The sequence below is a fragment of the Myripristis murdjan genome, chromosome 7, assembly GCF_902150065.1.
Source record: "Myripristis murdjan chromosome 7, fMyrMur1.1, whole genome shotgun sequence".
Lineage (NCBI taxonomy): Eukaryota > Metazoa > Chordata > Actinopteri > Holocentriformes > Holocentridae > Myripristis > Myripristis murdjan.
Genome location: NC_043986.1, coordinates 11318087 through 11448118, shown reverse-complemented (window position 1 = coordinate 11448118; position 130032 = coordinate 11318087). Strand labels below are relative to the sequence as shown.

Sequence of the window (130032 nt, the reverse complement as noted above, 5' to 3'; positions counted from 1 at the left end):
GACTGGGACCAAAATTGCCCAGTAAAGTGATAATGTCTCTCATACTGTGATTGTTCTTTTCTTTTCTTTTCTTTTTTTGACTAGTTTGCCTCTCACAGGAAAAAAGTGTGTGAAGCATTACTGTAATAGCAAACAGCTTCTCCCTCTCTTGCAAAGGAGGCCAAAGACTGACGGACAACCTCATTCTCATCAATGCCCCATTTATGCTCTTACTTTGATTCCTTCTCATTCCAGATTTATGCTGATATTTTGGCCTCGGTAATTAGCATCAGAGTCACAGAAAGCTTGTTTCTTGTAAGTAATCTTAGGAATATTTCATCTGAATCACAGCATGTGGTACACTTGACATCTGATCAACAGATCTTTTACCTTGTATCTTTGTCTGACATAATGTGTTTGCTAACAGAACTGAGCATTTTATTCATCAGGAAATGAGTTATTACTTTGATATTATTTATTACTTATTATTTAAACAGGCTAACAAAACAGAAGATTTGTTGATAATCCTAATTTATGAATGCCCCACATTAGCTTTGTCACAGTGTCAGGAGCTGCAGTCTTTCCACTCACCTCCAAGGTGCTTGGGTCAAACGGTGTGTCCGAAGGACGGAGCATCCTTGGCTTCTGCTCTGGAGGTGGTTTTGGAGCTGCAGGGAGGCTGGGGAAAGGGGGACCCAGTCTGGGTTGGGCACCTGGTGATGGAGACTTCTTGATGGACGATTCTCTTTTAGGGGCCATTCCTGATGTCCAGGATAGTTGAATGTTAGTCCGCTGTCAGCTCTCTGCACCAGTTACCGGTGTGGTTGCTGAGAGGAGAGGAGCTGAGGCACTGAGTTATGAAGGAAAGTGTGTCAGATGTGTATACTCTGTGGTGGGGTGGGGAGGAGGAGGGGCAGGGGGTGATGCCTGGGGACTGGCAGGTGGATGAGGCAGAGGTGGATGTATGGAAATGCATGTGATTGAGGGAAGGGAACTGAAGTGAAGCGTAGGAAGAGTGGAGATGAAAGGAGTGTAGAATATGGATATAGATAGAACTAAGCTCATCTGTATGTCTCCAAGCCTTTTATTTAGGTCAGAAATGTGTGTGTGGGGGGGAAGTGAAGCAGCAGTGAGAAGAATTTTTTTTTTTTTGTGTGTGTGTGTCCTAGTAAGCACTATTCTCCAGCATTTGCCTATCTCACATCAGTCTCTTACAAATGTGAATTGGTGCCAGCCATGATGTTATGAACATGCACTGTGTGGCTCCTTGATAGCAAGTCAGCTAATAATAGATTGCTCTATTTTGGCTGGTAGAATAATACATGTTCTCTGTTCGTCTCTACTCCCTAGATATTCTCTTCCTGCTTCCTGTAGAGCTGCTGACACTGAATCTACATGCCCAGAATGAGAGGAATGGGAATTTAGAGTCATTGGCAGAGTGGGAAAATTAACAATTCAACTACAAAAAAAAAAAAAAAAAAATGGCCAAATAGTATTTCATATGGTAGAGACTGATATGTAGATTATTAATACAGGCAGTGATGCTACCAGTATAAAGGTGCAATAACTGTAGTCTGAGGGATTAAATGTGTAATTATGGATATTGTGAGCACTGTTTTATTATAACTGATTTATCAGTATTGTTGTTGGTGTTGTTCTTTCTGTTATTTGGTTAGTTACATTTATTAGTTTCTATCAAAATATGAGAACATGATGCATAGCCTGTAAAATGAATAATTGACTGAAATAATATTCTGTTCTATTTTGGACATTGGTGATGTTGAGTGACCCCTCCAGTCAAATGTAATTCAGTAATTCATATTGTCGCCACTAGATGTCAGTATCACCTAAACGGAGGGCCCGACTACCTAAAGCCATTGAATTTAACCCAATAAATGAAATTAGTTGCCAGTTGCCTGAATCTGGCCTAATACACTTAATAATACACAGAATTTTCAACTTTTAAGAAAATGCGCCAAATTCATGATGGCCGTGGCAGGCCTTCATAGGACGGTAATAGGTCTAATTTGTGAATGAGCTTACACATTACCAGCACAATAAAGCTATTTTATAATCACCAGTATATTAGGTGGAATAAAATTTGAGATTTAAAGTTTACCACGGTCCCAAATTTCATATGCCTGTTTATATATATTGCTGCTTTGCCAAATGTAGGTAAAGAGACAGTCACTTCAGAGTGTGTTGATAGAAAAACGTTGCCAATGAATTAATTTATTCATTCATCTACTTTGTTTATCTTGTGTAGCTTATGGAATATAGGGATTACTTTTTTTTTTTTTTTAATCTCTTTTGTTGGGGGTTAATTTTTAACGTCACCCAGCAGAGAACAGAGATTAATTTATGGCGTCACTCTGGCCGTCTCTCCAATAATCGATGCTCTCCACTCCTCAGTGGATTTTAGGCACAATCCATCGCGCGCTCAATGGGCCTTGAAATCACCGTTTATGTGTCTCGAGCGCCAAAACAATAACAACGTGAGACCCTTGCTGCGAGGACAACGGCACTTCTGGCGCTTTAATAGCAGATCGAATTTGGGAAATGGGGAAAAAACGGCATCCCTAAAAAGTTGTCCCAGCCAACGTTAATATAAAAAAACAAACAAACAAAAGAACAAAAAAGTAAATGCCTTAATATACACAATTTCTGTTTATTTTATTTTATTTATTCTAATAGGCTCTATTTTGCATGTGCAGCCCATTCAGTAGCCAGCTGATTGCTGATGAGTCTGCCGAGCAGACAGGCTCTGTCAAACAGTTTAAGAAGATTAGATGGCAGCGCCTCACGTTTTCATCATTATCTGCAACAATAATCCACCACCAAAGGCTAATAATACAAATAGCCTATATGTCTGTTTTCAAATAGATTATGCTGCGATCAGGGAATGGAAACAATATCCTAATTGTGTCCTGATAAACGTCTGCATACTTTTAAACGTGTCCAATTAATTTTCAAAATAGTTGGACACTTAATTGGAAAAAATTACCAGCGTATTTTTTCCCTTTCTTTCATTCTGTGTGGGCTTCTGTGAGAGCAAATTCAATTACTCCAAGTTAAAGGAAATGTTTCAACAGATCCTCTATATCCTCTGAGGTGCCCCGACTGACTAATGAAATTATGGCAATTCTCCTACCTAATGCCATTCAAAGTCCCCCCTGCCACAGCAAATCTCCAAACCACCTGATTTATTTTTAATGATATTACACCCCTCAGTCGGCTGTGTCATGGTAATAATCGGGGCTGCTCCAGCTGCCTCTAGATCACATTAGCCAGGCTTAATATTGACAGTGCTGGGCCCACTAAACAATGAGGCTATGGGGATAGGGAGCTTAGAAGCTGCCTAGCCAATGGGCATACTGCAGGAGGTAGAGGAGGTGCAGGCCTGGATGCTCCAGTTCCCTATGCCCTGGAGGACTGGCACCATCATTAGGCAGCTTCTTCTGTAGTCCTGTGGAGCTTTAAACCCACTACCACCAGATCCAGACTCCACCCAGACCCCAGACATCAAACCATGCTGACAAGGGACCATGAAACCAGTGGCAACTTGATTCCCTGCTATTCTTTCACCGGATGGAAAGACCTTCCACAACAACAGCTCAGCAGCTGCACCTTGTGTTGGATCCTACTGTGACCAAGTCCTTGAAACAGGCTCAGAAAAGACTGCTCCCGGGCTCACCTTGTCATAGCGTAAAATCAGTGACTGGGAATTTACTTTGAAAGCTATAAATAACTGAAATTGAATTTCTACACAAAATGAAAACATTTCAACATCATATGAAAAGGTCTATCACAAAGAGATATAAAATATTTAATATAAAAATAAATTTGCCATGTTTGTGCACTTTTAATCATGATTACATTCAGTGACACACAACACAACAAAAATCTATGGCAATCTGATTTGATTAGAAAAGTGCTTTTATCCGTTACACTAATTTATGGTGCTGCTTGTCTAGTTGCTGTATTTGCATAATGGTCACACTGGGAATCAGACTGGGCCACTTGTGGGACACTTGCACCTGATCACAGAGACACTCTGTGGCTCTTTTCCAATCACACCTACACAGTTCATTCTTCCAATTAAAAAACACCTGTATTTGTTCTTGTATTTGCCAGGCTGTTCAATATCAGTTTAATATCCCTGTGCACCGAGGTTTTACCTTCCATCCCAAATTGTTGTTTGGATCGGAGGGGATTTTGTATGGGGGCCCGCAGATTACCGTTGTTGATTAGTGGTTGGGTGTAATCCTTTCAGCCCCTCTCTCTCCCTCTCTCTCCAAAACACCCCAGGGATATGCCCGTCTCCCTGAGGACTGCCAGCATGGCAGATGGATCCTCCTCCCCCTCTTCTGCCCCTGCTAACAGCACACCCAAAAACACTGTTGATGCCCTGGGATGGAGGTTGTAAAGTATCCTGAATATGAAACCACAGGCACCTTTGTTTAATGGCTCTCTCCTCACTTAGTGAGAATTGCCCCCAGGCCCAATTCCCATTCTGTAGCTACATTTCTGTCCGATTGGAATGTTTTCCAAATCCATTAGCCCAAAGGTAGGGGAATAAGCTGCAGACAATCTGCTCATATTGCCTAAATATAATCCTGCAAGATCTTATCAAAACTCACTTTATGATGCGGTTGTGAAGACTATGAGTAGTTCAGACAAAAGGAACATATTGGCCAAAAGTTTTGATGTGCTTTTGAGAAGTCTAAAAACATAAAAATCTTCTACTTGCGCCAACAGATAAAAATCACTTTAGGTCTGCTCTCTTTGGGGTGCATCTCTATTCACAAACAAGTCTACTCAAGTCTACAGTCATCATGTCTGGTGTGTTGAGGTGCAGGGAGATATATACTTGAGTGGGCTGCAGGTGGCATAGTGTGGAAATTAGCAATTTTACGGTTCTATTTATGCTGTTGTCTCATGTATAACATGGCTTTGATTTACACATGAAGACAGACGAGTACTCTCATCCCCTCCTTCAGTGTCTGGAAAAGGATGTTTTGCTTGCTATGTAACTGCTAACTTGGAAATGATCTAACATTAAGGCATTATCTAATGTCTCATTTAATTGTATGTCCTAACTAATTATCTAGTGCAGTCAAGTAAGAACCACTGGAGTAAGAGGATGCAGTTTGCATCGAGAGATTAAACTGAGGTTAAAAGTCCATGATGTGCGTGTATGCGAGTGTGTGTGTGTGCGTGCATGTGTGTGTGTATGTGTGTGTGAGACAGACCACTGCTGTTCCCTTGTGTGCAGTGGAGTCAGTAGGGCTGTCAGTCTCTCCCTCAGGAAAGTCTGCTATGTAACCATATTCAGCCTCAGTGAGCAGCAAATGGAGAGAGCTGAGCCCTGGGACTTCTTAACACACACACTTTTGCTGTAAAACATACAAATAAAGCCAGGAAAACTCAAATGCAGTCGACAACAGAACACATACACGCATGCACAGGGGGAAAGAGTTGTTCAAGAAACTTTCTGACCTTGAAAAATGCTACAGAGATGAAAACTAAAAATGCACAGATAAATGGAAAAGGGTGCCATTACCAAACAAACTTTTAATTTGAGTTTGAAAATCATACAATTCCACCTCTCTGCCCTCCCTCCCTCCCTTCCTCCCTCCCTCCACACACACAGACACACACACACACACCCCACCACCACAACCATGGCTGAGCACCCCAGCCTCTCACAAATCCACGCTCCCTCCATCCCTCCATTATGATTACTACAAGGGGCTCAGCTTTCAGGAGCGGCCCGGGGAGCATGTGTGTGGAGCTTTAATTCCTATTGTATTCGTGCAGTCTTGGTGTGTGTGTGAGTGTGTCTGTGTCTGTGTTTTAGTGAATGAGGGAGAGGGAGATAGAGATTGAGAAAAAGACAGGAACAAGGACCCATCTGTCAGCACAGTGCATGAATCCCTCCCATTCCTCTCCGAGTCCCATGGGACGAGAGTGAGAGACAACTCACTTGTGGCAGAGGTTTTTGTGAGGAAGGGGGGGACCCCCAGCAATAACAACAGCAGCACTCAAAAAGCTAATGAGAATTCAGACTGGTACTCATTTTTAAGAAATCTTTGAACAAAGGACTTGAATTGAGCACAAGATTAAGGTTGATAAAAACAATTAATGACATCATTCAGTGTGTAAAATCCCCAGCCATGTTGTTACCAATATCACAACTATTTAACGTATCTGGAAAAACAAAAACTGAAAAAATAATCTGTGTATAAGAATGCATATCACAGGAGCTAAATCAATAACATCCTAGATGAAAAGAAGCACGCTACTTCCTTAAAAACATCCAAAGTTAGACCAGTGTTTTTGACTGATGCCCAAGTTGAAATTATGCAAACTCATCACAGGGTGGTTCTGATCAGGTGTGTTCTCTGACCTCTTCCAGGAGGCTGGTTATCTATGTTACTGTTCAAATGGGAGCAGGGCACAATTCCCTTCCGTTAGTCAGTCAGTCATTTGGGAAACCGATGGGGATTGTGGGAGGCTGCAAGGCTCCAATTCCCCATGCAGGCTGCAGGTGTGGTGAAGGCCAGGCTCACACTCATGGGACAGAGGGGTCGTGTATGTGTGTGTGTGTATGTGTGTGTGTGGGAGGGGGGGTGCATGTACCTGGGGAGCTTTAGGGATGCAGGCACTTCACATTAGCCTACTGCTGTTGCTGTACACATGCAACGTCTGGTTTACTACTAACACACACACACACACACACACACACACACACACACACACACACACAGTTCCTCTCCGCATCTCCAGGCCTCCCTTCATGGCCAGTGAACTGATGCGGGGCGATAAGGGCCGTTAGCGAGCGGCATAATATGCTGTTTCAGCACGAGACATCAACTTGGGCAGGCGAGTGACGCGTGAGCATCCAAGCAACAGATGGCCCCGCCCCCATCGCTTCCTATATGCAGCCATCTGTTCGAGTCCGTTTAAAAAATCGTGGGATAAGTGCCTGTTTTACTCAATGTTGTCGATTAGCCACGTGAGCGCATCCCCAATCCCCGGACATGGAAGTATAGCGCACTTTGGCGCACGGGGCCCAGTTGGTAAAGTTCAGCCAGGGAGCGCGAGAGGCAGAGACGAGCGCAGTCTCGAGCACAGATGTGCGCATTAGCATAGCATAGCAAGCACAACGGGATCAATGCGGGGGCACGTGCGAGTCGCGGGACCCCGGCTGTCAGTGGACAATGATGACAATAAACCCCCGCTGCGTAGCGGCTCGCCACGCACGAGGACTCGCCGGCGTTTGTTGTGCCATGGCATTTGTTGTTGAATTTGAGAAAAAAAAAATATTGAGAGGAATAGTGAGATAAACAATAAACCCAATCAGTATTAAATGCACTACTATGATATCAGAGGTCGTCTATAGTTTTATTAATGTAGGAGGCGACAGATGTGCACTAGGCCTATTGTGTGAAACTGAAATTATTTTATGATTTAGGTGTTTGATGAAGCTTTTTTTTTTTTTTTTAAATAAAAAAACAGCTTTTCGTAGGTAAAGCCTAATGTATGGATTTAGTTGCTGCTTGAGAATACACAGAGCAGGAGCAACTGCAAATGCCCCAAAAAAGAGTGCTTCAAAGTTGAGGCAATCAAAATAAACATACAATTTAAATCAGGTGCACGAATTAACACCATGCAAATGAACTAAACCTACCAACTCTGATGTAAATCAATATAACACTACTATGGTGACCTTATAGTAGGGTTTGTTTTGTCTTTTTAATCTCGTTTGGTATTAGGCACGCCGGCCACGACACCAATCGATTGGGTAATTCTGGCTTGACTCACTGGACAGCGGAATATGACGCTAATAAAGTGGAAGAAAATTGGATGACCGGGTGAACAACGCACACACCTGCTCTTTGCACACCAAGCTGTCAAAATCACTTACATACACCGAGATGGAAGAGCGTCTCTTTACTCAGCGAAGGCTATACTGTGCTTAATTAACTGGAAAATTCCTAATCCAACCGACTAATGGATGGATAGTGACAATCAATTGAGATAATTATTCAGAATGCACAACACACGCTGCATTCAAGAAGAGCAATGTTGTTGTTTCGCCGTGGCTTTAAGTTTGGATAATGTGCATTAGAACAGCGTTTTTCTGCATTTAGGCTACAAGTGCACTGGGGCAGTCTCTCTGTTTCGCGCACGCACACACGCATGCACGCACAAATGCGCGTACACACACACACACACACACACACACACACACACACACACACACACACACACACACACACACACACACACACGTACGATTGTTTGGTGAAACTTTTGGCCACGAGCCCGCCACGCGCGTTTGGATCAGTTGGACATGGGTGGGGCGCCGGAGGGAGGCGCTTCCTCGGCTAAAGGCTTAAGGCAAAAATATCAGGCTGCCAGTCGGAGATGAAAGTCCCATGCGCGCCGATGGCTTTCTGAGGGAGCACAAGAGTTGGGGACACTGGCAGATGCTCAAAGAGATAAACGCAGCGGCTGTGGAGTAATCACTCAGTTTGGTTGCGGGTCTTTGAAATTAGCTGAGGCGTCTGCTAATTTGCGAGGAGCAAGCTGTGAATCCAAACAGGTGAGTTTACCCATTTCTCCGTTTCATGTAGCTGTTTTCATTTCTTGTAAACAGATTGATGAGAAAAAAACATCCTTTTAAAAAATGAAAGAAATCTGCTCCTTTCGACAACTGTTAACTTTTAAGCCATGCTGTGTTTTCTTTCCTTGCGTGTGGTAGAAAGCGGCCAGCTTGATAGATAAATCCAAGTGACAAGTGACCATTTTCAGTGGAAAAAGTAGTAACTGACAGTTTTTTTTTTTTTTTTTTTTAAATCGTATTATTTTACAGAGCAGACAAGTGCGTGCGTAATGCTCTGAACAAATTACGGTAAACCGTCCCACTTTTACGCACTACTGCACAACGACAAACTGGGACAAATACGTTCAAAACAATAGTATTCTCTCAGTGTCAACGCCGCATTCACTTATCATTATTATTATTTTATTACATATTAACCATTGTGTTCATTCAAATTCATATCTGCCTTCATTCGGAGGAAGAAAAAAAATAAGCGATCGAGTTTGAAAAAAGAAAAATAGACAAAACAAATGAACTCATGTAAGTTCTTTAAACACTATTTGGGCCGCCTGTTCCCATGATTGTTGATTTGCATGTTGCCCCCTTTTTAATCTTTAGCTTTATATGCCGGGTAAATCCTGTCGTGTCCCAGATTGACAGCGTCTCTGTAGCAACGACGACATAACAGCAGGGAACCACTCAGTTCATCCTGAAACAGCATGCACTAATATTGGACTGTAGAATAGATCTCAAATAATTATATTTTATCTAAATAGCTTTGGTCCGGTGTCAGAATAAAACAGAGACATTTAAATAGTTCTCTGCAAGACGAGTGAGCTGTCCACAGTGGTAGTGCTGAAATGAGAGCTCTCATGAGTTACTTTCTCAATGAAAGGCACTTCTGCTTCTTCTCAACACTAAATTTGACAAAATTAGTCATTATACTTCCATATATTAGTAAGTCTTCCTCTGACAAGTAACTTAAGTGGATATATTAAATTAATCAACATTAGATAACATTACTCTAGTAGATTGATTAATCAGTATGCTCTGCTTCAGATCACAATGATGACCAAACCATTTGGGAAGACTGGAGATGTCAGTGAGCTGGTGAGCTCCCTGAGCTGGCTGGAGGAGGACGTCAGCTCCCAGGATGGAGAGGAGAGCCCCGAGATGAGGGGGCGCTATGGGCTGGCTGCTGGAGGCCGGATCCGGGCCTCCACAGAAATGGGCAGTGAGGATATGGAGGAAGAGGAAGAGGAAGATGAGGAGGAGGAGATTGGACCAAATGGAGAAAAGGCTCCCAAAAGGAGAGGACCCAAGAAAAAGAAGATGACCAAAGCTAGACAGGAGAGGTTTCGTGCCCGGCGGGTCAAGGCCAATGCCCGTGAACGGTCACGCATGCATGGGCTAAATGATGCTCTGGATAATCTGCGGAGAGTGATGCCCTGCTACTCCAAGACCCAGAAGCTGTCAAAGATTGAGACTCTGCGGCTGGCCCGCAACTACATTTGGGCCCTGTCTGAGGTGCTGGAGACCGGCCAGTCCCCAGAAGGCCATGGCTTTGTGGAGATGCTGTGTAAAGGCCTGTCTCAGCCCACCAGTAACCTCGTGGCCGGCTGCCTGCAGCTGGGACCCGCTCCGATGCTGCTCAGCAAGCTGGAGGACAAGTGTGGAGGCCCTGGGGTGGGTGGTGTGGGGGGTCAGGCTGGCCATCCCCTCAGCTACCCATCCCCAGGCCTCCCCAGCCCCCCCTACGGCTCCCTGGAGGCCTCCCACCTCCTCCATATGAAGGGCTACAAGGGGCCGGCCTATGACAACCCCTCCTCTAACGAGTGCAGCAGCGGCACCCCGCCATATGATGGGCCCCTCACTCCCCCCCTCAGCATCAGTGGCAACTTTGCCCTGAAGCAGGAGCCCTCTCCCCACGAGTCAGAGAGGAACTACACACCCCACCCTGGCCATCATGCACACTACCTTTCGTCCCACCACTACCCCGCTTCCGCGATGGGTGGCCTGCCAGGGGGGCCTCAGGCCCACACACTCTTCCAGTCTGCACGCTACGAGCTGCCCCTGGACATGGCCTTCGAATCCTTCACCCCCTCTCACCTGGTCACCTCTCAGATGGGCACCATCTACAGTGAGTGACTCTGCTGTGAGACTGGCCTGGGGACAATCACTGTGTCCCAGTGAACTGGTGTCAGACCCATGGCCATGCTAATGACTGTATAGAGACAACGGTTTGCATTTACATTGTCCAGTACTCTGGGAGAGCATGGAAGGCTCTGAGAGTGAGAGAGAAAGAGAGAGAAAGAGAGAGAGAGAGAGAGACTCACCACCTCAACTCAATCTACCTGATACAAACACGCACCCATAACTTTTAAAAAATGTATTTATTCTTTTTTTGTTACAATTATTTGTGTCAATATTTGGATTGTTTCTGGATAAGTTGCCTGTTCCATTGTAACTGGATGTAGCTGAGGATAAGTTCATCAAATCAGATATTCAGGTATAAGCACTGCACAGGTTTGTCATGTGCAGGGTCTTGAACGAAAACAAGAATTTTGTGCAAAGCTCTGTGTGTCTGCAGAGAAACTGATCAAAAAGTCATCCAACAGAAACATGAATTGTGCACTGAGGCCTGTAGCCAATGTCCTCCCTGCCATAAGAAGAGCAATGCATTTATTTATATCTGTATTTAATATTTATTTTGATAACATTTTGTCTGTTTTATATGTTTTTTTTTTTTTCAGCACAGTTTTTGTTTCACGCTGTCTTCTTGGTAAGTTGTCAGTCACTGGCAGCTACACTGATGATGTATTTAAATTATTTATTTGAGATCTTTCAGGTACTTCATTTGGTGTCATTCACAATTTTTGTCATACTGTACCACTGTAAATATTTTGCTGTTTCGCACTTAATTGAATAAATATTCTTATATTATATACTATTTCCATAGTAACAGTTTGCCACGTGTTTTTTTCTGTGATGTTATCAATCTCTATTTTTTGGGTTATTAATTGTCACTCATGAACACAAATCTCTCTCGAAAACAATTCAATATGTCATTTAATGCTGGCATATTTTTTCATGACAACAGTCAGCATCAACAAGAGTAGGTACATATATTTTTGGTTTTCTTTTTTCTGACAGCTCCAATAAACTGATTCATGTGGACGCCAGTTAGAGATTGATGATGTCTAGAGCAGAAGGTCCAACACTTTTTCACATCCTACAAATAGATGAACATTAGACCATGGAACCCAATTCCTTCTGACTTTGTCCCCAAAAGAACCTCCTGAGATTTCTGTGGTTTTGTATGGAGTTTAACCATCTGTATTGTAAGGGGAAGGGATGAAACCTATAATTATAACAGACATCCTTATGCAACCTCACATTGTGCTAGCTTCTCGGGAGTGATACTCAAATATTTCTCATTTTGCTGGAAACCACCTGCAACCCCCTGAGGCACCCCGGCGGTCTCCAGACCCCACTAGCTACCACTGGTGGAAAAAAATAATCATATCAATTATGAGTAAAATCCCCAGTATCACACAGGTCAGCTGATTAGTGCTAATATTCCCCGTGCACACACACATTCAACTGTCGTCAATGAATTCAGATATCTAACATACCATTGATGATCATCTGTCAATGTGTAAAAAGTATTGCAATAATATCTCAATACTATACTAGATATATGATGTGAGAAAATGTTTTCTTTTGATACTAAAGAAGAAAAACAAACTTGAAATGGAATCAGCGATGAAAGAAAATGAATGCCTATTTTGCAGTATAAGGTGCATGCGCATCCTGATATCAAAATAACAGAAAATTCAAAAGGCTGCTTTCTGCAATAAAGGAGAACTGTGTGGCTATGCAAGACAGATCTGTTGTAGGGTGTTGTTTGTGTGTGTGTGTGTGTGTGTGTGTGTGTGTGAAAATGAATGCCTATTTTGCAGTATAAGGTGCATGCGCATCCTGGTATCAAAATAACAGAAAATTCAAAAGGCTGCTTTCTGCAATAAAGGAGAACTGTGTGGCTATGCAAGACAGATCTGTTGTAGGGTGTTGTTTGTGTGTGTGTGTGTGTGTGTGTGTGTGTGTGTGTGTGATGTCATTCAGAGGCATGCTCCGGGGTTTCTATCAGGTCAGGCGGGAGGCTGCTGTGGGCCATGGGAAAACAGCTCAGGGGAACAGGTGAATGTGTCACAGAGGCGTCTGAGAGACTACTTTCTCCCTCTCCCACATGCCCCATTTTCCCATCTACCTCATGCCAAAACACTGTAGGGCAGGAATTTATCAGAGTACGTGAAAGAAAAGCTACAGCTGCTTTGGAAAAAGAAATACAAAAAGAAATTTGGTTTTGTTAATTTTCCTAAGAACAAATAATCTCAGAATTCATCACAAACCAAGAATTTCAATGGAGCTGTCAGGGGAGATACAATAGAGGCAATGAAATATATGCTAATGCCTATTTTGAGATCCACTCAAATTTAACTGGCTGTGGTCCAAACACATTCATATCATTCAACAAAATCACCAAAGTCTCAGTTTTGACTTCGATGATTGTGTTGTGGCACATGATGGCTCTTGACATGAACAAAGAGCTGGGCGGCAGAGTGCAAAGATGGAGTGCTGAGAGCACGAGAGTGTGTGTGAGTGTGTTTATCATTGTGGTCTTTAAAGAAATTTTAAAAAGGGCAAGGCGCCTTGGAGGCTGTTGTCCAAGAGGACTCCCCCTCTTCAGCCACCTCTCTTAAGGTTTGTCTTTTCCAGTCCTGGCAACAGTGCAGAAAGGTTGTTGAGAAAAAGGGAACGATTGTTTTAGCGGGCGCCACTGGTCCATTGTGAACGCAGCCTGTTCTTTCTCTTGACCTGTGACCTGTATTGTTGTGGGGCTCCTCTTTCGGGGAGGGGAGACAGCTGGGGGAGCTGTGGGGGGCTGACGGACAGCTGGGCCAATTTGGAGAGAGAGAGACCGATAGAGAGAGGAAGAGGGAGAGAGAGAGAGAGAAAAGGGAGGGGGGTGAGAGAAGAAAAAGGGAAAAGAGGAAAGAGAGGGTAAGGGCAGGAGAGGTGATTGAGGTCCTTGCTCCTCATTCACAAGTATGTCCTCTGTGCTCCTGTGTGTCAGCCCGGGCACAGAGGCCTGACACATAGCTCCACACACAGGCAGACATTTGGCCTGTGAGAAAGTGCTGGCAGAATTAGCTGGCGTACACCCTCTTTGTGTCATTGCTGTTTTGTTTCAGCAAAATGGTGGGGGGCAGGGTATGCGGATTATCTTTCTCAGACCAAATACATGAGTGGATGGATATGAAAATAATCCAGTTAAATTAACTTTGGAAAAAAAAAAAAAAAAAAGATTACTACGCACTCAGATGCAGGGCAGTATTGGGAGTTCAAGTGCGGGGTGGCCGGGTGGTTTGAAAATTAGTCAATCACTGCTTTTTAAACTTCTGTAAATATAATATGATCCAGGAGTACATGAAGAGTTCATTTGCAAAAACAGATAAAAGCCATTCTTAAAATGAAAACACCTTTTTCACCGATACTGCTTGTAGTACACACACACATATATATACACACACACACACACAAAGCATGATTTAGGATAATAAACATTATGCCGGGCTAAATAAACATATAAAAAATAGAAATAAATATAAAGTAAATTCTAATAAAATTCAAAAAAGTTTGAAAAGGTTTAATAAATTCAAATGGAGATATCTGTTTTTGCAAATGAACTCTTCATATGTCAAAATTAAAATTCAAAGAACGTCATATCATTTTCATTTCTTTCCATTATTATTACACATGAAAATATTAAAAGTAACATTACAGAGGTTACATTATGTGTTACATTTACACATATTTTGCATTTAGCAACTCCAACAACAATAAAACTAAGTTGAAAAACACAATAAAAGCAATATCCAAACAAAACCCCTGACGAGAAATCCTCCAAGCGCTCTATAGTAGGTATGGACACATGGTAGAGACCACAGACTGAGTGTATCAACTGGCACTGAACTGTAATAAGGATGTAAGGGTCTCTCAGCGGGGAGGGAACACATGCTCTGTAATGCCATCTTGGCCAGCACAACTGACAGTGGAGGCAGCAGCCCGCGACCTGTAGCTCAGTCCCCTGGGAGAGCGAGGTCAAGTCAGATATCAATCCACAGACGCATCTTGGGAGAATTATGTGGCTGCTAATAGTCCAACCTCTTGATTCAAGCATTTGGGTCTTCATTTATACAGTTTATTGATATCACTGATGGGATTCTTGATGCCAGCATCCGTGTGAAATCTACACTTTGACCTCATTTTGCATGTCAAGAGTAAGCTGGCACAAACTAAGAGACAAAAATAAGCAAAAGCTTATCCAAAAGAGTTGAGAAGAGGAGGGTGGATTGGAGCTGGGATATCAAAGTGCAGCCTGAACCTTCTCCCTCTCAATTTGAGTTTCTCTGTGGGCAGCGCACTTAATCCAGTGGCCAAACAAGAGCAGCTCCCACTAAAATGAAAAGGTCCTGATCCATAGGGGCTAGATGGAGGGATAAAGCATTGTGATTAAGATTGTATTAATGGGGCCATAGGAGGCTGGAAGGCTTTAATCAGTGTCTGTGTGCCGATAATCCCTCTGCCTTTAAGCTGGGGGTGAACACTGTGATCCCCCCCCTCCTCCTCCTCCTCCTCTTGGGCCACAATGCGCATGCACACACATGGACACACAGCTCTAGTGGGGAGCACAGAGATATGAGTGCCAAGGTCGAGAGGTGGAGCACCCTGAAACGGAGACACCACGGCCTCCGAGGAGCAGCTGGTGGAGGAAAAAGGGGGCGACGGATGGAGAAGAAATTTGGGGGAAGACAGAGGAAAACAATGGATGTCGGCAAGACCTGAGCTGGCGTTAAGAGAAGAAGTCATGATAGAGGAATGGGAGATTACACATACACAGACATGGTGCCATATTATGAACGTTAACTTTCCCTGATCACGCTTCATTTCTGTATCACATCAACATGGCCCAAAATTGCCTATCAACCTCTAGCTAAATACAAGTAGACTTAATAATTAGCAATCATCTGTGTATTGAACGGCAAAAACACTTTCAATTGTGGATTATATGTCAGCATTTCTATTGTAATACTTAAAAAAACAACACAAAATTCCGCCTGTACCTGCTTATCCTGGAATAAACTGTATGTGAGAATGTATAACTTGATGAATAAAGTTGGAGAAAATGAGAGGAATGAAATAAAAAATAACAGCTTGTTCATGGCAAAAAAGACAAATAAAAAAGGGAGCAGGCAGTGCAGCAAACTCATTACCTATGGGTCTGGGTGTAAAAGGTGACATTGTGTGCATGGGGATAAGGGGCGGGCCTTCCCCTCCCAGAGTTCTCTGAGAGAATTAGGGTGTAGGAGTTAAAGAGCTTCTAATGGGATCTGGATGCTGTCGTGTTTACCCTGGCCCCCCTCTGCACGCCCACTTCATTGTGGAAGTTGCCCGGCTTTCGGACACCACAATGGGCTGAGTGGAGGGACAGATGGAGGTCCCTTTGGAAGAGGGCACAAAAAACACCCAAGGTAGGAGGGCCATGGTGTCTGACAACGCAGGCAGTGAGCATACACTTCTGCCACAGACACAGGACAGAATAAGAGGTGGAGGAGGGATGGGAAAAACAGAGAGGGGATTTTGGTTTCTCCGAGTCAGGCTTCAGCTTGGTCCAGACAGTGTTCACATGGCTGTCTTGGTGGGTCAAGATCACCATGCAGCCCAGGCCACAATCAACTGGGTAGTATACCCCCACTGAGCATGTCTAGCCACTGATGTGACAACGCATTCTTTTAAAAAGTATTTTTCTGGAGTAAAACAAGCCTGCAATGCAGAAGAGAATCACACTGTGAAAGACGTGAGATGTATTAATTCTGTTTAGGAGTGTTCAAATGTGATAATAGGCGGCTCATTTGGCCATTGTTTAGAAAGAGTTAAACCAGGTCAGGCGAGAGGGTAAATGCTGATGTCATTCATTTAGGGTGGTGTGGTGCAGGGAGAGGGTACTGGTGATAGATGCTGATGAGGATGCAGAGGAGAAGCCTTGGAGGAGGGTAGAGGGAGGTACCGGGTGCAGGATCAACAGATGGGGCCTAATGGAAAGCTCAGGTTGTAAACTTTCTGTTGGTAACATCTGTCCGTTTGTCCATCTGCTACACTTGTTAACTGTTTACATACAGGACAACGGACAGTTTGTTTAGCACAAACTCATTAATTAGAAAAGTCCAAGAGAGGCCAGTGGTGCAAACCTTAAGCCATGCTACATTAACTACAGATCGCAAAATAACCAGATCAGCAGGCAGAAGGGCATCACACATTCCTATTAGCTTAATGACTCATGGCATAAATACATTTTGATGGGTTTATGCTTAAAACTGCTCAATAAATAGGAGTGGGGAGAGTAAATGAATGCCCCCCTGTAGCAGACCCCTACTTCAGTTGCCATCCAATCAAATCAACAGTTCTGCACTATTCCCACAGATAAGCCCATCTATCACATCTGTGCACATGAAGGACAGACATCACACCACAGTATCCTCTTTGTTAATTTTCTAGCACACACATCAATAAGTGGATTGACATGGGGTGTGGGTATAAACCCTGATTAGAGTTACATTAGCAATTACTGTAAACATGCTCCTTATGATCTATGCACTTATGCAAATTTGACACCAATCACCCAACCAAATGTCAAAACGATAATTTCTTTATTTAGTGAATGCTTGGGAATTTACATTACATTCATATTTGGTATAACGTCCTCTTCACACACATTTGCTACATGTTTTGTACATATGAGGAACATCTAACAATAGTTAAGAGCACAAGAAAAGTCCTTATAAAAAGAGTGAAGCGGAACAGTTTTATTAGAAATGTTACATCACCTATTTACTCTCTCTTTTTTTACATTTTGGCTAAAAATATTCTCTCTTCAATTTGGTCTGCACCAAGCGGATAAAAGAGAATTAAGCAGCTGATCTGGGCTCAGTGGCCAGAGTGTTACATTAGACATTAATCCAGAACAGTGGAAGGTCGGAGATGGGATAGCATCTTTTAATCCTACACTCCATCCAGCCACCCCTCCCGTCAGACACAGGGAAAGACTCCATTTCATAAAGTGAGCCTAACATTTTTCCTTTATCTGCTACATGGAAAAAGCCATGGAAATCTCAATGTGTTTTATCAGCTTTGGCAAATGAAAACTCTGATGGTAAAAGTTTGTTCTTAAAAAAATATGCTTAATGATAAAAACCAAAGCACAAGTGTGACAGAGCTTCCTGAGGCTGCTAACTTGAAGAGCACCTTCTCTACAATTTTGACTGTCACAATAGCATCCTCTAGTATTTCCTACATCTTCAGGCCCCCTCCTCTGAGCTGGCCAAGTGTCCTGGTGAGCCCTCTCAGTGCACACTGTTCCCCTATATGTAACAGATGTTACTGGGGCAACAGTTGGTATTGAGAGGGAGGGGCTTCAGGCCATCTGTCCAGGGTCAAGGTTTGAAAAGGGGTGGTAGAGATGTTGGCACGTTCAGGAAAATGGTAAGTATTTGGGTGAAAAAAGGAGGAATATAACCCACATTGTGATCCTGCTCAATGTGCACTTTCACTTATGACTGCCTTTGTGGAGATCTGATGCAAGATTGGAAACTACTTCAGGGTATTTGTCAGCCATAAGACAAACTGCAGGTATGTATCAGTGCAAAAGCACCATCTTGTGGTTAAAAGCAATACTACAAACAAACTGTTAATACTCCTAAGGAAAGTCTGTTAATTTAAGTTTACACTACATCACACCATTAAGCAGACTCTTAATCCACATCTTGAAATGGGTATGGCATTATAATTCTGGTGTGTTCACAAAAATTAAGTATTCCTTTCACCATCTCAGGCGTGGAGTCAATGGATGGAGTTCAACATGGAGTTCAGGTCCTTAAGCTTTTGGTCTATTTCATCGCGTAAATATGCCATCTTCTTATGGCAAACTTTTCTCTGGAATAAGAAATGGCAGAATGTGGAGCAACAGCGACATTAATATTTAGGCAAAACCTTACTCATTGCACATACAGAAAGCAGACACTTACAATGTAGATCTTCAGCCTTTCCTTCTCCAGGTGGTGGAACTCGGCCACGGTCAACTCGGTGAAATCTTTCCTCATGGACAAGAAGCCACAGTTAGGAGAGCGTTTGATGTGCTCAGACCTGCATCCCAGAAAGGGAAGAAATCAGTTGGGGACAAACACTGGCACAAATAAAATAACCTTGTGGCATTGTTAATCCTAACAGCTAGAAACAATACAATGGAGACTAATCTGTTATTATACTGATCTATGACCAGGAGCTATTACACCCAAATGAGCTTTAGAGTACTGCAATCAGATCCAAATGGCCGTATTCAGAGGGGCCTCTTCACCTAATATGTGAATGTCAAGGGTTTAATGGAGACTCAGAGATGGCTCCTTTACATCCACGGCCAAGTTATGCAAGTCTCATGCAGTTTTGGGCTAAAACCATCCCAGTTTTTGTATGAGTCATCTGTTACTTTCACCTCGTTGAAAAATGGTGCACTTTCAAACAGTAATGTAGAGAGAAGAAAGACTTGACTTCAATTAACATGGTGGAAATATTAACGTCTAGATGTAGACATTTTTATTTGTAATGTTTTAATATTTTTAAGCTGCACTGCTCAAAAGTATAATTGATTTTTTCTCTTCAGGATCACTATTCATATATTTGTATTCAGCAGCAGGAGCAGCCCAGTCTGCTGATCAATCTGGAGCCAGGCATGGATGAGGCTGATAAGTTTAAAGGATCCTCACCTTATTTATTATTATGACACACTTAAAGAAAAAAAATCTGTTGTAAGAAGTTTCTATATTTAGAATAATTAAGGCCAGACAAAAGTTAATATAGATAAACTGAGAACATAAAGCAAAATGGTACAGATATGCAGAGCATACACACAGAATGCATTAAAATTAACAAATCAAGGCATCATTATTAAAGTCCTGGAGGAAAGTAGATTTTAAATCAGTTTAGGACACATTATAGGTTACTGACAAATGTGAAATTTTTTTTATCACTAACTGCTGCAGGTTTTACTAAGTGAGGATAGGACCTTTTTAAAGTAACAGTATTGTTATAATAGTTAAAATAATATAAAACAATGTAGAAAATGTCACATCAGATGCACTACCAAATTCAAGTGGCCACTAGATGGCAGGAAAAAGCCCATGTGTTGTAATTTCAGCACATGGCAGGTTAGGCTCTGAGAATATAACAGGTCTTTAATTACCTGCTTGACTGAAAATAAGGGCCCCATATGGACTTTTTGTTTAGGGCACCGAAAAACCTTGGACCAGCCCTGCCAAACAACATTTACATTCCCAGGAAACCATCTTGGGTGCTTCTCCTCTCATCCTCTGCAGAGCTGTATATTATTTAGGGCCACAGCTAACTACAGCTAAGTACTTTCATTGTATATGAACTATAATAAACTATAATTTTTTTTTAATGGATGAATTAATCAATTAGTCTGCAAAATGTCAAAATTACATACAAATGGTCACAGGGCATTGGCAGAACTCAAAGTGCCATCTTCAAATTGACAAAATTATGATAGGAATGGAGAAAAGTAAGCAAATCTTAGCACTTCTGATGCTGTTACAGGCAAATAACTGATAAAACACTGACAATGTGCTGTAAATATTGCAACCGATTAATTTATTAATGATACATAATCATTACAGAATTCATATTAATATATTAACATGACACTTGATTGGGTGTTACAAATCTTGCTCTTGTTTTGGGTGTGAGTGGCAGTCAGTGGAGACAAAACTGCCCAGGAGCAAAGAAAATGAATTTCTAATCCAAAGCACCGAACCACCCTCAGTCTATAGGAATGATATTCTTCTGTAACTCAAAGCTTTTAATAAAACCTGAATGGTGTTAAGCACTCTAAAAGTCAGACTGCTCTACATACCAGGGGCTGTCATCCGGCTCCCAGCCCTCCAGCTCTAACAGGCAGAAGAAGCAGCAGGCAACATCGGGCTCATTCTCACTGGGGCAGTGGACAAACCCAGCCTTGGCCATCTGCAAAGACACAGACAGTGGCAAAAGTTGGAGTAACAATACCTATATAACATTTAAAAAAAAAAAAAAAGAAAAAAGCACCAACTTATGGGAGTCTTACACTGTCAAGTCAATTAACAGCCAAGATAACTGCAATCCAAGCCTAGTGTCAAGTGCGAGTGAAACCAGAGGCTGATTTCCAGTTGCCTCTAAGGGGGTTATTAAGAGCAGGTAACATGGCATGTAGTGTTGTTCATCCAGCATGGTGTCAGCACCTCATCCATCATGCCTCCACCAAGACGGGGAGGGTTAAATGTGAACCAGACACCGGGCAAAATGAAATAAAATCTGGCACCTGCTGAACTGTAAATCACACACTGTCACAGTCTTGGATAAAAGGTGCTGTTATAAAATGATTGCCTAAACAAGCTCGAGGCAATCATCATCATCATCTTCTCGGCATGCATTATGCCCATTATCAGTCTCATTATCAGCCCCCAATCTTGCATTATGTAAATCTAGCCTAATTTAAAATGTAGGTGAGGTTTTGATGATCTTATTCATTTTCACATGACTTTCCTCGATATACTGCAGTGAGATTAAGTAACAGACGATGAGCCCGACTGTCTCCCAGAGATTTTTTTGCAAAGGTCTTGCTTGCTTTAGTTGCTTATTCATCCAAATGTGTTTGTACACCAGTATCTGAACAAATGGAAAATTAAAGTCTTGAACCACTGACTTAATACACTGTCCTGCTGGCGGCTTAAAATACAGGTTATATGCATCTACAATCTCAAGGAAGCAGGAGTCAGCTTGGGAACAATGCTGACACAAGGTCGCAATCATCATCATCATAATATCCCTATAGATATTAAATTATTTTCCAGTGCACTCAAACTCTAATGGGTTCGGTTTTTAAATTCCCTGTGATATTCCAGTATCAGAGTCCTGCAGCTGTGATGTTTGCACAGCATCCCTCTAAAATCTATTATACAATTACCACGGCTCTTGTTAGAAAATGCGGGAGGTCGACTGGGTGATGAAACGCAACAGAAATTCGTTCCGGAGAAGCTTTCACCCATCTGCTCTCAGTCTCAAAAATGAATAATTAGTGAGTTATATTTTGGGCGGTGTAAAGACAAAACAAAACAGCTGGTATTTTAAGCGTTTTGCTGCTCAACCAGGCAGCACCGACACGGAGAGGCACAACAGGCCCGCCGCCTTACCTTCGCAGGTGTGCACTCACACTCCTCTCGAAACGGCCACTCCACAAAGCTTTGTTCACGCAAATCTTGACTGTACATTTTATCGTATGAGTAAAACCTGGCCTTTAATACATCTATGCTCGCCATATCTTTAGAACAAATTGGATTTTGGTGAGAAAAAAGAGGTCAGTTCAAATAAGGCGGTGGTGGCTCAGGTGTTATTGATTAGGCCTGACTTTCTCTCTGCTTCACCACCGCAGGGGAGATGCAAGTGGAAGACCAATCAAGTAATCATAGCTCACTTTTTGTACAGCGCCACCTGCTGGCAAAACCATTAACTGGACTCTTTGTAGCCTCCATCAGTGTTTTTTTTTTTTTTTTTTTAGTTTCCCTTCTGCAAGTTTTTGTTAACATTTTGCTGTTGTGCACCTTCCCTGGCCTAATTTCAATTTAATAAATTATGAAAAAAAATCTCTACCACAATCTGTACCCAATTTAGTTCTGCATAGCCCTGATTTGACATTGAGGAAAAGTGAAGAGGCATGACTCCCCCTAGTGGCAGCTTAATGTAAAAGTGGTGGACTTCACTTAAAACTTCCCTTCCTGTGCTGGAGTCTGGTTTGAAGTGAACTAGCGAGGGAAACTGGTGAGCCCTCAGGGTTGTCTGTCAACAACAGTTAAATAAATTAGGCTTCTGTTATTATGGTTTGTGGTAGGAGATGCTAAAACCAAAGGAATAAAGCGAACATGCTCACCTAACCACAGAGCCTCTCCCTGCTGGGGAAAAAAAAAAAAAAAAAGCTTTTCAGATTTGAATTACCATGTGGGCTGGAGTGTTAACATGGAAAATCAAATTTACAATGAAATGTAGAAGTAATGTCCAGCTGAATTTAAATGTCAGGACGTTATAGGCTCTCCCATACCACTCCAATTATCAAGATAGGGGTACTGTAAACATAACAATATGGGGCAGGTGTCACGCCGGGGAGCCAACTATCCACTTTAATGGTTTGTGGTGTGAACTTTACTGGCCTGTTTATTGCTGGGAGAGGCAGAGACTGTCCTAGTCCGCAGTGTGTCCCTGTAACACTACCCCTCAGGCCTCTGGCTGCTGAAATGTGCTTACCAACTGTAAACTGCTGTCCTTTCTCCCCCTCTAACCTTCTCTTGCAGCAGAGCGCCTGGGGGAGTGCCGTGCCGGACTATAAGCCTGACAATGTGTGATGCTTATATATGTGTGTATCACACTCTGATGGTAAGCAGTCCTGTGAGAGCGGATGCTGTGTGAAGGTTTATTGAGCCCAGGGTTGGCTCCGAGTGAATTGGACTCCTATAAGTGATGACACGTTCGCTCCGAGTGGCCTGTACAGTTTGTAGCTGCTTCCTGCTGACAGTGTAGGATAACATCTACCTCTGAGTTTCCACATCTGTGTGTTACTGCAGTCATTCAGCACATTAAAATTCTCACTGTTTTCCTCAACTTTCCTGTACCATAACTCATGGCTTGTGTTTATGAGTTTGCCCTCTTTCAGTCACTTGTGTTTTTTTGGGGGGGAGAAAGTTGCCCTTCTGTGTTGCAGCAAACATTTGCATGGCAGGCGGCCGCAGTAATAAAAGGCTGCATTTACAGGGGTTCAAGAATTTGTTTTGTTGCTTTGCCTCTCCTAATGCGTGGTCCTTTATGAGACACACTTCAGTAAGTCTTTTGACACTCGGAGGAGCCATGCTGTGTGCTAACAATAAATCTTTACAGAGGTTGAAATTTCTCTTCCCTCTCTCTGCTTTTCCTCTTCATGCCATCACTGACACTTGACTTCTCCTTCGTCCCTCGTGGCCTGCCTCCTGCTTTCTATCACTCGGATCATCCGCTGCCTGTTTTAACACAGTTACCCTCACTTATTAAAGGCCGGCGCGATTAGCTGCTGGAAACTCCTGCACTTGCTTTGCTTTCACACAGGGCCGAAAGAGAAAGAGAGAGAGGCAAACAGGGAAAGAGAGTGAGAAAGAGAGAGAGAGGGACAGAGAGAGAGAGAGAGGGAGGAGAGAGATGTAGAGAGGAGGAGGGAGCGAAAGCGGCAATGTGTCCGTGGTCTCTATTTCCACATGTCCTTTGCATTGCCAGCATTGGCGTAAGACTGTGTTGTTTACATACGTCCCACCTCGAATCTCCTGGAATTAATGAGGATAGCTCTCTCTCTCTCTCTCTCTCTCTCTCTCTCTCTCTCTCTCTCTCCCCCTCTGTCCATTCTGCTCTCGTCCTGACAGCCCTGAATAGTTTCATGCTGGGAAGGACTTCACACAGGAAATAGTTATTTCCCAGAGTGCCTGGAAAGAGCTGGAGGTTGGAATCACTCAGCAGGAGCTGCAGGAGGACGAGAGTTGCAGTCAATGTGGGGCTCAGGTAATAAAAGAGCGTGTTCCCATCTTCTGTTTGTCTGATTCAGCTTGAAATGGTGCAGCGCTGTCTTTTTAGGGAGCAAGACAGATATCCAGAACATTGTAGGTATGTAGCGTATTTGCTGAGTGTGATTCATAGGTGTATGTGAGTTTGGTATCATTTTAATTTAATTTTATTTACGGCACTACGCTGTAATTTGGCACTATAATTGCTTCAGAGTGATTAAAAACAAGTCACATTTTGATGAACGATTAAATGGACATGATATGGTAAAGAATGGTTAAATATGTTGAGTTTTATGTATGCATACGTGTGTGTGTGTGTGTATGAGTGTGTGTGTGTGTGTTTGAGTGAGAGAGAGTGTATGTGTGCATGTGTACATGTCCCTGAACAGGGCTGACAACCATCCTGACAGCTCCACCTGTCCTCTGCTCCACCTCGCACCCAAATTGAACACCACACATTTGGATTTAGCTGATCCTATCATGTGTTTGTGTGTGTGTGTCTCTCTGTCTGTGTGTGTGTGTGTGTCTGTCTGTGTGTGTGTTTGCAACTGGGGGCCATATGCAGGGCTAAGGGGGTTGTTGTTTGCATGAGACTTGTTTTTGGGAGGTACAGTATGTGTGTTTGTCAGCGGTTTTGTGCGAGGAAAAAAAGAAGAGCAAAATGTGAGGTCCCATGTTTGTTGAGCTTGTGATTGTGACAAAATGCTGTAGTGGGGACGCGGCTGACCCCTGACTTCCAAGGAGCTTTCTTTTCGTGTGCCACATCACTCCAAGCTGAGGAATGTTTGAGCTTTAGAAATAGACTATGGTGCATGAAGAAAGCAATTACTTGAAATTGCAGTGTTCAAAAATACACACAGCATTTCATAATAACAACTAGGAATGTGTCAGCCTGCAATATTTAGACTAGTACCGGGCAGCGTTCAGAGATGACAGTTTTCAAGTTGAGGGCCTGGTGTTTTGTCCTGGTTTGAATCGCAGGCAATGATTGGACAACCGTGCGATGTGAATGGGGCTGGAAAGAAAGACATTCTGTCCTCCAGTGCAGGTGTGAAATTGGCAGGAGTGTGTGAGAGTGTGACAGTCAACATCAACATTCTCCATCTCCGTAGGCAGCGATGGATTCACAGGCCAGGCACACCCACCTGTGTACACACACACACACACACACACACATGCACACACACACACACACTAGGCACTGTTCATGTGCTGTGGCAGTACCAGAACACAAGAGCTTTATCGGTGCATTTATAAAGCAACAAAAACACCAGCTCTTCCTGAAAGGTCTGAGCACAGCAGTTGTTCCCTGACTTATGTAATCCTGTCATGAGTGCAAAAGCTTTAAAGGTGCACTGGTGCAAAATCGCTGAGGGTTGATTTAGACGAGAACCCTTGAACTCCGCTGACACGAAATGTGGAATAAGCAATTAATTTATCAATGAGTCGGACCACTGATGAGAACTACGCAGACTCAACCACCGAATGACGTGGTTATTCCGCGTTTTTTGTCACTCGAGTCTAAAGGTTTCTCACTGACGCAGACCCTTGGGAATTTTGCGCAGTGCACCTTTACGCATAATGTCTTCAGACAGACTTTATGAACTTGTAAAGGTTTTTGTAGCGAATCTGGATTTATGTCATTGGTTATGTCATTTGATATTTTAATGGTAAGATTGAACACTCCAAAAGTTTCCATCTTAGCAAGTCTTTTAGGTTCATATTTGCTCTTAAAAGCCTTTTTTTTTTTTCCTAAAACAGATAAAAAATCTTCCGTTGGGATGAAAGAATCTCAGTTGTTTCCAATGCATTTTGACTTGTCTCAGGAATTTTTCTTGGCATAAAGCATAAATATGTTGAAACAAGGCAGAATAAGGTCTATCAGCCTTCTAGTATCAACAAAATGACACGTGATTCAATAAAAGTCTGGACTCAAGTTGATTAGCATTAGATAACAAGTTGGATTCTCTCATTTTTTTTCACTTGTTTAAGAAACACAGGATTTTGAGACTGGACACGTGAGACTGAATGACTTAAGATAGAGATTTTTACAGTGAGCCAAATATACAGTATGCTTGCACATCCATACACCTGTCCACATCTTCTGCACATATCCACACCTGATCAATAGTCTAAATTTAGCATGACGATCATCGCTCACAGTTGCAAACTGATATGCTTATCTGTCAGACTTACAGGCTCGGGCTGGTTCAAGGGGAATGCAGAGGTCCTTTCCTTCCAATTGAGCTGGCTTAACCGTAATGCGCTATGCACGCTCTTAATGAAGTTAACAACCAGTGTGTGGTGTGTATATGTGTGTGTTTTAATATGACAGCCTTGTTGTGTTGGCACAGACGAGGACGATTGCCTTTGCTAAGCTTTACATAAGATTTCAGAGTCTAATAGGCTATTGTCTGGTTACTGCAGTATGTGCTCCACCACATTACAAGGGGAAATACAAGCCTGGTGCTTGGCCGGCCCCATCACCTTTGACCTTTATAGGCAGTCTCTAAATTCACCACCAGAGTGCCAGGAGAAACCCAAAGCATGATATATGGCCTCAGTGCAGACTTAAGGCATCAACACAAAACCTTTTCATTATGCCATGCAGGCAGACTCCAGGGACAGAAAATGTGAACTATCATGTCTGGAAAGTCACCAAGCGCCTCAGGCCTGGGCTCGTGAAATATGGCTAGAATTTATGATCAAGAGAAGTTGCAATGAACCATCCATTTTGACATCGCATTTGAGCTGTTGTAAGGAGTTGAGTTACAGTCTGTCTCACAAATTTCTGAGAGCGTAGATTTACTATGCGCTTCCCTTACAGGCTGGAATGTGGAAGAGAGGTCGCAGCATTATGGGAATTGAAGTGTTTGATGTACGCTCGCCCAGGTTTGATAAGCCTCTTGCAGGCCGTTGCTGCACGTTGGCTGACCGAGTCCCAAAGTCCATCAAACTCAAAATTCATTCCTGACACATTTGACTTGCTGCACTCAGGCTCTCTCCCTTTTGCAGTAAAAAAAAAAAAAAAAAAACCTCATGTAATGATTCTGGCTTCAGCAGCTTTCTCAGAGCTGTTGTATAGATAATCTTCTGCTTGATCAAGGTATTTTAGATTCTGACTGACAGCCCTTCAATATTATACCAGCTGCAGCTCCTGTCTATTTAGTTCCCGAATTTATCCATGTCTGTGAGTGTGTGTGTGTGTGTGTGTGTGTGTGTGTGTGTGTGTGTGTGTGTGTGTGCATGAATCTGAGAACATACTAGCATCTCGGTTTACATGGGATGCTCTTTTGCTCTGGAGCTTTTCCAAACTGCTGTCTAGTATCAGATCTGCTAAAGCCAGACTGCTTATGTCTGTTTACAGGAGATTAGGCCTGCATTGACAGGACTGCACCAGCAGGGGTCAGCACAGGTTAACCACAGAGGCTCAGTGGCCCAGTCTACGGACAGACTGTCACACAGCCAATATGTAGAACACCCCTCCACACACACACACACACACGCAAGGGTGGAGTGCATGTGTGTGTGTGCGTGTGTGTGTGCTGTGTGTCTGTCTGTTAAGCTGGTGATAGAGATGGAGTAAGATCGCCGGACTCACGCAACACCACATGACTTTCTTACTCTGACGCAAGCATCAGATTACCTGCCACCCATGCCACATAAGCTACACACACACACACACACACAAACACACACAAACACACACACTAATAAAATAACAATATAGTTAATGAGTGTAATAACAATTTAAAAAAAAGAAAAGAAACTAAAACACAAGAAACACAAAACAATAATATGCATGAAATCAGAATGTTGTCCTTATATGTATACAATACTGCTAGAAATTTAATTCAAAATGTACAATTAAGTATTTTAAATATTCAATCAATTCATTAACAACATGTAATTTGTCAGAAAAAGGATGTGTCCTCCTGCACAGACACTGGCCAGCGATGTTCTAGACCCACTTTATCTCTACTTCAACATATTTTGCATGTAAAAGACATGGCAACCATTGCGTATTGGTGTATCATTTGTATAGCAACCTCTGAGGAGCAGGCTTGTGTTCATGTTTGGTGTGGACATTGTTTGACATACATGGAGGTGCATTATATTTGTATTATATTTATTCGTTCACTCTCATTGTCTTATTGCTCTTGTTTGTTATGTTTAAGTGTCTTATAAGCCCATGTGGGGAAAATAAATGACTTACTTTACTCTTATATTGAAGAATCAGACTTTGTCAAATATATATTGTGATATCTGGACCTCAGGTAAATGGCAACCTGAAAGTACATTCAGTCTCAGGCAGGGTGGTAAATGTGCAGTTGTTTGCTACCTTTGAAGGTAATCTCAGGCTGCATCAATAATAATAATAATAATAAAAAAAAAAACGACCAGATTTGGGGATGGAGAGTGTTAACCAAATGCTGCGCAGACCTTGAAGTTTTATTGTTCGTGCAAATGAAATCAGCCTCCGGCACAAAGCAGAGTAATGACTCTTGACACAACAAAATCATCTATTTTAATACTTCAAAAGATACTTCACTCCCAAAATTGTGAAAGAAGCTTCAAGAGAGTCTTTGAAGAGGTATTTGCTATTTGTTATCATGAGCCTTTTTTCTTTATGGATTCCTAAAAAGTGAAGAACCGGTAGAGGCTAAATTGAACGGTTCCTGAAAGAGCAGTGCAGCAGGACAGTGTTCACTTCATAAAAAAGTCCACATAATAGCAGCTTTACATAATAGCAGCTTTACATGTGACCCCCATCACCTCCCATCCAGAGGTGATGGGGGTCAACACATCATCTGTAGACTAATTGATTTGCAGCCGATGCCAAACACAGCCCTAAAAGCCTCATTTCCTCCCATCTTTCCTCTCTTTTCTCCCTGTTTGTCTTCATCACCCTTTCTTTCTCATACCTGTCTGTACCTATAAAACGCCATCTGTCCTTTCCCCGATGGCCTTCACCCCACAACTGTCACCTCACCCCTCCCTCTTCCCCGCCTATGGATGACAGAGGATCTCCGTGCTCCGATTTCACCCTCTCATCATGACATCCATTAAAGTGGTGCTGGGCCCCGGGCCCCCGCCGGCCCCAACAGCACATTAGCACTCGGCCCATTGAACGGCAACAAGGAACAGCTCTGAATTATTGATACCAACACAACTAATGAGGAAACTTTACCCCTGTTCTTTTAGTGACACACAAACGCACAGATTCCCACAAAGGGACACACACACACACACACTGACCGATTAATGATAGCTATTGTTCCAGTCTGCCTGTGTCCCAACTCAGTGTCTTAATGCTAGATCTACCCACGGCTGAAATGGGGCTTGTGTGGTGTGTGTGTGTGCGTGCGTGCATGTGTGTGTGTGTGTTGAGGGGGCTGGGGATCCAATGGGCCCAGAGGGCTCAAATTCCATTTCCAGGCTGCCTGTCCTTCCTCTGTGTTAAAAGATGTTTGCCCCACATCTTGGCAAGTCCCTTACTCAGTATGTATGATTAACTGCTTGTTTTTATTGCTGTCGCATTTGGTTGGAGCTTGGTGGCAGTAGTGGGAGTGTGGGAAGGACTCGCATACCTCGGCTGAGAGCGATATCACCTGCATATGCTAGATAATGCCGCAGCAGCTGCTAATGAGTGGATTTCACCCTGAGATACCGTGTGTGAGGATTTGTGCGGGTGTTTGTGGCCCCAAGTCCGCCACTGTTTACACACAATGGCTTAAACGTGTGCAGCAGAGCCGCTGTGCAGTGTGCAGTGAGGTATTGGAGGTGTCAGCCTGCCTGTTTAGTATTCACTCCAACACCCTGTGACTCAGAGCCTCAGTCTGAGAGAGAGAGAAAGAGGTGGTGGTGGTGGTGGTGGTGATGGTGGAGGGGGGGCGGCGGCGGAGAGAGGCAGAAAAGGAAAGAGAGACAGAGCAGGACAAGAAGAGGCACTATGAACGACAGGCAGCGTTTTCTTTAGCCCCGGGCTCACGTGTTTGTATCTGTGTGTTTGCAAGCATGCCAGCCCGAGGGGATTAATTTTTTGACAGCTTTGTTAAGCCTTCTCTTTAAGCGCCCGAGCTGCTCAATAACGTCGTGGCTGTGTGATTTTCAAAAGGTCTCTCCATAGCTGTCCTGTGATTCCCCTTCACAGGAGAGGGGAGTTGGACACACAGAGAGAGAGAGAGAGAGAGAGGGAGAAAGAGAGGGAGATGATTGCTCGGACAGACCGCCTGACAGCAGACGCTGTTTGAGTGGCTTCTTGGTTGGGAGGAAGTGGACCATGTGAAGCTGGCCGTGAAGCTCCTCTTCAATTAGTGACTGCATTGCTATGGTCCGCAGTTTAATTCAGCCGCCCCTCTTCTGCATCCAGCTCCCTGTCTCTCTTTTTTTTTTTTTTTTTTTTTTTTTTGTCTCCCCATGTTTCTGTGTTCCATCCTCGCGGTCGTCTCCTCTTGTCACTCCACGTCTCTTCATCCCTCTGTCAGTTTGAATTTAGTTTAATCTCTGCCCCTCCTTCTCCTGCTTCCTCCGCTCTGTCGCTTTCTATTTCATCTCTCCTTTTTTGTTTGCACCCCCACCCCGCCCCCCCCGCCACCCTTCCCACCAGTCTAAATTCTCCACCTTTGAAGACAACATGGAGGTTCATAAAACGCGTAACCTTGCCCGGGCAGGTTACGGAGGTGGAGCGGGGGGAAAGGGAGAAGGACAGAGCCGCACGGATAAAAGGTTAATCCTTAAACAAGTCCACGTCCACATGGAGTCAACAGCCGGACGGGGGAGGGGTGATAAACAAATGCGGTGGACAAATCTGACAAACAAGTTATCCATTTGACTTGAGGGGGGGAGTCATGGGGAGACAGGGAGGAGACAGAGTGTGTGTGTGTGTGTGTGTGTGTGTGTGTGAGGGGGGGAGACAGGCATTTTCAGTCCAGCTCTGTCTCTCCTTCATGACTTCCACTCTGCATGATGACAAGTGTCTGCCGCCGTTCCCATTGGTCGAGGCTGCCACCAATCAGAGCAGAGGCATGTAAGGTGCCTTTAGGTTATACCCAACCCCAAAAACAAGAAGCAGAGAGAGAGGGAGAGAGGGGGAAAGGGAGCGTGTTTTACACACACACACACACACAGAGAGAGATAGAGAGAGAGTGAGATACCACAGCAGGCAGCAGCTTGACGGAGCACTGAGGACCTTTTCCTCTGAAGCCCCCTTGTGAAACGCTCCAGCTGAGAAGAAACTGCATGTCAGCTGTTTGCTGGAGACCACTGCAATCCGTCCTGGGTGCCTTGGAGAAGAAGATCTAGGCGGCGTTGCCTCCCCCTGTGATTGGCTGTCAGACTTCAGGCTCCCCCCTCCTTGCTCTGTCTCCCCTCTGCAACTCCCCCCCTTCTCCACACTGTCCTCAAGCTTACCTGAGACGGACAGCACAACTGCAGACACACTGGACCACTTCTCCCCCTCCTCCCCCTCCAGCTCCCACACACACACACACAAACTCTCTCCCCCTCTCTCTCTCTCTCTCTCTCTCTCTCTCTCTCTCTCTCACGCACGCACACACACTCTGCTTTTCACCTGGAGAGGGCAGACGCAAGGGACGGCATGGGCAGCAGCAGCAGCAGCAGCAGCCTCTCCTCACATCTAGTGGTGCCTCTCTGACTTGCCTCTTTCTGGGGAGAAGAGAGGAGCGCTGAAAAGAGCATTTGGAGCCATTGTCCCTCGGTGAAAGCAGGAGAGACGGGGGGGAGCGAGGGAGCACTTTTCAACCCGGGGACGGCGAAGGGAACACGCAACATGATTTTGGGTGAGTTGCCGCTTTTGGTGCATGGGATTTTTTTTTTTTTTTTTTTTTTTTTTTTTTTTTTTGGAGAGGTCAACCATGCTGTTAGATCACTAATCCCTACTTAAACTTGGCCAACCACAGCTCTCTAATCGTCTGCTCCACTTGGTTTCCTTTTCCACACCAGCCATCTGTCATTATTGAGCACCGGTTCGAATCTATATATCACGGTTAGGGCTTGTAATCACTGTAATAGTGAGGCATTAATTTGACAGGTGTGAACGATGACAGGGAAGGTCAAAGTGTTTTGGAGCCCGACCAAATAATTATGGGCTGTTTGGTCACATGACCGCGCTCCACCATTCCCATGTCCTGCCAGAAGAGGTGAAGCGACAAAGATGGTTTCGTACCAACTTAATAACGATAAGGCTGCGATCCAGACGGACACAGGTAGAAATGATCGAGTAAATAAAGGCGCACGAGGTGATACAACCTTTATTTCCTATTCATGCTCCTAATCAGTGACGAGCACCTGAAAAAAAGCATTTCATTGTGGAAAATCCCCCCAAAAAATGTGTCTCACTTTTTGGCATGCAGCACAGTGTGGCTCTTAGTTATTACACAGGGTATTTCTATTCTGAGACAGCCAGCGTTTTCTTCTTTAGTATTCTGGTCTCATAGTGGCCATGTCTGAGTGAGAGAGGGGGGATTCTGTGTGGTCTCTGTGCTCTGGATAGTCAGCTTTTACATTCACACAGAGGATGGGCGCTCGCCTTTACCGCCACTGTAAGTTCAGGGAGACGACCGGTCCTAGATGGACTGCGTTTATGTGTGTGTGTGTGTGTGTGAGCAGATAGGACGGCTGTGTGTGTGTTTGTTTTTGTGTGCCTGCTCAGAAACAAGGCATGTCATGGTATGAAAGTGTTCGGCACAGTGAGAGCCTTTCCTCGTTTGTGTTTTTAAGGCTGCATGTTTGTGTGCATGTGCGTGTCTGGCGGTGTTTTGTGTGTGTGTGTGTTTGTGTGTGTGCGTTTGAAGCGTGTGTGTGTGTGTCACGCTGTGCTCTGCCAGAGAGGCCACATTGTTTTAACGCATGCCTGGGCTGATTCAGACGTAGCTGAGCTGCCCTGCTCTCCCTCCCGGCAGGCATGCTTTTCAAGGAGACATCTCTAATGATTATAGGGAGTCATGTAGTCTGAGGTGTGTGTGTGTGTGTGTGTGTGTGTGTTAGTTTGAAGCGTGGCTTCTGAAGAGTGTGTATTCCCGTGAGCCGTGGCCCCTGTGCAAGTCGATGAAGTTCATGTCCATGTGAATGTAATGTGTATTTTAAATGAGTTTTAAAGGAGAGACTTTCTTACTGATCTTCTCTTTCTTTTAGATTAAGAGCTGTGTTCTTCTTTTGTGTGTGTGTATGCCTGTGTGTGTGTGTCTGTGTGTGTGTGTGTATTTGAAGTTTCAGCAGCTGGTCAAAAGTGACAGATTACCCACACCAAGACTCATTTAACAGTAAGACATGCACCGTCTTGATCAGGCAGGTTCAGCTTACCAGAGCACAGGAGTTATGTTAAACAGCACCGGCGCTCCCCCACCAGCTGTGTCAATCCAATAATAAGTTTGAGTTCAGGCTCCCTCCATTTTCGTTAAACAAACCGTCTGGCACAACAGTTTGGCTGGCAGTATTGAAAAAATGGGAAATTTTTTTGTCACTGTAGCGCAGTTTTATAAATCCTGTCTTCTCAATGTTGCCCTTATCAATTTGGTGCAAATGGGGGGCGTTTGAGGGGAAAGTGATAATGTACCTCAGTTATACACAGATGCTGTTTTTTTTTTTTTTTCTCATCGGATTCTATGCTCTGTACCCCCCCCCCCCCCCCCCCCAACACACACACACACACACACACACACACATACATACACACTCCCCACCTCTCAAATGTAAAGAAAAGCCTGTAAAGACTTCGACGCCCCCCGTATCAAATTGTCACTGAGATAGATATCTCCCGTTATTTCTGTCCGAACAGAGATTTTTCCGCCGCCTAACATTCTGCTCTATTTGCATGATGATTTGGCTGCTGAGCGTTTTGACATTTCTGCCTTTCCTCCCCTGAAAAGGGTAATGTCATTGTAATGACCTTTACAATTCCACCGCTGGCTGATCTGGACCCCGAGTCCCCCCTCCCCACCTTCTTCTCCCACTTAAATTTCCTGATTCAGCCTCCTGATATCGGTCTGCAAGATTCTGATAACATATCTCTGAGAAAGGGCGCTATATCTCATTTTGAAATAAAGAATCTGATAAAAAAAAAAAGGGGGAAAAAAAACAAAAAAAAATTGTGTGTGTGTGTCTGTGTGTGTGTGCGCAGTGCAAATATGCCCCTGTAAACTGCGTACATCACCAGTTGTGTCTGTATAGCTATTAGCCTATTCCCATCCTTTGTTCCATATGACCTTGAGCAAATAACCTTTCCCTGTGCTGCTCTATCCTTGATGTGGTGTGCATGGTCTGTGATAACTAGCTTTGTGGGCAATCCGGCGCCCTGGCAGAGGTCTTCTTTGGCCACTGTGATAGTGATGACAGTCCTGATGCTGATAATGGCAATGGATGTGTGGTTGTGTTGTACAAAGTGTGCTCTATACACAGCCGCAGGCAGCCAGCTTAGCTCTCTGCCTGCCATGGGCTCTGCACCAAGTTAGGGGGTATGGGGCTGCTGCTGCTGTTTGTGTGTGTGTGTGTATGTGTGTGTGCGTGTGTGTGCGTGTGTGTGTGTGTGTTGTCTGGACAGAGAACAGAGCAAAACAGGGAGAGAACAACAGTAGGCTAATAGAGAACATGATCACTGGGCTCCTGGTGATGTAGAGCCTCTCTGTTCACTGTGGTGTCATTGTGATGAGCCGCCATGTTGTCTGAAAACCTCCAGCGCTTTCAGCACCCAGATGCCTGCAGGAAGCTCGCGTTGTGGAATCTTATTTGAGGGAACGTTATCTGCAATGTGAGGGCATCGTCACCCAAAAAAAAAATGCCACGAAATGACTCATTGACAAGTACGGAACATTCCTGGGGAGTCACTTTGTTAGCCTTGTATTGAAGAAATGGTGCATCTAAAAATGAAAATTTTGTCATTATCCCCTCAGCCCCATGCCCGCTGAATCATAGCTGACATCTTTATCCATACAGCACATAAGGAGGTCGCGAGTCTGCAGCAGTTTTCTCCAAAATAAGTCAATGGGTGTCCCTTTTTAGAGCTCCAAAAATGACTCTACATAGCTTGTGCAGCATGATGGGAGTTTTCTTAAGCCAAATAATCGGATCCTGAATGGAAAGCTCTATTGACGTTGTTATTCAGTGCAAACCCTCGATCACTGGAGTCTCGACAGGAACTTTTGGGAGTTCTTGTCCAGCTTTTGCAAACTCGTGACGGATTCTACTGTATGAGCTGAGCCCGACCTGAGCCAAGCTGTTGTAGCTTTGTTTTTTTTGTTTTTTTTTGAAAGCGGTTAAAGTGTGTGCTTCTCCTGGATGCCGAACTCGTGGAAGTTTTTAGGGTTGCCTCAATCAGGTTCAGTTCATGTCTGGATGTTATTTTGTGTCTCATCTGTCTTGTCTTCCTGTGTCAGAGTTGACCTCCCGAGCTCAGGGCCATGCAGTCTATCTGTCTCTTTGTCTTTGCGTTTGCGTGCCCACTCCAGCCTCATCTGTCTTCATAATCTATCCGTCTCTCTGTTGACCTGTCTGCATAGCTATCGCTCACTCCATTCATCTAGCCTTGCATGTCTCCCTCCCTCCCTTTAACAGCCTGCACACACTCACCTGGTTCCAGAGGTCAGCTCGGAGAGAGGCCGTGTGTTTATTGAGCGAGTGTGTTTATTTAGGCCAATCAGCATTTCTTCCCCATTTTCTCCATGACTGCTTTGCTCTTGGTGTTTATGTCAGAGTGACACAGTAATTGTAACTTTTTAATGAGCCAGATATTCAGTGTGTGTGGCACAGTTTGTTCCTTTAGGCGCCTTTGCACACTCGACATATAATTGGAATGCTTTACTTCAGTTGAAACTTGAGAAATCTGCAGCAAAACATGCTGAACACACTGTTGTCTGAGCGTTTGTTATTTTTCTGATGCCTTGGCAATACCTCAGACATCAATTTCCATAAGCCATTAGCACCTGTGAACGCTGAGTTGTCACTAAACCACTCAGCAAGTGAACTCCTGCTAAGTCCACAATGGCTGCTCCCTCCTGTTATTTCAAGCGGCACGTAAACTCCCCATAATGCTCCGAGCTGGAGGCAAGATCATGGCTTTGAAGTTCGCCAGGTTGTTTTTGCACAGAATGTACCTTTTCCTACCAATGGGAGGAATCTTGAGTGCCGTGTGCTGAGGTATTCCATTTCACTTGACCCATTTCACCTTTCAATAGCCCTCCTCTGTGGCAGCGAAGCCATTGAGAAGACTTATTCCTATAATGCTAATAGGCTACATATCTCAGGAGTGACCTAGGATACAGGATTGATGTGGCACTCATCTCAAGAGGGACTGCAGTAAACGCGCGTGTGTGTGTCTCTCTCTGTGTGTGTGTGTGTGTGTGTGTGTGTGTGTGGTAGGGGGTGGATGGAAGTTTTCGCCCATCACTCTGTCTCCCTCCTCTCTTTTCTTTCACTCTGTTATTCTGCCTCTCTCGGTTTGTGGTGAGGAGTTTCTTTCTTCTTCTTCTCCTTCTTCTTCTTCCCTCTCTCCTTTGCTCTTCTCTATTGCTCCATTTGTTTATGCTGGAGTGACTGTGTGTCAGCAGGTTGTCAATACCGTCTGTAAGAGACTCTAATGAATAGGCCCGTTATTGGACTAGTGGGAGAGCGAGCCATTGTGTCTTTGAGTACATCTGTGTGTGTGTGTGTGTGTGTGTGTGTGTGTGTGTGTGTGTGTGTGTATGGCCCGTTGGTGCGCGTAGCACTGCAGAGCCGCGGGAGGTGGAGGTGTCTCTGCTGCTGTGCCATCCACCGCTTCATTGGCCTGCGGTGCCCTCTGTCAGAGAGTATTCACTTAGTGGAGGCCGGCGTGGCAGGAGGGCATGCGTGGTTTCACTTTGTGAATTGCAGTGATGAGGTCCTTTTTCCCTCCAGAACACAGGAGAAATGTAAACACAGTGCGGTTCATCAGGACATGCATGCATCGGAATAAAATGTGCAACTCATGCAACACACACACACACCGCTGCACCAGTGCCGGCACCTGCCATCACCATCAGCCCAGTGCTGTTGCTCTCTGAAGCTGAGGAGTGCACCTGTGCGTGATTATGGTGTCACATTAGTGCATTCACCAAGACAGGCTAGCTGACTGGCTGACTACTTACTGGGGGATCCTGGGGCTACAGGACACCTGGGAGTAGGAGCCTAGAAACGGCTCCTGCATGCTTCAGCAGTCACTCTGATCACAAAGTGGAAAGAAGCACAGATGATTCTTCACAGCTTCACTGCAGCTCTCTCTTGTTTGCGAAGTGACACAGTTGCCTTCATCCTGTGCAGACGATGTCGTCTATTGTTAATGGGAAATGTTTTTTTTCTTAAAGTTAGACGGTGCAATGCAGAGACATAATGCAACACTGCAAAAACTCAAAATCTTACCAAGATTATTTGTCTTATTTTAAGTCAAAAATGTCTTATTACTAGTCAAAATATCTCATTACACTTAAAATAAGACATGATCAGCTCAGAAGTAACTTGTTTTTAGACAATTGTCTCTTGTTTCAAGTGAAAATTTGCTTGAAACAAGTGAAAATTTGCTTCTTTCATTGGCAAAATTTGTTTCTTGTTTCTAGCTAATTTTCACTTATTTCAAGTGAATTTTCACTTTTTCCACTGGCAAATTTTAAGTGTAATGAGATATTTTGACTAGAAATAAGACATTTTTGACTTGAAATAAGACAAATGATCTTGGTAAGATTTTGCGTTTTTGCAGTAATAATGGAGATTTTAGCCGAAGCCGCCTGTTGTTATTGGCTCTGAGATGCATCTGTTTGCACACATTAGCATCAATATTGATACTGTAAATGAAATCCAGGGACTCAAATAAACGGACAGTGTATATTGAATGAATTAAGGTAGGTGTTGTACACACTGCCTGGACCATGTATGTCAGAATACGTGTCATCCAGCTACACAGCACACACACACTTGGTTACAGTAAGGAGTTTATGTAAATTATGATTTGCAATAATTAAATCTAACATTTTGTTACATTATAGTGTTTGAGGACTGTTATTCTTAATCTACCTTTCAGATTTTACAAAAGCAGGGAGTTGAAGAGATAGATCTCTTATTTAGCCCTTGCATTTTCTCTTTACATCCTATTTATCAAATGTCAAATGAGTCCAGATTTCTCCATTGATCAACTGATGTGATAATTCAGCAATGGAAGTTGCATGAATAACAATTTCCAAAACAGCAGCCAAGCATAAAAAGGTTGAGCAAAGCTAACATTCAGCGGCGATAGATGTTGCATTAATCATGCCTGCTCTATTTCTGTGTGCTCACAAGAGAAGAGGGGAAGAGGAGGGGGAAGAGAAAGGCAGACAGATAAAATGGAGTGAAAAGTGTCCTCATGAAAGAGAATTAGCTCCATCCAGCTCTGGGGGGGAAGAGGAAATTCCTCTGAGTGCTGTTGAGATAGGGTTTCACACAAAGACCAAAAGAGAAATCAATTCTCCTTGAGATGCAGCAAGGTCAATGCATGGGGGCATGGCTACAGAGGAGGAGGCTAAGGGGGAGGAGGAGGAGGAGGAGGAAGTTGATGAAGCAACTGAAGAGCATGAGAGTGAGGGATTGGGCGAATGGTGAGGGAGGAAAGAAAGCGAGGGAACGCGGAGAGGATAAAGGCAGAGAGGAAATGAGCGAGGAGCGAGAGGAGAAAGACTGGAGATGGGGTGGGGTGACAGTTTTTCTGCAAAAGCCGGCCTACTGTAGGAAATGGATGCTTCCTGCCAGCAGCGTGCACAGAGCTCCTGTCTCCTCGTGCGCTCTGACTCATGCAAACAGTGGATGTGAGCAGTATCTTTGACACACTGCTTTAATGAGCTCTCCACTGTTAGGAGTATCTTCCTACCGCCCTGCCTGACCCTTACTTATTGCCACAAGGACATTTCTCGGTCTTTGACCTCGTCTGTCCGTACAGTTTCCACTTGGGGCTAGGCGGGCGCCGCAGCACGCAGAGTAAAAGACAAGCAGTGGCTTTTTCTTTCAAGAAACCTTAGGCTAGCTTTTAATCCTTAATGCTACATGAACGGCCCAAAATAGCCCGAATCTTCTCCACTATCTCCTCCCTCCAGCCAGCTGCATCTGTTCCAATGGGTTTTAATTGTGTGCGTAATGGCTGCCGGGATGCAAGAAAGCCCGGTGATAAAAGGGTGGCAGTGGGTTGAGCTCAGACCTGCCCCGCGTGGCGGCATGCCCAGTGACGGCTACTGTAGCGGTTGTTCGCGGTAGCGTTCCCCCGCTAAGGGTTTTGATCGCGGTTGGACGAGAGCCTCGCGAGCAGGTAGTTATGGGATCGGCGTGGCGCGGGGGCTCAGTGCAGGCGTCTGGTATGCACACCTGTCTCCACAAAAGTTCTCCCCTGAACAGGCGGCCCTGCCCTCGGAGGGGGAGGGAGGAGAGGGAGCTCTGCCAGGACCTGCACCACAGCGCTGTGCCTCTGCCTTGGGGCAGCGGGGGAGGGAGAGAGGGAGGATCAGGAGAGCAAGGTGCCAAAGAGGAGGTGTGGATTAGAAGGCTGTAAGGGACACAGGGGTGGTGTGGTGTCTGGAGTGAGCCACTTACATTACCACATTCAGTCACCCCGGTAGTGACGCCTGCAACATGCTGCATTCTTTGGATTGTAATCACTGTGAGATGACGTATAGGCTGTGCCACGCGACACGGCCTTTTACTTTCCTTTAAGTGATTCGCTCTTGATGGTTTAAAAGGAAAATTGCACCCTGAAACACGCCGAGCGCTGTTTAAAAACAGGCACGGGTGGCTTAAGTTGCGTCTCTGGCGCTGTTATGTTGTTGCCTCATGCGATTCCATTTTTATCGTCGGTAAACTTGCCAAACACAATACACATAGAGAGCAGCTGCAGCTACAATGGAACTTAATTGGAGAAGGAAATGTGCTCTCCCTCTTCTATGCTGAATGGCCCCCTGCTTACAAAGAAACCCTTTCTTTTTTATTTATTTTTAAGGAAACCTCACAGTTATCACCTCTGTTTTAAATTCTTGATATTTTCACTCCCTCTTAATAGGGGGTGTTTAATATTCTTAGAGATGTTCATCGCTGTGCTAAGAATATCTCCCAGTGACGTCTGTGGATTAACTTTTGGCCAGGTTAGCCACGGGATAACAAGAACACAACAGCAAACAGCAAAATTGCACCTGAAAGTCAAAGTCTATCACCAGTTGAATGTTTCCAGTCACGTTAATGTGTTTCAGGCTGTGATTTTCCTTTGAGACAAACGATTTCATTGATGTGTTGTAAATGAAGCTCATCTATCTGCAGATCTTACAAGGGGAAGGGATGAAATGTTTGCCCGATCTCCCACTGTCAGTTTCTCCTGGAGCACAAGCGGCGTCGACTGTGAGATGCACGGATGAACGAGCTCCTGCTTACGTGTTCGACACAACTCTCAGCTCCCACTGAAATTCAGACAGTGGCTGTTAACGTGGTTCAATAGAGCACTGATGAAATGTAACAAATGGGAGGCAGAGAGGAGGGATGGAAACAAGCATTTCCATAAAATTAGCATAGTCAGGATTGGTGAAATTGGCCCGATGAGACAGAAATAACAGCATAAACATCAGCGACTTCACATTGCATTCTTCACATCTGAATAATGTTGGCTAATGTTTGGGCTTGTTACAGGACTGTTTATTAATCTTGCATCAGAGGTTTTGATCATGTGTGAGCGCGTGGCATCTGGCCCCTATGTGTCGCAAACAGCAGTATTTCTGCCTCCATCCTATATTTTCCTATTTGCACTTGTGATGGCTTGTGTAAATGTGAGAGATTGTATTTACAGTAGCGGCGAGGAGGTTTTTTGTCTCTGTGCTGGGCCAATAATCACCAGCCAGCTACTGCCACAAATCTTCATTAGGGGATTAGCCAGCAGGGAGACAGCTTGTGTTCTTTTGCTTTTATTGGAGGCCCTGTGTCGGGCGCTTTCAGCCTCGGCTTCTCCCCTTCCTGTCTCCTCTCCTTAAACCTGTGTGCATGGCTGCAACTCACCTGTCACACACACACACACACACACACACACACACACATATACAAATGCACATACGCACACACAGGAACACTACACTGCAAAAACTCAAAATCTTACCAAGATTATTTGTCTTATTTCAAGTCAAAATATCTCATTACACTTAAAATAAGACATGATCACCTCAGAAGTAACTTGTTTTTAGACAATTGTCTCTTGTTTTAAGTGAAAATTTGCTTGAAACAAGTGAAAATTTGCTTGTTTCATTTGTTTCTTGTTTCTAGCTAATTTTCACTTATTTCAAGTGAATTTTCACTTTTTCCACTGGCAAATTTTGCCAATGAAACAAGCAAATTTTCACTTGTTTCAAGTTAATTTTCACTTGAAACAAGTGAAAATTGTCTAAAAACAATTTACTTCTGAGGTGATCATGTCTTATTTTAAGTGTAATGAGATATTTTGACTAGAAATAAGACATTTTTGACTTGAAATAAGACAAATAATCTTGGTAAGATTTTGCGTTTTTGCAGTGTTGCTTGCTCACACATGCACGGCTGAGCACCTTTGAGACACATTGCCTCCGTCTCAATCTTCTCGTCTCCCTCTTTCTCTCCCTCACTCTCCCACTCTCTCTTCCATACATGCTCAAACCCACATGTACCAAATGCACACACTGCCTGTCACTTTGTTCCCTTGAGGTGCATCAGCAGCCCAGTGGGCACTCATACTCAAGACAGAACAAATTAAGGTCACAGCGGGAAGAGCCAAGCCAGCAAAGGACAACATGGTCTGGCAAGTGTTTGTGTGTATGTGTGTGTGTGTGTGTGTGCATTGTTTTGTCTTTCCCGACCTCTAAAGAGCCGCACGACTCCAGAGAGAGCCATTGTCATATGGCTCCCGTCCCACTCAAAGGAAAACCGACTCTCATTGCACTCTTTTGCAGGATGAAAGGTGTCATTCCCCCCTCTTTGAATCCGGCCTGGAAAACAGAGTGATGAATGCTCTTTTGAAGGCTCTTTGTGGGCCTGCAGCTCTTTGATATCACATGAGGAAGACTATGGGATTAGATTCCCTCTTGTTGCCTGCTGGGAGCGCCGTGACTCATCTCGGGCTGTTGTTGGCCCATCAATGCTGTTCTGATACCCGAGGACTCCTTTCACACACAGGTGGTGTAATGGCCGCATCTCATGCACAGCAGCCCGGGACGCTTAACTGCGGCACACTGGTGCGTCTTTGTTTCTTTTTTACCTGAGGCGAAATAGAGACAGACAAAAAGAGACGGAGAGAAAGAGGAGGTGAGAGACACATTGTGAGGAGTCACAGCTTTCCTTGGAGGGGGCGGGGAGGATTGAGGATCTTGAATCAATCACTCTTTGCATCTTCATATGTCATGCCACTAGTGCTCTTTATCTAGTTTCTCTCTTATTTTTCTTCCCCCCACATCTTCGCAATTTCTCCAGCCTTTCTCTATTGCCCCATCTCTTTTTGTCTTCATCTTTCGCTCTCCGTTTCCTGTATCCGTCTTCTAACACCGTCTGGTCTGGATCCTCTTCCATCATGAAGCACCTTGACGAGAGGCAGACGTGGTCCTGGTGGGTCCAGCAGTCGGAGAGGACTCCTCGCTGCCAGCCGAAGCCCCAGACCTCCCCTCAAGGGCAGTATCGTATTCTGCCTGGCTGTGCGCGCCTGTGTAATCCATAGCTGCAGGGAGGGTGACCTTCACAGCAGGCGGCTTCACAGGAGGCTGCGACACTGGCACACAGGAAAGAGTACAGGCATGGCAAAAAGGGTGCTGGGGGCAGGACACGGTAGTTCTTAGATAATTACCCTTTCATATTAAATTCTCTACATGCGGTTGTTCTCTTTGTCATCCTCTGCAAAGAATGAATATTAAAGTGTTCATTACCCAAAGGTCATTAGTTAAAATCTCTAAAATAGAGCGGATCCAGCCTGTAAATGCAATATAATACAATAGAATGGTAGTTTTTGTCTGAGTGCTCACGCGGCAGAAAATATCCATCTTAGCAAATCATTAGTCTCACATTCAGTCGTAAAATTCTTGTTTTGTCTTAAAACGAGTGAAGATTTACGCCTGTGAGACGAGGTAATCTCTTTCTACTGCAGTTTCACTTGTTTCATGACACACGTATAAATATGCTGAAACAATATAATATATTATAACACTTTAAGAAGCCCAACATAAGGAGGCAGATCAGCTCACTAGTATTAAGAAGTAAATGACACCTGATTTAATCATTATGAGATTCTGGAAACACGTTGATTATCATTGGAAACCAGTGTGGTTATTTCATTGCACAGCCAGATTTTTTTCCCCTTAGAAAAACAGGATTTTAAAACTGAATATGAGAATTTTGCAGTGCAGAAACGTGTTGTCATTTTGTCAAACATGGATTTAAATTGCATGTTATTTTCTCAAAGGGTGCGATGTATTTTCTCGGCGATTTTATCAATCATTTTGAAAGAATGACCGTTTTCTAATAGAAGCTGTCCTGACAGAAACTCCACTTGGAAAGAGACTCGTCCACAGACCTTACAGTCTTTCTTTGGCTCACTGCTGTGGCATGAATACAGCCACAGCCAAAAAACGTCAGCTGCTCCTTTTTTTTTTTTTTTGCCGCGTCTTGGAAAACGCTGTTATTTATCATTAACATTCTCTGTTTATCTGCGCATCTACCGGCCAAGTAAAAGGCGACGCCAACGAGTGACTAAACATATTGACAGACATGTGAGGCGATGACGCAGCCAAATAAGTCCCTGCTCATGAATGATGCATGCTCACACTGGCCCTGATGGAGAGAGAGGCAAGCAGGATGACAGCTGGGGTGCTGTGTGTGCATGGTGCAGAACAAGGTGAGCTTCTTTATGGTACACCCCAGCTCTGCCTCTCTCCCCTTTCTCTCTCTCTTTCTCTCTCTCTTTCACTCCCTCACTCACAAATATACACACCATCAGGAGTTCTCAGTGGAGCTGTTACCCTCTGCTAGTCTCCCCTGAGCCCGTATAGCCACACAGTGACCTTAAAAATGGTCAGCTCTAATGCTCTGTCTATCTCCCTCTCTCTCCCTTTCTGCCTCTCCTCCATTCTGTCTCCTTCTCTTGCTCGGTCAGCCTTTCAATGACTCCCTCTCTCTTATTCTAGCGTCTCCCTCTCACCGAGCCCCTCTATTTTCGTCAGAAACAATCACTGTATTTTCCGTCTCAGTGCCCTGCGCTGCCGCAGTCTTAGACTCTGATAGCAGGATGGAGAGAGAGGGAGAGAGACGAGGGTAGGAGGGTGGGTGGGATACGTGCAACATGCAGGGCAGGAGCAGGAGAGGCTACATAATCGTCTCTCGTTGTCGTTGTCGCCGTCGCATCACATCTGTCTGTCCTCTCAGTATCACCGGAGCAGCAGCAGGTGCACAAACACGCGGCGTCTCCATCACCACGGCATTCCATCACAGCGCCAACGCCCTCACGCTCACATGCACGGTGACGCGTACGAGAACGCCCCCCCCAAAAACTCCCACAAATAATACACATCTTGCATCATTTCCTTTGCTGCTTGGGGATGCTGCCACGACGCCTGCGGTTATGTGGCAATGCCTGAAACACGAAAAGCGAAAAGACCAAGAGCAAAACCACATGTGCATTAAAGCCAAGAGGAAGAGCAGATCTTTGATTCGGATGCCATGACTCTCTATGCAAAGCTGTGGTAAAGTCCAGAGATCCTCGGAAGACTACAATTGCAGCCTTTGATATGCGCATGTCATTTTAAACTCAAATAGCAACAGCAAGGCGCAGAGAGGAATGGGAAAGGGAAGGAAAGATGGTCCTCCGCTTGTTTCCTGTGGCTGTTTGGATTGCTGCAGAGACAAACCAATCCACCAGCTGATTTTCATTGGCTTCTGTGTTGGGCACTCACTCAGACATGCTCACACACACACACACACTCTCTCTCACATACATATGTCAGCATTGGCCTAAGGGAATGCATCAATATTCATTGAATCAGAAACTCTGACTTGTTCTATTTGCTTGGTCTGAGACAGACGAGAGAGAGTATTACTCGGAGGATAATTGCTTGTGATAAACTACCTCTTCAGGCGGGGCCACGTTGATCTGGACAGAGGGTTTGTGTAAAGGAAAGTAACAGTGATAGATCTCAACACTTATCACGAACGCACCCAGTGCCCATTTGAATAAAACATTGGGTGAGGGAACGACATCGTTGGGGAAAGCCATTAAGTCATAGATTAGCAGCGAGTGGCTAATGCAGTCAGTCGGCGCGCAAAGCTGTGTAGCCCTGCGCCACTCAAACAAACACATCAATCTGACTAGTGCTGTGTGTCAACATGTAGATGATTACCATGCTAATCCCACGGCAACACGCAGGAGGCACACAGGAGATCATTGCATTCAGACAAGCCGACTCAACCCGCCTCAATTCAGACGTATGTCAGCATTCATATTCAAGTGCTCTCCGTTTTACATTCCATGAGTGAAACAATGTTTTTTTTTTTTTTTTTTTTTTTTTTTTTGATAATCAGCACACTGTAAATTGGTGCTGAAACTCCTGTTGTGCTTGCCTATCACATTCACACACGCATACACACAGGGAACATCTGAGCAGTTGCTATTGAGGCAACAATTTTATAGCACTCTAGCGGTAATGTCATGTAAATGTGTTGTGAGTGTTAGAGATTTCATGGTGTGTTAGTGGAGCGGGGAGTGCCTGGAGGGTAGAGTGGAGGACTATGGTGTCTGTGTGTGTGTGTGTGTGTGTGAGAGAGAGCGAGTGTGTGTGTGTTTCTATGCGTGCAGGGTACATAGTGTTCAGCTGCCCTGCAGTTTTGGCATGGGCATAAGACCCCTTCAATTAGCACCTATTCATTTCTCATCAATGATGGATAGATGACCGCTGAAACAGACAGAAACAGGAGGCTGGAGAGAGAGGGCCGGGTGGAGCCACTGGGAAATTATCTTATACTTCAGAAGGGAACTGTAAATGTAACTGTGAGTATGGATAGTAAACGGGCCAAGTTTAAACCAACAGAAGTGCCCTCTCCAATTTGAAATGGCAGCGTGCCCTCAGAATAATATGAATATTAAACGTACTCCCACCCATTTACTCTGCTGCAGCATGCTGTGCTTTATTTCAAATTAATCCACATGAATTGCCCAGGAAATTCAAAAGAACTCCATACAGCAACGGTATCGAGGCAATTCATAGCCTGCCGCACTTATCGCGTTCTTATGATAGGACAAACAGCAGCAAATTAAACCCAATGAGTCAGTATTACTTCTGGCATGTTGACACTGTTGAGATTTCCCATTTGCCCTGCTGTGCATATTTGGGATATGAGTATTTCTGTGTACTTGACATCTCTCATTGTCACCCAGCCTCCTCAGGAGTGGAAATGTGCTGGCGCTGCACATCCCAATCTCATACACCCCCTACCCTTCGTGTATTTGTGCGCACACACACACACACACACACACACCATGGTACCATTGGGCTGTCCTCCAATATTAATACACAGGGCTGACGATGCTGCAGGACTGCATGCATGTCACACTGTCACAGCAGCACAGAAGAGGACACAGAGGGTAAGAGAGCGCAAGGGAGGGAGGGAGGGAGGGAGAGAGGGAGGGTTGATTTTGGATGCATGGCACGTGGAGTTCGGATAACCATCTTTTCTGCAGCCCTCCTCCGCCACACTGTTTGCTCAATCACCGTTTACTGCAGAGAAAGAGAGGGACAGGGAGAGAGAGAGAGAGAGAGAGAGAGAGAGAGAGAGAGTGTGGAATAGAAGCTGGAGAGTAAGCGAGGGTGACGGAGGGAGAGTGGAGGAGCAAAGGGAGAGGAGGGGTGCTCAGTGATGCAGGGAATGAGGAAGTAGATGTGAAGTTGGAGAGAACAGAGACAGTGAGAAAACAGAGAAGGAGAGAGAGAGAGAGAGAGAGAGAGAGAGAACAGGAGAGATCATTCTGTATACAAAGGCAGGTAGAGAGCAGAGGACACGGGGTGCATGAAATGTGACGCAGAGCTGAGCTCAGGAAGAACAAAAAGATACACACACACACACACACACACACGCATACGTTAAGTCGTGCCCATGTTCGTGTTAAGTGCAATGTCATGTCCTTAAGTCATCCTCAGTCATACCAACGGCACACAGGCTGTCATGTGGACTTGCTTTTATTTAAGTGTCATGCACTTTTTTTTTTTTGTTACCCAGCCCACAAAGACTCACAATACAATGTACACAATGATCAAACATAAATTAAATACATATACATCATATGGCTCGTACATACATACACACACACACACAGTATATACACATAGCTGGCCGCCTTTACCTCTCTCCTAGATTTTAAATCATCCCTCTTTCTCTCTGACTGCATATATATGTGTATATGTGTATATATACCTATACACACATATGTATGTATCATATATATGTGTGTATATATGTATTTAAGTATGTATCTATATATCTATAGATACACACACACACACACACACACACACACACACACACATATATATCAAAGACATGCATACAAAACAATTGTTGTCATGAACAACAGCACGGTTGTAGGTAGGCTTTCTGTTATGAAATGCTGTTGTTAGTGGTTTGATCCAGTCTACAGCACTGTAAACTATGAGTGTGCCTTTTTTTAAAAAAAAAAAAAAAAAAAAAAAAAAAGCCTGTTCAAACAGCCTGTCCCCACCTCTCTGCATGGGGTCTGAACCGTACCAAATTGAGATATACAGAGATCTCGCCAGATCCACCAGCTCCTCTCTCTACTTCCACCTCTCATTCCTGCACCCCTCCTTTCAAATCTTAATCTCTCTCTCTCTCTCTCTCTATCTTGCTCTCTCTCTCTCTCTCACTCTCTCTTTCTCTCATCCTGGCTGGCTCTGGCCCTGGCTCCAGTATGGAGCAATTACAGAGATGATATCCACTGTCAGTCAGCGGCTCACAGATGAAGCTGGGCCTCTTTAACATGCTAATGGAACGCCAGATTCAATCAGGCCTTTGTATGGCAGAGGGGAGGGCAGCGCCGCTCATTAAAAAATAAATCATAATAACAATGAGGGCCTGGCCACAACTACAAGCAGCACCTTTGCCAGTGTTGAACTCTCTCCCTCTTCCCCTCTCTTAACTCTCGCTAAAAACACTCCCAGCCTGTATTCCCTCTTTTTCTTCTCTTCTCCCTCCTTTCTTTAGGGATAGCCGGCCGCCGAGTGGCCCGGTGGTGTTGGGGGGGTGGATGTGAGCGAGGAGGGAGACAGGAGGGGAGGGAGGCAGGGTTCATAAAGGGAGTGCAGGCTCCTTGAATCATCTGACAAACAAAAAGAGATTATGTCAAGTCAGCTCTCTGTCTCCCTTTCTGTCTCCTATCCGCTGCACCTTTCTCCCTTTCGCTCTTTCTCACCATGCCCTCATTCTCTCTCTCTCTCTCCACTTAGGCTCTCGGCCCCTTTTCACCCCTCATTTGTTTTCTTTCTCATCCCCTCGACAAGGTCACAGATCTTATATAAAGCTGGAACCTCTGTGCCCTTGTAGGTGGTGCGATTGCGTAAGAATTTTAGGAATTTAGAGCACTTAGTCACCGTATAACAGGAAATTTAATGAGGAGGGATTTGTGTCTTCGCATGTAAAAACCGTGTTTATGCCCGCACATGTTTCATCAAAGGCGCTCAGACAAGAGCGACGGTCAGTTGTGCAATCCTAATTTCGTTTTTTTGATCAAGGACACTTCCACCATCTCCGCTTTGTTTTTTATAATGGAAGCGTGTGGGTGTACGACTGTGGCCGTGCGCTTACAGGTTGCGCTTAAACCTCAAGGTGAAATGAGGATATGTTTGGCTGCACGACAGAATATTGACTTCAGCAGATCCCCGTGTTTTACTTTACGGAGTTGAACCTCTGATGTAATTCAGCTGTCACATTTAACAAGCATATTGCACCCCGTTCGGTGTCTGATATCCTCATTACTCTCATTACCATGCTGCTTTGGATAGACTTTCAAAAGCCCAGCTCTCCTTTCATCCATGCTACGCTTTGTTTAAGATCTCTCCACGGAGGTGTGATTCGCGGATGTGCGATTCCCTTTTTTCATCATGAACCAACACAATGCAAGTGTGTGTGTGTGTGTGCCAGTGCATGCTCACAAATTTGCGCCCATGTGTCTATAGACCAAAGATTTATTATGGCCAAGATCAACGAGAGTCCTCTGAATAATGCATCACCTGCTATCATGGAAAAATATGCTGAATACATACACCTCAGCTGAACTTGCGGGTGTGGGATGCAGAGCCATAAAGCCCGTCCTCAAATCCGGCGTCTACGTATGAAACGAGAGAGGGAAAACATTGTTCGCCGCCTTGACAAATGAGTTCAGGTCTGGTTCAAGGGAGTTTTCCTGTTTCATATAATGAGCTATGCCTGGGGAGTTGGCATCTATAGGGGAACTTGTTTTCGTCTTTTCCCTTGCAAAGTTTCAATTACAAGATGTCGGCGTATAATTTCTGCCCAGTGTTTTAAATTGCAGATCTGTTTTTAACCTTTAACGACTCCTCTGTGGCTTGGCATGGTATTCTCGGAGCATGTACATTTTTTTTTTTTTCCCCAGCAGTGCACAGTCCTTTGCGGGGGGGGGGAGGTGATGGAAGCTGATTTAAACCAAAGTGTCATTTGTGGTCACACCAATGACAAGTGACATTACAGCAGAGTCCCCCCTAGCACTTAGAGAGATTGGGCCAGGCTTGCCCAGGGAGGGACACAGAGCACCGTGTTAGAGGACGCGCTCGTTTTCTCAGGCTACTCCATATTCATAGACATACTGCGGGGCCGTAATGATAGCGGTGGCCGTCAACCACATAAAGTCACCTCCCCCACTCTATTAGGCTGATAGCACCCTGCCCTCTACCCTCCTTGGGGAATGTAAGTCAATGAAATGGACTGGCAAAGACTGGTGGGGGTAAATCATGGTAGGCGCTCTTCAAACAGCACAGGTAGATTGTTTTACCTCCCGCCTCTCCCCCTCCCGCCTCTCATTCCTCCTCCCCTCTTCTTCCCCGAGGGGCTGAGGGTCTAATCTCAGAGAGAATCTGGTGCCTTTGTTGCTCTCCTATGAAGTGTATTTGGGTTGATCCACCTGTTTGTTGCCGAGTGATAGAATTCCATACCTGAGGGCACCGGCTTCTGGGAGGTGCATGGGAATAAAAAAAGCTGGCTATTGTTCCGCCTGGGTGTGTGACCACCGCTGTGAACAAGGGAGAGGAGGGTAGGAGATGCGAGGGAAATGTGGGTTTGGTTGGGGGGTGGGGAGGCAGAGTATATGAGTGGGAGCGGATGGGAACAGGCTGCAGGGAGAAAAACAGTGGACAACAGAGGACAGGTGGAGAGAGAGAGAGAGAGAGAGAGAGGGTGCATATTCCAGTGTACTGCCTCCTCAGACGAAGAATGTCACCTTGTCATTGTCCTCCCTCCCCCTCCCTCTCTCTCTCTCTCTCTCTCTCTCTCTCTATGTCTTTGTCCCTCTCTCCCTCTTGCAGCACACAAATTTAGATGCTGTGCCCTCCCTTTCATTTTGGATGCAGCTCCAGCCTCCCTCTTGGCCATTAAAGACAATATTCTCTCCTCTCCTTCCCAGCGCCATAAGTCTAATCCCCCCCCTCCACTCCTCGCAGATAACTGCCTTTCACAGACATAACAAACCAATCCTCGGCTTCCTCCCTCATTGTATTCCAGCAGTCCATCCATCACTGACTCAGACGTGGCCTGCAGCCGGTGACATTCAGACACATCCTCACCGGACAGGACCGCGATCATCTTACAAGTCAGGCTGGCCCCCGGCCAAGGCGGGACTGTTTATCACAAAAGCAGTTTAAAAAAGATAGAAACCTGAGAATAATTCAGAATGAAAAGAAGGAAGGCAGCTGGGACTACAACAGCGGACGGGGGCGATGGGAAGGAAGGAATGTGGAATTTGATGTTGTTATAGGGAAGCTGTTTGTCTTTCTCATCCCTGTGTGATGCGGTCGGGTTATTCCCTATTAAGGTGTGGGCAGTGGAACCAGTTCATGGGCTCTACCTAACTCACACTGTTGCAATAGACTGAAACACCAAGTATCTGCATGCAGCATCAGGTAGTGTATTCAACCACCGGCTTGACCTATACATACCTACTACAGTGGTTCCTCGTTAATTCTAAAAAATAACCCGCAATAGGCGAAATCCGTGAAGTAGTCAGCTTTATTTTTTACAATTATTCTAGATGTTTTAAGGCTGTAAAACCCCTCACTACACACTTTATACACTTTTCTCAGACAGGCATGAACATTTTCTCACTTTTCTCTCTTGTTTAAATATTCAAAGTTCAAACCTTCGTAGAAAAATAAGTCCAGTATTATAGAATGAACGCATTCTGTACTGTACAGGAGACACGGCACGGATGAGATTGATTGACAATGGTCTACAGTCCCTTAGCCAATCAGGACGCAGAACACAATGCGCTGCAAAATTGCACAAAAAAAAAATCCGCGAAACTGCGAGGCCGCGAAAGCACTGCAAAAAGTCCAAATCTTACCAAGATTATTTGTCTTATTTCAAGTAAAAATGTCTTATTTCTAGTCAAAATATCTCATTACACTTAATATAAGTCATGATCCGCTCAGAAATTACTTGTCTTTAGACAATTTTCACTTGTTTCAAGTGAAAATTTACTTGAAACAAGAAACAAATTTTGCAAATTTTGCAAACAAGCAAATTTTTACTTGTTCACTTGTGTCACAAGTAAAAATTTGCTTGTTCCATTGGCAAAATTTGTTTCTTGTTTCAAGCTAATTTTCACTTGTTTCAAGTAGATTTTCACTTGAAACAAGTGAAAATCATGATTAGCTCAGTAATTTCTGAGCGGATCATGTCTTATTTTAAGTGTAATGAGATATTTTGACTAGAAATAAGACATTTTTACTTGAAATAAGACAAATAATCTTGGTAAGATTTGGACTTTTTGCAGTGAGGTGAACCGCGTTATAGCGAGAGACAACTGTAAATGCTAATAGAAGTTTTTATGGAATAATAGTTCATTTGTGAAAACAGATAAATGCCATTCTTGCAACAATGTAATGGCCTATGCAGCGTACGAGTGTCTGATTGATATGATGTGAAAAACAAAAGTCAACAGAAATTACTACAATTGGAGATATTCATTTTGCAAATCAACATTTCATTCTCTGTTGCATAGCCTGTTTATACCACAGCACTTCATGGATCCTGACAAATATGAAAACAAAAGCAGATTTTAGGCGTAGAAGTCGGGGTTATTGCTAGTTTTAGGGTTACAAAAGGGTGAGGTGCATCGCTGTGTTTATTAGGGTTAGTGCTGCAGGAAAAAAAAGGGAATGAATGTAAGCCAAAGTCCTGTCTAGTGTAACAACAGCCTTTGTGTGCATGTAAGGGAGAGAGTGCGTGTTTGTGTGTTTGTTTGTGATCTCGTTATGACCCTGCCTCTGTGTGAATACTGTAGCAGCGCTGCGTGCCTTGTCTCCGCAGTCAGCCTGCGCTGTGCTGCGCTGTCCTGTTCTCTCTGTGTTCCCATCATCTCTGGCTGTCCCCTCCCATTAGCCCTGACAGCTATTTGTCTGTCATTACTGACCTCAAAACAGCACAAACACTCTCCGTCACCACACACACACACACAAATACACACATACACACACACACACACGCTCGCGCTGACCGTGCCTGGCTCTGCAAAATCATCCGTGCTTAAACTGTAGTTTAAACTAATTACATAGTACGCTTTCATCGCGCTTCGTGCTCCACAGATAAATATCACATTGGAATGTATTAAGACTGAAGCCAGTTTAAACATATTTTTGATTAAGCCCATTAATCCATTCCTGAATTGGTTGGTGCAAGTTGTTTCATGAAGCCCACATGTACTCCCCAAGCATCATTATCCCCGCTGTCATTGATTTAAGGTGGAAACAGAAACAAAGTGGATATCAGTCATGTGGGCAGGAATAGAGCTATATCACCCACTGGCCCACCTTTATTGCCCTTGGATAAACAGATAACACAGTGCAAGTGTAAAAGGAAATGGAAAATTACTCTGAGTCCGTGGATTTGGGTTCATTATGCTCACAGGAGCGCTACAGCACATCACAGAGTATGAATCCTGAAGGTCACAACTTGCTGCAGAGAGATCAGCCCTCCAGATCTGTGACTGTGTGTGTGTGTGTGTGTGAGTGTGTGTACCAAACCCAGCTCCAGCGTGGCCTGGCAAACACTCCCTCACCCTGTAAGCAACAAAAGCCACCAGCCTCCAAAAGTTCACTTGCTGTCAGACTAGGAGCCAGCAGGAGATTTAGCCAGAGGATTAAGGGGGTTGCATCTGCTTCTGTGCCTCAAACACGTGCTCCGGCCCGGGGAAGCGGGCAGCCAAGGTAGGCAGGGGAGGGAGGCAGGAGGGGCGTCGACTCTAAACCATGCTGTCCTCACCTTTGTTCCCTCTTCTTATTTTTTTTACATCATACCTCCTCTCCTGCTACTACTTCGGTCTTTGCAGCCTTTCTTCTCCCCGTCTGCCGTGGAATCCCCAGTCAGCTCCTCTGTCTCTTCCACAGAGACAGGCTGGCAATTAAATCCTCCCTGCCTTGATTCATCTACTTAGGAGAGATCAAGGTTGAATCTTTTGGGGGGCTTTCTGGGGCCTACCACTGTCATATTATCTCACGAGGGTGTCATTACCACCCCATCCACTCTGTCATTACTTACAATTCTGCCTTTCGGGAGAGACTCAAGGACTACTAGGTAGACTTAAATAGACTGTGCATTTGTTTGTGTGTGTGTGTGTGTGTGTGGACTGGTGTGAATCTATATCTGTGAGGTGTATGTGTTGATGATCGTTTTGAAGGAGAGCCACTCTTGAAGTGGACCCGTATGGAATTAAGTTCTCCGATTGGGTTGCAAAGAGCGAGGGATTGAGTTTCTGGTGTGTGCATGTGTGCTGGGGGAGGATGGATGGAGGGGGGGGGTGGCGATGGACTCTTCCCTCATTGCCCTTTCACCTAAAAAAATGTGAAGTCTTTGAGTGAGAGTTGAGCTTTTTGTACGCCGGGCTTGCTCCTTTGAACCTGCTGTGTTTTACTGAAGGCGTTTGTTTGACCTTGTCTCCATAGTGCTGCTCTTTGTTTTGTTTTTTTTTCCCCATCCCAGCCACAGAACATAGCCCCACACGCGCCGCCGCCGCAGTGTGTTCTTAGTACAATAAAATGCATGAAATCACGGTTCCTCCACATTCGCAGCTACGTCACAAAGTAAAAGACCTTTCATTAGCGGGGAATGTTTGACCTTTTCGCATCAGTGCAGAAAAATGCACCCACAATCAGGACGTGATCCTGACGGCTCCACTCACTCCAACAAAGCCAGCATTCATCTGGAAGTTAGACATCTCGTTATATATCACAGACAACAAAAAGTATAGGTTTATTTGCATTTGTGTGTGTGTGCGTGTGGTTTCATGCTGTGGGTTTCCCTGCGGTGTGTATATTTGGATTAGGCGCTGAGACATGCTGTGACTAATACTTAGCACTGTGCTGATGTCTTAAGCAGTGGACTGTTGTATCATAACCCAGTGACTAAGCCCTCATAACCTTATCACACTACCCCATCACTACCCAATATAGATGCAGGAACACATACACACATACCATACATGCAACACGCATGAAAACTGAGAGGCCAACACACATTTATGACAAGCTACAGCTTCCCCCGCATAATCCTCCGAAGCGTAGCAGAGCACCATCAGTTCCAGGCAGCAAATCAAACAGATCTTTATCTCTCCACCTTGAATGCATGTATTAGGCAGCACAGGAAACCAAAAATTAGCATACCATGATTAGAAAAGATAGAGAAGATGGTAGAGTTTGATGGGAATGCGGGTTTTCTGTTTAATAATCATTTTCAGGCTCTAAAAGAATAACTTGAAGTGGCTGCTTTCAAGTTCACAGAGGGGCTCAGCAGTGCACTCTTGTGGTCAGTCACAGTAGAGCTTGTGCAGGTTGTCTTGTTTCGCAGGGGGCTCGCATGCTTGGCATGGAGCTGGAAAGCATCACTGCGTGACTCCCGGCGGCCCGAGGTGAGTCCTTACTACTCAGTACCTTTTGTGATAAAGCACATCGCCGCCGACTCACAGGCTGTGTGTACATAATTCATTCTTAGCCGTGGCTGAGGCAGCTCTCTGCAGATACACGGATGCTGTTGCTGTCACAGCTGGCTGTGAAGTGAGCATCCAGGAAGGTAAGTAGCTGAGCACACAGCCGCCAGGCAAACGCTCAGCGCTAATGACCTGCGCTGCGCTCTGTGTTGTAGGATCTTGTTGCTGACTGTCTTGAGATGACAGCTGAGACGTTCGGCTGATCCCACACTCAACAAGAAAGTGAGGGAGCAGGGGAGAAAGGACGGGAGCGTTTGCGTGTGTGTGTGTGCATAAAGGCAAACTTAAAAGGGAATCATCTGCTTTATGATGGACACAAGTGTAAAGCTGGAGAGACATGTGAGTCAGAGGAATGCTGCCCTTTCCTGGGCCTGACCAGCTGGATAACCCTCTGTGTGTGTATAAGAGGGTACTGAGCTGTAGATGTTCTCTCTCTCTGTGTGTGTGTGTGTGTGTGTGTGTGTGTGTGTGCATGTTCTCATGTGTGTGAGGAAAAAAAGAGAGAAAAAGTACATGTGGGTGTATGCGTGGGCCCCATTTTCTGGAGCATTTGCTGTGTGGGTCTGTGCATGTCAGTATGCATGTCTGTGTCTGTTTTGTGTGCGTGTGTGCATATTCTTCTGTGTGTGTGTGTGTGTGTGTGTGTGTGTGTGTGTGTGTGTGTGTGTGTGTGTGTGTGTGTGTGTGTGTGTGTGCGAGCCATTGTCTTTGTGCATTTGAGCCAGGCTTTTGGCCAGGCCTGTGATCCTGTTGATTGCACTTGTGGTCAGGTGAAAGGGAGGCAGCGTGTCCTGCTGGGCCTGAGACTGGAGGGGAATACTGACTGGAACAGGGCCAACATTTCATTCTCTATCGCTCTCCCTCTCTCTCTCTCTCTCTCTCTCCCCTCCTGCTCCCTTTCCCTTTCTCTGTCCTTTATCATGCTGCCTCCACTGCCCAAATGAATTGGCCATTCCCGTCAGCCTGGGCACAGCTGTGTACAGCACAGGATACACACTGAGCTGATCATGAGGGAGGCAAGGAACGAATGAAAGCGCAAGAGCTGCAGAGATGAAAGAGAGATGGAAAGAGAGATGGAGACAGACACACAGACAGATGGCCAGCCATCCGTCACACAATACGACCCATATGAAACAGCAATGCCAGGGACATAACAGAAAAATCACAGCTTTGCCCGAGCGACAAATGCTGTAATCATTATATGCCAGTCATTTTCGCTCATGAGAATTTTCCTCCTCAGTGGTTGTGAAATAGGCTGGCAAACCCAGTTTGTGTTTCTGCCACGTGTTAGTCAATAAGCAGACAGACACTGTACTCTGAACTGTCAAAATGATTTTTGAGGAGCCTGTAATGGTGTTTCTACGTTGACTCGGGTGTATTCTAATGTGAGTGCATGTGTGAGATAGAGACTGTCAAAAGGTAAAAAGAAAGGGATCTGATGAGAGTGGCTGGGCCGGGGTAGATATATTAGGAAAGTCCCAGTGAAGCCCAAGTCTCTTTAAATCATCTCACTGACTCAGAGTTCTCTCAATAATGTATACATGAGCTGAGGGCAGGCTTTCTCAGGATTTAGAGCCAGCAGTTAGTCTGAAATCTCAATGCGCAGCACACACTAGGTCGATAAAGTAAATTATGTACGAAGAACAGTTAATCACTAAAGCTGCTGCATGGCACAAAACTTTGAGATGCCAAAATTATTTCTCGTAGCTGTCACCATTTCATTATGGAAAGTTAATCACAATCATGTGCTGTACTATCACATTTATATAATCTTATCGTTGTGCTGTCATCGGCCATAGCAGGCAGTATATCTCGGTGTTCGGTTGCCACGTTCCCCAGTCCGTCCCGTTGTCTCCCTCCCCTCCGGGCCGAGGGGAAGACAGGTGCCTGCTTCGAGGCCCAGCAGGAAGGCGAGTTGGCACTCTGACCGCCGTCACCTCCTCCTCCCTGCCTCCTCTGCCAACAGCCCTGGCACATCTGTGTCTGTCCAGGGCACCCGGTGCCAACCACCCTGCTCCCATTGTTCTCTCCTGAATGCACCCCAATGCCCCTGGGAAAAAAGGCTGAATACAGTGTGGCACCACCTACACAGCCTGTTAGATAATCTCAAGACATGAAAGGCTCTCTTAGCCTAGATTCAAGCAACGCCCTCTGATACTTTTGTGTTGTAGCATAAACAAGGAAAACGCCAAATGGTAATTTCCATCAGATCCTTCCTCTATTAGGTTCAGTTTATAAACACAGAACTAGATACTGGCTGGAGTAAACACAGCCCTAGATGAACATAAAAAAGCTCTAGTGTGCAATCATACAATGCTGATAAAAAATTATATTTTATGATATACTGTACAATATATTGTATATTCACCATATACATTATATCACTATTACAAATACATTATATTGCATTTTATCATAAGAGTAGGACTGGGTGATGTGAAAAAAACAAATATCAGGGTATCTTTGAATACTTCAAATCAATATTTTAACAATTATGTACAAATGACTATTGGCACTTTCATAAGATATTTATACAGATATATTGATCACCACTCATTGGTGATGTGACTACGATGATCAAGCAGATAGAAGCAAATTCTGAAAACTAGAACACTATTAAATTCAGAAAATTGTGTCCCTCCTCTGTCATGCGGCCTTTGAAACCAGGAAAAGACAACGCTGAGCTCGTGTCACGGTGTTCTCCAAAACTCCACACAATTGCTCGTCTTACATCATGATATTGATATGATGTAGATTTATTGCCAGAGGGTACATTACAGGATGAGGTGGAAACTTTGCAGGGCCACGTAAGCAGTAACCATATGGAAAATCTTATTTTGTCATTATATTTCTTTATCAGCCTCCATCTGTTATTTGTACTTTGCCTGTGTGTTATTTGCCTGCACTAGTCCAAACCCAAACACACACACACACACACACACACACACACATACATACAGTCAGGGAATTACAAATGCGTCCTAGTGAGAAACAGGATTGGGGAGGTTTAATTTGTGTGTGTGTGTGTGTGTGTGTGTGTGTGTGTGTGTGTGTGTGTGTGCCCAGGTTGAGGGTGGGGGGGGTTGGTGATGCGGCCAATAGCAGATTTATCAGGGCCACGCAGGCTGGTGAATTATTCCAAATGGGAGAATCAGCCTCTCTCGCCTTTGATCTCTCTTCGCCCTTCTCTCTAATTTTAACCCGCCGCCGTCTTCTCTTCCTCTCTGCCTGTGCTGCACGATGCCGGCGTTCGTCTCCACCTCCCTCCCCCCCCTCTGCCTCCACCTGCAGAACGACGGCTTTTTCCTCCTTTCTATCCCGTCTCTTTCCATTCCCGTTATCTGACTATGTGAGTTTGTGCGCCTATACCAGAAAAAGAGAGACTATATGCAGGGGTGTTTTTGTGTAAGTGTAACTGCACACACACACACACACACGTGCACACACACACACACACACTTACATACAAATGCATGCCATGCTCGGCCCGCTGGCGCTGTCCCTGTACAGCAGGCTGTTTAAGAGCTCCGATTATGGCCCCTGCGAGCCTGGTAGGATTCCTGGCATGTCACAGGATTTAACAACATCCAAATCACTGTCCTAGTCTGTCTCAGCTCTTCCAGACTGCTCTGTCTGTCACTCTCTCTCACACACACACACACACACACACAGAGATCAGGTTCCACAGGCCAGTAGGGAGAGCAGAGGGAAGGAATATGGCAGCATGCAGTTTGAGGATACTACTACGCCTTAACTCATAAAATTCCCAGGTGACAGAGATTCAGGAATGTGGTCATGTAGTTACAGCTGTATACACACTGCATCCATGGTAGCGATGCAGTGTGGCTATTGGCTGCGTGTTGTGTCACGTCGTGTTTATGTGGCCGCTCGTCTCGTTGATACACAGCTGATTTTGTGAATGAGGAGTCGCTCACGGCCTGTCATTTTATGAGGTTTGGCTCAACTGCAGGTTTACGTCACTGCGCAAGAGAAGATATAGGGCCCTGTGGGACCACATACAAACAGCATTCACACACAGAGATATAGAGTCGTGCGCACACACACACACACACACACACACACACACACACACACACACACACAACCTTGCGCATAGCACATCACACAGGCACAATCCTGCACCATGCGGCGGTAGTTTGATTTACATTGTGAGCCTGTCCCCAAGGAGAAGTTTAATTTAATGGGGTAATTATACACTGGGAGACAGAAGCAGCCACACGCCTGATTTATGCACACACACACACACACACACACACACACACACACACATGCAGAAACATGTGCACACGTACACACTGTCGCTGATGGGACGAGGGCCGCGTTTGCTCCAAGGACGACTGTGCCTCTCTGTCCCTCTCTGTCTCTTCCTGTAGGCACACACACTCTGCAGTCTCTGATGATGCCTTTGAGAAGCGCCGGCCTTTGTCTCGCCTCGCGCCGCGTACTGTTTGAAATTCTGCGTGTTTTTAGGTCTTTTGTCATATCGCTTGTTTGTTTGCTGTTATGGTCTTTTGTAGCCATTTTACTCCCGTGCAGCACTTTGCGACCTTGCGCTGTGGAAGGTGCAACACCAAATAAACTTTTACTTCGTTTCTCTTTCCTCTCCTTCCCTCCCTTGCCCTCTCCTTCAGTTTCATTCAGTCGCTTGGATTTCAGCTGCTCATGCTGCAGAGACAGGCTCTATTCCCCGGTCAGCCACTCTCCGTGCTTGTCTGCCTGCCTGGCTGACCCACTTCACTGACAGTAACAGTCTCCATGTTCAAATGCAGACTCACTGGGGGAAAGCAAACATTACTACTGTGCAACTTCAACTAACCGAGCGTCAGTCCCTCCAAGCAAACCACACACACACACACATGCTCGCCTGCAAGCACACCCACACACATACACACACATACGAAGAAGCGTGCGCCATAGGAAAACACTGGCTATGTATCAACACGCGGCGCAGTGTCATGATAAATGCAGTCAAGAGGCAGTGTATTAGTCATGTTGTTAGTGGCCACAGCCCCAGAGGAGGAGCTGCCTTCATCCGTCATGGAGGTGGTGGAGGTGGAGGAGGCAGCAGCTATAAGGCCTCACATCCTTTTCCGATCACAACACAATGCTTCTACTTCGCTCAGCTCAAATAAATGGCCGAACATGTGTGGCTCTGCAAAGTGTGTGAATGTGCACTCAGTTCGAGCTGTATTATTTTGCTGTTGTGACATGAGAATAGATGTCTTCTGGGATTTAGGCTGTTGTAATATTGTGATGTGTCATGCTGTAAGTATGGTTTCTCCTTGTTTTTAAGGCTGCATTACAGTAAATACAACGTATTAGAGTGAGATCATTTGCCTCGACCTGCTCCGTCATCATTACTACTGATTGCTTATCAAAAATCTTGTTTGTGTAAATATATTATGAAAGTGCCAATAGTCATCCCTATAATATCAATACAATATTTGGACAAAGGTATCATGAGATATTTTTTTATCCATATTGCCCAGCCAATATTTTTACTGTGTTTATTTATGTGTGAATAGTTTGGACCAGCTCTTTTTTTTTTTTTTTTTTTTTTTTTTTTTTTTAGCACAACAGTGTCTTAAAATTGTGTTTTCATTCACATGACTGCTGATATTGAAATACAATTGGTGGGTTGATTGAAAAGTAGAACAAATGTGTATTTTCTAGGGCTGAATGATATGAAAAAACAAAAAACAACAACCTTGATTCACAATTTCATTGGGAATGATCATTTTTGCATCATAATTTTCATTTTCACTGAAAAACAGGATTATAATACAATTTTTAGCTTTCATCTGTACCAAAAAAACAAGAGGAATACAATATGTGGGTGAGAGTCTCTGCTGCACCACAATACGTGATGTAGAATGGTATTTTGTCACACATTGTACTCATCAGAAAATATCACTTCCTGCAATTTATATAGGCTTTTGCACTTGATCACATTGTGATTTTGATGATAATTTGAGTCATTACTAAGCTGCAGTGTTTTCACCACATGAGTGAGCGTGTGTGAGTTTAGTTATAAAGAGAGAGAAGTGCAGGCAGGAGAGTTTATGTGCTGAGTCGGTCCAGTCCACCAGTCGAACTCCAACAGGCAACGACCTTGTTTCTCATGGTGTGAGGGGTGGTTACAAATGTGTGAGTGTAAATGTGTGTTTGTGTAAGCATTCATACGTGCATGTGTGTGTATGTGTGCGGTGGGTTCAGTGGAAGAAACTTAAGCCTAACTAGAGGTAATGACGAATGATGCAGTCCTCTCAACCTCGAGGCCCACAGATGTGCAGCAAAAAGCAGCTGGGCTTCAGCTGAGACAGCACACTCACTGAGCCTGACAAAGTCAATCTCTCTCTCTCTCTCTCTCTCTCTCTCTCTCTCTCTCTCTCTCTCTCTCCTTCTAATCCAACTTGGAGGCTGCATCTGCTAAAACCATATTGCTCCACGCCACGACAGCCATGTTATTTCTCTGATCACATTCAGCTGACTCAAAGCTTGGTGGAAATGCAGAGGTGTCAAATAAATGCAGAAATTACCATGAGAAAGTGGGGAGGCAGGTAGATTGGTGGAAAACGAATTGCAGTGGGAAGCGGGGTGAGCGAGAAAAGAGAGACTGAGCGGAAGGAAAGGAGTGGGAGAATAGCTTAGAGCAATCCCAAAAAGGAGAGCGGGAGAGCTTTAAGTCTTGGGGGAATTTGAAAGCCGCAGAAATCCAGTTGCGGATATTAAGAGGCTTAATCTAAGAGCTTGCTGAGGCTGAATTTTGCTGTGTGGGCCCCATCACTATCATCCTTGACAGAGGTTAAGAGACGAGGGGGGATAAGACGGAGAGGAAGAGGAGGCAGATGGAAGCAGTGACGGGGATAGTGAGCTGTGTATCATAATGACAGTCTGACATCCTTTTATAGAAGAATTAAACATTGACATACTGTGCACAGGTGTATGTGTGTGATGTGTAAGTGTGTGTGCGTGTGTGTGCATCCTTTCACTAGTGTTCATAAGAGACTGTCTCTGTTTTGCTACTCTGAAAATCCATTCAAACAGCATGTTGGATATGGTTAAAGCGCAGGAGTTTTCTGTCAGAGCCGAGTCGAGGAATCCGACTCTATGATTCATTCACTCCTTAATTAGAAGTAACCAAGTGCTCCAGTTCTAGTGTGTTGGCCAGGATGACACAAAGCAACACACGCTGAGATGAAACTCATTATCATCATGCTGCAGATGTCTCCCAAGAGAGGAAAGGAGGAGAGAGAAGACCGGCAGGCAGGTGGATGAGAGGAATCCCCCCTGCCTCTGTGGCATGCTTTTCTTCTCTGTGGCATTCCTGCTTCATTTGACGTGAATGTTTTTAGTGTAATGAAACGCTTCAGCGACGTCAATTGTACACGTTCCACAAAACCCCCAGTATCACAGTGTTTTCGTGCAGCAGTGTTGCAACGCTTTTGGCGCTTCAGTCATGTCAAGTTGTCAGCACAGCCCGAATGTTTTTCCATGACAGTCTATCAAGTGTGCGTAACGACCCAGAAGCTGCTTCTCCTCACAGATCCATGATTGTGTGTTGCTGGGCTGCCACATAGCTCCGCTCTGTCTGCAGGGAAATAATTGCTTATGCACAGCAATTATGGCTCATTGTGCTTATTGGAATTCAATGGCACATTCACAGGGACCATCAGTGTGCCATCTGTAATAACCAACACAATGAATGTTTTTTTTTATGCACTCTCTCTCTATTGCTCGCTCCCTCTATTCAATTTTATACTTTATTCCATTCAAAGAGCTTTATTGTCATCCCCAAGATTGTCTTAAATTACCAAAGTAAACATTTGGAAACAACTCAGATCTAGTGGGTGTGTTTACTCTGTTCTCTGCCTCCGAGTTTTAAGACTCTCTCTCGTTTTCTGTCTGGATGTAGGAGGTATAAACCGGGCCGGGGCAGCGGTGCCAACGTTCCTGCGTACCCCAACGGTGATCCAGCCCCACCTGGACATGAAACCCTTCCTGCAGTTCCCCATGGAGACGCCCCCACCTCCGCACAGCATGAGCCTCTTCCACAACTTCAACACGGTGAGGTTTGATCTCATACGCACTGTGGTCAAGGTGCACTATGCAAAATTGCACTGAAGTGAGGACTTTTTAGACTCAGCTGACAAAAAAAACTTGGAATAAGCACGGACATTGATGGTGGACCCTATGTGGCTGACCCATGACGAGTACTTTGCAGACACCAATTAAAAAAAATGGAATAAGCATGAAATTTGAGTTGATTCACTGATAAATTATTGGATTTTCTTCCTGTTAGGCATTCTTCCAGGGCTAAATGGTCTTCATCTCAATCAACCAGCAATTTTGCATAATGCACCTTTAATATGCCATTGACGCATTGTAGCCTGAATGTTGTGTTGTATTATATTCAATACTCCCATTTCCTTTGCCCATATTAATGCTCTGTTCTCTCTTTGCTGTGTGCTACTACTGTTTTGCTGGTGCAGCCACACACTTCGTCTAGAAGGAAAATCAGATTCCTCTGTACAAATTCCCATTTAAATGCAAGAAAAGAATGCAAGACTTCATGTCAAGATTTTAACACTTTGAGTACGGTGGTCTTAACTCGGGTCCTGCTGAACAATGTGTCCGGACTCTGAATTTACTCTCTCACCTTGCAGAGGGGATCTGAAGAGCTGGGAAGTGCTAGGAATGCTCGGCATCACCTTGTGAATGGGTTGAGATTAAAGGTGGTTGAGTCTACATGGTCCTCATCATGCTCAGATCACGATGAGGTCAACATTTAAACTAAACTGACAAAAAAGAAATCCATCAAATAACCATGAAATTTGAAGGTTGAGTACACATGGTTCTCGTTGTCAGCCTGACTCACTGATAAATTACATGCTTATTCCTTTTTTGTCACTTGTGTGTAAACAGTCCTTCGTTCAGTCAATGAGAAAATGGAAAAAATGTCACTAACTTTATGCTCCCCAAAAACTACTGCAAGGTTTCGACCACAGCCAGGGTTTTCGTCAGGCAAGTGAAGACGGCTGTGGTTGTGGTCGAAACATCGCATTAAAATAGTTTTTGGGAGCATAAATTTAGTGTGCAGACATTTCTTTTCCCTTTTTGCATTGCAAAATGATTTTGTCCTGCACATGTGCCCGTGTAGCTCAGATTTGCCGACAAGCCTGCCCTTTCCTTACTGCAACCAACCCTCATTTTTGCATAGGGCACCTTTAACACACTCAGTGCAGTAACAGACCCATATAGTCAGAAAGGCAACTTTTTTGAACACATTTTTATGTTCAAAATGTTGCCAGTACCTGTATTTTTTTTAAATATCAGTATTCGCTATCATACTTTCCCTTTCAAAATGTTTTTAAAATAATTTAGGAACTCGTTTTTTCATCCTGTCCTCATGGCACGTGGTGTACAGGATGTTATGTCATCATGGTGGCATCTGTGTGCATCACTTTTTTAATAATAATTAATAAAGTTGCTAATTAGGGTGTAAATTAGCTTAATTAACAACCTCACTAGCAAATCTGGTTGTGTTTAATATATCATGGTGATTATGGTGCCTCTTGTAATTTTCAAAACTGGATCTAAGCCCACTCCCCGTAAAACCCTGTGCTATATCCGAATCAAAAATGCATATTTCACCTGACTTAGATGAGCCTCTTCTAACAGTAATAATATTAAGTGTAGGATGTGTGTAAATGCAGTCTTGTTGGATACACACACTTTTTCCTGCACACACATCAAGAACTACATACTATTTCACTTAAATAAAAAAAAAAAAAAAATCAAAATTAAAGAGTGGTTGCAAGGCTATCCTTATAACAGTGTGTACTTCAAACATCCAGCCTCTGTGCAGTGTGTTTGATGTGGTGTTTTCTGCAAGGGAGCGGGATTCTCTTGTGTCCCTAGGCCATGACTAACGTCTGATCATTTAGATTAGACCATAGGGACATTTAGCATTTCACCAGCTCAGCATAATGTGCAGCCTGTTCCCCCAGACTCCATTAGGGAATGTAAACTCCTTTCTCGTCAGCATTATGTAAAACCGGCGGACTTTATATGTGCTGTATATGGGGCAATGCTATTCCTGTATCATGTCTGTGAGGAGTTATTCTGTATGTGTGTGTCAGCCTTGTATGTTTAGCTGCAGGACGCGGGGGGCGACAGCAATCTAATGTCGCTAACTGCAAGTATTTGGCATGTGTCTTGACCGAGTGTGGCATTACAAGGATAGTAACAGCAGACCAGAGACCCTTAACCACAGTTTCAGCCTGCACTGCCATTTTACTAGCCCTCCATGGGCCATAACTGGAAGCTTTCTCACTGAGGTTAAAACTACAATGCGCCCGGCAGACATGGATTAATAGAGTTACTGTAATTATACAGGCACTTAGTTTCCACTCTCACATCTGTTAGCATAGCCCTGAAATCATCTCTTTCCATGTCCCGCTTGCTCTCTCCCTCTCTCCCTCTCCGTCTCACAGCCTCCATCTTCATCACTCTGACTCTCTCTCTCAGTCTCTCTCTCTCTCTCTCTGTAATGTTTCCCTCATGTATCCCCGGTCCCCATCCTCCTCTGCAGAACATTAACTATGTCTACAGGTCCACAGGGACATTGTGAAAGTTAATAGCTGGTGCTGCTGATGACTGTGAGCCAGCGCTGAGTGGTGTTTTATAGTGCTTTGGCCAGGAGATGGGGCCATAGGAGAAGCTTGGAGGACATTCTGACCTTAGCTCCACTGCATACTGGCACCTCCACATGTACAGTACAGGTTTTTACTGCATTGTGCGCGCTGGAAAACAATGAGGACCGACTTCCACAGGAGGAGGACTCGCTCATTCTGATGGTACAGTAGGTGTTTGATAAAGATGCGGAGGGGGGCAGAGCATATGGCGCCTGAGGTGTGCAGGCCAGACCCACTGGGTTTGGGATCTGTGGTGTGTAAAGTGCTTTTATAGGGCATTTACAGGTTGTTGTCACAGATTAGACAGAAGATCTATCCGCGACTTTTGCTCGTGAAGTCACCGTAAACTTCTCTGTGAAGAGAAAGGTCACCACCCTCGGCTCTCCAAACTATGTATTTGTGTTTAAATTAGTGTTGAGTGGTGGCGTCAACTTTTGCTTTGTTTTCATCCATGATCTCATTTTATGGCTTGGTGAGCTTTTAGGCCAGGGAATGTTTATACAATCAGAAATACATCTTCTGTCGGGGTTTCATGCATTTCATAGAACTGAATGCTTTGTGAAACTAAGATTCATTTACCTTAGAACTATCAGTTCCACTGCCTCGTGTGTCTGCACAATGCACTGGTGGTAAACATCAATATTTACTATATTTCACTGCAGGCACAGTATTACTGCAGAAAGAATGTCCCTGTACAACAGAGCGGTGCTTCAGGACTAAGCAGGCAGTTACTTAACACTGTTATTCTATAATTTTCTCTTAATAAGTGATCCATGCTGAGTTTGTACAGTCTTAATGAGACTGCTCTTCACATCGAGGGTTATTAGCCCCATAGCAGAGGAATGGCCTCTCCTAAAGCCCTATACTGCCTTAATGGCCCCTCTAATGTGATTTGTCCTCTACCTGCCTGTCTCGCCCAATGCGCCTCAAGACAGTGACGAGGCTGAATAATTTATCTGCAGCAGCTGGTGCCGATATAGAGGCACGCACACACACACACACACACACACACACACACCTCTGAGCCGTGTTGCCTGCCCAGGACGCGGACTCACTCAGGCTGCAAAGTCAGGAATTTCAGATGAAGGTGTCTAATCATGCGAAGCCGTGTGCAGACTTGTTGACGCTCACCTGCTGCGCCCCCCCCCCGCCGCCTCCGTCCATCCCTCCTTCCCTCCTCCTTTCACTTTCCCCCTCTCCGCTTCTCCAAAACAGCTTTCTCCAGTGGCCCAGGTCCTTGTTTACAACACTTTTCTTTCAACACTAATCTTCCTGGACTAGTTCTGCTCTGGTTGGCAGGGGTGTCATCATCATGCCCGCGTTCCCTCCAAGGACCTTTACCGTTTTTAAAAGAGAGAGGCTGATTTAAGATTTATGGATGTGAAAATCTTAGCCTTTCAACAAAGGCGGAAGTTACGCTTAGCCATGTTACTGCAATTTATTTTTACCTTATTTGTGTACTTGTACTTTTGGGGTATTTTTTTGAAGTCAGTCATTTTATTTTTTCGGTAAATACATTTTTGGCTTAAGTATTTGACTTACCCACATATTAAATCATATCTATTATAGAGCACGTATTTTATCAGAAATAGGACCATCATAAATTGACAAATGGTGCAGTCTTTCACAGGGAGCAGACAGTCAGCAGAAATGAGAAGAGTAATTTGGCTTTACTTTGTTGGGGCACAGGGGGCCTTTATCAGTCCTGATGTGTGTAATGAGGTCTTGCCGAAAGGGTTCACATATGTGCATGTGAACAGTTGCAGCAAGAGGCCAGGGAAGAGGGGAATGAACTCTGTGTGTGTGTGTGTGTGTGTGTGTGTGTGTGTGTGTGGTTGGAATTGGTGGGCAGGGCAAAAGCTGCACGGCCTGATGATGACATTTGATAGATGGTGAGAACAGAGGGAAGGCGGGGTGGGGGGCAGGAGGACAGGACACATAACACTGACTGCATCTGGACACACTGAGTATGCATGAAGGAGAGAGAGAGAGAGAGGGAGAGAGAGAGACAGAGAGGGGGAGGAGAAAAGTGGGAGAGTACAGTGGGGGAAAGTACTACAGGGAAATGTGTGTGTATGTGTGTGTGTGTGTGAGGGAGAGAGAGAGAGAGAGAGAGGAGCTGAGAAGAGAGGAGGAGGAGGCTGAGCAGAAGAGACAGGCACTTGTTAGGTGATGTTTCAGTGAAGAAAGAGCACGAGGGAGAGATTTGGAGAGGAGAAAATCCTCACGGCAAACACTTACTTCTTTCCTGGCAACAACTTAGACTCAAAGAAAAGCAAAGAGTGCCGAAAGGGAAAAAACAAACAGAAATCTTAGTTGGCAATGTATCACTAGGTACAGGTCCTGTTTGTACCTACAGTAGCTAGTATTTGTAGTTTGTATTCAGCATTGACAAGCAACCAGGAGGCTGAATGAGTGAGGAAAGAGCGCCACACACTCACAGTCTCGCGCACGCTGAGACCCAAACACAAACCATGGCCAGCAGCACACACACAGGAGGACCCGTGCAGCTTCAGGCTCCTTCAGACACAGAGGAGAAGAAGGTGAGTACACAAATATTGGACACACACGAAGACACGGGGCCCGGTTGGAGCAATTCACATCAAGCTCTGAACCGTGCCGCAAAAACTGGGCACGATTCAAAAGTAGAACTTGGGCTTCAAAGGCTGTTTTTATCTGGCACGGCACAGGATTTACTGTTGCTGCCAGAGCAGTCCCACCGAGAGTCACAGAGCGGTGCATTCCTCACTGCTGGAATCCAACACTCCCAAACATTTCATTGCAGGGCATTGATCAAAACACACTTTGGGGAAAGGAGAGGAACAAAGAAAGAAGCAGAGGCGAGAAAGAGAAGAGAGAGAGAGAGAGAGAGAGTTAAAGGAAGGCAAAGTAAAAATAAAGATAATAAAAAGAAGATGTTGGCACCTAATTTTGGTGCATCCAGTTGTTTTTTTTTTGCCGTGTGCCCGGCTGCTGTTTGGGCTGTTTCTCCTGCAGGCTGCCTTGTGTTGACAAAGGCCAATAAGGCATTAAGATATTATTAAGGCACCGTGGAACCGTTGACGTGGCCCTTGAGTGATGCTAGAGTCAATGGTCTGTGCGGTTTACTTTCACCTGCCAGTGTCCTCGCCACATCCAAATAGCACTCCTCCAATTACATCACAAGACACTGCTCTTATTTCATGAGGAGAGCTTTTGGACGACATTGGGGTAAGGGGCCATATAAATTGCCTCTTAAAAAGCCTTGCTGGCTGCTGGACAGTGTTTGTAACAGTTAAGCCGGCTTGTTGGGTCACAGCTGATCCACACCCAGAGACTGGGCTGGCCGGGGAGCCATCCAGTGATTCAGTGTACAGGACTCCACCAGGCTTGCTGTAACTCTTGTTAAACTTCCTGTAGAGGGGTGATGGGTCACGGCATGGACACCCACACATTCAGCACACAGCCGTTTGTTTAATGTTGGTGTGGGGACAAAAATTTGTGGGAGCTGGTGTGATTTAGATTCTTTCGTGTAAAAGAAGTTTGCGAAATGTTCTTGTGAACGTATGGGAGGGTCACAGTGTCGGGCAAGGCTCTCCCTCAGTAATGCACAGTCACTGCTGAGCTATTTATGCGGCTGTTTAGATAGATATCGCCCACCGTCATTGCTCAATATCCGCCGTCCCCTCCATCCATCTGCATTCACAGCCGCAGCGGTGGAGCCTGCTCTGTAATGAGGTGGAAAGGATCGGTTTTAGGGGAAGAGAAATAGAGGAGCTGTGAAAATCACAGAGCAGGGAAGAGAGCCAAATTAGATAAGGCTGTGAGATGTGAGGATGTCCGGCCGGCCCGGGCCCCTCTCTCTGTTCTCTCTCCCGTTCCCTCCCCAATCTGACTGTCTCTCGCTGTCTGTCTCCCTTTCTGTCCCCCTCTCCCCCTCTCACTCAGTCACTCACTCTCTCCTCCAGATGGTGTGTATCCTATCCTGTCACCCAGATAACCGTCTCAGCCCTCCTCTCGTCTCCCCCTCTCTCTCTGTTTACGCTGTTTCGTGGGGTTGCCGAGTAACAAGTCCTGTGCAGATTTTCAAGTTGTTTTTGTTTGACTTATGTGAAAATTCATTTCAGCCTCCCTCTTGTGTCTTTCCACAGGCCAAACTCTTGAGCCATTTTTATATTAGATGAGTCTGTGGCTCTGAGTGCAGGATAGCTTGAGGGAAAGCTTGGTGATTAGCCATCTTAAACTTAGCGATGAACCAAATTGAGTCATTTAGGCGCTGTCGGGCTCTCCAAATCCATCAGAAACGGAGTGCCTTCTGGAAGGCAGCCCTCCCTCGCCGCTTTATGAATGCACAGCTTCATATTCTAGCCATTTTGTCCATCAGGCCAAGGACCTTTGTTTGCTTTTCATTCCTTTTGAGCGCCCCTGCCGTGTCACATCAGCTTACATTTTATGTCTTTACGTGAGCTGCCTGCCAAAGCTCGCACATTCAAAGTGAAGTGCTTACGTCCGCCACACGAAATCCACACCAGCCATTGACTCCCGACTAATGCTAATGTCAATTAACCATGATCGCTAAATAAATTTTGCTTCAAATATAGATAGATAATGGCATGGGGGTCTGTTCAGAACAGCACCGACGGGATTTCTTGGTGTCTTTGTGTCTGGGTCGGCGTTTAAATGGGGGGCTTAACCGCCGTCACATCGGAGAGCTGCTAAAGCGAGCCAGTTAAATTTATATGAAGTGCTTGACATCCCACCAGTGATGGACATCCCAGCTGAAACAATTAGCATAGGGCTAGCATAAGGCTAGCAACAACAACCTGGTCAAGATCACAAGCCTGAACTTGCGTACTATACAACAGGTGTGATCCCAGTTGTAGCAACACACTGTCAACACTCCTGACCACCGGCTGCTGAACATATACACACACACGCATACACACACTCATAGGTCACGCTGTGTTAATACTACTGCATGTGCTAAGGATCTGGGGTGAGTGTGCCCTTTATGTACAGATTTGCCTGGTTATTTAATCTCTTTTCCACAGTAGAACAGTGGACTGCAGGTGTTCCTGGTAGTACACATGACCTACAGCCTCACTGGTCTATGAGATGTAGAGGCTATAGGCATGTTCACCACCCTTTATAATTATAATGGATAGGTCTGTTGGCTCATAGCACCACGACACTGGGAATACATTGTATATTATGAATTATTTCTCATGCATTTCTCCTGCTCTCCGCCCCCTCTCTCTCTCTCTCTCTCTCTCTCCCCGTCATTCTCTCTGTCAGATGGATCCGGTGCAGAAGGCGGTGATCAACCACACCTTCGGCGTTCCTCTGGTCAAGACCAAGCGGCCAGTCATCTCCTGTAACGTCTGCCAGATCCGCTTCAACTCTGAGGTAGAGTGGAAAGATCGCCATGAAAAAAAAATATACGTTGCTGTTGTCTGAATCTCCGAAATGTCAGTTTTTAGAAACTACAGAACAACAGTCTTGATTTTAGTTTGACCACGGTGGATTTTTAGTGCATCTACTGGGCTTTGTAAGAATTTTATGAGTTTTATGAGGCCAGAGGTTGTAAAAAATAGTCTGTTTTGTGGAATGGAATGGAAGTTGAAACATATAAATCCACTGGAGTTGCAAGGTCTTCATACAACAGCAACAATATATATAGCTCTCGAACTCTGTCTTAATCTTTCCGTGTCCTTATCTGCTTTAAACACACACACACACACACTGTTCATACATATATAGGCTACACATATCCCACAGGAATATGTTCAGTGGGTCCTCTCTCCTGTTTGCTGTTGTGTGCTCTCCCTCGTTGGGGTATTGACACAGAGGATGTTTCTGGTACATTTGTTTGGGCTGTGTTTTGGCAGTGGAGACCCCATTGGAATTCAACTTATTTCAAGGCAGCAAAGTGAGGAGTTTGTAGAGGCAATAAGCACTGCAGCAGAAGGCCTCGAGTGCTGCCACAGAAGCCGAGGGCGTGAAATAGGATTTTTGCCTGCATTTTCAAAGGGATTTTCTCTCGCCCATGAACACTGCAAAAGCTTGATTAAGATCTTTGACATGTGGAAAGTTAATTTCACATAAGCCTACCATGAAGTTAAAACCCCTTCAGAATTAGCTGCAGAAAGTGGCTTCTTCTCCGCGTTTATATTGTCTGATCAATCTATTTTAACAGCAGCTTCATCTGTTTGTCCATATGGCGTAGTTCAGATCCCTGAACTCATAATGGGAGTTTAATCGTACACCCACGAGCATGCTATGCACATCTCAGAGGATGAATGAAACGCACCAGAAATGGAATATGGAAGTGCCTTATATGCAGGGCCACCAGTGCATTCTCATTCTTCTCTAGATGCTTTTGACCGACAGGTTGGCAAATCACAATGTCAATGGCAAATCTCATGGTAATTCTGGTGCGCAGTGTATAATTTGGCTGTGATGGTCCCTATTCTGTGGTGCAGACTTCAGAGCCAGGGCGTATATCCATCTGCAGTACTCAGTGCTAGGGAGTGGACCAGAGCTATATATACCCAGCTGGTCTGCAATCATGGCTTCCATGTGGTCAGGGAGCAACAAGACTATAATCTTCAGATGACACTGTGCAGAGTTCTCTGCCTGTACAAGTTCATAGGCTGCAGGAAACGGCTATGTTTACACTATGAAATTCTTAAGGATCCCAGGGATAGAGATCAAATCGTGGCTGTCTTAGTAATGTCATGGCTGTCAGACAAAATTAAAGTATAATCCCAATGAAATGCAACCTGTTAAATCATTTTCCTTCTCATAATACTCATCTTTTTAACAACAAATGTCCAAAAAATTCTCCAAATTTTATTTTTTGGCAGTGTGTGTATGTCTGTGTGTGTCTGTGTGTGATTATAAATCAATATCCCATTCCTTCTACATCCTGGAAAATAGTATATCTTCAGTGGTGACATTATGGACCAGTAGCAAAACAAAAATTTAAACCAATAACCAATGAAAAGGCCCTTGAACGATCACGCTCCTACAATCTGGTAAAACTGCCTCTCTACCATTGTTTTACACTTGCACAAGATGCCTCACTGCGTTATGTCCCACCCCAAGAACATGTTTCAACAGCAAATGTGTCAAATTACAGAAGCAAGAGGATCTCAAAATGTCACGGCATTATGACTTTGACCTTAAATTATTGTTTTAGTGATAGTTATTGCCTTTGCATAATGCTTATGCTAGAAGATGTGACATGGAGGGAGGTTACAGCATGCATCCAAAGCATCAAATACTGAACTGACTGTATTTTTTGCAATATTAAGCCTTGAACCTAACTAAAATAAGAATAAATAAATGAATCAAATCAAATCAAATAAACAAGATAAACATTCATGAGAGAGCATTTTTGGTGCTTTAAAGCATGTGCTAAGAGGAGGCTGGGAATATTTTTATAGCCTCGCACGTGACCCTTCTCTGGAACAAATTGGACAGATAAATATTCTGCTAAATACTGTCAATCTCGACTAATTAAGGATTAAGTACTTTACCTCTTAGAGAATCATCTTTGACCCCTACAGCTGTCCCACTCTGAAATGAAAATGAGAGTGCTGTCTGGCTCTCAGTCTGCTTCTCTCCATCCTCTGCACACAGTGTTCCTCCTCAGAGTCCCACTAAATCTATGTTTCATGGGGTTAGGGACTCAAGACACAACTGGCTTGATGAGAACAAAAGCCATCCAGACAAGTTCATGTAATATTTGCTGCATATGTGTGCACATGTGTGTGTTAAAGATGAGTGACATCTCCAGTAAGCTCTTTATGTCCTGGCTTCTGGCAACAGGTGACAGATGGACGATGCATAATGGCAGAAACACACACACACACACACACATGCAGACACATACATTCAGATGCTCTGACTTGGCCTCTCTGCTGTCATTGTCACTTTCACTGCGTCTGCAAACCCAAGGGTAAATTGGGTAAACCGAGTTTACCCCCCTAGGGATCAATAAAGCATTTCTGATTCTGATTCTTCAGAAAAAAAGACAAAAGTGTGCACTGCAGCATATCAGCAGTATCAAATACATAGCGGGTTTTGTATAATCTGTACTGTCCTACTAAGCGAGGCTGGGGAAAAAAACAAAAACAAAACTCTCCTCCACATCGCTATAGAAATAATTCTCCACCCACACTGTCCTCTTTTACATAATGTCAAGTCTGGATGAATATTTCATGGATGAAAATACAGCACGTTGCACTTAGGAGAATCCAGTGCTCCAGCCTCAACCACTTTTTTTTTTTTTTTCCAGTGCAGGCTTTTGCTTCAGAAGAAAAAATAACTGATTATATTGTCTTTGACGATAACGTTGGACTGTCTTTATGTGCAATCCAAGTTGATTGGATGGCTCAGGCCAAAGAAAGCAGTGGGGGCTTTCCATGCAATGTCATAATCACTGTATCTCTCTTCAAGTGATCTCGTTCTCCCATTCTGCTCCCACTCCATGCTCCAGTCATTTCATGCGCCATTTTGCCATCACATATATATCCAACCCGTTTGATCTCTCTCTGACTCACTGTCTTTCTCTCTCTCCGCCTGTCTCTCTCTCTCTCTTTCTCTCTCCCTTTCTATCTCTGTCTCTCACCCTCATGCCACATTATTTACAGTGTGGAAATGTCTCAAATTGGCTGCCACTACTTATTATAAGATGCATTCGTCAAGGACATGGATTAGACTCTGTGGCAGGCTCTGGCAGTGCCAGTGCGTCTTGGGAAAGAGTGAGAAAGAAGAGATGGAATAGGGGAGGACGGGGAGGGGGGAGAGACTGGTGGTGGTGGTGGGGGCCTCCTCGTCAGTGTCCCTATGTCCTGTGGTGGTGTGAGGTGCTAAAGGGTTGGATATGCAGAATAACCTTGGTGGCATTCTGCATCGGTGACATCACGGCTCTGTCCCGCTGCATTGGCCCACGTCACCGGTGCTGCAGCAAGAATAGGCTGATATCTCCCTCCCCCTCTTCCTCTGCCTCTCTCCTTCCTCTCTCCTTACCCCCCGCCCCTCCTGCTCACCCATTGTGCTGGTCTCCCTCTTATTCTCTCTCTACCCTCAACTCCCTCGCTGCTCCTCCTTCCTTGCGGTCTCACATGGAGCTGCAGCTGCACCGTGCTTTAACATCACAACTTTCGCCTGAGAATAAGAGTCACGCCGGAGCGCACTTGCACCATTTCAGCCCGCCACGTAATGACACACATGCATCACAGGCCATTGTAGTGCAGCTTTTCTTTTCTGCCTGTGATTTTTGTTTCTCTCTTCTTTTTTTTATTATTCCCACTTTTCTCAGTTCAGCTGTTTGCATCAGTTTTCTTGTCTTGTCTGCGCCACATCTCCCATATCGCTTCTCTCCACCCACCCTCACGCTCAGCTCACACGGGCACCCACCTGCTTTGCAGTTGATCCCCAAGGCTTGACAGCAAAGGTTAAGAAAGCCTCCGTGGTCGCTTTACCATGCAGCAGCGTATACCTCTCCATCTCCCCAATATCCCCCCCTCACTCTCTCCTTCATCCCACAGTGATCTCCTCTCATTTAACACCATTCCCTCTTTCCACTCTCATCCTTCTGCACCTTGATCCTCAGGCTTTGGCAGGCCAGGTCCTTAAGACCCCTTGCCAGGATACAGTTACAGAGGATCTGCTATACCCAGAGTCCAGTCTGTCATCACAAATTACAAGACCCATGTGGCCTTTAGACTGCAGCACTGCCCCAGTTTTATAGTGCCAGGGCACGTCTGCCATGTGCTGCCATCTCGGGCATACACACGCATGGTAAATGTACACATTTGGGCTTTCAACCACTACTCTCTCTACCACCCATCTTTTCTGCCAAGCCAGTCCATCCTCAGTCCTGAGACTCTAGTCAGTGCCACTTAAATTCTCCAAGCCTTTCAGTATCTACGGCAGCTGTCAGCAGCCCTCCGAGATCACATCTCTGCCCGGCAACGGACTCTAATCCAGCCACTTCATTCTCATCTTCATCATTGTCCCCTTGATACAAATATTATTTGGCCAACACACACCCGCTCGCTCACTCATGCATGCTGATGGACATACCATGGACCATTTTGAAGCTGTCTGATGATCCGATTATTGTGCAGCGCTGCCAAGAAGCGGGTATACATCAGCAAGGAGTGTGTTTGCCTGCGTGTGTGACTGAGAGAGGTAAAGAATAAGAGAGAGATAAAAAAAAAACAGAGGGACGAACAGACAGCAAACATACATGAACATTTGCCCCCATACCCCACCTCGCTCTGCATGTGTGCTTGTGTTCTTACTGTAATGAGAAGCTAGACCACTGGCGACAGCTCAGTATAGCAACGCCGCATCTCATCCGCCATGTTGTCCCGGACACACACATACCTCTCTCTACGCACACACACACACACACATGCACACGGAGACAAGCTGATGTCCCTGCATTCCCCTGATGGATGACTCACCTCTGTTGTTTGCTCTCAGAACAAACACATTAGCTAGTAGCTAGCCTTTCAACAGGAGATTAGCCACAGTAGCCTCTGTAATAGATCTATGGACTGTTTTTTTTTTTTTTTTTCTGGGATGGAATGCGGGACATTCTTTAGTCCCTGAAAATCTCCAGACTCCAATGTTCATATCCCACTGTTATCCTTACTGTGAGATATTGCACATAGGCTCTTTGGTGCCCGGTAGCATGTATATTTAGATTTCGGCAGCTCCATAAGCAAGCAATTAAGTCTGCGTTTGTGCAAGGGCCATCTGACCCTCTCCGACGAGCAGCTGGCGGCGAGCACTGTATTTGTGGCGTAACAGCTCACGTATGCCAACCTCCCATCAATAATGTATACTGTAATAATGTGTATGTGTGTGGTGGGGCGACAGTGAGAGGGAGGTGGGGTTTATGTGGCTTCCAGGCAGATACCATGGCATCCCATTGACCCACAGTTCAACTCGCCCTGGCATGTCGGCGTATAGCTGGAGCTATGAAGCTGGAGCCAAGGTGCTGCTGCGGAGTATGGAGAGATTTAGACCACAAATATCCGTGGAGGATGCAAGTCAAATAAAAAAATGCCTGAGGGATATCTTTGCCCCTAAACGTTGCTTGCTTAAATAAAAGACAATATGTAGTACAGATGGTGTGCAACAGTTAAACCCTTTTATTGCATGTAAAAAAAAAAAAAAAAAAAGAACAGATGACAAACACACAGACATAACAATCGGGTATAAATCCCAACAGCGGGTTCGTCATTACAAATGCATGCTGTGTCGCTGAGCTTGGTTTAGACTCACAGAACCTTATTTAAAATTTTAGTGGAGATCCAAAGGTTCCCAAAAACACCTAACACGTCCTGCTTAATTACAGGGAAATGTGTGTAAAATTATGAACAAGACATGTAGATCATTACTATTTGATGTAATGGATGGGGCAGCTTTAAAACGATGGAAACGTGTTTACATGCTTCACTGAATGTGTTGCAATGAGCAGATGCAGAACGCTTTATGTATGTAATGTTGTTGTATAAAAAAAAAAAATAAAAAAAAATGAAAATGTGACTGAGAAACAGTGAGATAGGCCTATAGCATGACAGACAGATGCAGGGCAGAAAGTGTCTGTCGTACTCTGGTGTTTCCAGTACTGGGCTGGTTATTTATCTTTGTGTTCCCATGATGCAATCCAACTAAGCAGCCTGTGGTCTCAGGTGCTCTGTGTATATCGAATGACATGCTATCATATTGATGTGTATACAGTATGTGTGCGTGCGTGCACGACTGTCACAGTGATCCAAATCCAGCCTGCAATGTTTTATTCACCCGTTGGCATCAGCGCTCACTTACAACATAAACCTCCTGTGTTCTCCTTCAGAGCCAGGCGGAGGCCCATTACAAAGGCAACCGCCACGCCAGGAGAGTCAAAGGCATCGAGACCTCGAAGAGTCGTCCTCAGGAGGGGGACAAGCCTCAAACTGTCCCTCCTACCTCCTCCCCTTCTCCACCCGGGGCACCCAGCACTGCGCCTGACAGCGACCCCAGCAAACCAGGTGAGAGAGCAGGACATTTCCCTGTACCCCGAAAAAAAAACAAAAAAATAAATCCTTTATAAGTTATGAATTCCCATCACTACTGGGGAAACAATCATTGCCCAGGATTGTCAGACGCTTATCATTTTGCTGGAAAATGAAATGGAAAATGTAGAAACTCATTGCCCCACAAGTATGAAGGAATAACAAACAGATCTAATCACAGCCGGCCCTGGAGAATATTGTTGTTCGGTGAGCGTCTCTCCTCTCTGTGTGGTCTGCTTTAGCTAAACGCAAAGGTGCCTTTCCACCAGTAGAGCTCCGGCATAGTTTATAGCCAACGCTGCTTCACTTAGCTCACAGACTGTTTACACTGACAACAGGCTATTTCACACAGGGGACAACATTTAGATTTGTGTTTGGGATGTTTTTGTTTCCTGAGCAAAAAAATGAAACAAAAGCCATGCCATAACACAGCTCATAAAAACACCATTTGTGTAACTGCCAGAAATTGAAATGTCCCGGGCTAATGTCTTCTGCTTTATTTTTAAAGGAAGGAACATTTTCTTTAATTGTAGCAAAATTGTATTTGAACTCAACATATTGAGGAAATTTTAAAGGGAACATTAAAAGTAGGGCAACATTCCTTGCTGTGGTTTGAGACACATGAAATTACATTAAAAATAGAATAGTCTGCTCTTGAAATAGAATCTCAACTGCAAATCCGCCTGTCTGAGGCTGCTGTTTTAAATCAAGAGAAATCAAAGCTAACACTGAAATCCTAACGTATGCTAAAAAGATCGAATATATAATATATTTTAATTGTTCCTGCAAGTAACTGATCATTGTTCATGAACTGTTCATTCAGTTGCCTCTAATCACCTGTGCTATTTAAGTGACATACACTCAAAGTATATATACAGTATTATGAGGGATATTTACAACAGAAGCATTATCAAATAGGCTGGCACACTAGTTAATGAAAAAGTGTATGCAGTTCAAGCAAATAAAGTTTTTATTACAATAATGAGACAGTATTGTTTTGCTGTGTTTGCACCACAGGTGTACTGTAAATCTTTTTGTTATAATTTAGGACCACGGTGATGTGAGGGGATCCTGTTGAACATTTAATGTATCATGTCTGGCCAAGAGTTACGTAGCACACAGAAGAGTAGATGTGCCAACATGAAAACCAGATGTCTTGCCTGCTGACAGACAGGTTGATCTGAGTAGAGGTATCATTATTGCACCGGATACTATTCTCTGTGTTGCTCCACAGTAATCCTTTGTTCAAATAGAGCAATGCAACACGGGCTTAGTGTCCAGCAAGTTGAGACTATGAGCAGGTGACTGGGCATGACACAGTGTCAGTGTCATGGCAACATGGCAGGTTTGGCATCTTTTCAAGAAGCCCATTGTAGCATGTGTGTTTGCATGCATGTCTGTGTGTGTGTGTGTGTGTGGAAATTGCACTACAGAGTTATTTAAACAATAAGACACAGCTGTGCCAATAAGCACGGTATGCTGTAGCACAACCATGAGCATACTGCAGTCAAACCACCGTTTCATTATTAATTCATTGAATTTTTATGATTAGGAAATTTATGATTAGGACTGTACTTTTGTATAAGGTTAATTACAGCTATTGAAGGTAAACAAGGTGGAGTGATACATATACAGAAGTGCCAATCCCAAGAGATACTGGCACTAACCAGAGTGCCTCTTAGCCAAATAAAATGCAAGATTGAGGCTAACTGTGGTATAATGAGAGGTATGACACCATTTGCCTCTCAGTCCAAATGGAGGATGTCATCTTAACCCCGCGTGGGGTAAATGCTAAATTAAAATGTGCATGAGACTGGAGGAGCAAAAGAAAGATGGCACTGTTGCAGAAGAGCCTGATGGACTGACTGGAACCTAAAAGCTTGCATCTAAAGGGGACAGTACATCTGATCTGACAGTAATGAAAAGTAATTCTCTGCTGGTGGATTATTTTATTAGTTGTTATGGATGCAGGGCATGATCAAGACTGGTGTAGGCTCCCTTTACTATCTATATTATTGTCTCTCTCTGTCTGTCTCTGCTGTTCCTGTCTGTCTTTCTCTCGCTCTCCCTCTCACTTTCTGTGTTTTTCTGTCTGTCTGTCTCTCCCTGTCTGTCTTCCTCTGTATGTCTCTCTCGTCCTCCTATTTCAAGCTATAACTCGGAGGCTGGGCAGCCCGTGCCTCTGCCCTTCTCCTGTCTCCACCCAGAACTTTCCATTCCCTCAGTGTCACCACTCTATCCTTGGATCAAACGCTGAGCAGTGAATGGACTGGCCATGTTTTGGTGACATTTCCAAAGGCTGCTGCCGCTTACTGTTTACCAGACATTTCCACCTTATTGACAGGAGGGCACAGAGCAAACACGAGGAAAGAAAAGATGAAACGTGTATCCCGGTAACGGCCAAAATGCAACATCATCAAGTCACGGCAGACGCGTCACCATTTCGGTGTGCCTGGCTGCTTTTCAATCCTAAATGTAGCCCTTTCTCTGCCTTGTGGGTTCCTCTGCCTGACCCTGGAATCTGTTCATTTCTCTCCTTCATGGGGGATCTGAGGCTTCAGCTCCAGCCCAGCCGCCATCACCGAGATCCAAGAGGATGGGGGAGCCAAAACAAGCCATGATCTAAATCTGAAAGTAGTAACATGTGAAAGAATGCCGTTTTCCATCCAAGCTTCTTTCTCGTGACCCTGGAACCTTGCCTCTTCCTGGTTTGCCTGCTTGCTTGCTTGTGTGTGTTTGTGTGTGTGTGTGTGTGTGTGTGTGTGTGTGTGTATGTGTGTGATTCAGTCCCATTGCACCAGTAGAATAACAGCTTTGTGGTAGGGGACAGAGCTGTGGGAGCAGCCAGCTGTACGTGGCCCCAACTGGGACAGCAGCGTCTGGAGGACAGACAGTGCGGCTCGGACTGGGAGCTCAACACGGGTCACGCTGGGGCACTGGCTCCGAAGCTGACAAAGACACATCGCCTATAAACACTCGCCTGCTCACACACGCAAACATGCACACAAACAAACACACACAAACACACAAGCAAACACTGTGGTTAGGTCGATGGAAGGACAGGGAAAAGATTTCCCACAATTGAAACCCCAACAAAACAGTGCAGTATTTGTTGTTGATTCTCAATGATTTTTCTATGCATGGTCTGTTTGTTGATCTGGCTTACAGGCTTTTACGCAATTTCATATGCTTCTGAGAGACTGAGATATGATACTTGGCCTGATGCTGGTACATTGGCCTTCTCTTATCATCGACCGGCTGCATCAATTCCGGTGGAAATATGCAGCACATCCTGTTAACTGTTATAAAAAAAACTTGTTGTGAAAGTGATGAACCACTTTTTACCACTGGCTAAAATAGCAAAGACGTCAGTCACAATGCTATTTCAAAAGGTGCTGTTGGTTCTTCGGTCTTAACGCCGTTACGCCAGGACATGAGTGATAGGCCTCACATGGGGTTGCGGACACCGGTCCCCCCAAAAGAGGAGGCCCCGGGCTTTGAGGGATTTGGCCTGGTGAGCAGGGGGTTTGGCTGGGCCTGCGGGAGACGGAGAGGCAGCTGTTTACTTGGAAAGAAACTCTGTTCCTCCCGCCCTCCCTCCTTCCCTTCCTCTTTATCCTCCTCCTCTTTGACACTCCCACTCTAATGAAGGGCCCTGTTAAAACCACCCTGATATTATAGCACTCTTATTTCACACACAAACACGCACACACACACACACCCAAGGTCAATTAAACAGACTGGAGCACAGTGCCCTTCGAGCGTGTCTACCTTTACTCTCTGCTTTTCACTCCAGGCCTCCCCCCCAATCCTTCTTGCTTGCACATAAGTTGCACATGTTGAAAAGATGAGACAAAATTTGTTTTGCTTTTTTTTTTTTTTTTTTTTTTTTTTTTTACCGGGTTTAATGTAAACCACCACCAAACCCAAATTAAGAACAGCCTGAAGCGCCGTAGACACTCCAGGGGGTATTCCACGAAGGGAGCTAAGCTTAAAAGCCACAAGGCTTATTTCAAGACTTCCGGCTCATAACTGGATGATAAATAGCAGCAAGAACTGCAATCAACTTTCACCAATATTTTGCAGTCTAACTTCAACAGTGACATTTATTGTCATATTACAGCATGCAAAACCCCCACAACACACTCACACACACACGACTGCTGCAAATATATGCCGACTCCCACTCCTGAACGATGACTCGCAAAAAATTATGACTGTTTATTTAAGTTGATATAAGACAACTGTGAAAGCAAAAAGACTTTATTTTATTCCATCTTATCTTATCTTGTTCATTATAAGTCAGTGAAAGCAAAAGTAACTTCACGTTCCTGTTGTATTGTGGTGCAGTGGGACGTCGACCTGCCTCTCACACACAATAAGTTCATCATGGTTATGATATGTGAGGAAGCTTCTTTAACTTTTAGCACTGTTAGTGGAGCCACTTGAGCCTGGATTGAATGTTGACAGCCGCTCAGGGGAGGCATTAACGTCATCGTCTCCTGGGCTGCAGAATCCCAACGTCCCCGTCTCTCCGCCTGTTAGCGGATACCACACAAGCAGCCCTCCCACCCAAACACGCACACAAAAAAACTCATTTCTCATTTCTCTATCTATCGCCAAGAAAATAATCTTCCAAAACTGGAAATCTAAAAGTTCGGCTCACGTCACTCGTACTGGCTCCGCTCTCTCACAGAATACATTTCAACAGAAAGAAAAACTGCTCGCAAAATCAATAATATATCAGTCTTTAATGAAATCTGGCACTCAAACAGGACACAACTTTGAATCAGTGCCACATCTCCCCGCAATGGCAACCATCCTCTTAATTTAACAATACACCCATTCATACACACAGGCATATTTACATATTTATTTATTTCTCCTTTTTCTCCCATACAGACACAGAATATTAACAGAGAGAGGACGAAGATGTGCAAGTGGTGGCCTTGCAGTGCTCATACTTTGCACTCTGCCTCTTTTAATGCACCACACTCACTCAGGCTCAACCCGTGGAGGTCTTACTTAAACACTAAGGGAATAAAGAACAGGGCCTTTAAGGTTTGCTGGTGGTGGTCTTCTGTGTTGGTGGTGGGATGTAGAGCTCACAGTGCTTACTGGGGCTGCAGGAGATGCAGGAGCCATGGTGCAGTCCTCATCCTCATCCAGTCCTCATGCCCATCTCCACTTCCCCACCCTCCACACACCACTCTTACCACCACTCTTTGTTGTTGTTGCTGTTGTTACATCTTTTTGTGTCAACACCGAATCTGTAACCACCTTATGTATATAAAAAAAAACCCTTCAATCTCTTGATGTCGTAAGTTTGCCTTGTGAAATATCCCCCAGGTGAAAACAACCTGTTTTGCTTGGATCGCAGACTGGGATAGCTGGGTGGGCTGTCTTCCTAACCACACAGAAGAGTATCGGGGGTTGGGAAGCCTAATGATACCTTCCAAACCCTGGACAACCTCTCATTTTCAAATTCAGCGCTGTAATCTGCCGGTGCAGACCTAGGCTTTAGTTTTAAGATGATTGCAGCATTACAATGGTGAATTAAAGCTTCCTTTCGTGTCTTTGTCACAGGAACGTTGCGATCTGATAAATACTGTTTTAACTGATCGACACTCCAGCTGTCAAAACTCCTGTCTCTCAGCATCAACCACTGAATCTGTCCATATTTACCGGCAGAGGATCCCACTGACGTCCTACTATGTGTTCCCAAACAATCCCATTCATTTTGGATCTTTTTATACATGAAAATTGTAACAGTTCACCCTCAATGGCAAGCAGAACCTGATTTTTGATAAGTGTTCGTCCTCTTCTGTGTATTTGCAGCAGATTAGACGCTTTGTGTAACTCTTACTGTTGGTACGGTGGAAAAAGTAGTTCCAGGTTGACGGTCGTTTCTGGATTCCAAAATCAGAAGTAAAAGTGACGCGTATTTATTTAACATTAAAAATGGATAAAGAATACCACATGCAAAGGCCTTGAACTGTTTCAGGGCAGGAGGAGATTGGAGGAATGTGGATCAGAGGAATGGTGGGACACATGAACAAACAAACACACATATTCAAGCCGCTCTCCACTTACATTAGTAAGATCTCTGGAACTGAACCTCGCAGCAGCTCTAAACCCAAACTCGTCTGGGGGTTTTCGGGATGGCTGAACACACCAGTCTTGGCCCGTGTCTCTACAATCTTCAATTCCCAAGGTAGGGGTTCTGGTTTCAGCCCATGGGCCAGTTCTGGCTATTACCTGTGGCCCAATCCCCTCAGGGCAGTGTCCAATCCACTTAGCACCGTCCAAACCCCCAGAAAGCTGTCTTTGGGATCACTGTCCCAAAGGGAGAGGGGTGGGACGGTGGGACACATGAACACAGACACACACACAAACCGTTCTCCAATTATAGTAATAGGGTGACTTTCATGTGAGGGCTAGGGTTGCACGCCGGTGTGCTGACAGTAGTGTTTAGTTACACAGAGCTGATATGCTTTTCATGATCTGTCTATATTTTTTTGTCAGCCTACGAGATTGATATATTCATGTCATTTTGTCATCCTGGAGCCCGATATTCAGGGAATTAGTTACTCCTAATGTTTCCTCTCTGTGCTCGACTGTTCTTACATTTGATCCCCAAACAGTCAACATGAGTTTTCTGGAAGCTAAAATATAATATGTGTTTTGTGTGTATGTGTGTGTGTTAGTGCGAGAGAGAGAGAGAGAGAGAGAGAGAGGGAGAGAGAGAGTGAGTCAGAGTTAGGATGTGGGCCAGGCTTGGAGGAGAAGGCACCCTCCTGCATTATGAATGAGGCTCAGCTCTTGTTAGGACAGTATTGGGTTTCTGAGCTCGTTAATCATTAAGAACAGGCATGGGTAAGGTGGGGGCGGGGCACGGTTGGGGGGTTAGATGGAGTCATCCTGCCCAAATAACCCTTACACCTGCTCACACACAGGAGGTACACAAACACACACACACTCACACTGGGACCTTGCCGCCTGCAAACAGTCATCACCGAGGCTAGTCAATAGCAGACTCCTGTGGTAAACCTCTGGAACGATGCTCGCATGCCTTGTAACTCAAAATAATGGAAGATTCTGTAATGTGTTTACCTTGGTTTAAACTGCACTGCTTTCATTTGGCATTTGAAGTGAGCACACTGTTTCCACCTACGCACAGGATGGATTTCAACAATAACACCCTGTTGTTCTGCCTTCACCTTTATGTCCTGAATGACAGCTTAAAACAAAAAGCACACCCGTCTTTTGGCGACCTTCCCCGCAGGATCCTTTGCATTCTGTACACAATAATGTATATTTGCTTGCCTAGGCACTGTCCTTGCTGATACTGCCTCCCATACCGATCCCATTATCAGATATTGACTTTCTCGGCATTTGCAAGAAGCCAACAGAGTAGATAGAAAACTCAGTGTCCCACACTTTAAGGAACACGGCTGAAGTTTGACTCAAGCGGCAAACTACGACAAAACTTCTCGTAAACCGAAACTGAATTAGTCTTTACTTAATCCTGTCGGTTTCATCGACAAGTCTCTCTCCGTGGATCACATTCTGCACATAGTTTTAATCGCCCGAACCCTATTAAATGCAAACACACCAGGCTGTACTGTAAAGCATCTGGTTGGAGTTATCTCCCCCGGCTGACCTCTCCCAGTGAATTATTCTTTCTTCTGTTTGGCTGTGAGGCCGGCTAGCGGGGAGGAAGGTCGCTCAAGTGCCTTATCAATGTTGAATTACTCCTACAGTCCATACATAGTTTCTCGAGAGTTGAGCAGCCCTGACAATGTCGATGAGCGGATTCTCAAGGCAGACGAGGGAGGAAGACTATAAATTTCTCTCGGCAACTCCGACAGAGTAAAAAAAAAAAAAAAATCAAGAATTAATGTTTCATGGTTTCCACTCTGCTAAATGAACGGGACAAAGAGAAATGCTTAGCTGCTCAGGAGAGTCTTGATACTGGGTCAGCGAGACACAATGGATTACCGAAGCTACAAAGGCTGTGGTGAGCTTAGCCCGAAGCTGAACTTGTTTTATGTGGGGGGGGGGGAGGGTTAGTGTAGGACGCATTCTTTGTGGTATGAGGTGAAACAGTGAGTAGGACTAGATGTGATAGTTTAGCATGGAAGAAGTCCAGCCCATCAAGGATCGTGAAATCCCCTGTTACGTTTTGGCCCACCACCCCTGTCCCTCCCCACTTAAGCTCAACTCAAACCACATGTTATGGACTCCATGGATTCTGGGTTCTTTCCCTGGCATGGCAATGAAGTCATGCGAGTGTGTGCATTTGTAGCGCCGGGCGTGTGTGGGAATGGCTGTTCCTGTACAACAACTGGGCACCGAATTCGACCACAACGCTGAAATGTAGCACTCTCCAGTCGATTTAACCAGCTAAGCGAAGCCTGCGGTGAAGCGAGCCGATTGTGAATCTGAAACCCCTCCACTCCGAACCCTAAAGAGCACCCAGCCTTACCAAACACTTTGATCCAAGCCAACTTTATGGCCTCCTCAATGCAGTAAGAAATATGCTTTTTTAACGAAACATCTGTTTGACAAACGCTCGGTACAGCCAGCAGCTCAACAGCTGGAAACTTCCAATATGGAAAGAGAGAAGTTCTGTCTTGGAAAGCGGTGGAATGGAAAGCACTCACAATGGCATCTTGATCAGAGCTGATGCAGCGGAGGGAGCCAGGACAACTCTAGTTACCTCCTTATACAAAACATGAATCATCGTATAGCCATTTTTCATAAGGCTCACTGCAGTTCTCCTCTAAAGGGTAGCACGGAAAAGAAACGTATAATTGCTGCTATTCACCGCATCATGTGACAAAATGACAGGCTTGATGGGAGTCCTAAAAAGGAAATTGTGCAGTTAAAGTCAATATTTGTTTTCTTCCCAGAAATACTCCATATTATCCCTTTAAGACCCCTAATCCCATCAGGCTTTTCATTCCCTGCTTGTAGCGCTGCGTCCTGTGGAGGTTGGAGAAGGGCCTGTCAGTCCCTGCTGATGGGGGGCAGCCCAGAGGAGCCGGAGAAATGTACCCCACCCAAATTTAGGGGGTCTTTATTCAGCCAACACCCACTGCCTAGTGAATACCAAAGACATTGCGTATGGGAGTGGCTGACCAGAAACATGTGTCTGCAAATGTGTGTATGTTTACAAATCTATGAGTTTGTGTGAGAGAGAAAGACTTTGGCCTTTGATTTGTTTTATGATTTTTTAATGGAACATATCACCAAAAAAACAACTAAGGAAAAAGTGACTAACCCTACACACACACATACACTAAAGCAACACAAATAGAGCTGAATATTAACGTTTCGAGAGGGAGAGAGAAGAGAAAGTGAAAAGTGAGCGGATAGCGCTTTGTATGATGTTTTCTTTGGATATTAAGTCGAGTGCCATTTTAGTTCCCATCCCTGCCAAAAACAACAGGTGTGTGAGGGAGTCAAAACATCCACAGGCTGAGGTATCCGCTTCCTTGTTCTCCCTTCAGAAACATTTCACTGAGATGAGACCACATCAGTGAAAGACAAGCTCAAACACTTCAAAAAGCCTAGAAACATGTCTCTAAACAACATGCGCCCGTTAATGCACAACTGATACATATGTCAGCCTCTTGCTCTTTATGTCTTGCTGCTGTAAAAATTAAAAGGCCTTTTTAACATACAGTAGTTATGAACTTTAGGGAGTGGAAAACACTTCCGTGCGCAGGCTCTTTATGTTGGTTTGTCTAATCTTCTCACCAGACCGTGGGTTCTGCATTCAGCTGGGTGTGGTTGGCGATGTGGTTGAAATGGAGGAGAGTGGCTTTTTCAGGGGGACTTTGCTCCACCGCAGACTTGAAAGGCCATGAAGTCCACAGTTAAACACTTTATTGTTTGAGTTATATAGTTTTTGTGCTACAAAATCAGTTCTTTGATAGCTGTCTGACGTTGTTTTATTATTTGCCTCTCTGTTTCTGTTTTTTGTCATAGATGAAACACGGCCCCTGTCACAGCTAAACGGGCCCCTTCTGGCCCCTGGGCCCCTTCCTCCCCTCACCACCCCGCCTACTCCACCCATGGACTCCCCTGCGCCCCCGGTGTGCCCCCTCCTGCCCACCCCTACTCCTCCCCTGCTCCCCCCTTCCTCCTCCCCAGGCTGCGGTGGTGGCAGCGCCAACCCAGAGCAGCCCGGATCCGGACCCCCAGTTTCAGGAGCCCCAGGCGCCTCGGCCTCCAGCAGCCCCTCCAACCCGGAGACGGAGGAGGACAAGGCCAAGAAGCTGCTGTACTGCTCACTGTGCAAGGTGGCAGTCAACTCTCTGTCACAGCTGGAGGCTCACAACAAAGGTAAGTTCAAGTGGTACTCTGGGAGATCCGACACTGATCACATGGTCGGTGTAAAGCGTTTCTGCTCTGTATTCCTGAGAGCTCACTTGTCAGTCACACGGTGTGTCCAGTGCAGTGAAACATTTTTCCTTGGACTTTCTGCTGATGAGCTTTGAGTTTCTGTAGGCACTCCTCTGTTCTTTGTCTGCTCAGCCATGGTGGCTATCACTGCTCGTGCTAACTGCAAACTGCTGTTGCTGGAAATGCATCAAGTCCTGTGCACCAGATGAATTTTCCAAGGAAAGACCTACAACATGGATCAACTGATGATCTAATACAGTTAATATCATATATAATCCAAAAATAATAAGGTGTCCCTCTGAATTAATCACAGAATTAAACCTTAAATAGTGAAAAAAAATCTTGAAAAATGGAACAACACCACAATAGCCGTTACTGAATAAAAGGTGTAACAATTTGTCACTAATGATGTAATAAAACTATTAACTGATGATATAATATCTCATAATCAACAACAGGAAAAAGGTGTAATAACTTGAGTTACTACATGATCAGTCAATATTACATATTATTACATCGTCAGTAAAAATATGTCCTTTATGACATAACAATTGTTGGTTAGTAGTAGAAAACACTAGAAAGCCCAAGCAGTTTTGAATGTTAAAATATGGATATTCCCTTCCTGCACAAATAAATATTTGTCAGACTTTTTAAATCACATACAGAAATAGTGTTGTATTTATTCCCTTCTGCTGAAGAATTTTTGGTCTTTTCTTTGTCAGTATCCACTGGTCATTTCAATACCTGGCAATATTTCTATTGTCAGTTTTATTACCTTTTACCCTTTACAGCGCCGTTTTATTACATTTTGACGATGTATTGCACGATCCAGCGGTTATATTATTTGTTGCTGCTACCTAGAGCAGAGTGTTTGGAACAGTAAATATAAAAGCTTTCATGAACCTGATATAGACTGAATCTTATTTTGTTATATCAATCAGCAGCAGAGAGTAGCAAAGCGGACATTTATTTAGATGAAAATGTCAGGGATTATTGCTTTAAGCTGGTCACAGGTGCACAGACACACACTATTCGCTCGCACGCACAAGCACCTGGCCACCCTCGCTCTTATCTCCTACCATCGCAGTTCAGGGCTTTGATGCAATAAAAGCCTCTGTAAGTGTTTTAAATCGAGGCCCATGTAGATGAGGGTGCTGAGACTAGCACTGATCAGTAGATAACTGATCTGCTTGGCACTGGCCTGGCGTAAACTCTGAAACCAAGCACTGCTCTTCTGGTTTCAGGAGCTGCGTCACAGTGTCCTGTGGCAGCATACTCTTCCCTACCTGTTTCTGCATGTTCCCCTCCCTGCTAACACACCCACACCCACACCCCGTCCCGCCTCCTGCGCTCACCCAAGACATAATTATTTAAAGAAAACTCCCCTCTCAAAGATTCATGATTTGTCTTGTCGTTTGCGGCACGCAGCAGCAAAAACGGTTCCCTGTAGCCCAAGGCGTTCTACTTGAATAAGTAGCAGAGGAGGATGGGTAAGGCTGGAAACCACTGCATGAGGGATAAGCTGGGAAATAAAAGAAGAATGGGCTGTTATGTGGGTGAGCTCGCCACAATACCAGCCTCAGCATTCTGTCAGACAGCTTTCACACATGACCACACATTCTCAGGGCTCCAAATGCCCCTGAGGTGCCCACTGCCTGCTCCAATCCTTTATGTCCTACCAACTCACCTCTCCCTGTGACCTTGTTTCCCACTAAGGACACTGTTTGTATCCACTGGACCTTAAACCACCACTCTTTATTTTGGGATTTTTAGCTCCCTGGGCTTATGCTTGCAAATACGCATGCATGTACATAAATAGACACTCACACACACACACCACACAGTGAGATAAAGGGACTGGTCCCTGTATCCCTGCATCAGTGTATCTGCAGTCTACCAGACTGGCGAGGATCTCAGCAGTTGTCCTTTGGGCACCCGACTCAGCCAGCCACGAAAGCAGCCAACAAAAGCTTCTTAATGCTGAATAAAATATCAATCAATAAATGTGTACTTACTGCCACCATAATGGTTAGAGTAACCGCTGGGAGACACACACACAGACAAAGACAATGGAATGAGCCAGTTATTTTCCCGATCCACCATTTAATTAGCAATAAAATTACACGGCATCAGCCTGTACACATGTGCATTCCAGCACATATATGTGTGTATATGTATGTATAATCACACAGTCTAATAACAGATCTAAAACAAACATGACCCTTTGTCAAAGCCTATAGGGGGAGGCAATCTGGAAGCAATAAGTCTCACTCATTCTCAAAAACAAAACTGTGCAGATTACTGGGGTCCAAAAATAAAAGCATATGCCGTGCAGACGTAAGACATGAACAGTATGCGTGGCGCAGAATGAAGAGCAGCAAGACAGAAAACCTCACAGAGAGGGGAGGGGGGGGAGAAAGATGGTGTGTATATATCTTGGTTTCAACATTTATGCAACCGTTTCCTGTCAATCCATTGTCTATTTTTGTGTTTTTGAAATGTGCCCTGTCTGTTTGTGTGTTGTTTTACACTACGAGTCAAGCTTACAAAGACAAAAAATCCACTGGGCAATCATCCATTGTCAGACCAAAATAGAACAAAGGCGAATACATACACCCCGAGCGCACATTTTTGGCCACAAGTGAAATCACTCATTCCAGACCCTTCCTTCCCTGTGGAGCCCACAACCTCCATCTTTCCCCTTCCCTTCCCTAATGTTTTTCTCCCTTCTGTAACCTTAACTCTGCTCAAAGAATAGGGATTTGAGAGTGCGACTTAAATTCACAAGCAGGCTCAGCCAATGAAACTGGGATGCTTTACTTTGTGGGAATGTAGGCATAGCAGTATGGGGGAGGGGGGTAGAAGACAGAGAGAGAGAGAGAGAGATACAGAGAGAGAGAGAGAGAGAGAGAGAGAGAGAGAGAGAGAGAGAGAGAGAGAGAGAGAGAGAGGGTCGGACATAACAGGAATTTTTCAGCCAAGAACAAAACATGTGATTAGTTAAGAAGAAACTATTTTGGCAAATCTTTGGGTCTGCTGCTTTGCAGACCACGTGAAAGTTAGAGTAATGTGCATGAGGGTTTTTTCATATACCTTACCACCTTATATTTCATATATACCTTATATTTTATATATATAAAGGTATAGATAGATAGATAGATAGATAGATATACATTATACATTGATATACATACATAGATATACATTATACATTGATATACATACATAGATATACATTATACATTGATATACATACATAGATATACATTATACATTGATATACATACATAGTAATACATTTAGGCCCCTGGAATTGTTCAGATTAAGAAAATGTTTAGATCACATACAATTAACCAGAAATGCCAAACACACTGAAACCATTTAAAGTACAAAATGCATCCAGACACTCCAGGTCTTTTTTTAACCCTTAGATGCATACGTGGGGTCAAAAATGACCCCGGAGGTGGTTTTTTTGCAATATCTTAGTCATTTTAAATTTTTATCATTTAATCTTCCATGTATTCCTCAAATAGGTTGTCTTTGACATGAGGCCATTTGGATTTGTATCTAATTGTTATATTTTTTAAGTAATTGCACTTTTTATGTCAATACCCCACTCTTCCATACGTGGGGTCAAAAATGACCCCAAGCATTTTCTATGGAATTTCAAGGGTTAACCCTAGAAACCTTTGATTTTTATCAACTGTGAATGTCAGGTATACATTTACTGTTGATCCACACATCTAATGCCAGCAGTCTCACCACCCTGAAGGTTATTTTTACACAATAACATACATGTAAGTATTATCATCGTTTTTATACCTCAGAATATATATATGATGACTGGAAGGTATCCCACGCCTACCAACCTACATCACTGAAGCAATGGGAAGGTGTAGAATGACAAAAGCTGCAATCCAGTCACAGGAGAGAAGCAGACAGGGCCAGCAGAAGAGAAAGAGGTGTAAGATGTGTCCAAGAAACAAAGATCGCAAAGCCAGCTATAGTTGTTGAAAATGCAGTGACCCTGTGTGCAGCTCACAGCCAGAAACAAATAGTTTGTAAGAGCTGCTCACAGTGAGAAGAGAGAAGACACGCGTGTGTGTGTACATATGTGTGGACATGCATAGACAGACAGACAGACGGACAGACAAACAATGAATGTTGACGTTTTGATAGCTGCATTGATAGCAATATTTTGATCAAATGAAAGAAGGTGATAAATCAGAGCTACTCAACTTAAGATGGCTCAGGGGCCACTCAGCAAAATTCAGCTGTGTCCAAGGGCCACAAGCTAAACATGTCTATCCTGTTTTGGACATTTAAACAATAATTTTGTCAAATGAATGAAACATACAGAAAACAGATACATTTCCATCCAAGGCCAAACCTCACTGAATAAAAGACTGTCATGCAATGATTAATGATGAAATGATCAGGTTACAACAAAATGAGGCTTTATTCCCAAAAAGATTAGATAGAATCATAACATTTTTATTATATGATAGTGGCGGGCTGCATGAAAATGACGTACGGGCTGCATGTGGCTCCTGGGCCATGGGTTGAGTAGCCCTGTGATTAATGAACATGTAGAACATGAAATTATTCTTGTGTTGACCAAAATATAATAAGAATCATTATTTTAAAACCAAAATGAATAAATATTGCATTAAACACATTGTTTCTAATAGGGATAATTTTTGGATGTTTACTTTTTTTGACCTATTTAAAATATGTTTTTTGATAAAATGTTTATTAAAAGTGATAAATGGACATGTCAAACATGAAATAATTCTTTTGTTGACTAAAATACAATAAAAATCATCATCTTTAACCAAAATGAAAGACATTTCTGAAGTTCACAGCGTAAAACCCATTCATTTCAATTGGGGTCATTTTTGACCCCACTCATGGAAGAGTGTAGGGTTTGGTGAGCCATGCATCTAAGGGTTAATTAGTAGGTGAACTGCTTTTATTGCAACATGACAGTTCTAATAATTGAGAGAATTCAATTTTTGAATGCTCCGGGTTTCATTTAAATATGACTTCTCATATACATGAGAGCTGTACATTGGGTTACAATGTTCTGTTTGCCTATAGGTTTGACACTTGACTGTGTGGCACCTTGATGGTGCAGATGCACATTGTAGATTGAGTCGGGCCATGCCTGCTGAACATTATTGCTCTGGGGTTCAATAAACTGAGAAATTTCCAAAACTTCACAGTTTACTATCACAATTAAAGGCTTCATTGGTCTAACACTGCATCATTAATATTGACACCTGTGGTGACATAATTTGCTTCACACGGTGCACACTGTCTGACTGCACCTCACCCACCTGACTGAATCAGACAATCAGCATCGCAGTGTTAACACGGGAGAAAGGTTTCACTCCGTCTCCCAGACCTGCAGCTATTGTCGGCTATTGCACCAGTGAGATGTTAAGAGAATCATGTTTCGCAGCCTGAGCTCCTCTGCACAGCCGCCTCACGACACCCCTCTAGTGGTGAAAGTTTAGCACAGCGCCCCCATCCTGTGACGTACTCGATATGCTGCACACGAGCTCATTTAGAGGAGAATCCAGCCACTGCTACAGAGTCCTTTCTTTCATATCCTGATATTTGTCTCTGTCATTGTCTCTACATCGGTGATTTTGGCAATAGAGGAATGCTGTCTAGACTCATTTAAGCTCAGACAGATGGCACGACTCATATGGCAGATCAGCACTGATGTTATAAATAGTGATTCATCTCCACTGTATTATTTCATTAGATTTTATTAGCTTCTAAATATATAATTTCATCTTGGTTAATGGCAGCACTGACCCTTTGTTTGTGCCTGTGTTTGCGTATGTGTGTCTGCCTGTGTGTCTGTCTGTCTCCAGGAACCAAACACAAAACTATTCTGGAGGCACGGAGCGGGCTGGGGCCCATCAAGGCATATCCTCGCCTGGGCCCCAAGCCCAGTGGCGAGCAGGGAGGGGGGCCAGTGGACCCCAACACTCAGGAACGAACCTTCCACTGTGAGATCTGCAACGTGCGGGTCAACTCTGAACTGCAGCTCAAACAGGTGGGACGACAAAGAGCAGCATGCAGCAACAAAACATGGGATTATTTAAGAAATCATCTGGGCTGATGCTCTGCAGACCACGTGCAGAGAATTTCTCCGTTATTCAGGACAACATCACAAATTCAGGCCTGAATGGAACAGGGCTTGTTCAAATTAAGACAATTGTCTGATCACATGAAATGCACAGAGATGCCAAAACATCTTCTGAAACTATTCTAACTAAATATTCTGAATATATCAATGTTACCCTGTGGTAGTGCATTCTGAATATTTTGATTCTGATGTATAATCCATTTGTTAAAAAATAAATTAAGAAATAGATGCTCAAATTCTTCAGCCAGTGTTTTTAAAATGCAGGTGATTCTTTAGTCAAAATAGTTACTCAGCAGCTTGGAAACAAAGAGTCCTCAGATTATAATAATATAACAGGATATGCTTTGTTTTCATGCCGTCAGTCATTTTGTGAGTTCAGATGTGACTTTTTTAAACACTAGTTGTCTCATTATGGCTCAAATTTTCAGTTTCATTGCAGCAGCACTTAAATTCAGGTGTTTTATCTTGTGTCTATTCAAAATATGTGACATCTATTCACACACATTCCAACAACTGCATACAACCCATTATTTTTACATGACCGGATCTTCCCTGCCTGTCGGGTTAGCCAGTCAGTTTGAATGCTGGAGTCGATGGTAAATTAGTTATGATTGTCTCATCTGTCTGGAAGTATTTTTACTCAGGGAAATGGTAATAATTAGTGATGCAGACTCACACTGCCGCTGTCTGTGTGCCTTCTCCCTGCAGCACATATCAAGTCGAAGGCACCGGGACGGTGTGGCGGGCAAGCCTAACCCCCTCCTCAGCCGACACAAGAAGCACAGGGGAGCTGACCTCACGGTAACCTTTCACCTTTCACCTTTCACCACTCAGTCCCAACTGCTCCTGTGACACAGTTAGCAAACCTGAGATCAACAGATCAGATAACCAGTGTTAATCTAGGTCATGAGGTCTGCGAGGCCGTGGAGTGGTTCATGCTTGTTCATGCTTTAATCCCCACCAAAGCCCTCCAGTCTTTCCATCTCTGGCTGTGTCCCCTTCCTGGAAATGTTACTTGATTGAACTGAAAACCGTTGCAAATATAACAGATCAAAAAAGTTCAGAGATGAAATTGAAGTTCTGTATCTGTTATCCCCTCCATGTGTTGACCTTCTGGAACTAATCATTTTATCCCTCTCTCTGCTTCTCTCCTTTTCTCCTTCACCCTCCCACCTATCTCTCATCCGTCCGTGCCCCCTCTTGCCCTCTTTATCTCTCCATCCGTTTCTTTCTTTAGTCTTCTTTGACCTTCTCCAAGGATCTCACCAAAGCTTTGGGTGCAGGGCTCTTGCCCAGCCCCTTGGCTGTTGCTGCAGCAATGGCCGCTGCAGCTTCCTCAAACCCACTGGCTCTCCGTGCAGCAGCTCCCGCCCCCCACCCACACCACCACCTTTTGCAAGGCCCGCCTCTCAGCCATGCCATCCTGAGACCCGCCCCCGGGCCCATCCGCACCACCCACGGGCCGATCCTCTTCTCCCCTTACTGACACACCTCCTTTGACCTCGGCCAGTCAGGAACAGCCACTCCAAAAGCACACTGTGAAGAAATAAACATAATCAACAGCAATTGATAGGGGAAAAAATCCAACCATTTAATAAATATCTAGCTGAGAGAAAAGCAAGGGAAAAGAGCACCTGAAAGGAGGAGAAGCATATGTCTCTTTTTTCCCTTTACCTGAAGCTCTCCCTCCATTTCAAAGACTTCTGAGTGATCGGCAGATGGAATGAGCAGAGCAGAGATATTCATTATGCATTGAACTCCCTTGTACATCTCTCGCCTCCCCTCGCCCCTCTCCCTTGCACTGTGGCCCTGTCACGGTCGCATCGATAACTACAGAACAAACTGGCGACACATGCGGATCTTTCTAGAACACTAAACCACAGCTAGTGTTAAATAATTATGCTGGGCCAAGTTGGTTTTTTCTCCAAGTCTTCATGGTTCAATGTGTTCTTCTCATCCTATGCACCTTCAGAAACCAAGACAATAATGTTATGTCAGTAGGGTAGCTGCTTCCATTGGTCTTTGCTATAATCCACGTGCGTGCGCCCCATAGAGCTGTGGCGGCCTCCACGGTACTGTACATGTCTCTCTCTGCGCCCGAGGCCCGCAGCACAGGCAACACTCTTCAACACGTGATACTCGGTCCTCGCTAGATACAACATGACTTTAGCTGACGGGCAGGTGGTAGCTACATCTGAACATGTGTGATGGTGGGGGGGTGAGAGAGCAGAAAAGTGACTGTAGGGGATTGCACGCCCCTGTCATTTCCTGGGAGGGTGAGGTGAGAGGAGGGTTGGCATGGGTCAGTGGACTGATTGACCTCAGGCAGCATGCAGACACACACACACACACACACACACACACACACAGCCCCAAACGAATCTGTGTTTCAAAATAGACTGTACCAACAAAGACGGCCAGGGGCACATCTGTCAACCTCCATAACACTCCAGAAGGGCCTCACTGAAAGCGAGAGATGGTAGGAGAAACCGCAGAAGTCAAACATCGGTACATACTGTACTGTTCTCACATTATTTGCCACATAATCACTATTTTGACCCAAAGGAATAGCTTGTCTGTATGTTAGATAGATTACATTTTATGGCAAGTTAAATATTTGTGCTGCTTCTTAGGATATACAGTAGTGAGGACATACTTCCTGTACTCTAAGAACTCAAATCCTATACTGTAAGAGCTGCACTCTGTCCAGAGTATGGTTCATAGACATTAGGGGAGAAACTCTGGTGGTGAATTCTGTTCACATCCAGCAATTATATAGCAAGGTCATCCTCACATCTCCCTGCTCTCCATTCACAGGCTGATTCACAGTGTAGGTGGTGAGATATGAAAAAGTGTGACCCTGTGTACCACGCTATTTATTTCCCCTTCTCCTCTCTGCATGTGGCCTTGCACGGGAGTCCTGCAGGGTCAGACTTCTGCATCACTGGGTTGACCTCTCCCCTTCCTGTCCTCCCCTCCTCCTCACCTCCCCCCGTCTTTCACACCCAAACGGTTTATGTGGGGCACGCTGACATTGACAGCCGTAATGGTGCCAATTAAATGTCCGGGACGTCGAGAGGGAGGGAATCAAAAGAGAAAAAGAGGAGAGCAAAATGAGTTCGCAGTGGAATGACGCTGAACAGGAGTGACGACCGAGCGAGAAGCCCAGCGAGGTCACCCCGAGCAGGACCCGCGATGCCCCGGCCCAAGGCTCTCTATTGATACTTCCTGTCTTACAACTGAAAGCCATGAAATGCACCATGATTTGTTTTCCTTTACAGAGACTGGTGAATGCTCTGTGTTTCGTTTTGGTTTCTTTTTTTTTTTTTTTTTTTTTTTAGTTGGGATTGTTGGTTTGCATTTGTAGCACATAGAGTTATAAGAGAACAAAAATTAGCAACTGCGCACATCAAGAAAAACCGAACAAACATATTTTTTCTAGGTGGGAAATGTTGCAAACACACTCGGGAAGGGAAGAGAAGGAGGGGGTGGAGCGGTGCGAGGGTTGACGGTTTGATTGCTGACCCAGACAAACGGACTGACCGACTCGGTGGGGAAGCCACAAAGGTAGCAAAGCAGACACAGACCTACACTGCTGAACACCTTCAAACTATCACCCTGTTCCGATTGAGATGTACACTGTGCCCTTTCATTGAGAAGCAATGAGCTCTAATGTCTTACCTTTGTCTGAATATTGCAATGCAATGAGCAATTTTAAGCAGAGTGAGTTGTTGTAGTTGTGACATGTTGTCCAGGGTCATGTGTAAATTGGCAGCATGCCAGCCGACAGACTTCTGTTCTTCCATGAGGAGTACCTGAGGGATCGAGAGAGGGACAGAGAGAGAAAGAGGCGTCGCTGGGCTTAGGGACCGGCCCTTCATATTAAAGGGCCTTATTACTATGGTAATCTCTGCTTGGGGAACAGGGTACAACGCCAGGTATCAAGGGATTAAAATAAGATTTGTTCGTCAGGCTTATTTTTCTTAGGGTTAGTTGGACTTTTTGAGTTGCATCGTGTTATTTTTTCTTCTTTTCTGTGTGAAAGAAATATGTTTAAATAAAAATCCTGAGAAACAATATCAATGCCATTACTTAAAGAACACGCTGGCTTGAAGTCAGCTTCCACCATTGTGCTTGTGTTTTTTTTTTTTTTTTTTTTTTTTCTTTTTTTCTTTTTTGATCAAAACCTTGTCGGTGGAGTTCAATTTGTGAGTGAGTTACTATTCCAGGATCCGTGCTCTCCTTCCTGTTGGTGTGTGTTACCATATGTATTCTAGTGTGTGTTGGGACCTGCTCTCTCCCCACTCCCCACCAATCAGAGACAGAGACAACCTGGAACTAAAGTAGCCCATCACTGTCGGGGAGACAAAAACTTGCACAGGTTCAGCTGGGGACGATTGATTTATCGTCCTGGATTCTGTATCAGAGACTTGATCAATGACCCAACCTATTCAGAGTGTTGCAATCTTGTCACTGGTTGTTCAATCAAGTAGCATCCCCACATATATGTTCATATTGTATGCGATATGTTCATATTGTGGTCATCCCCAATGATTCATTCTCATTATTCACCTAAGGGAAATAAATGTTAGATTCCTATTTTCTGGGCAGGTATTTCATGTTAGCTGTGTTTAGGCTACTAGCCTTAGCCTTATTCCGCCCTCAGTCTCTCCCAGAGCAGAGAGAGAGATGGAGAGGCTTTGGTGTAATTTTGTCTTGCCAATAAAGTTATTTTTGAATTTCATTGTCAGAGGGACAAAGAGTTTGTATGGCAAATTGTAGCAATACCTGACTCATTCTGGCTACTCTTGTTTATTGCAATAAGAAGATTAAACAATAAATGTGTATGTGAGTAAAACATTATAAATGTAATTTAAATGGAAAAGAAACTTTATGGTAAATACTATTGGTATCAAGAGAAACCATGGTGGAAAAAAAAAGTAAATGTCAATAAATCATCAAATGAAATAATCATTTTCTGTGTTTTATTCAGAGTCAAGCTGCGACCCAACTTTGTATCTTAAGTTATACGTTATCCAGATAAATACTTAATTTCTCTATGTCATATGCACTCAGTATCTCAGAATATTTCTCTAACTTGTTATGTTTAAGTTACAGAGTTTATTTAATGGCGAATTACCATTATATAATCAGAGGAGTCCTTGCAGAATGAGGAACAAAGTGTTATTAAGAACTGAGAGAGCCCACTTAGTAGAAAAAAAAAAAAAAAAACCCTCAATGAACCATTTGTCTCAGTTATGCCCACTGATTGCTGAAGCTTCCCCTGAACAGCAGGCCTGCAAGGACGAGGCGTAGTTGACCGTGTTGTCCTGTGTAATGAAGAGCAGTATTGTACTGTCTGGTGAGTGTTACTACTTTCCAATAATAGGCTGCCCTCATGCCATGCCTGAGGGAGTCAGTCTGTGGTCCGCCAGACGGCTGCAAGCATTCTTAAAGAGACTGACAGCTTGCCAGCAGCTGCTGCTGTTGTTCATTGTGGCCGTTGACTGTGCAGCCTGGGACAATAACACAAGTCAGCCACTAGATGGTCCTACTGTCACGACCATGCAGAGGGCTGACAGGCATAAGGCAGAGGCTGCTTTCCCACATCATAGCCATTTTATATAGCTGCACTGTGTTCAACAGGCAGTCAAAATGATATAAATATAACACTTATATTACACTTTACTTTGTGTATAATATTTGATGTTAAAGGACATACTTTATCAGTTTGTATACATAAGCAGCTATTGTCATCAATTGAAGAAAATGATTCAAGTACAGCATATATATATATATATATATATATATAAAATATCCTTTTTTTTTTTTTTCTTTTTTTTCAGTGCTGCAGTGCTGCATCAAACATCAAAGGAAATCTCTCTCCACCTGCAAAACTCTGTTGTGTTCACTTGTTGTTTTGGTTTGTATAAGATTTTGGATTGCTAACTGTTTGATTGGATTTGGATCATTCAAGCATACATGTATGTTTTATTCAAAAGGCTTTTAAGTAGTCCACAAGAAATATAAATTACCTGACACATAAACTTGGATACCATTTTTCATTGTAATAGTTTCCTGGAGGTTAAAATTGCTGGGGTCAAATTTACCCCAAGGGTAAAAAAAAAAAAAAAAAAAAAAAAGTTAATTTGAATTTTACAGGAGAGTCCCTGCCTTCCACCCAATGCATGCTGGGATCCAGCCTCACCACAACCCTGATTAGGAATAAGCAGATGTGGCAAATGGATTGATGGATGTATTATCAGGAATCATGAAATGGTTAAAACTGGAATGTATTCACTGGCTGTAACACTGAGAGGCCAGTTGTGTATTGGGTCGCAGCAGAAGGCAGACCCAGCTGCCCTCTTCCTGAGAGGGGAGCTTCAATATGTGACAATTGTTAGGTGGCACGAAGACTCGAAGACATGGTCAGATTTGGATGCTCAAATGGAACTTGAAGAGGCAGCGATGTCTGTGCTTTTCTAAATGGAAATCTCTGGACATGTTCTGAGTGAGAGGGTGACGAATAAACTGAAGTATTTGAAGTATCTGTATGAAGCCCACATATTACATTGGACATGCTGTTTGTGGAAGTAACATCTGAGTTTTTCGCTTGAAGGAGTCCTTGGTAGAGATAGATGGCTTTCAAATCTCATATCCAGATTATCCATGTATTACAGAGATCAATTAAGGAGGGAGGATAGGAAGGAATGAATTGATGAGAATGTCAACAAGTTTGCAAAGTGGGAGCTGTCACAAAAGATGTAGTGTAAAGAAAAATGTGAAGCCTGTACTTTTTTCATTGAACCAGAGACAGTAATGAACTTCCTGAATTCAGAAGTTCAGGAGGAGAATCTAAACTGTTTGAAAGACGAGGGAAGACACTTTGTTTGAACGGGATAAATGTCCTGAGACTGACTGCTTAAAACTATAGAATTTGAGAGCTCAAGTCAAAATGTGTTATATCAAAGTAAAGCCAGTGGTTGATAACAGGATCCAGACATTTTTATTACTGTATTCACAGCCAATGGGAAAAAAATTCAAAGAACTGAAATAAAAGGTTTACCAATCCAGATCAGTTTTGTGAAGGATATATATATATATATATTTTCTGTGTGCTGTGCATGCATTTCCAGTGTAATTTAGAAAATGTGCTCTTCTCAGAGAAATGATGGGCTTGGGGGAAAACAGTTGTAAAAAAAAAAAAAAAAAGCATTCAAATTACAAGTGTACTGTGTCTAAACTGAAGAACGAGACTTTTACGGATCTCTGCTCACATTTACCTCATTTTCACCTTGTTATCTCATGAAATCTGTGACTGAAATATTTAAAACAGAACATCAGCTTTCAAAACACTCTAAATCTGAATGTTAAGCTGCCCAAACTCATATCCACAGTCACTCGTTAATTATGAGCAAGTGGATGGGAGTTACACTAAGGGTGAAACACACAACACAAAACCTTGCCTAAGGAACACACTGAATTATTCACTAGTCATAATACTAAAATGCATTTAAATAACATACTAGCCTATAATTTGAATGCAGAAAATGAGAGAAGAGTCGGCATAGAAATGGGAGAGAGAACTCTGAGTCCTACCCAACAATTACCATAACTGGAAGTAGTTAATTAAAAAAAATCGAAAATGTTAATTCACAGCGACAGTCACTTTCAAAATTAGTTAAACTAGCTGAAGTACACATAGTTAACTCTTCCCCATATCCAAATGGTATCCTAAAATAAGCTCTCTACTGCACCTATCATCATTTATGTGCCATTAGACACAAGATCACCAAGCCACACTACCATACCTCTGCTTCTTATTATCCAAACAACACATTGCATGTTGCATTGCTGTGGGGCGGTGGGATGAAGCCTCCTCCTCTGCTCCAAAAACGCAGTCGCCGTAGAGTGATAACAGTTCATTATGATTACAGGCAAAACACATTCAGGCGTGAAAGGAAAGCAGGAAAGGAAAACAAAACAGCAAGTAAGTGCAATTTCACAAAATAGAAAAAGAAAAAAAAAAAAAGTTCACAGCTGCCAATACTCCTTATGAGGCGTCTAACAGATAACACTAACTCAAATTGTGCACACATTCTGCGCTGCATTTCAACGAAGCCATTCTGAGAACGAAGCAGATGGAGAGTGAACGACCTCATGCATGTGACAGCAATGCAAAATGTCGAGAACCGCCCCACCAACGATTTCATTAGAGGCACAATGAAAAGGCACGCTACAGACTCAGCATGAACGCTCGACACTCTGCAGTGGGTGTTTTCGCTCAGTCCAGGCCTGTGTTCTCTTTTATCCTCGCATAAACAATGACCGTCTTCACTGCAGAGATAATTAGTCCAATCTCCACAGGCACTGGGAGGAGAGAAAATGCACAGCAGAGGAGGAGAGTCACCAAACTCATTTCCTTTAATAGCCAAATAGAGGAATCACATGGATGCCAATTGCATTGTTGCTCTTTTCAGACAATCTTGCTGAAATGTTTATCATCACTATGAGAACACAATATTTTTGTCCCTTTTTTTGGGGATGTTGTTTCGTATTCATAATCTTCCTCAAGTGCTTCCTGCGAGATGTAGATTACACATGACAGAGGGGGCTCATCTGAGAAGGAAACAGTTGCTTCCTATCAGATACTCAGCCTTGATTTCACTCCCCCTCCTCCTCATGGCTCCTCATTCTACCTCACTTTCATTCCTCTTCACTGTCTTTCTATATTGTGTCTTCCCACTCAGACTAAAGGCAATATCCCGCTGTGACAAAACATTTATCGATGCTCACTTGGCCGTAACGTGTCTGTGGCACGCTCGAGACACATTCCTGGAAGACGGATGAGTCCTCTCACTAATATCTTACGCTCCACAAGGAAATTGACTCAATTCTCGAGAATCCACGCCATAACCAAACTCATACGCGGGGTCAAGCATCAATAAAGCCACAATCCTTCAGGTAATCTCTGTACGTGCATGGGGAAGGCCATGCAATATTCATGTAGATGCATGTAACTACAGCTTGTGTGCCTTGTGTGCTCAACCTCAGGGGCTCTAAAATGACAGCTGCCCATTATGTTGTTCTTGCCCAGATTTGCAAGAGATCTTTGTAATGTTTCAGAAATTCGAAGGGGAGCTGACAGCAGCTGGGTGTCTCAGCTGTGTTGGCATGGCAGCGACCTTACCAGAAACAAAAACCGCCATTGTTGGAGGCTGTGGAGAGAACGATCTAGAGTCCTTCATGCTGGAGTAGGAGGTCAACCTGCTTTCTAGCACCAGTGCTGCAGTCAGTCAGTGCAGACCATGGCAGGAGTGAATCTAATTAGACGTCTACAAACAGTGAATAGAGACCATCCAGTAAAATATGGCTGCTGAAAGCTTAGAGCGGTCACATTGATTTTTATCCTTGAGGAAGAACAGTACTTGAGAAAAGGAAGGACTAGTGCAGCACACAGAAAAGTTTCTCAATATCAGCTGTAAATGTCAGGACTTCAAGGTGATCTGTGCAAACTTAGAAAGTTGTTCAGCGTTATTCAATTTCAGATTGAATTGTTTGGTATTTAAGTAAATAAGGAATTCAATAATGTTGCACAAATGCACCAAGTTTTTTTTTTTTTTTTTTTTTTTTTTTTAATAAGACGCCTCTCTTACCATTCAACACAGATGTTCTTGGCATTCAAGCTTCCTGTCAAACATACAGTGTAAGCAATGGATACAGCCACAGTCTACTGCTCTACTAGTGTACACACTGTGCAGCACCTATTGATGTGATTACCCATAAGGCACAATGACTCACAGACGTCCTCCTAAGTATTTGCTATTTAAATCCTCCACAGTACATGCAATGTAAAGCCCGGAGCATTTCAGCAATTGACGGTGATGGAATTGGTGATGAGGTGGGTGGGAGGTGGGGAAACAGTGACACTGGGGCTTGATGGTCAGATATTGGATGTAATGTGAAAGATAGGGCGCCACTTTAAATTAGATGACGGCTCACTGACGGAAGGAAACAAATAATGTTGTCATTCATCAGTATCCTGTTTTGACAGCCACTCACTAATTATCTTCTCTCCTCTGATGCCTCTCTCTCGCTTTCCTCAGGTCTCGAGCTCCGTCTCACTTTTATACTCCGTTGGGATCAAATATTCTGTATCAGATATAACACAGTTTGTTTAATGAACACTCAAGAATACAAACATTAATGCACGAGTGTTTGTCTTTGCCTTTGAGCTTGGAAATTATCTTCAGCAAAAGTTAGCAGTCTCCAGAGAGGAAAGAATAACTAAGCTCAGTGAAGAAAGCAAATCAAAAGGTTTGTATTTGCTGATGTGCAAAATTAAAATAAGAAAAGCAAAACTCAGATTTGGAAATGTTTTGCGTAAATCAGTGTATTACATGGTTAGCATTTCTATCCAGTCGTTACTTTACCTTTTCAGTTCATTGCAACATTCGACATCCGATGAAGCCACATTTGCCATGTTCAGTTTATCAGCACGGTTTATAAAAACTTAGAAAACAACATCATTGTGCTTGCCAGTTCACAGTGGTCAGTCTGTGTGTATCATTTTATATATTTTAATTGGAGAAAATATAAAAAAATATATAAAAAAAATATATATATATAAAAACTGATAGGAAAATATAAAAATATAATTACATATTTTACCCTCTTTCCACTATTTTCCGAGGCAAAAAAAAAAAAAAAAAAAAAAAATCAGGACCCTCATATCACTCTAGAAAAGCAGTTAAACACACTCATAAATCAGAGGATCATAGACGATGTCAGTGTATTTCACGCCTGTAAGACATGAAATATTGCTCAGTGATTATATTGTCACAAGCACTTTATATCTATGGTGAAATCAATATAATGAGGACACGACAAAATAATATGATTACAGTCATACCAGATACAAGATGTGTTTGCGATAGTCATAAGCAACATACATAAATGAGTCTGTGATGTGCTTGTGAGGCTCCTGATAGACTTCAAATGTTCTCTTAGCATCTTATCAATGTTCCAGGCTTTATCTCTGCCATCATACTTTGCCCTCCCATGCAGACACACACACACACACACACGCGGTCAGACGGTCCCACAGTAAGTGAGGTGGAATTAAGGTGGACTCCATTCATCTCTCATGTCTCTGCCAACCCTCTGTGTTTAGGACCAACCTGGAACACCATCCATAACTTTACATGGAGAGAGCAATTTACCTTCATGTCCGGTGCGACAGACCTGGTGCCAGCTGTGTTTACAAGGACACTGTGTGTTATGAACATATAATCACTTTACCAGCCCCAGCATGGCCGTTATGGATGGCACTTGTCACTTACAGAGGAGAGCCCTGGGCCATCAATCTTCCGTCCGTGTCGGTGTGTGTGAATGTCTTACTATGCATTGTGAGCACCAACGTTTGAGAAAAACTGTTCCTGTGAGCACATTTTTGGTTTTGATGATATTTTGTGGGGAGGAAAAAGGGTAGGTTTTAGCTGCACTGGTTAAGATTCAGGTTAAGAATCAGGAATTAGGGTTAGTTTAAGGTTAGGGTTAGGCATAAGTACATTCATTCTCTGTACAGAATGAATGGAAGTCAATCTAATGTACCAACAAAAAATAGCAAAATCAACATGTGTGTATGTGTGCAGCCTTTTTGTCTGTCTGTCTGTCTGTCTGTGGCTCCATGGAAGACAACTCAGGAAAATCAGCAGGATGCCATCTCCTCCTGAATAATCACTCCACAGGAAAACTATGTATGCACATACTAAAAAACAGTGTTGATTGTCTATGTTCAATTCAAAGGTGTTCTTATAAACATTACGATAGGGTTTTTACCGCCATTTCCTAAAAGCAATACGCCTGTGCCTGTATTACGTCTAACATCATCTCATAACTGCTCTAAAATCACGATGCAGCGCAGTCTCTCATGGCTCGCTGCTTTAAGCACATTGTCGGCTCCGTTTTCACGTCTCACAACTGTTAAGCTAGAACCACATTCAGCTGGAGCCACCAGCAGCATCCATCACTCCTTCTCCCTCACTTCTAAAATGAACTGCCACCCAACAGTGTTATTTAATCTGCAGCAATTCTGCCATTGCAGAGGGTGCACAAACAAACACATCAGCACCCAGACCCCATGATTGTGGGCAGCAGCTTTTCACCCCAAAAAAAAAGACAAAAAAAAAAGACAAACTGTTTTTGTCAACAGGGTATCTAACTTTGTATAGCGAGAGGAGCACAACTCTCTTGATCTGTCAGAACTGATCAATAGCTGGCTCTTGATATTGTTAAAGCAATAACCACTGATTCTTAAAGGTAATGGAGCCAGCAAATTAGGAGAATGGCCCATGAATAATGCGTTTTATTGACTTGGTCCCCTGCAAAGTGAGATAGAGTGGGGCAGAGAAATGCCAGGGGTCATTCATAGCAATGCCTTTATTGTCTCTGCAATTACTCTTATGCCGGAGTCACCTTTGGTCCCATCTGACCCATGTGTCAGCACGGCCATCTATAACATGAAGCACTAAATAATAACCTGAGCATGTTTTGTAAAGTAGAAGATGCTCAAATTTGTGTTGTTATGCTTTGTAATTTAGCAATCTTGAGGTGACAGTGGGCAGCGTTGTCAGCCAATGATGTCTAATGATACTTGAACCTGGAATACCTTGTCGAGTATCTACCACAGTACCTGATGATTGCAGTAACAAATGCAGGATCAAAGGACTTAATCAAACCCGTAGGAAAGGAGTGAGGTAATTGCTATAGAAACATCAATTTGGCCTACAGTATTTCTGGCACTGGAATGGGAAATCCTCTTCAGTGTCTCATGGGCTTCTGTCACATCTTAGATGAATGAAGCATTTGCAGTTTGGTGTGTGTGTGTGTGTGTGTGTGTGTGTGTGTGTGTGAGTGCGTGTGTGTGTGTGTGTCTGTGAGCATGCATGTGTGAGTGGGATGGTGCGGGGACAAACTATTAAGAAGCCACGGTTCTTGTGAGGACAACTGGGGGTTGCAGGGACATTTTGGGTTGTCTCCACAAGGGAAATAGCTAATTCTGGATTATTGGTAAAGGTTAGGATGGCATGTTAAGACATATGAACATCGATATCTCTCACCAACCCCATCTCCAATTTCGGTAGTGCAGGCAGCTTGTGAGGTGAGTTTTTGAGAAAAAAGGTACTGATCCATGTCCATGACTTATTTGCCACAACCCTGAAGAACAACCCGCCTCGACACCAGTTGAGAGTGAAACCACTGGCAACCCCCAGTGCCCAGGTGGCAGGAGCACCACACTTGGTCCAGCCTCATGGAATCACCCCATCCCCTTAGTATTTATGTGTTACAACAAATTGGGGCCCTTGGTCCTGTTCAATACGCTACATGTATTGTCCCGTGGCGAGGGGTCTGTGTAGATCCAACAAAAGTAGGAAGGGGCTTGTTAAGGTTGGGGTTTAGGGTGAGGATTATGTGTTAAGGTGAGTGTTAGGTTAAAGTTAGGGTTTAGTGTTAGGCTGAGGGTGGGGGTTAAGGTGAGGGTGAGGAATTAGTGTCTGGACGAGGTTTAGGGTTAGGCATGTGGCTAAGATTAGGGAAAAGCTATAGAGAATGAATGTAAGGCAATACAATTACCCCATAATATAGAAAAACATCATTGCCTATAGACACACACACACACACACACACACACACACACACACACACTCACTCACACACCACACACACACACACATATTCGTCATTTAGTGACAAACCAGAAACACTCCAATATAGAATTCCCAAATTCAATCAGTGACAGCAAAATCCAATCAGTGAAGTGTGCAGTTCTGGTCATTATGTCACACACCTTGATCCCAATGATTTCACAATTTCCACTGGCACATTTCTGATGAGCAGACACGACAGAAGGCAATAAGTGGAGGAGTGAGGTCAGGTTTAGGAGCACCGAAAAAATCCTGATATGATGGAACCTCGTCGGCAATATTGCCTGATCTCTCTGTCAACACGGCAATGAGCCGTAAAGCCAAAGCACCATCTCAGTCATGTCTCTAGCATTTTGGTCACACTGGATTCAGCAGGGAACATCAATTAAGTAGCAGTCCAGCTTCTCTGCTGTCAAGAACGTGCTAACTATTGAAGAAACACAAACCTTTGAGTGCCACTGATTTCTGTTGTGCTATTACAACATCAGGGATGAGTTGTAATTTCCTCAGTCACACAAACACAACTCGTGATTGGTCAGTTTGGCAGCTGAGTGGCCGGGTTAGTCTGACACTAATAGGAAGCTTGAAAGTGTAGCTCAGTGAAGAGTCTAAACAAATGAACAGGCTGAATGCCTGCAGTTGTAGCAAGATCAGATTTGCCAGCTGTCCTGATTAGCATAAATCCTTTATTAATTGCTATGGTAATTAATAGACAGAGGACTTTCTATGCATGTGTTTCCACAAATACATAAACCCTATGATAACTCTCACCTTCATCCCTATGACAGCTGACAAGCTTAATACATAATTTCACTCTTATCAGTTGAGGGCCAGGAACATGAATTCAAAATGCAGATTCTTTTCTTTGACACTTTCAGAGGGCATTACTCGGGCTACAGAGGTACTCTTCACACACATCAAGCCTGCCAGCAGCACCTCCTAAATGGATTTCAGATGTGGTTTACTTTAGAATACATATTCCACAGCACTTCACCTGTCTCCAGGCAGAGCTTGTTTACCTCCCTCCACACATCACTAACATCACTCTATAGCCTGTGCAAAGATGGAGACAGATGTAAGGCAATGATGAATTGCAACCTTGAGCCAAACACTGCCGGATGTTACTCAGGCTTTTTGCATTTTGTAAGATTAACATTGTCATTACTCAAACAAAATTATTTTCCTTCTCTATGTGATCAAATTAAGCAGAAGGTTGTGTATGAAAAGAGATTATAAGCAACTTTCAGAGATAGCAGACTGTCAGTTCAGACAAATGTCTGCATGAAATTAGATGTCTTCAGAAAAAAAAGAGTCTGCATCACTGACTGCAGTGCCAGTAGACAAACAGAGTGTTAAATGCCAAGGGATAATGTCCAAGTAGAGCAGAAACAACTCTGTGTGTAATACTGACAGTCAGTAGCCAAAAGGTTTGGAAAGTTGGCGACAGTGTAATGACCAAATGGCATAGGAAATAAATCAAATATGAAGGCCTGATCATGTTCAAGAAAAAAAAACCTGAGGCACTAAGAATTCCACTGAAAATAAAAAAGATAATGTCCACTGTATTTCCAACATATTCTCAAATTAAAAAGAAAAACTGCCGACAAACAAAACTCATATTTCAAGGTTGCAATGCCCCAAGTTAGTCTTATTTTTAATCCCACAGTACTTGAAGGCAGAAGCCGTTTGTATGGTTGAAGACACAACTCAAATGTCTGAATACATTCATTTGCAAACAAAAGGATGTACTAGCCAGGACAAAGGGGAAGAGACACTGATTGCCCCTGTGATGAACAAGATGCTAATGTATCTTCCTGTCTCTAGCACACACTATTCTCACTGGATGATGAGTAGAAAAGAGGCAATGCTCTTACTCGAAGGGCCAAGACTGTTCCCTGACATAAGAAGAGAGACTGAAGAGCCTAAACAGCATCAAAGTATCTTATTTTCTCCAATGCGCGTCAGTGGCAACCATTGTCACAGAAAGAAGATTAAAGTGGACAAAAAGCTTTTGACAAGGAGTGAACACAAAAACACTTTTGGGAGTTCTTTGGGAAACACTGCAAAACAGGAATGTACTCTGGTTCAACAGTTCCACAGCTCTTCGTGCACATGTCCAGCATGTTCCCATGCAAATGGACTTTCAAAGCATATCAGCATCCGTGCCAGTCTTAAAGAAACAGCCTTCAAATTAACATTTAGATGGAAGTGACACCTCAAGAACTTGTGAGTCAGGGATCAGGGAGCAGTGGGTGGGAAAAAATGCACCCATCAAAGTCATTTTGCATGCCTCAAGGTGGTGTATAAACTGGACCCTAAGTTGAATTTCCTCCATTTGATTAGAGCCTATTAACTCAATTACTGACAGGTGTGTCTTAGAAGTGCAGCGAAGGAGCCTGGATTTCTCTAGATCCGTTTATTTTCGTCTTCATGTCGCCACAAGCAACTGCGAACAGCGGGGTCGGCCACAGAGCGTGTGTGGGACTGTGTTTCCTGTTGCTGTGTTCACACATACACACCACAAATCAACCCCCTCTGGACGTAGTGGCCAGCAATTCCAAGCTGTGCATCCACTGTTGGTCTGTATACAAATATAGCCATAATTTCTCCACACACGCATCTCTACCACCCACCGCCCCTCTCTCTCACATTCTCCCTCTGTTTTTCTGTCTCCCTCTAGTCATTCATTTTTTCCATAACATCTCTGCCATATAAGGGCTGTTGCGTCACCGTCCCCTCTCAACTCCAGGGTGGAACTTACTTTATCTTCTGCCTCTCAGGCCATGAAAGCCTGCACAAATGGATGATTGGCAGCTCCATTAGAGAGAGAGGAGAGGACTAACAGTGTGACTGTACTCCAGGCTCTATCCGCTGCTCTCCTCCGCCGGATACAAGTCTACAGAGGGATGAATTTGTATTATCATGTCCTTACATGGACTTCCAAATAAAGTGAACTGCCAGACTGCGTTTTCAGGTTTGTGTAGCCAACTTCATGTGGCCTTCTACAGCTTTGGCTGCATAGAGGACGTAAATAAATGACTTGAGATACAGAGCACATATGTGAGTTGTGTACCCAGACAAAACATTGTTTGTTTTCACTTCCGCAGCAAGTTAAACTCAATCTATTCAGCCTTTTACAACAGGGTGACAGTGATAGCGGAGCATTACAGGAAAAGGAGGATCAAGGTTGCAAAACTACCCAGGCAGTTAAATTAGTCAGGACAGACGTCACAGAAAATTGTGTATGACTGAATCTGAACCTCTGATTTACAGACGCAGTTGAGAGGTAGAGTGCCTGAATGGATGAAGGGTGGTGGCCAGAGACGGTATAAAAAAAACAAAACAAAAAAACACTTTTGACAGCATGAAGCCTATGGAACAGCAGATTTAATAAGTGTTTACTACATGCAAATTTATTCAGTGCTGTCATCATCCCAATAAGACAAGGCCACAATACCAAACTTAAAGATGTTCATGTCTAAAACGTGTGTGTGATGCAAGCACTCCGGGCATGAAAAAGATACACGCTATCTGACACGTGCACATCCACTTTTGTCTTCTCACTGACTGCTCCACCTATAGCCAGCATGACCAACCTGTTGTTACTAAGTCAGCCGTGAACATCCTGCTGAGCTGTCAGAGGGGGAGTACATCATATGTTATCCCTCAATCAGCTCAGCTCTATCTGGCTCCAGCTGCAGCTTATATGGCTGAGAAAATCTGCAGACACATATAATATGTGAGCCCAAATTTGATCCCTGTACGTTTGCCCTTCACATCCGATGGTGCAGTGCTATGTGACTCATCAAGTGTTGAATGATTGTGAATTCATTCACGTACACACATGTGCCAAACACCCAGCTGATACAAATAAAGTTTATCCAGAGGTTAAATGCCTCGCTGTAATTGACTTTTATAGCTGAACAACAACACAACTAACTTCAGCCTCACTCAGAAACCTCGATTAGAAACGCCAGGGCTCAGAGCCACAGGAACAAGCTGAACACTTGCAGATGTTTTACAGAATGACGTAAAAAGGTTGTGATCAAGCATAAGTTGTTATATTTTGCAATAGCAGATTGCATTCCCGGAGAAAGATAATGACAACTGAGAATTTCAGTGAAGACTACACTACCAGATAAACAACACAATCCTCATAGTACAACTTGGGCTATATATTTCTAGTGAGATTGTGACAGATTTCACTGTGGATCATAAGCAGGGAAAGATCTCCATACAGCAGAGGGTGCATGTAATATCACTCTGCAACCCACTAGGGCATGACATACGAGTGTCCACAATCCATATGTCCTTGGGTTGCAAGAGAAGCCCCCTCTGTTGTGGCATGTAGTGGATAAACAGCCCCTGGCACTCTCTCCCAGGCTCTGCTAGTCCACAGAGAGGGTTGCTTTGATTACTAAGGAGGGAAAAAAACAGTCATCAATAATGTAAAAATGCAATTAATGACTTCCCCACTTCTGTCAGATCTCCCACCCAGACCCCTGCTCTGCTGCAACCCACCCACTACCCCGCCACCACTCGCTAGTACATAAAGCAACTAGACAAATATGGAAATTGGATGTCATTACTAAATCATAGCAATGTTAACCTTTGAGAAATGTACTATTTGGATTTCTGCCTGGCTCTTTGTTGTTGGCCTCACACACATCCCTGCAGGACTCTGTCCCCTGAGGCTACAGCCATTTCTATACAGCTCCCCTCAGCCTGTTGTACAGCTATGATCTCAAACTTTGCATTACTGAAATATTCATGATATATCACATTATGTAATGTGTCAACAAACACCAATGAAAGTGTAACTGCATGTAATTGCAGCCAAAATGATGGATTTGGTTCAAGGATGTGATATGAGTCACTTCCAGCTGCCTCTCTGTCTCATCGTGGAGGTATGATGTGGGTAAAATACTTTTCTTGATTGTCATAAATGCCAAAATTAACAATTCAAATTTGTAATCAGATATTCCATCTATTCCAACATGATGACATCAGTGTAGAGTTCTGATTCGTGCTCAGAACTGCTTTCAAAATCTTTCAAGAAGTTTTTTTTCCCCTTTTCTTTCAACCTTTTTTCCTCTTCTTCATTATTGACAATAATTTAGCTGTTTGCTTGGAGCTAAATGGGCTCACACAGACATGTTGCAAGACAGGCATTTGAACGTTTATTATAGATAATTTAGCACCCAAGAAAACAATTCCGAAGACCCTTTGAAAGTAGCAGGGATCGTGTGTCCATCACTGTGTCAGTAGCAGTAGGAGGATTTGTCAGCTCAAATAATTCTGAAGTCTGTTCGTGACCGCCCGGTTTCTGGGAAATAATGCCTTATTTGTGGCGGCCGTCACACAGTGCACTAATAAGTTGATTTCTTTAATTTAATGTGAAATACTTAACATTTTCGCCGGACTTAGCTGAAATGCACATGGCTCGGTGGAGCTCGCTCAACTGTCCACGCTCTCTGTGTGGATGAGGTTTTGGCAATCAGCTGTAAACTCGCAGTTCCATAATGTCTGTGTGGATCATACATCTTCTATGTTGACATGCAGAGGCAGCTGCTGTCTATATAATTACTTCCTAAAAAGATTAACGTCCTGACAATTACGACCAAGTCAGCTGGTCAGTGGAGCCTTGAGGAGCGCTTGAGCCCTTTTCGCTGTTGACAAGGAGATGGACATATGACAGCTCTGTGCCGTGCAGACTTGTTCAGGTTGGACCTGCGGCCAGCTACGATTAAAGGTCGATTATATTGATGGAGCTCAGCGTTTGTTCCCAATTATTTGGACCCCATTTAGTCATAGTCAATTATGCTGCTTGAAATTGTTGTCAGGAAATTTTAGAAGTTTGTAAATATGTTCAGGGATACATGGAATGTAACGTAGGCTAGATTAAAATTGTGTGTGTGTGTGTGTGTGTGTGTGTGTGTGTGTGTGTGTGTGTGTGTGTGTGTGTGTGCGTGTGTGTGTGTGCGTGTGCGTGTGTGTGTGTCGGGAGGAGGAGTAGAAGGCAGGACCTATAACTGATCATCAATACGAGTATATAGGGAAGGCCTACAGCAAAACGTGATATAAGACCTGATACTCCACCTACGCTTCAGTTGCTGATTGGAGTTACGCAGGTAGCCGGCTATTATTTAATAACCCAAAGGGTGGATGCCTCCCTTTGTCCTCACCGGATCTCACTGCAGGATCTCTCTGTCTCCAAACCGCTCCGCACCAAGGCGCACGTCGTTGCCGTTGCCTCCTCCACCAAATTATCAGATCGGCACATAGCAGGTAAAAGAGACTTTCTAAAGGCTTGAAAATAAATGTGTACAGTTATTAATATTAGCTACCATCATACTTTTGTCAGTAAATGGATTTAGTGTGAAATCTGACCATTTGCAGATGTATCACACTCTGATTGTAAAAAGAATTACATTTTCGTTTTTAAATTTGATAAATGCTTGAGAGAATATAAAAAAAGAAGAAAGGAGAGGGAGCGAGATATAGAGAGAGACAGAGAGGGAGTAGCCATCCCAGCTGCAAATCTTACTGTGCGCTTTTACGCACTAAGCGCATAGGAGGTTTATGCGCAACAGGTACAGTGTAGGCGCCTTATCCAAGGAACAATTTTCCAATGCATCCAATACTTTCGCCCGTAATAAGACAACTTTATCAAACGACGATAACAGTAACCGTTTTTGCACAGGTGACGCAGAGAAGATGAGAAGAGGTTTGCTGCTGGTGTCTCTGTTTCTCGTCATGAAGCTCCGGTACAGCGAGTCCAGATGCGAGGAGCCGGGGTCACGCAGATCAACTTCAGATGTATGTTTGCTCGCGTCTAAAAGCAGTGAGGCTGTCTAGGTGTTGTTGTTTTTTTTTTTCTTCTTCTCTAAAACAGACTCGTTTTACTTCTCTTTGCAGCAGACTACGGGTCTCGGTAACCTCAAGCGGGACATTTTGAAGAGGTATACCGACCTGGATTATGACAGCTTTGTGGGTCTGATGGGCAGAAGAAGCGCCGGTGAGTCTCCTCTCCTCCTCAGTGCTTGTGATGATGAAAGGACCGACTGAGTTAAATATAAATTATTGATTACATTATTTTTGATCAGAGAAAAAAAATAGAGCGTATTTTATAAACTGTTCTCTTTTGTTGGATTGGCATTTAATTCAGGGAATTAACTAATGCACTGCTGGTGCAAAATTCAAGGAAAGACAAAAAGCTAAATACGCCAAAAGCATCCACAAATGTTTTGCAGCATGATAACTGATTTGCATAGCTTTACGTTGAGGGCTGATCGTTTTTGTTTGTTTGTTTGTTTTTTAATCAGATGCAGATGCTGCACAATCGCCACATAAAAGTAAGACATTCATATAACTGTGATATAAATGTGCTTTTTCCAGTTAGAATTTGTCTATGAATTCATCCGAAATTATTGTATTCAATGGCACTCTCATTCCTCTTATCAGGAGAGATGCATGACATCTTTGTGGGTCTCATGGGACGGAGAAACTCAGAGCCTGGTGAGTGTGCATTGGTAGACGCTTTTTCAGAGTGTAAAGATTTATCCCATGTCCTGGGGGGTGTGAATCTTTTTGGTGCAATCTTTTCACGTCTGCTCTCACAGATAATGGTCCCTGGAGGACAGAGTACCCGGAAAGGAGAGGCATTTTCCTCAACAAGTGTCGGCTAAGGTGAGCACCTCTTGTCTTTCACTCAGATGGAACATCACCACTTAGAAAAGTAAGGCTAACACTCAACTTGGCTGATTGGTAAAACCTGGAGACCAGTTGGGCTTCTGAAGATGATATACTTTAAGTTCATAAGTGTGATCTATCTATCTATCCATCTGTCTATCTATGTATAATTATCCCTTTTCCCCCCACTGGATTAAAGTAGGATTTTACACATTTAAAAAACACATGTATGAGGATTCTAATTACATTTCTGTGTAATTGTTTGTTCCAGGTTTCGTCGAGGGTTGTAGAGATTCCTGCTCAACCAGTTCTCTCATCTGGCTGAAATCACAGAGAATACAAAGCAAGCAACTTACTAAATGTCTCATGGAAACAGCATAACGGGCCTGTTGCATACACCTGCCAGATGGCTTACGACAGCTTCTCTAAACTATACAGTTTGTATATGTTTTATCTGAAGAAGCACATAATTAACACTGACATCTGATACACTCTATTTCTTTACCATAGTATTCTTTTCTTCAAAGTTCCAAATAAACAGATTTTTTGTAAATAATTTATTAATTTAACATTGTGTTGGATCATTGCTGCACCTGTTTGTACAGACTGGGGAATCCTCGAAGCTTAACTCTGCTTCAGATGGCGCTGCTACATCACATCCATTACACTGTTGGGGAATATAAATGACACAACAGTGGGATTCATTTGAGTTATGCATATAATACTGTGTTCATAAAGGATGGTGATTGTGCTGGCTTGACACCCAATTTGTAGAAAAGAAGCACCAAGGAGATAAATTAAACACGTGAGGCTTTCAAAGGTGCTCCTCTATATCAGAGAATCTTATATCACACAATGAAAATTTCAGGTTCTACAAAACGGTTTTCGTCTTTGATACGGAAACACCCAATATATCACTGCTGGCTGTTTGACTGTGGATTTGAAATCTGCAGAAACCACTGTACTGTGGAGTATTCATAAAGAAGAACAAGGGTCCAGACAAACTGCAGGCAAAGAAACAACAGCTCAAGCAAGTCATTTTTGCATATGATTTCAAGAGGCCAGAATTAAATCGGAATTATTAAAAAAAATCTACAACAAGAAAGCTGCAAATCTGACTACAAAGAGAAGATGACAGAATATTTCAAACATTGTAATGACAACTGCACTGCCGTTGTGGTTGCTGCCCACCAAGACCAAAACCTTTTCATATTACTGATATTAGATCACATCAGATGCAGATTATGTAGTACAGCAGATTATAATGATATTCCGCTTCAATCCACATCTGTGATGGTGTTGATTCACAATATGAAGGCAAAAGGAGTTGACATTGAATCATATTCAAGTTTTATCCAACCATATAACATTAACAGCTATACAGTGGCTGGGGAAAAGGTTTGAATTGATCAAAGAAGCACTATGGAAACAGTTATGCAACATAGTGTGTAATACCCTGTCACATTCAACTCTGCAGCATCACTGCCTCCCACCACAGTGGTCACAAGTGCTTCATAAACAGATTCAATCAAGTGAAGCTCAGTAAAAAACAAAAACAAAAAAACAATTTAGAGTCAATGCTGCCTGTCCTGTGTGACTGCAGTCCTGTTGTCAGAGGACAGTGAATTTAGATTGTCTTTTTCCACTTTGCCTGAGTCTTTTCCCATTTTGCCGTGAATTTCACTGACAGATAAGTTTGGGGTTGTGTGACTCAGTCTAACAGCCCCGTCCTGAGCTGTTTTAAGTCTTGCTGTCGTGGCTTGATGTGAGATCACGGTGAGGTGCAGGTCCCGGGGTAGAGGGGGGCGGTAGCGCGGTCTGTAGCCATAAGCTCGCAGGTGGTAGGTGTAGTACTCCAGTGTGTACATCAGCTCTGCTTCCACATAGTGGAAGGATACTGCCAGGTCAGAGCAGCACTGAGGACCCTGGGAAGAGACACAAACACAAACCACACATGCAAATACACACACACACACACACACACACACACACAAATAAAGGCACACCCACAGAGGTTATAAGAATATCAATACATTATAGCACATCACAACAATATTCCATGCAGCGTTTTGCCACCATTAAATCATTTCACATTTCTCTTGAGACCTTTAGTATGAGCACCATCAATAAACAAGACAACTGCTGAGTAGATTGACAATCTCTATAAGTCTCCATGCTGCATTTTACAGTGTGTGCCACCCGGGTCAAATTTCGCAGGATTTAGGGCACCAACGAATAGGCGATGGCTGTACACCACAAAAGCAGAACATGTCTACTGTTGTTGCAGCGCAAACACTGCTAAATATCGCAGACAGTGACACAAAGTGAAAAGCTTTTGGAAAAATCACTTCCAACATGATTAGGATGTTTCATGTTGTAGCAAGAAACAAGTCTGTGTCAGGCAACACCAACAATAGCATAAACCAGTCTCATCCCTAGTCTTTATGTTATGATTTTATGGTAATCATACATAGGTGTTGCAATTAATTGGAAAATGATATATTAACACCATTAATATATATATATAAATGCTACACATCCCACCTTTAACATGTTGGTTAGTTTTTCACATATCTCTGTGTTGACAGCTCTGAAAATCGAACTTTCCATTTGTAAAGTAAAATAAAAAATAAATAATTTCCCTGTTGTTAAAGACGCATTGCTTTTCTTCTTTCCCTTACAAAGACCAAGGACAAAATGTCTTGTTTACACCAGGCCTATTGCCATATGCACCAACAATCACTGTCTGACAGGATCAAGAGTGGACTTGTCTCATTACAATTGCAAAGAGTAATGCAATAGCTGCATCATCAGTAACAAATTGACCAATTTTCCTTTTGTTGGCAAGATATTGTCTCCACTGCAATCATCCACTTAAACATAAAACTCATCTCTATTTCTATTCATTCATTCTAAGCCAAGGTCATGCGGGGAATTCTCAATGGGCCAAGTAATAAAATATTCATTAATTTAGTCATTTCGCCTCTGATGTATCCTTTATAGCAACATCTACATTCTGTTTTATTCATCAAAAGCAAAATATTTACTGTACACATTTTGGTCTAAATCTCATTTACAAGAAAGGTACCCACTGCAAACAAAAGAATGGATAATTCTCTCGGTTTAAGTACAGATGTACACTAATGATATTAAAGGCTTTTTGAGGAACAGGTTCACCCTCTCAGCAATATGGCATCCTTACCTGACTTGCCCCTCTCTAATTAGGGCTAATCCACTCACTGAAGCAAAACTAAGAAGAAAGAAGGTCTGTCTAACCAAGGAACTCCATTTCTTAGGTTCTTAAATTCGACTACAAGTGAACCAATTGTGTTTAATTTCACAACTTGTAGGCTACTTTATCACAGCACTGTACAGTGTGGCTAGCTTGAGGATAAAACAGAGTCTTGCAGGAACTTGCCTCAACAATCGGGTAGTAACAATAGCTCCAGTACCAGAAACTCTTGGAGAACTTGCCAGTGAGGTGGTGCTCTGGCACAAATGGGTGGAAGGTTTCCCGCTGCAAAGTATCTCTGGAGTCCCCAGCCAGGACACCCATTTTCTCCAGACACTGCCCCAGGGCTAGGTCCTCTACCGGGGTGGTGTGTGTGCACACCTTGGTCCGGAAACCTTCCACAAATCTCCTGAGAGCCTCTTTACTCAGCACATAGCCTGCCCCTCCGCTCATGTAGCCCTGCTTGGCGTAAGGCTTGAAGCGCTTGCCAAAGTAGATGGGCTCGTCAGGGGTGTGGTTGGCCAGAATCCAGCGCAAGTTGTCAACCACCACAAAGGTGTCATCGTCCGCCTTTAAGAACCAGTCTGCTTCCTTGGCATGGTGCTCGAAGACATAGTGGAAGGCCCGGATGGTCTTCCAGTAAAGCTGGTCACGGCCCTCCTTGGTGCCCAGGCCCACGGTGGGGAAGTCTGGGTCCTCCATGGAGCTCATGAATATCACCACGTTGCAGTGTCGACTCCAGGTGGCCCGAACATGGCGGGCCCTGGTCTGCAGGTTATATGGCCCGGTCATCACCCAGCACAGAACACGCACCTTGTGGTACAACTCGTCAGACACTCGGCTGTCTTCACCTAGAGAGACAGTGTAACACAGGACTATGTTAATCAGTCAGTCAATAGACCCTTTGGACACTCAATGGAAGTCAGCATAGTAGTGTAACTCAACTGTCAATGGTGGCATTATTGAATAAGAATGGTGACATATGTCTAAAGTTTTCTTCATGACTATATTTACCAGATTTTTAACAATCTCTATACCTAATGTTGATTAGGCTATGCAGCAAAGGTAATGTAGTTGGTAACCAATATATACTCTAAGGCAGCCTTTCTCCCATGTCTGTTAATTTGTATTCATTTCTATCTTTAACAATATCAGATTTTTGAGAATTTTGAATTATCTTAAAATTTGAAGAACTTTAACAGGAATCTCTTTCAACCTGTAATGCCTATTGTATGACTGTATCTGCAGGGTGGCACAAAAACACAGAGACATTAAAGCTCAGCAACATGAGTGTATACATGACCCATGGCACACTTGTCACCCCACTTGTCATTTGACAAAACAGTGTGAAGCACCTGTATGGTGAGGGTGGAGCAGGTTGATGAGAGCACCTCCTTCCTTCCTCCAGCTGGTTTCCTCACTGCTTGGCCTCTCTCCCACCGTTGCGGCTTTCTCCTGGGCCTCTGACAGCACCGGGTAGCTCCTCTCGAACCACACCTGGCGCAGGAAGAAGTAGATGCCACAGGCCCCCACCAAGAAGCCCAGGGAGAAGGCCCATCTGGAGTTAGGGCCCTTCATGGTGACCCTATCGTCAGCTCCTTGATGCTCCCGTTACAGCATGTCCACCTGAAAAAATATCATATCAGGAGGGTTTGATGGGCAGACAAGCCTGACATATTGTGTTCACTAATGCCCTTATTGAGCTGATATTATATCAACTTTGCCTCTGTACCATATTTGTAAGTAGTGCTACATTTTGAATTTATGAAAAAAAAAAAAAATTAGCTGCACAGTGGGTTAAGCCTGTTTATGTAAGATACACTGCCCTGATCATGATCCTGATTGTGAGCCTATGATCCTATTTGGACAGAAAGAAAGATAAATTTACATTTTTATGAAATGAAAAGAAAAACAGTGACTATGAGATGTAAGCATATTTAAGATTATTGGAACAGTATAACCGCACTCAATGAGGATGCCATGAGTACTTAGACATAGCGGTATTCTAATCTAACTGGCACAACTGAGTAAATTTAATACAGTTATAAGGCTATGAGAGAAGTCACTGGTAAAATTTCAGCAACATCATTGTCACAACAATGGAAACAACACAGCAGAAACGATACAATGTTTCCATTAAGCTGGCTCATAGCTGAGGTTAAACCCCACATGTGAGATACATGTTAATGATTAACCTGAGACAGAGTTTCTGGCAGGCCTCTGTAAACTCGGGCCGAGTGCTCCCCTTGTTTCGCTGCTCTCCTTTAACACTCCCTGGTTATTACAAACATTTTCTTCCCCCATAACGAGCCGTACAGCTGTGTGGCCAACGACACGGGATACTGCTCACATGCTGTCTCACAAAAGCTGAATAAGGCCGGGTTAATACACCAGATATGCGCAGCTCCATGTCTGTAAAACTGCTATTATCCAGCTATCTGGCACGGCTGTGGGTATATTTAAAGCTAACAATCAGAGCTGATGTCTGGAAATGTGTTATTTACCTTTGCTGGGGGTTCAGTCATTTGTGAGCACGATGTGCTCCTCCTTAGTGCTTTTAAAATCCGGCTCGAGGGTGTTCAGCCCAGCCATCAGGACTGACGGCACGAGCCTACACCTGTTTTACTGCTTACACATTCATGCGATATATTGCTGAAGTCGTCAGTAATGTGCTCCGCAAAATGGGAGACGACATGATTAGTAGGAGAGCTACTGTAAATGTGCATTCTTCAACATCACGGGCTAAGCTCGGGCTGCGGCCTCTCATTGGCTTGCTTTCGATGACGTGTCCAAGAAGCCGCCCTCACGCTGTGAAACTGCGCTGCAGAGCCAGCATGCTGCTCCCATCATGACAGACTTCAGTCTGACTTCAGTCTGCTCCACTACCACCGCAGCGTCACAAATATACATCTCTAAATGTGTGGCATTAATTTCCCCTGCACATAAATGCAGAAGTAAGAAGTAAGTAAGAAGCACGACATCAAGGGAAGGAAATAAAAATTTCAGAGCCCATGCACCTCTAACACCCACCCAAGTGGCTGTAGAAGTGGGTCCCAGGTTGCTCCAAAGGTCATTGATGGGTGAGGAATGGTGTCATTTCCATGTAATTTAATTTAGCTGAAATTATCCCAAACAGAAAATAAGATGTGATACTTTTAGTTTATACTTTATTGTCTGAATTGCTCAGAAATTTGTCACAGTATCACATCTACATAAAGCATGTAGATCATCTAAATGCATTAAAATGGTAAAATTCACATATTTACAACACACACATTAAAGTGCCACATTTCACATACACATTATTACAGTGCCACAGTTTCACATAAAAAGACAACACGTGCATCTGTTGCATTCATGTACTCGGCCCACTTGCAGAGTGCATGAATGCACATCCCACGGCATACTTGTGGTAAGGCATGATGTACGGTATGCGTCCAGTGTGAGGGAGTTTTGACAAAACAATGTAAAGCATGTGTAGGTGAGAGTGCAGCAGGATGATAGGAACACCTCCAAGTGGTTTTCTCACCGTTTGGTCTTTCTTCCACTGCTGCAGCTTTTTCTCAGGCGCCAGACAGCACAAGGTCGATTAACAATTCAGTGTTAAATCAACACCAGTGTAGCCTAATTTCCCTATGTGGAGGCTCCTTGACAATATTTAACTAAATGTGTCTCAGTTGTGATTTTTCTTTGGCGGTCACAGCAGGCCTCCTGAAACATGAAAATGTTTTATAACCCCTGCCACACATACACGTGTGCAGTTAGGTCAGTGGAAGAGTTAGGCATAGCTATTTGTGTCTTCATTATGGTTACTGGAGTCAGGTTAATGTAAGTGCAGAGATGCAATTTTTCATCCAGCTGCAGCGGCACAGAGGAGCATTGTGCCATCCTACCACAGGCTTACAATGGCTCTGTTTCTTCACAATCCCACGAGTTTTCTGAAAAGAAACTTAGAACTGACTGATCAAGAGGACACTGTTGTGCTTGGGTTTGTGTGTGTGTGTGTGTGTGTGTGTGTGTGTGTGTGTGTGTGTGTGAGAGAGAGAGACAGAGAGAGAGAGAGAGAGAGAGAACTGTCTGTTATGAATCTTTGCCACTAGATGTCCTCCCTAACGTGGAGAAGATCAACATGTTGAGCGGTAACCTTTCTCTGATCCAGGGCCCTGAGAGAGAGAGAGAGACGGCTGGTTTGCTCTTTGCTGTGTTCCGCGCTTAGCTTATCAGGAGAACTTTGCTCTTTTTGTTGACATAAGAGATATTTTTGTTGCTATTTGTCTTCTTTTTCGATCCCACTATGTTTACACTGCTGTCCACAGGTAGCAGCAGTTTCCTCTGTCTTGCTTTTCTCACCCAGAAGTTGAAGTTTAGGGTCAGGAGCTCATTTTGAGTGTGACCTCATCAGAACCTCTCTCTCTCTCTCTCTCTCTCTCTTTCTCTCTGTCTCTCTCTCTCATTCTCTCTCTCTTTGTCTATTTTCATTTTCAAATCAACTAAAAAAACAAGACGCAAATGATAAGTCTTTATTTGCATATAGAGCATAATATACAGGTGAGACGTGTGTGGAGGCACATTTTAATGCCTCTTGCTGTCCACTTGTGATTGGCTCACCAAAGACTCATTTTAATACCAGCTGGAGACAGGCCCTATATTCACTTTGGCATTAATAGATTAGAACATCACGGTCACCAACAGGCTTATGTTCGATGATACAATTTTTTTTCTGAGCGGCTGGGTCACAGAGGCGATAAACAAAGTGAATTCACATTTGGTAAACAAAGAGTCAAATGATACCCAAGGAGGCAGAAGGCAGGAATTTGCATATTTCCATGTAATACAACACAATAATAAAACACAGAGAGACTTTATTTTGCCACAAAACAAAACAAAGGGAACACATTTTTTTCCATCCATATTCAAACACTGAAATAGTTCCCAGTTATGGAATGAAACAACATGAATCCACTTTACAGGAGAGTTGTCAGACAGATAATGGGCAATAAAACTGAATAAACCATCCTGTCAGTACAAGAGACAGGAAAATGCAAGTTAAGTTAATGGAAGCCATTAGCTACACCATTGTTTTCAGGGATTTTTTTTTATAGGCTGTCCTTATAGTGATGCTTCTAATAAATGCTCAGGTGGAATCATAGTTGTTGATACAGCTTTAGCAGAGGTGTTCAGTGGTCATCTCACAGCTCTGGTAAACGTCAACTGTCTATTAAAAGTTCTTTGCCATGATGTTTTGTCGAAAATATTTCTAAAACAATGGGGAAGTCTCAGTTCGACAGTTATTTTTTTAAAGCCAATTCTGAGTAATCAAACGGTCAAAGTCAAAGTCAGCTTTATTGTCAATTCTACAATATGTACAGGACATACAGAGGATCGAAAAGTTCAGTGCAGACGATAAACATTTAAGACACAGTAAACATTATCTACAAATCTAAAATACCGGTATATATAAATAGGGGCATATAAAAACTAAACTAAAAGAAAGTATTAAAAAGTAGAAGGCATGGTAGTAGTGACACAAATCCAAAAATCTAAACAGTGCAATTGGAGTAACAGTAGTGCAAGTTTGAATTTGAATTGAGAAAGCTTATAGACTGGATGAAGTGTATGTGTGCATATATAGTTCAGAGTTCAGTGCGAATGGGGGCGGGGGGCGGGGGCTTTGCGGGTGAGGCGGGTGCAGTATATGTCATGGGGGGAAGGGAGAGAGGCACCAACGATCTTCTTAGCTGCTCTCGCGATGCGCTGGAGGGTCTTGCGGCAGGACGCGGAGCAGGCGCCGCACCACACGGTGATGGAGCTGGACAAGATGCTCTCGACAGTGCCTCTGTAGAAAGCCTGCATGATGGGGGCCGGGGCTCTAGCTTTTCTCAGCTTGCGGAGGAAGAAGAGGCGTTGATGGGCTTTCTTGGCCACTGATGAGGTCCAGGAGAGGTCCTCTGTGACGTGTACACCCAGGAACTTGGTGCTGCTCACCCTCTCCACAGCAGCACGGTTGATGGTCAGAGGAACATGTTGGGCGTGCACTCTCCTGAAGTCCACAACAAGAGATTATTGCGTCTGCACCACAAGGCCAAGCGGTTCACCTCGCTCCTGTAGTTTGTCTCATCATCTGATGCGACCCACCACAGTTGTGTCGTGCCGCAAACTTGATGAGGAGGTTTGAGCTGTGCAACGGTGTGCAGTCATGGGTCCGCAGGGTGAAGAGGAGGGGGCTCAGCACACATCCGGCAAGGTGGGAAGCAGAGGCTAACACATCAGCTCCCAAATGTAAAACAGGGTTCTCTTAAAAATCCTCTTCTTCCTCTTCTTTCAATATGATTAAACAGATTAACAAATCCTATATTTTATTGGTTGCTCTATTGGTTTGCTCTATCTGGCATTCAAAATTAAAGAAGGAACATTTCATAAATGTTTGCAAAGATCAAGGTGTTATTCTTTCAAGATTTTAACAGGACTAAACATCAAAGCTGTGCCCGACCAGAACCAGCACCTCTCCAGAAAAATATCCTACTTGATTCTGCCAAATGCAGCTGAATTGTCAGAGCTGACAGACCAAAGGCAAACTGAACTCCAGGTCAGCTATAAAGCAGCTGTTTAGTGAATAAAACCATAGGCTGTCTACTTGATGCTTGTTCCACCAAAGCACTAGAATGACCAAGTTGAAGTTAAGTTATGACCCGCTCAAAGGCCACAACATAAAGATGCATGCCAAACATAACAACAATGAATTCAAATTTATTAAAGTAAATATTAAAATATAAATGCAGTGAGGTGTGAACGTCATTATCAGTGAGGTTTGGAAGTGTATGACTGCAATGACAGATATGAGTCTGAGTAAAACGAGAAACAAAAGTGTAACACCAAAAACAAACAAACTAGGTTGGTAGGAATTTGACAGAGAATTTATCTAGGGCAGGCAGGCTTACATAGACACTGGTCAGACCAGGTGTTGTGCCACTCGATAGCACCATGGCTCCACCCCTCCCAGGATCTACAGCACTACACACCCACACAGGACCAAAGAGAAAACACTGGAGACGTCACAGGCTGTTGCAGAGTTAGGAGTCTTGGATGTGACAGTGGAACACAACAAGCCCAAAAAGACTTTTCCACTGTACGTCATTCAAGGAAATCATCCAGCTCTGCGAGGCTGCAGGTGGCTGGAAAAGTTCAGACTGAACAGACAAGAAATGTTCCTGGTTAATGACAGAGACAGGGGCCCCCAGTAGGAGATCTTCAAGAAGCACTCTAAAAGCTAGAAGTGTCTAAAAGCCAGACCTAAAAGCTACACCAATTGTACAGCACTTTTCCAGAGAGCAATGGACCAGATTCTGAGTGCGCTACCAGGGGTCCAATGGTACCTGGATGACCTGCTTATTACAGGACCAGATTAGTGGTCACATGTAAGAAACCTGGATGTTATAGCACAAAGACTGGGGGTATCTAATCAACAGCACTGGACTCCACAAGGTACCATCAAAGAAATAATGTGATTCTTTTGGGATCATTCCTTGGTTTGCTATCTCTTCCATTTTTCCCCAATCCAGCTGAGAAAAAGCTTTCAGGAGTCTCTTCTTCACCAGTATGACATCAAATGTTGGAAGTCAGATCAGCTCAGGAATGCTGAAGGGACTGCTGATCCAGTAACCCTGGCTCATGTTAAGAAAAACATGCCAGATAAACTCATGTCTGAGGTCACACGTGGGAGGAGTGGAGAGATGATACCAAGCTTGAAGCCTTACCTGGTGAGATGAATCTAGCTGTCAGTCCAGTCTGGATGGTTGTTGTGGGGATACCATGTCATTCTTCCCCTGCCACTGAAAGCACTTGACGAGCTCTACTCTGGATATTGTCAGGTGGTGCAAATGAAAGAAATCGTGCGCAGCTATTTCTGGTGGCCATGCCTGGGTGCAGTTATACAGAGGAGAAAGCAAAGTCACATTCTGTCTGCCAGGCATTGAGAAACCTCCCACAGCTGGCTCTAATACATCCGTGGGAACAGCCTGAAGCACCATGGCAAAGAGCCCATATAGACTTTGCTGGACCACTGGAGCACTTAAGTCACAGTCAATGCTCATAGCAAATAGCAAATGGCCTGGGGTTGCTGTCATGACAAGCACCTCCTCAGAGAGAACCACTGAGGAGCTAAGGTCTCTCTTCAGCTGTTTTGGTCAACCACAATTGCTAAACAGTGATACCGGCTTTTAAACTACAACAATCCTTTGAAACTATTTACCCACAAGACTGTATCTGAAATGCAATATATCAGGGTCAAAGGGGTCTGCAGGCTCTCAGAGAGTTATGCATCATTGTCATTATCATCATCATCATTATAACATTTATTTACACTGCAATTTTTAAAAAATATAGTCGTAAGCGACGATTTCGAGGTTCAAGCCAACAAAGACCATCAGAAGTTGAAAGCTTCAACAGCTTCATTAAAAATAACTTTAAAATAACTTCATTAAAAATAAATGAAAAATAACATTAAGGGTATGTTTCAGGTACTGATGTGCACATGTCCTGCCAGTTTTGTAATGACTGGACAAACAACCTGATTTATAGTCTGATTTGTGTTATGCAATGCCTATTTTTTTGCATTTGTGGCGGCCTCTAGGGTTGATTTGAATGAAAGTTTCAGGGTATGTTTCAGGTACTTCTGTGAACTTATCCTGCGAGTTTCGTGATGATTGGCTCAACAGTTGTTGACTTTTGTCCATTTATGTTCATAGTAATGTAGTGTGTAGCCATGCCCCTGTTGAAGTTCATTGGCCAATATCATGAAAAGGAAGTAAGATATCAACAAGCTTTATGCAGCTGTTGACAAGCTTGGTCCAATAATGATCCACGGTGAATTTCAAAGGAATTGGACATTTGGTCTTGGAGATGTCAAGTGTCTTTCAAAAAATTGTAAATGGCAGAAAATCCTTAACACCTCATGAGTTATTGAGGCAGATTTGAAGAGTGAAGATTAATTGACGTCTGCACCAAATTTCATGTGAATCAGACCATGAATTTTTAAAGTTTAACATTTTGACATTTAATAATAGCGCCCCCATCAGGCCGAATGGGGTCAAATTTCTTGGGTAGCATTTGCACACAACTTCCAATCAATGTGCAAAATATCATGTCGCTACCATTTACCATCTGGCGGGAATTTTCTAAAACATAACTGAAGGTGAAATTTATCATTCGTGATGTCATTGTTAATAATAATAACTAGAAAAGTGCAGTTTCTGGGGAAACCGCGTGGGCAAGCTGGAAGAGTGACAGCGGTGCTTGGGAGAATCTCCTGAAAGTAGTGGTCAAACAAATGCTTTTTCCTCAATGACAGTAAGTCCGAGAAAATAAAATGTATCATGAGAAAGGTAAGGCTTTGGGCTTTAAAACCGTGTAAAAAAAATTTTTCAACTCCCAAAAATGCCGGCCCTAGAGTGAGTTAAAAAAAAAAAAAAAAAAAAAAAAAAAAGTGTGTGTTTCTCCTTCTCTCCCCAGATTCTGGGTTCCAGATATAATGGGAGTCTATGAGGGAGAGAGCTGGCACTCCTGCCTCATTAAGTGTCACAGTTTAAAAAGTTTAAGCTACTTTGCTTTTGTATTTACATTTTTCAAACTAAAACTATTTCCCCTACTACTTTAACCGAATTTATGCATGTGGAGTGAAAATTGTGGCGAGGAGAGCAAGTAAAAGACAAAATTTTTAGACGATTTTCCAGGGCTGCTGCACTCTAGCCGTGATGTCACTCACTCTGGCAAAACGTAAATTCGGAGCGCCTTGAAAATTGATACACCGCTTCTTCTCCACAAGGCGGACGTTTTTCGTATTTGGTGCGTAGACGCAGGTCAAAAGCTCTGCGCCTCAGAGCCTTGGGAAGTTTTGGCCATTCATTTCGGATGGCCAAAAATTTCCGTAAAATCGGAACTGCGAAAATTCCGTAAGTCGGATTCCTTATAAAAGTAATAGTGCACTATTCCCAATCGGGCCACACATTTTTCCAATTCATTGTGTGGGCCTAAAACGAAAGCTGTAGGAGGAGTTACGTGCCAAAAAACTACGGAATAAGAAAGAAAGAAAGAAAGAAAGAAAGAAAGAAAGAAAGAAAGAAAGTAGGTAGAACATGAGTGTACAAGCTGCCAGCTTGCCCACCACCACCACCACCAACAGTAATAATGATGATGATGATGATGATGATGATGATAATAATAATAATAAACCAGCACAAAAACAATCTCTCCAACCCCAAAATATGTTTTACATCAAAGTGGACTGGAAATAAATGAAAACAGTGAGGTTGGGATAAGTTGCGATTTACAGTACATGACAATATAATGTGGCAGAGGAAATGCCAGTAATAAATTACAGATGTGAAATACGTAATAAGAGACTGAAAACAGAAACGAGGCGCAAGTAAGCACGGATGTGCCTCTGAGCTGAAGGCCTTGACTCCTCTCCTG

The 130032-nt window shown here is 43.9% G+C and overlaps 5 protein-coding genes across 7 annotated transcripts; 3 read left to right on the top strand and 2 right to left on the bottom strand.

The window, feature by feature from the left end:
- The first annotated feature begins 8419 nt into the window (after positions 1–8419).
- neurod4 (neuronal differentiation 4) lies at positions 8420–11501 on the top strand. Its single transcript, XM_030055204.1, has 2 exons — positions 8420–8590; positions 9650–11501. The coding sequence occupies exon 2, from the start codon at positions 9656–9658 to the stop codon at positions 10736–10738; it is 1083 nt and encodes a 360-aa protein (XP_029911064.1). The 5' UTR covers positions 8420–8590; positions 9650–9655; the 3' UTR covers positions 10739–11501.
- A 5843-nt stretch (positions 11502–17344) lies between these two features.
- On the bottom strand, positions 17345–22193 carry birc5b (baculoviral IAP repeat containing 5b). Its single transcript, XM_030055208.1, has 4 exons — positions 21952–22193; positions 20637–20746; positions 18736–18853; positions 17345–18643 (listed from the first exon to the last, which is right to left on the bottom strand). Exons 1-4 carry the CDS (start codon positions 22075–22077, stop codon positions 18551–18553), a joined length of 447 nt encoding a protein of 148 aa, XP_029911068.1. The 5' UTR covers positions 22078–22193; the 3' UTR covers positions 17345–18550.
- Positions 22194–31420: 9227 nt separating this feature from the next.
- On the top strand, positions 31421–99909 carry znf385a (zinc finger protein 385A). The gene is made up of 8 exons (XM_030056102.1): positions 31421–32135; positions 63519–63670; positions 71575–71685; positions 78161–78335; positions 88356–88712; positions 94658–94842; positions 95644–95736; positions 96173–99909. The coding sequence occupies exons 1-8, from the start codon at positions 32126–32128 to the stop codon at positions 96419–96421; spliced, it is 1332 nt and encodes a 443-aa protein (XP_029911962.1). The 5' UTR covers positions 31421–32125; the 3' UTR covers positions 96422–99909.
- A 14922-nt stretch (positions 99910–114831) lies between these two features.
- tac3a (tachykinin precursor 3a) lies at positions 114832–116886 on the top strand. 3 transcript variants are annotated; one of them, XM_030056605.1, is made up of 7 exons: positions 114832–114929; positions 115345–115460; positions 115563–115659; positions 115967–115996; positions 116106–116159; positions 116264–116330; positions 116605–116886. In XM_030056605.1, the coding sequence occupies exons 2-7, from the start codon at positions 115359–115361 to the stop codon at positions 116621–116623; spliced, it is 369 nt and encodes a 122-aa protein (XP_029912465.1). In that variant the 5' UTR covers positions 114832–114929; positions 115345–115358; the 3' UTR covers positions 116624–116886. The 3 variants fall into 3 exon arrangements, with proteins under 3 accessions (XP_029912465.1, XP_029912466.1, XP_029912464.1); XM_030056606.1 differs by having other exon boundaries at positions 115560–115659; positions 115973–115996; XM_030056604.1 differs by having other exon boundaries at positions 115560–115659.
- Positions 116861–122302, bottom strand: c1galt1la (core 1 synthase, glycoprotein-N-acetylgalactosamine 3-beta-galactosyltransferase 1, like a). Its single transcript, XM_030056603.1, has 4 exons — positions 122070–122302; positions 120921–121191; positions 119752–120416; positions 116861–118258 (listed from the first exon to the last, which is right to left on the bottom strand). The coding sequence occupies exons 2-4, from the start codon at positions 121141–121143 to the stop codon at positions 117908–117910; spliced, it is 1239 nt and encodes a 412-aa protein (XP_029912463.1). The 5' UTR covers positions 121144–121191; positions 122070–122302; the 3' UTR covers positions 116861–117907.
- Between the last annotated feature and the right edge of the window lie 7730 nt (positions 122303–130032).

Excerpts from the sequence above, each read along its gene's own strand:
- tac3a (XM_030056604.1), top strand. The coding sequence starts at position 115,359 with ATGAGAAGAGGTTTGCTGCTGGTGTCTCTGTTTCTCGTCATGAAGCTC. Across the intron at positions 115,461-115,559 it reads CACGCAGATCAACTTCAGAT|CAGACTACGGGTCTCGGTAA; the intron begins GTATGTTTGCTC and ends TTCTCTTTGCAG. Across the intron at positions 116,160-116,263 it reads ACGGAGAAACTCAGAGCCTG|ATAATGGTCCCTGGAGGACA; the intron begins GTGAGTGTGCAT and ends CTGCTCTCACAG.
- znf385a (XM_030056102.1), top strand. Across the intron at positions 78,336-88,355 it reads CAGCGACCCCAGCAAACCAG|ATGAAACACGGCCCCTGTCA; the intron begins GTGAGAGAGCAG and ends TTTTTGTCATAG. Across the intron at positions 95,737-96,172 it reads ACAGGGGAGCTGACCTCACG|TCTTCTTTGACCTTCTCCAA; the intron begins GTAACCTTTCAC and ends TTCTTTCTTTAG.
- c1galt1la (XM_030056603.1), bottom strand. The coding sequence starts at position 121,143 with ATGAAGGGCCCTAACTCCAGATGGGCCTTCTCCCTGGGCTTCTTGGTG. Across the intron at positions 120,417-120,920 it reads GCTCCACCCTCACCATACAG|GTGAAGACAGCCGAGTGTCT; the intron begins GTGCTTCACACT and ends CTGTCTCTCTAG. Across the intron at positions 118,259-119,751 it reads GTTACTACCCGATTGTTGAG|GGTCCTCAGTGCTGCTCTGA; the intron begins GCAAGTTCCTGC and ends GTCTCTTCCCAG.
- birc5b (XM_030055208.1), bottom strand. The coding sequence starts at position 22,077 with ATGGCGAGCATAGATGTATTAAAGGCCAGGTTTTACTCATACGATAAA. Across the intron at positions 18,854-20,636 it reads GAGCCGGATGACAGCCCCTG|GTCTGAGCACATCAAACGCT; the intron begins GTATGTAGAGCA and ends TCTGGGATGCAG. Across the intron at positions 18,644-18,735 it reads AAAGGCTGAAGATCTACATT|AGAAAAGTTTGCCATAAGAA; the intron begins GTAAGTGTCTGC and ends TTCTTATTCCAG.
- neurod4 (XM_030055204.1), top strand. The coding sequence starts at position 9,656 with ATGATGACCAAACCATTTGGGAAGACTGGAGATGTCAGTGAGCTGGTG.